We start from the raw sequence: 136,741 nt of genomic DNA on the forward strand, positions 1-136,741 counted from the left end.
AATCCTGGATTTTGGCCGCCTTAAATTTGTATATTCAGTCAAATTAGCTGTATGAGTCAATTAAACTTAATTATATTGAACTGACTTAAAAAATCAAGGTGTTAGATAGAGTTTTCAATATAATTTAAGTTTAATTAACTCATAAAGCTAATTTGATTTAACTTACAAAAAATAAATAAGCTGAAGCTGGTTACGTTTTTATTTTAGGTTTTTAGTGTGGAGCGCAAAAAAGGAATCCTTTTTTTGACAAGTAAAATTACTTGTTTTTCAACACATTTTTAACGCATTTACAAAATATGCTAAATTCGGTTAAATAAATTAATTACAGTGTTTTACAGTCACGTCTGTGATTGGTCTTTGATTATTGTTAGTGAATCATGTGTCTATGTGGGCACATGCAACATTCTGTTAGTGACTCAAAAGCTTATTAAAGGAATTGTTCAGCCAAAAATAAGAAAAAACACTGTCATCATTTACTCAGTCATGTCTTTCAAACGTGCATGATTCGCTTAGCAACACAGCTACTTACTTAATCACAGCTGTCAATAATGATTTTTTATGTATATCAAATTAAAAGACGATAAGAAGCTTAATGTTTTGTGTGAGCTATTCTTCCAAAGTGTTGTGTATAAATGTGTATAAATACACATCCCTTTGGCAGTTTTATTTGAAGTGGAGATGTCCCATCGCCAGGCGAATTTTTTTTAAACTGCTGTTGACAATGTGCCCTGTTTTGTTTATGCTCATTTAGCCTGTCATTTAAACACAGCACTGCCTGAATGTATGGGTGCGACACAACAGGGCCGAGATGAGATGGGTGTCAAAATTGGCAAAGGACTCAGTCTGCACACGTTCCTCCATATCTGTGATTTGCCAGCACAACTCCTGGAGAGGACCTCAGAAGAGCTGTCAGTGTCTAAAAGAAGTGCTGTCGTTGCATTAACAAATAGTTATCCATCTCTGCTGTATATACAAAGTGAACCGAACAAATACATGAATTCATTTACCTTTACATTTATGCATTTGGCAGATGCTTTTATCCAAAGCGCCTTACATTGCATTATACTATACATTTATACGTAGGTATGTGCAATACCCGGGGATCGAACCCACAACCCGCAATGCTCTTACCACTGAGCTACAGGAAAGCAGTTGCACAATAGACCACATGCACACAGGGCGAGGACGTACTTCTGCTAAAATCTCAGCCAGCTAATCCACTTCCTTCCTCATAGCACTGATGTCATTTTTCACCAAGCGATAACTATGCGTTTAATAAGCAAACATTCACATTGCGAACCGACAGCACGATTAAAACCTTTTTGTTGTCGAAGTATGACATCATGTTTGGATAATTTCACTCATGTCCTTGACCGTAATGAAATGTTCATCTTGAAGCGACTGAGTGAAAGCGCCATTGTTCTCTATGGACGCATTGTAACAAAGCTGGCTGAGATTTTAGTGGAAGTACGTCATCACTCCGTGTGCATAAACCCAGCGGCCACTCTTTTAAGTTAACAAAGTCTGTGTGCACAGAACATAAGGCCATCAAAAAAAACCTTCCTCTCGATTTATACATGAATGTGCCTTAAAAGAGGCCTGCCAAGCTTTACTGAAACTCACTCTGAGAGAAAGCATTGTGCGTGTGGGTTAGATGTTGCGTGAACCCACGGAGTGTTCGATCACAGCATGCTTTCATCTGTTTGATATCAGATCACCATGACAGAATCAGATGATAAGGCTCTACAATCACGGCTGCACCTTTGAAAGCACATTTGGCATTCCGCAGAGCACATGCTGCAAACATTTATGCCCCAGATAGATTCCACTAACAAGTTACTATCATATCCCACGCGTCATGGCTTCCTCTATGCAGACGGCCTATTCAATCAATTGTGTAGTTGTTTTGAGGGTCTTTAACTGATGGGGCTGTAATTCTATTACCCGCAGTCCAGAATTGCTTGTGCTGTGGGGTCCTTTGTTTAGAGAGCGGAATGAGTAGCCTGTCATCCAAGTATATGGTAATTGTCATCCTCACCATGTTGATATGAATTGGACATGACGTTTCATGTATCCTAAAGTATTGTCAAGACAATTTCCCTTCACTTTGTCCCATCAGTGGGCTTTTAAATTGAATCTCACATTACACAGATGCAGGACAGGGCGAGACGGCCTGTGTAATCTTAGAGAAGGCGACAGGTTTAAAGCATTTGGCTGGAGCTATTTTAATCTGAAGGCGAGAGCATTAAGTCAGATGCACAATATAGCTGTAGAAAGGCCCCCCTCGGGGCTTGTGTTGTACATTTAAAGAGCTCACAGGGAGGAAGAGAGAACATATGCATGCAGATTAGCGTGTTCGCCTGCGTTTTTTATTTCGGATTGTTATTAGCGACTTTTTTCAGTGATGGTGAATAGAAAGTGTAGTTAAGTACGTGTGTGTGTGTGTGTGTGTGTGTTGTGGGCCTTTCCTTGTGCCACAACCCCCTCCCCTCCACATCATTCACCCTACATTCTTCATGGGTGAATATCTCCATGACGACCCCATCCGCTGTCTCTTCCTCACACTCCATCTCTGGTCTCCCTCTTTTTTTCTCCGGCCCTCTCTCTCTCTTTATCTCTCTCTCTCTCTGCTTCTTTACTGTGCGTCATAGATATGAAAAGTGTCTAATCCCCTTGTGGAACTCACTCTAACGGACACACACGCAGAACATCCACGCTTCTCTAGGTAAGACGTCACACACCAGCACGTCACTCTTTCGGAGTGAGCGCGGCTTTACAGCGGGAAACCGAGGAGGGAGAAGCCAAGTGAGGGAGGGTGGAGATAAACGCTTATTGTTCTTGAGCAGCCCGAACTGGAGGTGTGGCATCTGCCGGGCGTTGTCGTGGAGACAGAGTGCTGGCTGTTCCCTCTTCCTCTTGGCTGATCACTCAGACACTGATTACAGGAAGGCTGATCCTTATGGCATCTGGAGCAGCAGCCACAGGTAACCAGCATACATTAAACACGGCAGCTTGCCTACAGCTACAGAGTTAGTGTTACTGTATCCGAGAGTGCCACTCTCTGAGTGTAGGGAGAAAACATTTAAATGTAAAGGAAACCGCAAAAAACCTACCTGTATGAGACGTGTGGCAGGTAGGAATCGATCAGAGGTGTGTGTGCGCGCGCGATGTGAGTCATAGAGTTGAAAGTGGTGATGTATTCTGTCAGGGGTTTCGACGAGAGCTGCACATTAACACAGCCCTCTCCTGCTGCGCTTTAGAAGAGAGGTGGGAAAAAGAAGAAGCAGGAGGACGAGCTTGCGATCGGCGTCCTAAGTAATGCGTTATTTCGTCGGCGCGCGCGGCTCGCGTAACTGTGTCAGTAGTTCACTTTGTCTGTGATGGTCAGGCGTCGATGCTGATGCGCACATCCATTAGCGGAGCTCTCGGCGGACACCACACACAGCAGTTCTCTCTCATGTGGCATTCAACATTTCCTCTCTCGCGCTGATAGACTAGAGAAGCAGCGGACAGTGATGGATGCTGTGCCTGGGTAAAGAGGAAAAAGTCTGGATTTCAGGGCTGGAGAAGCACAGGTTTAAACTGTCAGGTACCATCAAGAGGATAGACGCCTGCCTTCGGGAAACACAGAGAGGTTTGACTGAATAAGTAAGTAACTTGCGGAATAAATTAATGCGCGTTTTTTTCGTGCATTTGCTGCTCGCGTGCCGTCGCATGTGAGAAAAGCACAATTATTTGGTTTGAACCATGTTAGGGTAAAATATGAACTCGGGAGATATATGAGATATGGAATTCAATTTTCAGGTCCATAAGGGACCGACGGAGAGGAAAAACGGAAACATTGAAGAAATGGACCTGGCAAGTTGATGGAGGCTATTTTGGGTTGTATTGAGGAAAGCGCCTGTTTTAACATAGAGAGCTGGGGAGCAAAGGATAATCTCGCTTAGAAAATACATTTCGGCTTTTAACTTTCTTACCATGGTATAAAGGATTACATCTGTGAATGAGTCGCGTGTACAGTAGGTGTCACTGGATGTCTGAGTGCGTAATTTCTTTTTTTTTAAGAGTGTATATTGGTGGAAACGAGGAAGGTAGAGAAAAAGTTTGAACAAAACTAAAGCCTTCAAATATTTTATATTCAAATACAGCAGTCATTTCTGTTGCGGTAATATTATTGGCCAAACATTGTATCAGGAGTGCTTATATTGAGTATAATATAGTGAATACTATATATCATTCTGCTGTGTTTTTTTGCCCTCCAGAGTATTTGAGGAGTTCAGTAGATGAGGAGTTGGGATTTTATCAGATTTTGTTGGAAACAAAGAGAAGGTTAATGGTGGAATGTAAGAGTGATTACAGAACACTTTTCAGGGAGAAGAGCAGAAATGCTGTTGCTCCAATACACTCACATACTGTCTTCCACGGTGTGTTGCTTGGTTACAGGCAAAACGTAAAGGTGCGGTCACCCTATAGACCTTTCTTCTCATTCACTTTTATTGGTACATGTGAACACAGGAAAACAGAAATACATGCAATACGTTTTTTCCTCCAAATTTGAAGCTAAGTGAACTCGGGGCTCCGAAATAATTCAAGAGGCATAAATCTATTCTAAATTTACTTTAATGTCATTTATACTGGCAGTTAAAATATGAAAACAACTAACAACATAAATGTGTGAGTCGCGACCCTGCCTGTTAAAACTCTGCTTAACTCATTTTTTGTGATTTACTGTTTTCAACATTATCCTACATAATTGAAAGAACATTTTGTGAAAATATAACGTTGGTAACTTTAACATTGGCTATGATGAAGATTGATATCATCGTAAAATTCTTTGAGTCACACGGTGATAATCCAGATTTCTCATAAGAGACTTTAGCCTGGATTTCACAGATCATATCTTCTCTAGATGTAAATACTGGTCTAAAAGTGTATCTATGGTTTCTTTTATTTATTTTACTATATGCATGTAGTCAAATGTGAAGAAGGTGTAATTTGAGTCAGTTATACATGTTCTATTAATTGTGTTTTGTTCAAACATTTGTGAACTCTCTTTAAAATAAAGGTACCATTCAGTCAAATGTTCTTTAAAGGTTATCTTGCTAACCTTTTATAATCTAATGAACGTTTTTGCCACAGAAACCGTTTGTGAAACAGAAAGGTTCTTCAGATGTTAAAAGTTCTGTAAAAATATTTTTTTGGGTTAACCTTAAAAAAATAAGGATCCTGGTTGCCTTCAAATTTTAAGTTCATTCGACTTATCTTAACTATTTCATGCCACCTTGTTATGTTAACTAATATTTTTAGGTTGCATCTATTAAAAATGTTAAGGCAGCCAGGTTACTTGTTTTTAAAGTTGAACCAACACTTCTATTTTACAGTGAAATGACTGAAAGGAAGTTTTCCTGAACCAGCGTTAGACCAGCTTTTTTTACATCTTCCAACATTCCACTTACAACTATGGAACATAAGCATGGCTGTGTTTCAGGGTCTAAATGCCACAGAAAACATTTTGATATTGCTTTATTGTAATATGGTTTCTCTACATGTTGAACATATTGTGAACAAACACCCTAACACCTACTGCTTATAATAATTTATGTTGAAACTAATTAAATCATAACAGCCCATCAACATCATGCGTATTACCCCTCAGAGGAATTGTATGTCATTAAATTCTAAAAAAAAGTGTAATGTTTTGTTCTTAATGAAGCCCAAGGGCAATAGATTCTTTAACGTAATATTATTTAAAATTGCCATGTAATACCCGAAATTGTTTAACCATTTATGCTTCATTCTTCCTTGTATGCCACACTACACCAACAGGTCTGGATTGTATTGTTTACTTTCTTTTTATTTGCTGACATCTTGTAGCAACTGGACTCTAAAAGAAGAGATTTCTCTTTTTTCTATTGCAAATCAAAATGGTTTACCTAGATTCATTCCTCCAGACTACTTACAAAGAACTTCAGCAATGCTACGAGAATTGAAGGCTACATTTTATAGGATTTCTTAGTGATTTAAATACGTTTGTTTCAAGGTAAATGTAAACCCCTAAGACATAACCTTCCGATATGGTTGAAGTGTTTTCCGTGGCGTGCGGAAATACATTTACATAAATACATTTCTCTTTTGTGCCAGAATGACTTATTAGAATGTGCATACATTCTATCGTTGCAATTACTTTTCGGCAGGATGCAAAAGATACAAATCAAGAAGGAATAAAGCCAGAGCCACAATTTATAAAAAGGCAGCGAAACATGGTGTCACTGAGAATATACTGATGTCTGTAGAGAGAGGGGAGGACTGGACGTCTAGAAAGAGTGAGTTCTGTATGTTTAGGAGGTTATATGACTATAAAAATGTAATATTTTATATTTTATATTTTTATATATAATATATTGTTATATTCTCTGTAGTACAGGGCAGCTCGGTCTTAGCTAACCATGACACACTTACTATGATATTGAGTTGAAGTAATTGAGAACTAGTGGCAAGTGATGTAAAACCTTTCCCCCCAGGGATTTGTAAAGCGTGAGTCCATGCTTCAGAGGACAGGCTAATAAGTCTGACTGTTAAGCTGTTGTTTTGATTAAAGAACTTTGAGAGATGTCAACACGGTTACAAATTAGATACAGTAGTGTTAAACAATCTACAAAAAATGAATGGACATATGGGGGGAGGGGTAGAGCGGAGGGGTTTGGGGATGAAGACTGACTTTTAGTGCTTTGCTTATAAGGAAAAATGTTTATTGACACTCATGTTGTGTATAGTTTACCTGTGTATGTTGGTACACAAAAGGAGTTTTTATACAGAATGACCAAGCTGCTCTTTTCCATACAAATGTTTCATTGAATAACAAATAAAGACATTTTTTCCTTCATATATACAGCCTCTAGTTTTTGGGGTTGTGTGTAGTGCGGTTTGTTACTCTTTTGTAATGTAAAATCCATACGACTTTTCTTATTCGAACACAAAGATGTTAGTCACCATTAATTGTTATTGCAAAGAAAAACTTATTTGCAATAAAAGTGGATAGTGGCGAAACATTTAGGATCTCATCTCCAATAAGTTTTAGCCTTATGGAAAAAATAACAAAAGTTTTATAGTATTTACTATGACTTTTAAGACGTAAGAACTCCAAGAACTCATTCGCTGTAAACATTTTCATCCCTTGGGTATCCCTAGAAAAGGCCGTGACAGACCCTGGTCCCTCTCTGCTTTCATTGTATGGAAGAGAGCAGCTTAAGCATTCTACTAAACAATAAAGAATTTGGTGATCCACAGAGATGAAATGACAACAAACCTTTCATTGTTGTCTAAACTGTCCCTCAATCTTGAAGGTTTATTTTAGGTTGGGCTAATTTGAAGTATTACAGATCTTTTGTACAAGGCCCAGTGTGACCTACAAATGTCACCAGTTAATCTCACAGGAGATACTCTCACTATATATTTCTTATGATGATAGTTTTATGAGAAGTTTCACAAACTGTCCAGAAAAGCTCAAGTACACTTGAAGTCCCTTAATATTTACAACTAGACAGATTCATTATCCTATCAGACGTGTGACAAACCAAAAAACCGGCTCCGAGTGTTCGTATTTTTAATAAGACTTCCTTTCAAAGTGCAGATTGCTCTATTTCAACGAAAGGGACCAGGAGCTTTGTGAACATCCTCCAGTGAGATAGGCAGACTTTTCCTAAATGCATTCCCTCCGTTAATGCTGTGAGTGATCTCTGAATAACTAGTTTCCAAACTTTTTACGTTCCAGTATTTCTATAGGGAGGATCTTTATTCATATTCAGTTGCTGCAGATTACATCCCATTTGTGACTGAATGAGCTATGGTTCAACTTCACATCTGGATGCAGTTCACACCCACCGAACGTGGAGGTAGACCACTGTAACTCTTAATATAATTGTTTCTCCAAACTGCCGTCACTTTACGCAACTTTGCATGGGAGAATGGGGTCATATACTTATTTCTCCTGCTCAATTGCTAGCTTGTTTGGGGACAAACAGTTCTCAAAAAGATGAAGCCCGATAACTTAGTAATCTGCATTATGTGCATGAATTTGAATATTTCAAGTAACTAAATATGCATGTAAATGGATGCGTGGCAGTGCCAGTCAAGTCTGTATGCGAGAGTCTGTGAGTGTTTGGCTGAAGAAGCTGTTCAGGAAGTTAGCGGTGGCCACTGCCAAAGTAATTTCACTTAGTGGTCCGAGTCTAATTACTTTAGATTAAATTGGATGGCTTATGCCTGGACTTTAAGTACATTAAGATTCCTTTTAATAATTAATTGGTAAACGCAACTATATTTGGAAAGGATGCATTATGTGAAACTTACTAGTTATTAAGGGTTCAATTCACTTTTTGATTCACTTTGATGGAGAACTTCACGGCGTTGATCAACGCATTGGCAGTATAATTATTCAACCAAGTGCCAAGATTTTGTGCCAAAGCAAGTGCAGACCCATTATGGAAATGCACTTCATAGAATCAAAACTAGGCGGCTGTAAAGAGGATTGCTGCTTAGAACAGCCAACATCCTCTTGATCTAATTCCCTGGACATGCCAAGTAATTCTCTGTCCTACCAAGAGAAGAGCAATATAGATGTGAGGACCAAATAAAACATTTATGGTTAATGTGATTCAAAGATCAAGATCAACCTATGGCATCTGCATATGTTTAGGCAAGCATTACTATTACAATTTCTCATTAATTTGAACAAACCTTTTTGTCTACTGCAAATAGGAAACAAGGAATGTAAATCTTATTTTCTCTCTTTCTCTGATGTATTTCTTCATCAAGCATCATTACTTTGTCCATCACCTTTGTTAACATGTATAAAAGAAAGCATACATACAAGAAAAAGAAAAGAAAGAAAAGAATACACATCCTTTTTTAAAGTTTCATGCACGGCTATTATGGATGAGGTCCTGTGTGGGTGTGCTTGTTGCATTAAGGGTTAGTGCAATGTTGGATTTTGTCTGCCGGGTTAATTAGCATTGCAGAAGCAAAGTCTGAAGGCAGTCGGCTCATCAAACCTTGCCTTCTCTCCGTCTCTTTCTTTCCGTACACACAGTCTGCATGAATAGGAGACTTCGTGAAGAAAACTGAAATGATACTCAACTACACAGGAGCACAGTGATATACATACACACAGACAAAAGCATTGGTTGGAAAAACCTGTTGGCCAAATAAACGTGACTACACATACATTAATGGTATTATCCTAACGCGCAGGTGGAAGATGAATCAGTGCCTGATTTCTTTGTCTCATTGGTTTGTTCATATTCAGGGCAACATGTTCCTCTTTTTGATTTGCCGCTTATATTCTTCTCATTATTCCATCTTATATTCTTGTATCCTCGGTTTCTTTTCTCCATTGTGTCTTCAATTATTTTCTCTGCCCTTACATCACATCTATGTGCCCTTTGCGTTTTGAGTTTCTTTCTTTCAAGACGTGGTTTGTGTCATTGTTTCTCACAGAATGTCAATGCCGTGCACCCCGGAAAGATTTTCCCGCACCAAGATAGCAATTGCTATGCAACCGTATGGGTAGCTCATGTAACACTTCACCGAATTCTGCAATGTCTAGAACTAGTTTTTACTGCATTATTAAAACGTGTTCAGTATATTATGCATTAAATTGTATGAGCTTATGTTAGTATTGGGACTCAATGAAGTGCACTATACATGGTGTGTAAAAAAAAAACATTTTCATTACCCGACTATATAAACGACATTTTTACAATCCAGGATTGACATCTTAAACAACCATATTTCTAAGCTCATAATGACTACTTGAGCTTTATGCCTGTTAATGTTCCTAATTTGTGATTCGTACTCTCTAAAGAATCCCTGTTTTAACTCGTGTCATTTGAAAACTGTGTGCTGACATCCTTGACAAACACATCCCGAATTAAGGCATTAACAGCTGAGCCCAGACACCCTACTGATGTTCAGTAAACATAAACACATTGCATCAGCCCTTACACACGCCTTACCAGAGACGGAGAGATGCACTCAAGCACCCGCACATCAACATACTAATTTATTCTGAAAGAAAGCTGAAAGGAACATGCTGGAATCATTCTTAATATTACAGAAAATATTCGATCAACTTTCTTGAGAGGAAAACATTCATCTAGGAATGAATAAATAACATGATTTGCTCTGTCTGTGGTTTTGAAGCACGTGAGTCGCTAAAGGAATTATGCAAATCAGGCAACGGCACAAAGACCCTCCAAACACTTACTGGCGAACGCAATTCACGCAGTTCTCTAACTTGCAGCCTGGCTTCGTTTGGGTGTGAAATGTGGAGGATGTGCTGTATATTCATACTACTATGATTTTTCTTACTTTACAGTATCGCTCTCCCACTGCGATCAAGACGGCGTATTGCTTATTAAAATAAAGAAAGTGCGCTTACTTTAGCATCTTATATAAAGCTCTGCTTTATTATTTGATCATCGTTTGATGGAAAAACGGCTGCCATGGTCACTAGAAAAATGTTACCACCCTCTTTGATGTTGGCTCTCAACATTAATTGCACCAGCACAGGGATCTGTGAGCAAGATGCAATATGAAACAAGGTGTAGTTGCGCTGAAAAGATCAGACGCCAGTTTTGCGGCAAATCGCTGTATCGTCGAATTCCTTGTTTAAATGTGCCAACCCGCCGACTCCAGCAGAACCATTTGAGTTTTATTAAAGTATTCAGTAGATTTTCACCTGAGCTCTAGGGATATGAAACATTCAGAGATAAGAGCTTGATTGACGGCTGGTTGCCATGGGTGCAGAGCTACACAGCGTTTCAGTCTTGTGCAATGCGAGAGACGTGCAAAGAAGTGAATGTGTAATAACACAGAGATCAATAGCGGGAGTCAATAGCGCTCCACTGGGCTGGATCAGAGCATCATAGAGATACTACAGCACGCCGACTGAAAACGACACACGGGGAACACACAGCCTGTGGCACCTACATTTAGACACCTCTGTATGAAATGATCACCCAATGTAGATCAAGCTCGCGCTGTAGACCTGAATAAAACATGAGATCAGAGACCCCGAAGGATCAAGGTCAGCGAACGCGCAGCCTACATGCACGAGCTCGCATTTCCCTGGACTTAACGCTGATATATGCATATATATGTGTGTACGCTACGTTCAGATTCTCATTCAGACTCACCAACATGCACCGACTTTTGCTTTTGCCCCTGGTGTCAGATAGATCCGACACACACACCTCTACCCGGTGGGAGATGGGACGGTGCTCTCTCAGTGGCTGTGGTGGTTTCACTCAATGAAAAATGGATGAGACTAAAATTAGATAAACTAAAATTAGAGCAAGTTAATCTACAGAATGTCCTCAAAGTAAGAAAAACCGCAGGCTTCACACTCCCCGTCTGTGGAGGCGAGACACTGATGTAGATCAATGGAGAGACGCGGGCACATATTTTCCCAAAGCTCACCTGCAGTGCACGAGGAAAGATGTGATGTTTATTTCGATACGCTAGAATGTTACACCGCAGCCTTTTTGGATAGTCACATGCACACAGCTCACTGTTATGAAGTGTGCGGATTTGTGACTGTTAAAGGAATGATTCGTTCAAAAATGAAGAATATGTTATTATTTACTCAGTCTCATGTTTTCCCAAACTCATACGGCTTTCTTTCCTCTCCAAAACGCAGGAGGAGATATTCGGCAAAGTACAATGAAAGTACATGGGGACTAGAGGCAGTTGGTCACCATTCACTTCCATTGCCTAGAAACGAGCGCTTTGGACATTCTGTGAAACACAAGGAACCAAAGTCATACAGCTTTGGATTGAGATAAAAGTGAGTAACTGATGACAGAGTTTCTATTTATGGGTGAACTATTCCTTTAAAAGCGTCTGTTCGGCAGAGAGATTCAGGAACTGAGATAACACCGGTTTCTTAAAAGAACGAAAGCGTGCATTTGTCCAAGCCCAAAACTGTTCCCCGCTTCGTGACAACGTATCCTCTGACATGATAGCTTATCTCAGTCCTCGAAAAGAGGACTTTGTAATGATTAATTGATTTAGCTTTAAAAAGGCCTCTCTAATCCAGGCACCTTTAGCAGGAATCACATCAACGCTCGTACTCTCCCCTGCTGTTGATACTGTCATTGGATCAGCTGGGACGAATTGAATTATTAACTCATTAAAACTTAATAAACTTCTCCCGGCAGTGAGCTGCGCCCCATAAGGAACAACAGGCTTAGCGTTGCCCCCTGACGTTCCACCCAGACGCGTCCTCTGTCTTCATTCTCAAACTCACGCTGGCAGGCAGACGTTTCACTTGTCGTGTCGCGACGCACCTGATGGAGTTGTGAATGAAACTGGATTGCGCCGAGGATGAGAAATGCTTCTCATGTGCTCGATAGGACATTCACAAAATAAGCGGTCAAAATACAGCGGCGAGTGTTGCGGCATATTGATATTGATTTTAAGAGGAAAGCCGAATATTGATTTTACTAATCACCCGAATGAGGCAGACTGTGCTTCTCGCACAGAATTCGAGTCATTTGGACCAGTGGAATCTGAAATAGATTTTTAGAGAATTTACACCTCCAACCTTTGCTTGCCGAATTAATGAATTGGAAGAAGTTCGATTTTTTTTGCTCAGTACACAATGGTAACAGAATCTTCCTGTTCTAACAGAGATTACATGAATGTAAAGTATGTGTACAAATGTGACGAGATGGAAAATAGTAACACAAAATAAAATAAAATATGCATCTGGCACACATAGGGTTATATGTATATTGTGTGTATTCACTAAATACAGTATGTGGTAATCTATATATTGTTGTTTTCCATTTTTCATAAGCGTACACATGGAGTACACTGTACAAAGGAAGATATAATGAACATCTGTGTTATATTGACAAGCTGAAAGCTATCACGTCCAGAAAAAAAATACAAATTTTATTCAGAGCATGCAGGTCAATCTTAGCTATATTGGTTTTGTAAGTCTTCCAAGTCCTACCAGCCTACTAAAAACTGTGTGTGGGCCATTTTTAAACCCACAATTATAACCAGTGGGTATGTCGTTTTATGCCCTTTTAGAGTAATGGCGACAGTAGAATCCATTATTATTTTATAATTGACTATTTCTTACAAATAACGTCCGCGTAACTTTTCCCAAATGATGCCCTGTTATAATGATACTTTCAAAGCAAAAACTACTCTCATCTCTTCTTCATTATTAAAGGATGCGTAACACATCATTTTCTAGCATTCAACAGTGTGCATTACGTCTGAGGGAGCATTAAACTTAGGAAATTAGCCTAAAAGGGAAAAGCACATGGAATAAGAGCTTGTGAAAGGGACAGATAGTTAGGGATGCTTTAAGGTTTCATTATCTAAAGGAGACTTGGCTGGCACCTAGGGAAAATCGGAACATGTTGGGCTTTTACGATGGACGCATCAATTTTTAATGCCAAGACCAAATGACTGTAATTTAGATGCCGCTTTAAACGACGCAATCTCATGCAAGATGGATACACAGAAAATGCAAAAATTTCCCCTGTTGGTGATCTTCATGTGAGATGGTTTAATCACCTAGTCTATAATAATGGTTGTATTTCAACTCATTTTATAGAATGCTAGAGGACGTTAATTGATGGATTCAAGAAGTGAAAGCAGGACTTGTGCCAAGGGAGCATGGGGTTTAAATGGTTATGGCATGTTTGGAGATGTCTTTCTGAAAGCAGCCTTTGTATGTGTGTGCGCACGAGGAGAGAGAAAGAGACAATCGATGTACCACAGGGTTCCTATCAGCTAGAATCAGGAAGGGGTTTTGTTTTAGGAAATTTGTATGGAAGAAAGAGGTCGTGTGCATGTGTGTGCATTATAATAATATAGATTATAGATGTGGATGTTTATTAGGGATGAACATGGGTACTTGAGAACTGAGACATAGTAATGGTATTTTTTAATCCCGGGATCAAACGCTTGATATTGGCGTTGCTAGCGCCATGCTCTAACAGCTGAGCTACAGGAAAGCCAGTACCAGAAGCATCTGACCAATGTACTCTTTAAAACATAATTTTTCCTGTGAAATAGCTAATCAGAGCTTTTATCCCTCATCTAAAATTATTAATTTATACGCCAAGTACACACAATTACCATAAAGCCCCTCTCCAATGTTTGCCTTATCTGGAGTGTTAAAATATGAGTCGTGCATGCATTATTAGCAAAAAGCTATGCACATTTCTGCAGAATTGAAACCCATTTCTATACATCCCCATCTAGTTGTTTATCTAAAATCTTTTTGCAGAACATGTCTACAAATTTCCGTTAGGCATACTAACCATGCAACAATTTCTTTCTCAAATCACGTGTCTCTTTCTTTGTCTCTTCTTATTCCCTCTCTGCAGGTGGCCATGCTGTTCTCTCCGTTCGCTTGTGCTGTGGGGTTCTCCCTCCTGTCACTCCTCCTGTTTCAGAGCCCCGCCCACGCCTGTCCTGCCCGCTGCGAGTGTTCTGTGCCCACCCGTTCCGTCTCATGCCATCGCAGAAAGCTGGTGCAGGTCCCTGAGGGCATCCCTATAGAGACAAGGGCGTTGGACCTCAGTAAAAACCGTCTACGGATTGTGACGCCCCAAAACTTCTCCTCGCTGCTTCTGCTGGAGGAGCTGGATCTCAGCAACAACCTATTGGCGTCCGTGGAGCCTAACAGCTTCCGCGCCCAGCCGCGGCTACGGGTGCTCCGACTGCGCAGCAACCAGCTGACCCTGCTGCCTCGAGGAGCGTTGGCCGGCCTCAGTGAGCTCACCCTGCTGGATGTCAGTCAGAACCGCCTTGTTATTCTGCTGGACTACGGCTTCGAGGAGCAGCGGAGGCTGCGTGTGCTGGAGCTAAGTGATAATGAGCTGGTGTTTATTGCCCCACGGGCGTTCAGCGGCCTGCCATCCCTGCGCTCTCTGACGCTGCAGCGCTGCAACTTGAGCACGGTGCCTACACACGCTCTCGCGCATCTACATGGCCTGACCAGCCTGCGTTTGCGTGACCTTGGCATCGCCGAGCTTCAGGCGCACGCTTTCAAGGGTCTTCCACGACTCAAACATCTGGAGGTGGACCGCTGGCCTCTGTTAGAAGGGTTTCCCACATCAGCTTTGCAGGGGCTGAACCTCAGCACGCTGTATATTACACACACCAACCTGACGTCGGTGCCGGTCGTGACGCACTTGTTTTATCTGACGCACCTCAACCTGTCGTACAGTCGTATACGGGTCCTGCCAGCCGGATGGTTGCGGGGAATGGACAGGCTGGAGGTTGTACGAGTGCGACAGGCCAACCTGCTCAGCGTGGAGCCTCAGGCCTTCCAAGGAGCCTCCTCGCTACGACTTGTCGACCTTTCATACAACCGCCTCTCCACGCTCGAAAGGGCCGTTTTTCCTGCTTCCGAGTTGCTGCAGAGTCTCCTGATTGGTCAGAATCCGTTAGTGTGCGACTGTCGCCTGCGTTGGCTGCTAGAGAGGAATCCACCTTTGCTCTTCGGGGAGGTTCAACCCGAATGTAGTTCGCCCGCCCCCCTGGCTGGGAAACTCCTAAGGGACCTGGCGGAAAATCTTATCTCTCGATATGTTATCTGCACCAAGCCCAGGGTCGTCTCCATGGCAACATATCCGGCACAGGCGGAAGAAGGACAGAGAGCTTGGCTGTACTGCAGTGCGGAGGGCGCACCACCTCCCTCGGTCTCATGGCTTACACCGCACAGACGACACATTACCACAAAGAGTACTGGCAGAGTCGTCGTCCACGGCAACGGCTCACTCGAGTTTCGCATGGCAGAGCCACAGGATAGCGGCATGTATGTGTGCGTGGCATCCAACCCGGCCGGAAACACTACTCTGTCTGTAACTCTCGCAGTGAAAACTTCTGACATCAGAGACAGAGCGCTTTATGCCAACCGCAGCTTCCTTTTTGACCCCGACTACAACAGTTCTCTGGTTAACAGCACTGCAGAGTTCACCATCAGGGTGGTGTTGGACTTCACCACCATCCTGGTCTCCACGGCAATGGGCTGCCTCAGCTTCCTGGGTGTCGTTTTGTTCTGTTTCCTGTTGTTGTTCGCGTGGAGCCGGGGCAAAGGGAAGCACAGAGGAAGCGTGGATATTCAGTACGTTCCACGGAAGCGGAAAGGAGCAAATTCTGAACTTACAGAAACGAGCGGGCCCAGACGAGTCAACATGAAGATGATCTAAACTGTTTACATGACCGAGGACTTCGCTGGATTGCATGGTCACGTGTGTGTTTGTTGAACTTGTGAATCTTCGGATGTCTGTGCTGCAAAAGAAGGATGTATTACCATGACAGTATACACATGGAATTCCAATGATAACACTTATCCACATAAAAAAGAAAGATGAAGAACAAACCAAACCATGTTATACGCGTCTTCTGCGATGCTTTGTCCGTGGAAAGCATTATTTGGACAGTGCAGACGTGTGTATGTTCAAGTTGTTGTATATATTTCATATTTGTGGGAAAGAATGGTATATTTATACACATATATACATATATCTCTATTTACAGATACATTACAGTTAACTTTCAAAACGCTGCAAAAACTCAAGTTGTCTTCCCCAATAAGCAAAGTATCTACTGGAAAAGCCTCGGCAGTGCTGTGTTGTGAAGTGTTTGGTTTTGCTCGGAATTGCTGTTCTCTTGGGATGTCCTATTGTTAGCAGAACCTCTGGGGGGAACTGGGGACATTCTGCCATTTTGTTGTAAAGATGTTAAAATGCAAGAAGCTCTTTGACATGGTGGTTTCCACGGGCTGTGTTTGTGACTCAGTGGAAGTCTGTGGAACTGTGTGAAAATGTTCTTTTCTGTTTCTTTTTTATGTTCTGTCAAATGCTGCTCAAATGTTTTTACATACTAAATATCTGTTTATATTTTCCAAAGAAAATAAATATAAATCATACAGCTTGAAAAGTGTTACTGTCATCTCAAATCACATTCGCGCCCGTCTAAAACGGTCCCTGTTGCACAAAATGTGTGCCAACACCTTAAACTGTTCTGCTCCCTTGACTCAATATTAAAGCCGGAGTGCTTCTTAAACACTTCTCCCATCTAGCTTTGGTTTGAATAAACAGATTATCTCATCCTAACTTGCTTCATTCCAACTGTTTGCACAAATGAGCTTAAACACACTTCACTTAAAGCTGTCCTCCTTGTTGTTGGAATCCAAGAAAGTATTGTATCACGGAAAAGTGACGCGCTTCAGACTAACCATAAAAAAACCACATGCTTCCGCTTTAACTCAATTTTAAAGAGGAAAGATGGATAGCCTGAAAATGTGTTGGATATCACCACTATATGAGAATCCGATCACGCCTACTCAAACAGATTATTCTTTTAAAGTCTTCCTCTGTTTAAAGTGCTTTAGATTGATTGCTTTAAACAAAAGTGCAAGGACAGAGTGTTTCATCAGGAGAACGTCCCTTAAGAAATGGCTGGCTGAACTGTTGTCCTCTATCTGCTCTACTGACAAGTACCTCGAAGGTACGCTGGTCCTTATTAGGTGAGCTTGTGTTACACAATCGGCAGCATCTAAATATACCTTTCTGCCCGCAACGTTTATGACTCACAAATTTAAACAGAAGTAGTTAAACGAGTGTGCCAGTGTTTGCGTCACTGTCAATATGGTGTTTTTTGCCGAGTGTCTGACCTTGCTGTGGTCTGTCAGCAATAGTTGGGGTAAAAATAGGAGATGAGGGCACTTTTCTATGTGAATGAGTCTCCCTCAGAGAAACATTACAGCATTAAGAACTGATGCATGAAGTCTAGCTTCAAGATGAACCCTTGGAACTGCTTGATTTTGAGAGCGACTGCAGCAGAGACGAAAAGAGAGATAACATATGAGGAGGTCTAAACTTCCTCACTTATCCCCGGAAGAATATTATGTAACATCAAATAATACGCAGGACACTTTACCTTTATTTTTCACACATACCTTGAATGCTTTTTGCTAGATCATCCTGGAGGATAGGTTGGATAGTTGAGCCCCAGCTGTAGAAAACGTTTAGAAATACCATCAGACTATAAGAAATACTGGGTCAAGAAGGGAAAACATAACTGTTGGGTTAAATAAGCCTATCCTAGCCGTTTTAACAGTTACGGTGTCCTGTCGTTCCAAATATGTCTTGACTTTCTTTCTGTGAATAAAGCTTTTACAAAAAGCACCGTAAATGTATAATGAAAGTGGTCAATAAAAGGTGTGCATGTAATCTATTATCTGAAGCTTTATGTATTAATTTACTTGCAGGTTTATTCATAATCTGTTTATTCATCGAGCTGTTCAACGCTGCCATCAATCAGTTTGATTGCGCCGGTAAATGGTAGGAAGTTTGTAAGAACTGAATAAATCGATGTATTCATTGAAAAAAATCCAAGTTAACAGAATGTTTAGTTCAATAAACATGCCCTACGTGACAATTACAATACCTCACACGGGACAAATTCAGTACTCTCCAAATCAACATTTTCTATTAACTTTGTTGCAACTACGTGCTAACATTGGCTCAGAGATTTAGAAATTTCACAAACGCGTCTTGAAAAGTCAAAAGTGATTTATGAAAACTTAAAGTGATGGTTCAACAAAACCTGAAAATTCTGTCATTTACTCACTCTCATGTAATTTCAAACCCATTTGAATAACCTTGTTCTGATGAACACAGAAAGATATTCGGAAGTAGGTTTGCCATTTCCAGTTCTGGAAGATCATTGACTACCATAGTAGGAAAAATGAAATGTTAGTCAAAGGTGCCCCAGAACTCTTTGTTTTCTTAAATTCTTCAAATGATCTCATTTTGTGTTCAACAGAACAAAAAGATGCAATATTTATTTTCCTACTATGGTAGTAGATGATGTCTCAGAACCGAAAATTCTTACATGCTTACATTCTTACAAATATCTTTCTTTGTGTTTAACAGAACAAAGAAATTTACATAGGGTTTGAAACGACCCGAGGGTGAGCCAATACATTTTTTTTGAGTTGGGCTCTGACATATTTTTTTTAAGTGTATAAAAGACGTGATTTCTGTCATACCCAAGTTTTGATGTGAAGTATAGTGTTTTTTGATACAAGAGGAGTGGGGAGATTTTCAGACTTTCATTTCAATACACAGGTTATTGTGACTGAAGAATACTTGCATGATACTGACACTTTTATAGTGCATTTTCTTCTAAGTGTATAATTTTTTCCCCCTAAAATTCTATAGATGTCTCTTTAGCAAACAGAAAATCCTGCAGATAATAAACAAATACTAGCTAAAAGCTGTTGTTAGAGGTTGACTGCCAGCGGTATATTTCTTTCATAGTTGCCTTTCATGACTGTGTACCAAGACAGATAACATTTTGCTCTGGGGAGGTTGTTCCAGCGGTTAGTGTACTGTAAATCACGTCAGATAAAAGGCATCCGCTAAATGACAAGTAATCAATATTTCTACAGAGACTTCATATTTCAGATCCTGAGGAGAACGTTTCATCCCAAACACTTTAAAGTCTTTACCCTTGTGAATTAATGTCACTGGAAAATGAATGTCGGCAATTGATTAGCCAGGTGTTCTTCACTTCCCCTCATTCTTAAACTCTGAAAGAAGCTGAGCCAGAAGGCAGGGACTCTTCAGACAGAGCCCTGTCCGCGATGCCTATCTGCCTGCCAAATAAGCACAAGAAAAAACAAAAAGGCTGTGATGAGGGGAACAACATGTCACCAGCTGAACACCAGTCATAAATCTTTGAGCTTCTCTTATATCTTCAGCGGCTTCGGTTACACCACCACACAAAACAAGCATCCCCTGAGGAACATCTGTGTGGTGGTGTTGCCAGGTTTGTCATTCTGTTCCGACGTCCCATACTCACTTTTTGGCAGTGAAGTCATGCTCGATTTAAGATTGGGCATGCTATCGTGATGGTTGCGTTAGGTATATAACCTCCTCTGATCCATGGCATTAGAAGGACTAGTTTAGGTAAAACAACCCATTACCCTTCTACCGCGCGTGGCTAGGGGTGCAAACGTGTATCTCCACTCATCCACACCACGGAATGATGTGATGAGAGACAGGGTGGAGGAAAATCACTCTTTCCGACATAATGAGCACAGTAATGTCTAATCAGTGAGGGTTACGTATAGAGGCGTTCACACAGCCCCATCCAGCCGCAATCGAGATAACCTACACGCTGTCTCCTGAACTGCAAATAATCTGTATTTCTCAGCTTTATGTAGTCAGGCAAATGATGCAGGAGGCAACAGCCCTTACACAAATGATTTCTTTTCTGCGCTGCCTTGTAACCTGGCCTTCGCCTGCAAGGATACGGTTGCTAGGCGCCGCCTAAAAGTGTCGCTAAAGCTGCTTCACACTATTGTTGCCATGACAACTTGAAAAGCCTTTCTCTCTCTCTGCCTCTTTTGCTCTCCCGGTCTCTTTCTCGCCATCACAATAAGTCAACAAGGTTTGTGGCATTGTAATGGAAAAGCGAGTGCACAATATATATCGGCCCTCAACTGTGGTTTGAGGTGGCTCGGGTCAAGAGGTGTATTTAGCCCCAAAATTGAGATCAATGAACCAGTTCTGTAAGGCCGGATGATGTGTCTTACACACAAAGAGGCAGACGGATCGTGTGCCATTCAGAATGACAAAACGTACATAGTACATTTTGGAGTGTATAAGAAAAATAAAGCTATAACTTCCAACTCAATTCAAGTGTAAGAACATTCCATTCCATTTTCTACCGCTTATCCGAACTACCTCGGGTCACGGGGAGCCTGTGCCTATCTCAGGAGTCATCGGGCATCAAGGCAGGATACACCCTGGATGGAGTGCCAACCCATCGCAGGGCACACACACTCAGTGTAAGAACATGGTAAACTAAAACTGTCTAATGTCTTCCGTTTGTCTTTGTCCTCGTTGACTACAATAGTAGGAAAAATTCAATGGATGTCCAAGGTGCCGTAGTGCCTTTTTGCTGTCCTAAATTCTTAAAAATGTCTCATTTTGAGCTCAACAGAACAAAAATATGGTCCTGCTATGGTAGTCAATGATGCCCCAGAAATAAATGTCTTTGTGTTCATAAGAACGATGAAATGTATGCTGGTATGGAACAACTTGAGAGTAAACGATGACCGCATTTTCATCATCAGGTGGAGTATTCCTTTAACGCACCAGACCGATCGACGTTTTACTTCAAAGTCCCGCGAATCGAGTGCTATGTGGTTCTTGCGCGACTGTGATATCTAGTCGATATGAAGTCGACCACAACTATAATTCTCACCCCAAAAGTGGTTGCTTAACAAAACGACTAAGCATAAGGTAATTGAATTCCCTCTCGGTCTTTCCTCCGCTAGAGGGCGCTGTTTAGACTCGAGCGCCAGCAGCGCGCGTCTCCGCGTCCCTTTAATGACAGCGGAGAAGAGAACCAGGAAAAGGGTCCAGAGTCGACGCTACGTCTTGTTGTTTTGACCTAAAACAGGTAATCATTTTAATACGCCTCATGCTGGCGATGACACTACGCTTTTTGCGTCTTTTTGACAGCTGTGTTAGTAGAAGAAGACGCTGTTTAATGTCTGGCATTAGCTCGATGTGTTTTATGCACCCTTACGAATAATAGCAGGGTTTCACTATAATAACCATAGTTTAATCCGTAGTAAAACCATAGCAACCACACATTTACGATGGCCTCTATAAAATGACATTAATTTTACCGTGGTTACATTTTTAAACCATTTTAAGAGGCAGCTTCACTGTTTGACAGCTGAATATAGCCCTTTGTTTTAAATTATTTAAAACTAAAATATTGTTTAAAAATAGCAAATATTGTTGTGTAGTCTATTGGTGTGTCTATAAAACATCAGAACCAAATTATAACCTGACAAAACAGTAGGTTTGAAATCAAAAATGCAGTTTGTGGCATTGGACTGGCTTAATGTTACGTGTTTCCATTCTCCTTTCTGTTCCTCTTGTTTTCTTCTAAAGGGAATTGAACGCATGTGTTGCAACAGCAGAGGGATGTCGCAATCTGCTTGCCACCTCTGAGATCCGCATTGAGAGACTGACAGTATTGTGACAGTACAGGTGTGTGTGGGCACGATGTCTGCAGCCTGTCCTCCGCAATCTCCCGCTGTGGCTAAGACTGAGGTGCTGGTTGATGATTGGTGTCCCATGCTGGCCGCCACCTTCGCCTACTGGGACAACATCCTGGGACCCCGCGTACGGCACATCTGGGCCCCCAGAGGTCAGGGATTTTCGCTGCTTTGTGACGGAGAGGTCACGTTTTTAGCCAATCACACTCTCAACGGGGAGATTTTGCGAAGCGCCGAGTGCGGTGCGGTGGACGTGAAGTTTTTCGTTCTGGCAGAAAAGGGAGTCATCATCGTCTCGCTCATCTTTGATGGAGAACTCAAAGGGGATAAGAACACTTGTGCTCTGTCGATCATTTTACCGCAGTCAGAGCTAAGCTTCTATCTGCCTCTTCACAGTGTGTGTGTGGAAAGACTCAAACACATCATCCGCAAGGGACGCATCTGCATGCAAAAGGTCATGCCTGTTCGGTTGTGTGTCTTATACTTATTATAAAACTGCTTTCGTTCACTTTGTAATGGCTTCTTGTGTTTTTCTCGTAGGGTTACAACATCATCTCTGTGTTGTCATCTGAGATCGTTCCCATAATGGAGCTTCTCACCTCCATGAAGAAACACAGTGTACCTGAGGAGGTGGATGTAGGTGTTTCTGTGTTTTGGGGGGCTTTTGGCCATGTTTAAATCACAGGTTAGGATATAGCGTGGACAATTATTGGTGAGAGAAAGAGCCAGACTCGAACCCAATCTGATGCTCCGCCAGTAGTGTGACAACTGCATATGTCATAACATGCATAGTAACAACTGTACCACAGATTCAATTTCAAAGTTATTTATCGGTGTGATTGTGCACCCACATACAAATAACACGACAGTGAAAATGAGTGACTAAGTATTAAGTGTCAGTAAAGGTAATAAATAATATTTAAAGGAGTCATATGACAGGGCTAAAACGAATATTATCAGTTGTTTTAGATGTAATGCAATGTGTCTACACGATTAAGGTTAAAAAACGATGTATTTTTCACATACCATGCTTGTATGTATCTCCTCTTTGCCCCGAAATGAGAGGTGTGCTATGATTGGTCAGTTGACCAGTGCGTAGTGATTGGTTGAATACTGCCAGCGTGTGACGGAAATGTAACTCCTCTTACCGTATTTGAATATCAGGTTCCAAAGCAATTGAATTGACAGGTACACCCATCTTACTTACGTATACATTTGGGCGGTCTTAGTCAAATCATACCACGAACTAACATAGATTTGGGGGGTGTGTGGTTACACAAGGCGTTTTAGGCAGGTCTGGGTGAGCATTCGTTTTTAGATATAATGCATCTTTTGTTCCGACACTTAAATGTTTGACATTTAAAATACATGCATGGGCAACTTATAACACACATTGAAGACACAGAAAAACACGTGCTCACGCCATATGACCCCTTTAAGATAAAATAAACATGAGATAAATAAAAGACTAATAAATAGTGTTTAATTTCTAACAATGTTATATATTCTGCATAGTTGTTTCTTTCCTGTTACAGCTGGATCTGCTTTTTTTTGACCGTTTAAAAAGAGTAGCGTCTCTCTTTCTCATTGACCCACATAAATACATAGTTTTCCTTGTTACAGATAAAGGACACTGTGCTCAATGATGATGATATCGGGGACAGCTGTCACGAAGACTTTTTGCACAAGTGAGACATATGGCATGTCTTTAAAAAGCCAATGATTTGAATTATCTTCATGCCATCAATCTATTACACTATTTGGTGTAAAGTTAACCAGACACGTTGTGATATCTCTGTCTTTAGGGCTATCAGCTCTCATCTTCAGACCTGCGGCTGTTCCATGGTGGTTGGCAGCAATCCTGAGAAAGTCAACAAGGTAAACATTCCTGCATTCACAGGGTTGACATTCACACCTTAATCATACATGTGCTTTACATTTTGTTGTTTCCTTCTCTAGATTGTGCTCACGCTGTGTTTGTTCCTCACCCCTGCCGAGAGAAAGTGTTCTCGACTGTGTCATCCGGACGGCTTGTTTAAATACGACACTGGCCTGTTTGTTCAGGGTCTCCTCAAGGTATCTCCAGCATCCCTCTGTGGGACACGTTACTACTTTTCATTCGCACATGATTTTGTGCCTCCTTATGGTTTACAATCATTAAGGTTCTTTGGGGCAAATATGTCTGCAGGTGGTTTGCTTCGCTGAACAGTAGTTTTATGTTGTTTTTCGAATGCACCTGTTATTGTTATGGCATCTTGCACAATGTGTGACCTGACAAAGCTCTTGTACCGGTGGATAACCACAAGTGAATACACCTGCTTTACAGTACTTTTACACAGTTGTCATTAATTTTCACAGTCCCAAAGGGGGAGTCATTAGCTCAACATTAGTTGACTACAAGCTCTGTCACACACAACACAGCTGAGGCAGTGAAAATAGAAATATGTGCAAAATCCATCTATTTGAAAAACTTTAATCTAATAAAAAGTTGCTTTCAGCAGCTTTGATGTTGACAAATCGGGTATTATAGAGATTTCAGTGTTTCCCACTAGTATATACGATTTGCTTGGCGAGTCATGTGCCACTTGACATTTTGATATTTCTTCCTACGCATTAGCAATAAAAAGGTCCCTGTTTTCTCTTTCCAAGGACTCCACAGGGAGTTTTGTGTTGCCATACCGCCAGGTGCTCTACTCCCCCTACCCCACCACCCACATCGATGTGGACATTAACACGGTGAAGCAGATGCCCCCCTGCCACGAGCACATGTACCATCAGCGACGCTACATGCGCTCAGAGCTCAGTGCACTCTGGAGGGCCGCCAGCGAGGATGACATCAGTCCAGACAACCTCATCAACGCCCAGGACTCCTTTACCCCAGACCTGTATGACCTTTGAACTCTTAATCCTATCTTTAGATGAAGCTTATGATTGTCTATGCTGTTACTGGCAGGATAGAAAATTCTTGTGGTATTTTGTCCCAAGACATTATGTTTTTTCAAATATAATGAAAAGTCAGTCAGTAATTATGGTAAAACAAACTTGGACGCAAAAACCAAGGGTCTCATAAATCTGAAGGTTTTTATTAAAGTAATAACATGGTGTAATAATAGTAATAATTTTGCTGGGGTTGGGGGACACAAGTGTACTGCATCAAAACACTACTGTTTTAAAATCACTAATTTTCACAGGCTTGAGTAGCTTATTTCTTCCGTAAAAAGGAACGGCAATGTGAGCATAAACATGAAATCTTTGTATTATGCAAGAAAAAAAGAGTCTGTAGATTATTATTCGAGACGAAGTATACACGGCACATCGCCGTATGTGGGATTCAGTTGCCCTAGTGATCATTATATAAACCCATTGGACTCGGGAATTGTGTGATTGACCAATCAAAATCAAGTATTCCAGAGAGTGATATGATTCAATAGAATGTAGGGAAACCGGTAAAGACTTTTGATTTTAGTCCTTTGAATTACAACATTTGCTTTGAGATTTTATGTGTGTAGATGTTTGGCCTTGAAATTTTAGAAACTCTCCACTCTCTGCTAATGTCATGGTTCACTGCTGTGGCCAACACAGTGCTGCATCATTGATTTGTTTTCAAAGACTGTCAATGACAGTTTGGCTGAGAATTTTTCCATTAAAAGTACACAGAGTTGTTGAGAAGTGGAACAGAGATGTTTCAAATTTCGTTTAACCTGATCTCTGTATCACTGACTAAATGGGCATTGTACAGTACATATACAAAAACGACATACTTTAGTCACCTTAATGTCACATAGTCAACTTCATTTTGTTTTTTGAATGTTTTTAAAGTTGTGAGATGATTTTTAACCCTCTGAATGTGTTAATTACATGTCTCTTTGGCTTTTCTAAGGAATATATTTCAGGACGTGATGCATAGAGATACTCTCGTGAAGTCGTTCATAGATGAGGTGAGTCTACACTACTCTCCTTAAAAATTCTCTGAAATACTCGGGAGCTTTATACAAGCATTTCCTGCTGTGGCCTTGATATCATACGTGTATTTCGTTGCCTAGGTGTTCCTGTTAAAACCAGGTCTGTCTCTACGGAGTGTGTACTTGTCCCACTTCCTTCTTCTGCTAAACAGGAAGGCCCTGACACTGCTCAGATATATTGAGGATGAGACGTATGTGCAGCAATTTTTACCTTGTTATCACAGATATATTTAGGATACATGCACTTTACGTGCAGTACAGCCCTTAAACATCCAATGTATATGCAGAGTTCATTGGCAAAAATTCTGAAATAAAAGACAAAATAGAGTAGCAATTTTAAAACAGATTTTTACAGACATTTACTTTGCTCTTTTAACATTTTGAATTTACTATTTAAAAAATATTATCCTCTGAAATTTTTTTGCTTATTTAGTATCATTATGTCAGATGTACTTATCGCAGTGATGTTTTTGATTATAGGCAGAAGGGGAAGAAAACTTTCAGATCTCTACGCAATCTGAAAACTGATTTGGACTTAACCGTGGAGGGCGATTTAAACATCATCTTGGCAATGGCGGAGAAGCTACGGGCAGGTCTTCACTCGTTTGTTTTTGGGAAGTCTTTCCTGACCAGCATGCAAGAGCGTGACCTCCTCATGAGCTTCTGACCTCTGAATGTTGCCAGGATGCCTATGGATAATGTCATTAGGTCTCTTGTCAGGACACTCTCCTCTTTGTTTTTTGTTTTGAGCATATTTGTATGTGCTTTGTGTGCACAGTGTTTTTGAAAGTACTTGTATAAATGCTGTAGTGCTTTGTTACAACACCTGCTGCCGAAATGTTAATTGGAACAGTTTTGCTGTGAATTAATTATAATCTGCTTAGTGAGGCTGGCAAATTCTTACTTGTGTACAAAAGCTTTAGGAACACTGTTGATGCTTATGAGACTTTAAGCTTGTGAGCCGTTTCCATTCAGACACATGTTTGGTTTGCAGCGAAGTTTTTTTTTTGTATTACACAAATAGATGTGTATGAACCATTTCAGGCATTTTGTTTACAAATTAATTGTGTGATATGTAACATTGCAAGAAAAGAGAAGAATTTTTTTGAGCATTGCTAGTTGGCCCTTATGTGCACGCTTGTTTAAATTGAAATACCATAACATTAATATAACAGTAACCTTACTCCGTAATTGGTTTCTCTGCCTTAAAAAAATCCAGTGATGGCCTCTGAACTGATTTTCTTAAAGTCTTATTTGTTTTTGGGTAACTTTTCGCCTTATCTTAAAAACTGGGTTGAGAGCTGGAGTAGGAACCCTCTGTTACGTATTGTATAAAAAGACTCTGGCCTATAATAATAATATATGTCTATTTTTTATTTATTTACTGTACCTTGTTATGATGCTTACATTGCAAAAGCCATTAAAATAATCATAAATGAAGTTCAGAGTATTTTACAATTTAATTCAATGCTTTATATAAACGATGTTGCTAACAATACTTAATCTGAATATTTTTATGTGGGAGTGACAATAAAACATTGAATGTTAGCTTATATGGCATAGACCCCCACCCATTCTAGGTACCTCTTTGTTGAATACCTCTGCTCTAAAGTGAAAACTAAAAGTTAATTCTATGCCTTTTACTTGTGCATCTGGTTTGGAACAAGAATGTAGTAGAGCTGGCGGGAACACAAGAACAGTAAAAGTCTGACTTGGTGTACCAAAAATAAGTCTCTAGGGTACTAGGAAGTAGGAAGTCAGCAAATAACAGGAAGAGCCCTTAAGACGCTTTGATTTCATTTTTATTGTTCCTTAAAATTTTATAAGCCTATTATTCCTCTTCTGTGTTAAATATCACACATAACATATTAATGGCCCCTAATGATGGTGCGGTAATTGCTTTCTCAACACACTGAGGAATGGGATACTTCAAACTGGGTTTCTGACCAGACCGCTGGTATGATTGTAAACACATTGGGAGTACAGGTGCACATTGAAAAGCATTATCATGCTTCATTCATTTATATTGCCATAATATTATGCCTTTAATATTCATTTAAATTTGAAGAGAATACTCACATACATTATTTAATCTATAATAAAATAACACATTTAATGTTGTTATGTTATGTTATGTATAAAAAATAAATTGGGAACCATATCAGTTTAATGCTTCTACACCACTTTTTTCATTTCATATCTGGTTTTGTAAATAAAACAAATAAATATGATGTATACTGTGCAGTATCCCAATTCATCCCCTTTATTAATATATTATAGACAATATGTATTTTTGTTGTGGTTTCAATTAAAATGTCGTATTTTTCCTAAAAGCAGACAAATAAACAAATTACTTGATTTTACAGTTCAATATTGTGCATAGTGTAATTTAAAATATATAAGCAAATCTCATAATACTCTAATATAAGTGCAGGATAATTCTTAACTAAAATCTTTAAAATGAACGTATATTTTAATTAAAATTATAAAGAGGTATTTAATTCACTTTTTGACGCGTCTGATCCACGCAGTCTTGCGTTAACCGTGACACAATTTCTCTCATGTTTATTGGCCACATTCCATGTCACTCACACCAAGGTTCTATGAGCCCCCTCTCTGATTGGCGGTGCTTTCCAAAACATAGCTGTGATTGGTCAAACCTGACGTATGACGCCAAAACAGGAAGCACAAGCGCTGTCCATGTATATACTCCGGAAAAGAATTCATTAGTTTGAGATATGGGTGCTGTCTCCTGAAAGGAGTGCTTGAGAATAGCTTTAAGGATGATGGCTACGTGAAATGTAATTACGCATTCTTCAAGGCTAGGTGAGTAAACTGCGTGTTTCTATTCAGATCGTGTCTGAGCACCGCGGCCTACAATACAGCAGAGATTGAGCGATATCTGCCTCCACTCAGTCGGTCTGGCGTTCATCCCGGATCACCTGCTGAGCCCAAGCGCTGCTGTCATATTTACAACCATCTACTTCTTTACGTTAAAATACGACAGTGGTCCAAATAACATCTACATATATCTGTACTTACTGTTCAGTGACATGGAAAGGCTTTCTTAAAGATGCCAGAAGGGTCAGCATTGTGTTTTATAAATGTTATACTGTCCTGTGTGTTGCGTTAGTCTGGGAAAACTACTGAATAAACATCGAGTTTCAGTACTGTACAGTTATTATTTATTGTGAACAGTTTGGCACAATGGTTCAGTTGTCAGACACACAATAATGGGACCCCTCATTGTCTTGCATGCCTCCCCTTTTTGTTTCAGTTCATGGGACAAAACATTCGTCGTTTCTTATGATGCATTTCTCACGAATCGCTTGTTTGGTCGTTATTAAAGCTCAATCCCATCATGACACGTGTTTTGGTTGAGCATCTGTCAGGTTTGTATAGATGTGTCTGTGTTCATGTGATGTAACTGCTTGATACCCGGCTCAATGCTCTCAGCTGACGTTGAACTCTAAAGTTTCAAAGGTGTTGACATTAGTTGACATGTTTCAGTTTCATTTCGGTTGCCACATTAATAGTTAAAATCCTGCCAATTATTTTAACCCGCAGGCGTTGGATAGGCATATGATACCGTGGACCTTTCGTGTAAATAAATATGGGGTTGCAAATCTTCCTTTCTCAAGGAGAAGTTACACTTATTCATTAAGCAAATGTCCTACTGCAACACTTTCAGCAAAGCCCTTTTGAAAGCCCCGTTCTTGTAATGTCTTTGTTTTGTTGGTTTCGGAGGTGAACATGCCACAACTGATCTGAGGAATTTTTCTGTTCGTCTAGTTGTATCAGGCACCAGACAAACACTTTATATGTGTCACAATACAATGCACGCAATGCCAAACACTGTAATTGAAGGATGGGACAATGTTTACTACTTTATTACTTAAGTTTTTGGTATATGGAACTAAATTTATACTATTTTAGTAATGTACAATATAAATGAACCTTGGTGGGAAAAAAATATTCGACCTATATTTGTTGATATCGTCATATAAATAGTATGTTACTGTAGACATCAAAAGATCTAGTTTTGCTTGCATGAGTTCATGAATTGTGACAAAGTTATTTTGTTATGCTATGTCAGCAGCAAATCAATTCCTGAAGGCAGGGGAAAGAAGGAAGTAGCTTTCTTCGCAAGATTCTAGCTTTAAATCGGACAGACTATACCAGGGATTATAGTCATCAGCAACACTACTTGCTGTCGTGTGTACACTGAAATAAAAGATTTGTCTCTCAGCTTAAGGAATTGTCACATATTGTTTTTAAGCAAACCACCCCATGATGCTTTAGCTGTGGTCTTTATCACAGAATTACAGAAATGCTACATAATGTCTGTATTACTCTATAGCGTGACGGTTTGACCCCATTATTACTCGCATTGTTCTGTCTCAATGTATCTTTGTATTAGACAAAGATACTGTACTGGACAAACTTGTCATACTAGAATCCAACAGCATTATGCACCCATACTGTAGCTAGCCAGCTATTGGGTAGTAATATTTGTATTTGTCTTGTCTGATAAGCCAGGACTGGTCTTTGGTTAAAATAGGACATTAAAGCATTTTTTACAAACATTCCTTGTGTGCATTTTGAGACAAAACAATAACACTCTAGTTTTGGATGTGTCAGTGCAACCTGTTTTCAGTTTAGACAGCTCTAACATTTACTTTAATCTAGGACTAGTCTTAAGCCCTGTACGGCAAACTATCCGTAAGCCTGTAATACTTACGTACTGTTGGATGTTGCTGAGGAAATGACCAAAGGATGTAAGACATAATGTATAGGCTGTGAGGCGTAGGGTCCTGTATCACACTAAAGTGGCTTATTTCGGGATAACTGCCGGCTGCTTGTACTTTATCCCACTTATTACATGGCTACTTGCCACATGAGAACAAACTGGACATGAAATGTGAATTTGAAATATTTTTTTAGCTCATTTTTACAGAATGCCGACCATCCAGGAGGAAGAGCCGTTTAGTTTCGGTTTTAAAGTAAGAAACGACATTCTAAGGTCAGGAACAGGCAAATTGGTTGACTCATTTGTAAATATAATGTCATATATGTTATTAAAAGACATATTTATAATAAATATTTAAACTGACCCTCTCAAAATGATTTGCAGTATACAGGTTACAGGGTGTTATTAGTTTTGAGCGGTTGTTATTTGAAATGAACAACCCTGGAATGCGCGACTGGCCAATCAGAATCAAGCATTCATCTGAGCCGTGTAATAACTGGGAATAAAGTACCTGCAAATGTCGCGACTGGCCAATCAGAGTCAAGCATTCCAACAAGCAGTGTAATAAATTGTTATATTTAAGATGTTCTTGATACAGATTTTAGTTAAAGATACAGTATATTTAAAAAAATAATGCAGACACTTCATTCTTGGTTCTACTACTAACAGCAATACATTGTTACTCAAAAGTTAAAACTAAGCAAATGTTGAAGACTCGTCCCCACAAATACGTAAGACGTAGAAGGAAGACAGCCGCAGAAAAAATTTAGATCATTTCAGAGACCGTTTTTCTTACTTTAAAATGTACTATTTATACAGAAGGTATTTGTTTAGGTAAAATTATCGTTATTCTGTGAACAGTATTTCTCCCAAATTTCTAATAAAATATTGTTTCTATTTGCATTTATTTTCCGAAAATGAAAATTGTAGAAACAGGTCAAAATAACAGAAATGACGATGTGTATTTTTTCAGCCCTCGAACACTGCACATTCACTTTTCTGTAATACAACAGTAATGTTTGTACATGTATTTAGGAAAAAGTTCAAAAATATTTTTTTTATGTGACGACCTGGATTGCATCACAGTTTTCATGTGTCTTGCCATGCTTACAGTCTTTCACGTTGCTTTTGGATGACTTTATATCATTCCTTACGTTTGATTTTCAACAGAGGCTGGTCTGGAATGGGCACAATACATCCAGCAAAGCAGATTTGAAATGAACATTTGAACAATTTTCTCCGCGGCTGTGTATGATGTAGGGAGATTAATAACATGCGATTAAGAACAAAATGCTGATGTTAAATGTTCACAACCAATAGCCATTTTTGGTGTGGTTACTCTCTTTGTGTGATTTTATTAGATATTATTATTTTTACCTTTGGTACTAATATATAAAATTATCTGGGTAAATAAACAATGGAAGATATAAATTGGATTATGACAGGATTTATTTCTCCCTTTTCAAAATCAACCCTATCATCTCACAGTCACTACATGTCATCTGGTTTTTGTAATTGTTCATTTATATGAATAATATTTTCAGTTAATAACTACACTAATATGTTGGTTCTGTCTCATATGAACAGTTTCTTTCATATGAATTTGATTGCAGATCTGTCACAATTTGTTTTAATAATACGTGTTTCTCTTACCGTACATGAAGAGCTAAGTTCAAATAAGATTTGTGAAATATAGTTTTTTATAGAGACAGTTTGTGAGAGACATGAAATCACAGAGTGGGTGGGTCAGGATGGGAACATTACATCGGTCAAACCCAAGTGTGCCATGAGCATGACGTTGCAATGTGTTGAGCTTCTGCTCTTCGTAGATTTTTGCTGCTGTCATCTTACTAAAAACTGCAGTTTAAAGAGGCTCAAATAAACTCACATGACTGCACAAAGAATACACAGCATGGATTTCTAGTTATTTGACTGTCAATATATGATGTGACTTCAGGAGATTAAACAAAACCGTTTCATCAATAATTGTATCTTGTGTTTTTGCTATTGTTCTTTAATATGCATTATGGGGTTAATACAGTTTCATTTAATGGTGATTTCTATTGTACTCCTCTGCAGCGGGGTGTAACCATGGACAGCAAAACCAACAACAGTTTCCCCACTTATGTTGATATAGATGAGTACCTCAGCAAACGCAACTCCAACTTTGTGTGGCTTCTCGTGGGTAAGTGGCCGGTTGATGGGAGTCATTAATGGATTTTTTCAGTGTTGCCCTGACTAACGCTTCTTGACACGTTGAGACTAACATTTCTCAAATAACAACAATCTACAAAGCTGTTTACTCAGGAAGTTGCATAATGCATTCTAATGACAGATGCCCCATTTCTATTTATGCCATGCTGTGTGCTTCAGCGCTTCATTTCCCCTCCACAGTAATAAATGGAAGTGATTCACAAATATCAAATGTGTAAAGAAATCGCTTGAATTTTTCTTGATTCATTTTTTATGTTTATATCGAACGCTATCCTCAAAATCAATTTTTTTTGCTGTAATTCAAATCATCTTTTTTCTTCCACATGTAAATTCATCATTTGTTTCAAAATAATGAAGTCTAATTTAATATCAAAAGATTTCAGCGCATTATTATGCGGTGAATTATTTAGAAGTGTTGTTTTGCCTGATATGAATTATCCTCAGTTATTGATGACTGATTGTTTTCCACAGCCACTATCATGTCCTGCGGATGGATCATATACTTGACATACTACAATTCCCGCAATATCGGACTCATCCTCACCGTCATCATTAACAGACTCCATAAGAATGGATACATTCACATTGGTAAGTTTACATCACTGCTAGCGTCTATACCCTGTCTTTAGTTGTTTGTTCAGCTTCATTGAAAATGGTCAGTTTTCAATGACGACTGTGTTTTTTGTTGGCAGGTTCATTTACATTCTCCGTGCTCTCCGGCAAGGTCATGTTCAGAGATGTCTATTATATTAATGAAGACATGTCTATCAGGTTAGGTGTATTGGACTTCAAACCTCCTCCTAGCAATGTTTCCTGGGTGCATTTTTCTCTTTGGTTTTGTGATGCATCTGTCCATAACTGTATCGTGCATTTTTGCTTCCAGAATTCAAGATGGTTTGCTCATATTTCGATGGTGGAAGATGTATAACCAAAAGCAGAAACTACATGGTCAGTAGACAACAAAATAAATCGTAGATTGATTTGTTCAGGGAGCCTATTTGTGTTTTTATCGTCACTTCACCCTTACAATAAAAGAACACTTTATAATTTGATTGATTTATACCTTTATACTGATTTATGTGATGGAGAATGTGGTTGTAGTGATTTTATATTCTCTGTTGTGACTGTAATTGCAGATCCGAAGGCCGAGACACGACTCTATGTGACAGTTAACGGCTTTGAGTTCCATGTTTATAATCGCACGGACTTGTACACCCGGCTCCAGGAAATATTTGGCCTGGAACCCACCCTTATACAACCCCACCGTGATGAGGAGAAAGGTCAAGAGCAAAGAGATGCAACCATGGAGAGGTAATCGTACAACACCGCACTAATCCTAGACCTGTAAAGATAATGCTACAACAGGTTAAAGGTGATTTCTGTTATTCAAGCTTAGTATGCAGGCATGTCTTCAAGTCACTTGTAGGGTAATTTTTAGGGATGCACCGATATGTAAATTTTGGCCGATACCGAAAACTGATAATTATTTAACACTGTAAGCTGATAATCGATATATTGGCCGATATACAATATCTAAATATTAATATTACATTGTCTGAGACTGAAACAAAGGGCAAAAAGTGTACCATACCTACTTTACACCAATTAAAGATTCTTTAACTTTTAAACTTTCCTGGTATGTTTATATTATTTTAGATGTTCTTTCAGAGCAACCCAGAAAAGTGTTTTTAATAGCCACATGTCTAGCATGTGTCAGGGCAGAAAGCATTCAGACAGCAATCGGCTTTAAAAAAAATATCCTATATATTCCTATAATTTACATATTCATAAATATCTACACACTTTACTTCCATTAACAATGTTTTGCTTATGAATGATCTTGACAGAACGACATTATTGTACTGCGTTTTAACTGTGAGTTGTGCCGCTGAAGTGGTTTAACGATTGAAAATGATTCATAATTTATCGGTTTTAATTTATCAGCCTAAAGTTTATTAGCGACTGTAATTTATCGTGCATCCCTAGTAATTTTCCTAAAAAGTGCAAAGCGTCTGTGGTACTGTTATTAAAAAAAGTTGATTTAGCATCCTGAGCAGCCCAACACAGCAACATTATTCAAGCCAAAGGAAAGAGTTTGGAGAGGGTACCATTTTGGGGCAATGGTGGATGGATTTGGGGGGTGATATTTGGGAAACATTTTTGCAGTGTTACTGTTAAAGCAAGGGTAGGCAGTTTTATTTACATCTATGCATTTGGCAGACACTTTTATCCAAAGTGACTTGCATTGCATTGTACTATTCATTTGTTTCTAAGCACTGTATGTGCAATCCCTGGGATTGAACCCATGACCTTGGTGTTGCATGCTTTTACCAGTGAGCTACAGGAAAGCTTAGTTATATGATAGTTTTAGCAAAGCTGGCTTTTAAAGCATAAAAGGGGAAAATATCTCGCCTTCCAATCAGAGCTCTCTGCATAGCCACGCCTCCTTGTTCACAAGTAAGACATTACAGTCCAAAGCACAATATGCAAATACAAGGTTGACAGGCAGGCTGGACAACCAGTCATTGCATTCAGACCAAATTCAAATATTGGATGAAGATATTAAATATTCCTGACACTTGATGGCAGTGGTAGTAGAGTTTATGTTATTATTAGTTGAAAATGTAAACAACATATTGATTGCTATAAGGATGTGGAGACAAAATGTTTGTGTAAAGCATTGCCTACCCTAGCTGTAATACATCAAGAGAGGATTCATTTATATTGCAGCGCAATTGTTTTTTTTTTTACCATCTGCAGTCATGATCTATAATTTTGGTTTATAGTTTTTTAGTTGAGCACAGTTTGTGCTCCAGGGTTTGTTTGTGATGGCTGATTCATCATTAATTGATTGTTTTTACAATCCTCCATCTTAATAAGTGTTTAGAGAAAAAAATGTGTCCTGTTATTGCTTTCATGCAATGAACTCAAGCAGCAGTGCATCATATCCTGTTCCAATAAAAACAGGATGTCTTTATTTTTTTAAGTGTTCACATCAAAGCCGAAACTCAGGACCCATCGTCGTCATGGAGGTCTATCATCCCTGTCATCAAAGTCAACATCAGCACAGTGAGTTCCTCATTCAGCCGTTTCCTCTCAAGAAAAGACACGAATCATTCAAAGGCCATTCAATATCACTCCCACAATCTGTCTATAAAAATAACATACAGTATGATTGAAGTGAAGCCACTTTAGTGAGTCTCTTTCCTGTCCTTGCCTTCAGGGTCGTGTAGCGTTTGGTAATCACCATCTTCCTCAGACCCTTTGCATGAATTTTGATGATGCTTATCTGACGTATGCCACCAAACCACCCAGCAGCCACCTGGATCAGTTCATGCACATCGTGAAGGGCTCTCTGGAGAACGTCCGTGTCATGTTGGTACCAAGCCCTCGATACCTGGGCCTTCAGAATGACGAGTAAGGCTAATAATATTTATCTTAATTGTGTTCTGTACGTGTTCAAAATCGTTTAAATACATAGCATTTAAGTGAGAGTGCAATGTTTTATTTATATAAGCAAATGAGGCAGGTGGCATAAGGTATATGGCCAGATACAGGTTCAGTGGAAATGACATATGAATATACACTCACCTAAAGGATTATTAGGAACACCTGTTCAATTTCTCATTAATGCAATTATGGTGGTGGTGTAATGGTGTGGGGGATGTTTTCTTGGCACACTTTAGGCCCCTTAGATCCAATTGGGCATCGTTTTAATGCCACTGCCTGCCTGAGCATTGTTTCTGACCATGTCCATCCCTTTATGACCACCATGTTCTCATCCTCTGATGGCTACTTCCAGCAGGATAATGCACCATGTCACAAAGCTCAAATCATTTCAAATTGGTTTCTTGAACATGACAATGAGTTCACTGTACTAAAATGGCCCCCACAGTCACCAGATCTCAACCCAATAGAGCATCTTTGGGATGTGGTGGAACGGGAGCTTCGTGCATCCCACACATCTCCATCAACTGCAAGATGCTATCCTATCAATATGGGCCAACATTTCTAAAGAATGCTTTCAGCACCTTGTTGAATCAATGCCACGTAGAATTAAGGCGGTTCTGAAGGTGAAAGGGGGTCAAACACAGTATTAGTATGGTGTTCCTAATAATCCTTTAGGTGAGTGTAAATAGAAAAGGTATGTTGTAAAAGTGAAAATGGACTATGGCAGGTGCTCCTGACAGTATAAGAAAATACAGAAGACGCAGTGACTATAAATAGGTATAGATATATAAAGAATAGAAGCTGAGTAAATATTTAACCCCACAGGGATTCTTTGAGTGAAAAGATGATACTAGAAACGATAACTATCAGAAATGGCAAGTATAATTTTAAAATACAGGTAAGGAAAAAACAATAAAAACCAAAACCTCAATTTATGTTTATAATTCATTTGAATTAATTTAATTGTAAATTAATATTAATTGTATAATAATTGCGTTTTTTTATTTTTATTTATTTAATTGAAGAATAATTTTACAATGTGTACAATTTAGAATAATAGAAGTTAAGAAGGTCACAAAAGCATGTATGCGCAGTAACGTTTGTTTTTGTTGTTGCTTTGAAACCATCTATAATATAGAGGGTTTTGTTTATGCACATTTGAATGCCCATTTTGTATGTATGCAATGTTTATACATCATGCCCTTTGTCTTTTACTGCTTCGTGAGCCAATGAATTAGTTTTACGCTCGTGTGTTTTTCAAAATATAATAATGAAGGGTTATTAATGTGCTGTTAATTCAAGGCTTGTTTATTTAGCTTTGGAGTTCATTTTTAATAGTTACTTAACAGTTTGATGTACTGTATTGTGTAATCGAATTTATATTCGAAATAATATTAACGTAACGACCTGAACATTGCAGCATTAATCTCTTTCTGTATGGATTGGATTTTTTCCATTCTTTGTCATTTATAGTTTAGAATGAAATTAAGCATGGCTTTATTTTAATTGGTGTAATGAATCTGTGTGTTAGAGGATTAGTCTTGATTGTCAACTGCTCGATTGCTAATGATCGGCTGAGAGTGATGTAGCAGTTGTTTAAAGAATGATTTTCTGTCTCCAGGCCTCCAAGGCTCATGGGGGAGGGCTTTGTGGTCATGCAGTCAAATGATGTGGACATTTACTACTACCAGGATGAACCAGGTAATCTGTCAATAATATCTTATGAGAAAACCATGTGAGTACCATTTTTTAAATGTCTAGTTTTGACATCAGTTTGTACACCAACCTAGCGAGTCAACATTAGTTGACCATTTTTTGTCTGTAACATAAATGAAACATGGTCATATTTCAATCAAATTTTAAACTAATGTACTTCAAACCACTGTGTGTGACTTGCTTACAGTTTGTCACGTATGCACTACAGCAACAATGTACAGTGAATATTTTTTATGTATTTATAAATATTATTTTACATGCGATGCGTCACCACAAAAGACAATAGAATGCATTTGAACCAATTATAATATAAATTTTGTCCACACTGGATGCGCGCAACAAACGCAGCAATCCCTTTAGAACAAGCTGTGTGTCGTGTCACCTCTCGTCTGTCACGTCTGGTGTAGACACTGTGTTGGTCACATAAACATTTTTGTTTTGGAGCAGTATAAGTTTGTTCTAATCTTTCCTGTGTATTCTAGTTTTTTTTTCAGTTTTATTGTACGTGTATTAATATCCTAAATTAGACTTTATTTTAATATTTTTAATATTATTTTCATTTCATTTTTGGCTATTTTGATGTGCTTTTGTCAATTTGATATTTATGTATTTTTCATGTTGTTAAATAACTTTTTTTTGGTTTTTAATTCAGTTGTAGTTTTTATTAATTTTCAGCTGTCAGGTTTATTTATATCTTTAAGGGATAGTTTACACGCCGTCTTGTCATTTCAAACCTGTTCTTCGTTCTTCTGCTAAAGATGAAATAAGATATTTAGAGAAATGTCAGTAACAGAAACCGTTGGTCCCCTTTGACTTGCATCGGTTTTGTGTCCATACAATGGAAGTCAATGGTGACCAACGGTTTTTGGTTACCAACATTTTTCAAAATATCTTATTTTTTTCTTTAGCAGTAGAAAGAAAATCACACAGGTTCAAAATGACAGCAGTGTGAGTAAATGAAGACAGGATTTGTATTTGGAAGGTGAAGTGTTTCTTTAAACCTATTATACTTTATTGCTAAGGCAACAGTTCTAAGATAATTATTTTGAATTCAATTTTTTTTATACTTTATTAAAGTCTACTCAAACTTTCTTGTAGGTTTGGTCCCAGAGGAGGTTGAGAATGGAGAGACAGAGGCCTGTTCTGAAGACACCAAGCTTCAGGACTTGCCTCCCTGCTGGGGTTTGGACATTGTGTGTGGCAAAGGAACAGATTTTAACTACGGTCCATGGGCTGACCGACAGAGGTACTCTTTCTCACTCACATTCATGTAGTTGTATGTGATATTTTTTTTTTGCATTTCTTTCTCATTTTGTAATTTTGACTTCGCCCCTGCAGAGACAGCCTATGGAAGTTTTTTCTACCTGCAGACTATCAGTCAATGAAAGTGAGCGACGTTCCCACACCAGGCAAACCCAGACAGATCCTTGCATTTGAGCTGCGTATGAACATAATAGCTGATGCTACCATAGACCTGCTATTCACCAAGAACAGGGTATTTATACTTGTACACACCTATTGACCAACATACTCCTGTGCAGTTGCCATTAACTGTTTACAAAAGCTTTCTATGAGTTTGATTTACAAACAGCCATCAGTCATTATTTTTAAAAATCAAGTTGTTAACCCATAATCCATTATCTTTCACAGGAAACAAATGCAGTCCATGTAAATGTAGGAGCAGGTTCTTACCTGGAGGTCAACATACCCATGGCTGTTGGCGAAAATGGTAACAAAATTTGACTTTCGAATGGCAGAATTGTAGTAGAGAAGTGAGGATGACACCTGAGGCAAGATGCCTTTACCTTTAGTTATTACTTGTAGCTTGCTTTATTACAAAGTAGTTCAGCTGCAGTAGAAGAGAGTAATAAAAGAGTGCTAACAAAATGTAGCTGATTCCCTGAAATGAACCACGCTGTTACCTGACAGAGAAAGCACTGTAGGAGAGAGAGTTTATTGTCTCGGCTTCTTTCACTGTGAAGCTTCAGGCGGAATATAAAGTACGGTTTTGAGTAGCACTATACTGCTGCTTTAGAGTAAAAGTAGATCATTACTAAACATGCTACTGTGTTCTGAAGCATACTGTACTAACTACACAGTACTGCTTGTTATATTATCATTATGTATGATAATCTACAGTTTTCTGGAATTGATTTTCTTTATGTCCTGTCACTGTTTTCCTCTCAGGTTATTCTCCTACAGTTAAAGGTCAGTTGTTACATGTGGACACGACCAGCAGTATGCAGTACAGGACACTTCTGGAGGCAGAGATGCTGGCTGTAAGTGGAGCTCATGATTTTTAGCTCATGCGTGTTTAGGTTACAGAATCATCAACAGTTTTTTTTAAGGTAGATCATCTTATATGTGGGTCATTCTCACGAAACCACTGAGACATCGTGACCGTATAGATTGTAATTTTGAAACATTGGGGACAAAAAAATGAAGATAATTGTGTTCTCTACCTTGCACAAAGCATAATTACATTTTAACATAGGGATGAATTATTTATGAATTTTATTGCTTTTTCTGTTCAAGTTGTCATTACCGTAACGCATCTGATTTGTGCATTTTATGTTGTAATTTAAAATTATAATATTGTGAAAAAACCATTGGATGCTCTACTATTTATTTTTTTTTAAACTTTTATAGATTATTCACGTATATGTGACCCAGGATCGCAAAACCAGTCTTAAGTAGCACGGGAACCTTTTTAGTAAATGCCAAAAATGCATTGTATGGGTCAAAATGATCAAATTTTCTTTTATGCCCCAAATCATTAGGATATTGAGTACAGATCATGTTCCATGAAGATATTTAGTAAATTTCCTAACTTAAAAACATTTTTTTGTTAGTGGTTGGCCTGCTACAGCACCTCTGATGGACAACTTTATAGCGATGTTTAGTTTTTTAGCACCCTCAGATTCCAGAGTTATAAACGTCTGTGTCTCCGCCATATATTTTATATATCGTTAACAACTCGTACATCAATAGTAAGCTTAATTATTCAGCTTTCAGATGATATAAAAATGTCAATTTCGAAAAATTGACCCAGAAGGGTGGTTCTGTTGTCAAGGGTCACATATTAAAAACGAAGAAATAATGGAAAGGAATGGAGTCCATGACTGATATTGTCACCCTCCGCAACATTTTAAAATGAATGTTTACACACAAAAAAGATATTTAAATAAAAGTTTGATTTTATTTGAAGAAGCACACCTATCAGTACCTTTCAAATGCTATCAGGTTAATTAAAAGCTTACCTGTGTACACAACTTTTTTCATTCCTATGACCGCTATAGGTAGTCATCCACATAAAAAAATTAGATGTAAAATAGTCTTTTAAAATATGCATTGTGATTAATACAAAGTTTGCTTAGGCAACATGTCTTCGCTTTGGGATTGCTAAGGGATTGACAGTTTTAAAGAGTATTTTTTTAATTGGAAGATTTTTTTGTTAAATGTGTGAAACTCTGTAAAAGTTTTAAAATGAACGCTTTTACACATGTCACACCTAGTTTTTAACAAATTAAATGAAATTTGTTGATGTGTGTGTTTTTAGAAAATCATGTTTTCGTTTTTAAACCATGATTTTTTGAGAATCACCCATAAACTGGGAGCAGGGGGGAGTAGGTTTCACAGGTCATGTAGAGAAAGGCCTGGTTTACGATCATGTTCAGCAAACCCTGATGAGGTCATGTTTATATATACCATTAAAAAAACTAACAGACCTATATTCAGCAATAAATATGGTTAATAACTAAAGCTTTATTGCACAAAAATCATAGTCACAATAAAAACAGATAATGGATAACAAAACCTTGCTTGCATCGGGAGATTTGAAGTCTGACAGTAATTATCTTGAAATGTATTGTTGAGAGCTTTAAATGTATTACAAAATATGAATTTGCAGACGTAATCTTTTTAATCTCACAAACATTGCATGGTACAGTACAAGATGCTTTTCCATTTCACTGAAAATCACCCACGCAGCACTTTTTTTTATAGTTCATAACATCTTTAGAGGGCTTTATTGTGCTGACAGTCTAACAGTCAACACAGAGCTGTGAAGCTGCGCTTAAAACAAATGATGCAAGCCATACATTGTGAACGTAATTAGTAATTACTCTTAATATTTAAAACTACTGCATCTTAATCTCATTTTTTCCAGCTTCCTCCGAAACTGAATCAGACTAGACCGTTTTTGCTTTCTCTCTAAAATCCCACCATCTAAAGACACGTTAGAAACCCAAACACAAAACAGTTCGGGCTGCCTCCTTGATTTATCCCAAAAATAAACACTTTAAAAATAAACAGCCGGTTGCTTGTCCTCTCTCGTGACTGATGTTTCCGTTTATCTGTTTGTCACCCATTCAGTTCCATGTAATCGGCAGTTATCCGCGTGTCTGGAACATGCCCCAGTCCTGGCAGTGTGAAATCGAGGTGTACAAAGCCACGTATCACTTCATCTATGCACAAAAGAACTTCTTCACAGGTAACATCTCTCTCTCTCACCTGTAATTCACCATCTGCCGAAGGCTGTCCACCAGCTGACCTCATATTCATCTGATCTGTAGATCTAATCCAGGACTGGGCGAGTGATAGTGAACCCGACATCTACTCATTCGTTCCATATTCGTGGAAGTTTAAGATCCTCTTTCACCAGTTTGAGATGATCTGGGCCGGCAATCAGCACAACTGGATCGACTGTTCCACCAAACAGCAGGAGAACGGTAGGAGAGAGAGAGGATTGAGAAGAAGTTGAGAGAAATGGATGATTTTTGCAGAATATTAATCCCAGCTAATACGTTTTGTCTGTAGTATATATCGGTGCCTGTGGGGAAACGCTGAATATTGACTTCACTTTGCCATTTCACGATTTTGTCCCGACCACCTGTAACACACGATTCTGTCTTAAAGTGAGTGTACACCTGCAAATATTTACACACACATGTCTGTGGTGCCGAACAATGTGTGTGATAAGGCATTAAAGATGTTGTTCTCTCGGAACTAAAAATTCTGCCTTCTTTACTCACCCTCACTTTGTTCCAAACCTGCATGACTTTTTTTACATCTGTGGAACAGTGCTGTATAGACTACAAATGTACTTTCTGGTGCTTTGTTTAGCAATCATTACTTTTCCTTTTCTCATAACTTGAAGACAGAATTTTCATTTTTGGATGAACTGTGCCTTTAAGAATTTGTGTCATGAAATCATATGGTCTATTCAACTGATCTCTCATCCAGGCTGAAGACACGGACATGCGCTTGTGTCTACCCGACTGTCACCCCTCCCGGTACCCACTGCTCACCCTCACGAAAGATTACCAGCACTGCAAGAGCCCACCAGACGCCAACGTGCCTCCAGAAGCACAAGGAGCTCCTTCTAAAAACAGCAAACCTCGCTGGAGGAACATGACTCAGTCTGAGTGAGGGAGCAAGCTTTCTTTATGTCTCTCCCTCTTCTGCTTTCTCTCACTTTGGAGTAACGTGTGTTTGTTTTTTAGGGCTGGCTGGGTGGACTGCTGGAGCGTGCCAAACTTCATGTTGATAATAGACTACACCTGGCATCCCATCTACCCTCAGAAATCTGACCAGCAGCTCAAACAGTCATGTAAGTGTGTAACTATAAACAATGAAAAATAATACAATTCTTATATACGAACAGACATATGTACTGCTTTATTAATTAATGGTTATATATTAAACAATGAATTAACACTTTCATTGAATATGTTGAATTAGGTGAAGATAAAATAATACTTTACAACAAGGTTTTATTTGTTAAAGTGATTATTCCCCCTAAAAAATAAAATTCTGTCTTCATTTACTCACCCTTGAGTTTTCAAATCTGTATACATTCTTTGTTTTGATAAACAACCCTGGGTTGTGTTTTTAGTAGATGTTCTGTATATGGAGAGCTCTTTTCCAAAACGCTATAAATCCATTTTAATAGTTTTCATGAAAATGACATTTTCTTACCTAGACCCATACATTTAGTTAATATTCAATGTATCCTGTTAAAATGGTCTGTTGGCTGAGTCTGAACATGTTAAACAATGATTGTTAAATGAAACAACATTTTTTTTTCAAAACGCTACAAATCCATCCTTTTTTTTTCAAAAAAATGTTGGTTTATTTCTTTTTTAAACCAAACAAACAAGAGAACATGAAACATATGACATCAGGGACTCATACTATAAATTAATATAAATCAAATAAATGCAAAGGCATGAAATAAATAACAGCCAATTAAAGTAAATAGTAACAAACTAAATAGTAAAATAAAATAAAGATTTTAAATTTCATGTTTCAATATTTTACACCACATACAATAAATAATTTAGAAATAACACATACAAATACCACTAACGAGCGAATTCTGATTGGTCGAGAGGACATATTGCATTTAGGCTAAAAACAGTTTCGGGATTTATAGCGTTTTGGAAATAAACTTCATCTTGCAGTACATTTTAAACAAGGAAATATAGCGATTTGACATGAAACATTGATGGAGCAGTGAATAGGTTTTGTACACAGCAAAATGGCATGACAAACTCATTTTTTTTATTTATTTGTCATTTATTGCGTTTGGGAAACGAGCTCTTCATATGTACATGTGTGTTTTAAATTTACGTTTGCCTGCCGGGGAACTGCGGATTGAAACTAGCCATTTGGCTAAATACGGTACAATGCATGATATGGAAACATTAATTACATTATAATTGTACATGGTCCCTTTCAAATAAACTTAAATGATAATAATGCATTGTAGTAAAAATAGCTTTATACATTTTAACTTTACAAAAGAAGATACTTTGAAGAATGAAGGAAATCAAACCGTTCCATGGCACCTTTGACTGCTATTGTAATTTTCCTGCTACAGTAGCCACTGGGGTCCAAGAACTGTTTGGTTACAAGCATTCTTTTTTATGAAGTAAATGATGACAGAATTTTTATATTTTTGGTTAAACTATCCTTTTAAAATTAGATCTTGAAATAACAGTATAGTTTTTCAGCATTTTCAAGTGTTTGTTCAAGTAAGTTCATTGTGCATTGAAAGAATTTTTCTTGTTGTTGGCACCTTTGATTTGCTAGACACGATTAAGAATCCGGCCTTTTTGTGCTTACGTTTGTAACTCTAAATTGTAAGCAGATATCTGTCCTTTCATTGATGTTTGTTGCACAATATCTCTCCACAGTGTCAGAAATCGAGGAATCCATGTTATCAGCACTGCGACTTCCAGTACTTGTTCCACCTACACCTCCTCCTCCTCCTCCTCCTAGAGTTTCCTCAGACCCCAGCCTTCTGCCCCCAGACCGATTACATGTGGAGATGGAGCTGAGCCCAGACTCTCACCTAACACTCTATGGTCCTCTGCTCAGAGCATTGATGTCCATCAAGGTACACATACACCTTTATACATTTGTTAATTCATATTTAATTTTTATTATAGCTTTCCTACATATTATAATAATAGTTGGTCGTTAAAGTACGCATTACCAAATTTAGCATTACATTTGATCTTTTCATTTAAATTGCCATCTTTTTTTGTGGAAAGCTCACTGATCACACATCATTAATAAGTTAATAATAATTGAATTAAATAATTAAAAAAAACAATGTCAGAAGGTTTGGGGGGGTTTGCAGTTTATTAAAACAATTGTTGGGGTGCATATCTGTACAGGAAAATTATTTCGGGGAGGATGACATGTACACAGACTTTGAGGAGTCTCTGTCCACCCCTGTGCTAAACCCCTGTCCCTTGATGTCTGATTGGACCGGGATGGGCTTAGAAGATAAGGACCGTAAAGACACACCCAACCCTCTCTCCCTACGCCCCTGGGAGATCACCGTTCTCATCAACTTGCACAAGGTTCACGGACGACTTCCGACGGTAAGTGCCACAGTTCAGATAACCTTGTAATGTATTCTTCTTATTGTAATTATGTGTTGTTTGCATACACGCGTACAGTTAACCATTTATAGCCACCTCTACAGTACAATGACTGCTTTTTGATTTATTGTGTTGATTCTTGTGAGTCCCTTTACAGCATCAAAACCACTTTGATTTCATTTACCCAGAACCACAGCCTAAAAATGAACTTAGATGTACCTTTAACTCTGTTTGCTCCTTGTGAACGCTGATGTTTCCTCCAGACAGCTCAAATCTAGTTGAAATCTCACATATTTGTGGTGTCCACAGCACCGCAGTAGTGATGGCCCGGAGGGTCCCACCGGCTTTCTGGAGCGTCTGTGTTTTGAGATGAAAAAAGGCTATAAAGAGACCATGTTACAGCTCGTTCTCTCGCCTATGCATGTGTTCGTCAGCGACAACTATCAGGTAGGAGGAAGTAACCTCATTTCTGTTGGAGGTGCTGGAGTTCAGCGTGGTATGTAATTTATTCTCGTTCGCATGTGTAGCGGCCTACGGTCGACGCTGTGTTGCGAGACGGGCATCTGAGCCTCTCGGGGTTGCAGATGAGAGCCCACGCCATGTTCTCGGCAGAGGGTCTACCGGGGGGCAGTGACACGCTTGAATATGCTTGGCTCATTGATGTCCAGGCCGGAGCTCTTACGGGAAGAGTTACTGTGCCACAGGTGACCGATTTATTTTTCCGGACATGACAAAACATACGTATGAGTATGACATCACCAATGTGAAAGAGAAAATACTAAAATACTCCATCAATGTGTTTCAATAAACTGCTAATATTCGTTTTGTAGTGTGCCTCCCTTCTGGAATGGGGCGAGAGCTTTGTTTTCCATGTGCTGTCGCGAGATTTCCAGCTAGATCAGCCAAAACCTACTGTCACCTGCCAACACGGAGTTGATCGCAGAGTCTGTGATGCTAAGGTAGATTAGAAATGCCGTGTGCTATGTTTTGATGTCAGCCCAGAGAAAATGTTTTGGTGCCGCCAACAACTGATCGAGTGTGCATGTGTAGTTTGCAGGCCTGCCTGGACCCTGTCGGACGTCAGAGGATCTAAAGTACACCATGACTCGATTGACAGTGGATGGAATCCAGGTTTTCATTGTTGAACATGGATGTGCTGCCAACATTATGGTTGGTAACAGCAGTCAGATTTGTTTAGACTTTGTTTTACTAATTGTTGATGCTTAAAGGGATAGTTCACCCAAAAATCTGTCATCATTTACTCACCCTCATGTCATTTTAAACCTGTTTGGCTTTGTTTCTTCTGCGGAACACAAAAGAAGATCTTTTGGAGGATGTTGCTTACCAAACAACATTGGACCCAATTGACTTCAAGTGTGTGGACACAAAAGCACAGAGACATTTCTCAAAATATCTTCTTCTGCGTTTGCGAAAATATGTGTTCATTAAACGACAAGAGGGTGAATAAATGATGAGAGAATTTAAGTAAACCGCACTAATAGAGTTAAATTCTGATTATCAGACCGGAGCATTGCGGTTGGCCACGTGTAACCTGCACACAGCTGCGGTCGGTGAAGGTATCAGTGCCGTTCTGCAGGATGTTGTGATTGCTCAGTTCATCGAGCAACAGGAAGTAGTTAGGCTTGGCCTGCCTCCTCCCCTCCTCCGGCGCTCTCATTGGCTGGAAGCCGGTTCTGTGACCTTTAACCTTATCACTGCCGATGTTGCGTTGGCTGCTGACCATCCAGCCAAATATGAGGTCCAGAGGCAATTCCTGGAGCTTCATGACATGAAAACAAAGAGGTTTGTGTATTTGTTTCATTTAAGAGTATTCACTATTATGCGGGTGTTGAAGATGTGAAGAGGATATTAATAAGTGTTCATATGGTGTCTGTTAGACTTTGGTTCCTTTGGCCGGAAGAGAAATACAAGAGAAGCCGTAACCGCTGTGGGTGTCTTGGCGGTTGCCGCTTTTTCGGTGGCTCACTTGGGGGCCTGGATTTCTTCCGCCTCGAGGAAAACATACCCTCTTCAAGCTCCGCCTTTTCCGGCGTTAGCACTGAGAGTGACATGTCCTATGGCCAGTCAATATTGCATCCAGGAGAATGGATTGTCACTAAGGAAACTCCTAAAATCTCTGAGGGTAATTATTTTGAATGTTGAGTGGTACAGTGTGCAATGTTTATGGTGATTGGTTGCTGTATCATTTATGTGATCGCTAACTGGTCCACATGCAGGAAAGGGTGTTAGTATTCGGAGAGACACATGTTCTCCTGCTCCAGTGCTGGACATGGAGAAACGTGGCCAGCACCTCAGTCTGCACGTACCTCAGCGGTCTCATAGCTCCGCCTCCTCGTCAGAGGAAAACTCATCCTCCAGTGCTGCCCTGCCTCTATTGGCTGGAGAGTCTCCTTCCCCTTCTCCAGAGTGAGTCTGAAAATGTTTTTCTTGAATATTAAGTATTTTACAAATAATTTGGTTCTTGATTACATATATTTTTTAATAATTAAAGTATAATATAATAAAAAAAATGTATTATTGCGGTAATAATATAATAGTAAGTAATATTATAAATAATATTATATTTAAACAAAAAGATTTATTATTTTTACTAATATTAAACATTTATCTATAAGAAATCTTTTTATTATTAAGCAAAATTCCAGACTCTTGTGTGATAATAATATTTGCCTAAGTGTAATCAAGTCTACTTTACTACTTTGTCATATATTTACAGATTAGTGAACGTAACCACAGACGGACCTGTAACTGATGGAACACCTTTACGCTCTCCGCTCCGTTCTCCTCTCAAACGCAAGACCTCCATCCAATCGGCTCGCCTCGGCAGCACCAAGAGCCTATCGGCCGCCGTCTTCATAGAGAAAGCCGCGCCTCCTGCTGGTGTGCAGTTTAGCAGCGAGGTTTCCCGCAGCGATGAAAATGTTCTGGACTCGCCCAGGCAGAGAAGAAGCTACGGATCTTTCCCCTTCACTCCGTCAGCTGACTCTAGCACGTTCCATCAGTATCGTTCAGTCGATTCCTCCATGTCCGTGGCCGACAGCGAAGCTTACTTTAGCGCCAATGAGGAGTTCGAACCAATCAGTAGCGATGAAGGGCCAGGTACTTATCCGGGGAGGAAACGCAGGCGGAGACAACAGGGTCAACCCTACACGGAACGTAGCCGGACTTCTATATACCATAGCGTGGAGGGACCTCTGTCAATCGCTGAGAGCCGCCCACCTCAATTGCCTAGCCACACCTCCCAAGCCTCATTCGTCTCAGCGCTCGGATTAGAGGAGGAGGGTTCTATTGAAACAGAGAAGGGGGAGGCGGGACTTCTGACTACACAACCACATTTAATGGCTTGTTACCAAAATTACCTCGCGCATTATCACGTGTCGAACTGGGGTATAAAGCAGCCAACCAATAAGAGAACGTCCAAGTCATCATTGCATCGTCCACTTGACCTTGACACACCCACGAGTGAGGAAAGCTCCGTCACGTTTGACCAGTTGTCCGTCCCTTCTTTTAAGGTTAGGTTATATTACAAATAAACACATGTATCAGTACTGAGTAAAATGTTTTTAAGGCATTTTTACTCTTTTACAGATGGTGAAGGCGGGTCTGTCTGCCAGCTCTCTACTGGAAAGAGGAGTACAGCTCAGGGCAGATATAAACAGGTATTAGACATCATAATAAAGTGGTTGGTTTAACATCATGCAAGATTTACATTGTAAGCATACGCTGGGTTTATTTGCAGCACACCTTACAAACCCCTGGACAAGCGGGTGATAGAAAACACGGATGAAGACACAGTAATGGAAGACTGGACCGTCGATCAGCCTCTTGCCCAAACGAGAACCACAGCCATCGTAGAATTCAAAGGGGCAGTCGATGTGGTCCTGACTCCTTTAGTAGCTGAAGCTTTAGACAGGTCAGTAATATTGTAGCTAGGCTACTGTAGGCAGTCTGTGGGCGTGCCAATGTCACATCTCTCCCACCACACACATTAAAGTGGTCATATGGTGCGAATACGTGTCTTTGGTGTGTTAGAATTTGGCCGTGCATGTATTAGACACATTAAATTGCAAGTGTCGGAACAAAAGGTGCATTATATCTTAAAGCTAATGCTCACCCAGACCTGCCTGAAACGCCTTGTGTAACCACACCCCCACAAATCTACGTCAGTTTGTGGTAATTGTGGTAACCGCATACCCAAGTAAAGTGGGCGTACCTGTCAGTACAATTGCTTTGAAACCTGATATTCCAAATATGGTGAGAGGCGTTACATTTCTGTCCCACGCTTGCAGTATTCGTTCAATCACTACGCACTGGTTACCTGGCCAATCATAGCACACCTCACTTTTCAGAGCGATAAGATTTGAAAAAAAATTGCGCGTTTCGGAGAGGCGGGACAAAGAGGAGATACAAACATGCACGTATAGGGAAAATACAGTGAATCGTGTATACACATTGCATTACATCTAAATCAAAAGATAATATTTGTTTTAGCCGTGTCATATGACCCCTTTAATAAATGGCAGTGTGAAATGCATCTCTGTTGTCTGCTCCAGGTACATAGAGTCCATGGTTCATTTTGCCAGTGTTCGCCACCCAGCATCAATTCTGGACGACCTGCATGGGAAAGTGCTGAATGAAGTGTATCAGATCAGCAAATCCACTGTCTCTGAGTCTGTAAGTGATCAATAACAGGATGACTTGACGTGACGGTGCTTTGTAACATTCACGTGATTGTGATGAATGTTGTGTTTACCAGAGTGCAGCAAAATCAGAGCACAAAATATCCAAGACGGAAGGCACCACCCCCGGCTCACTGGGCATGCCTCATGGACAAACTGACCTGTCAGTCAAACCTGACAACGTGAAGATAAAGGGTTTACAGGCTAATGTCACCATCCCGAAGGTACTTCTGTTTGTGTGGTTCTGTGTGTGTGATTGAAAATATTTGTGTGCTTGTGTAAAAAAAGAAAAAAGAAAGTTGTTTATATGTGACTGTGTGTGTTTGTGAGTGAATCTGTGTGTGAGGGTTTGTATGAGAATTTGTATGAATCTGCAAGTGCATTTGTCGGTGAATTGTATGTGTTTGTAGATGAATTTGTTTATGTTTTTCCTGCTGAGGTTTATTTGTGTTTGTTGGTGAATCCATTTGTGTGTTACTAGGTGATTCTGTGTATATTTGCAGGTGAATCTGTGTGAATCTGTGCGTGTTTCTAGGTGAATCTTTTTGTGTGTTTCTAGGTGAATATGTGTTTGTGTTTCCAGATGAATATGTGTGTGTGTTTCAATGTGAATGTGTGTTTTTTTTCTTTCTGGGTGGATATGTGTATTTGCTTCTGGGAGAATCTGTGTGTGTGTTTCAATGTGAATGTGTGTAATTTTTTTTGGGTGGATATGTGTATTTGCTTCTGGGAGAAACTGTGTGTGTGTTTCAATGTGAATGTGTGTATTTGTTTTGGGTGGATATGTGTATTTGTTTCTAGGTGAATCTGTGTGTGTGTGTGTGTGTGTGTGTTTGTTTCTAGGTGAATCTGTGTATTTGTTTCTGGGTAGATCTGTGTGTTTGTTTCTAGGTGAATCTGTGTGAATCTGTGTATTTGTTTCTGGGTAGATCTGTGTGTTTGTTTCTAGGTGAATCTGTGTGAATCTGTGTATTTGTTTCAAGGTGAATCTGTGTGTGTTTCTATGTGAATATGTGTATTTGTTTCTGGGTGGATCTGTGTGTTTGTTTCTAGTTGAATCTGTGTGAATTTGTGTATTTGTTTCAAGGTGAATCTGTGTGTGTTTCTATGTGAATATGTGTATTTGTTTCTGGGTGGATCTGTGTATTTGTTTCAAGGTGAATCTGTGTGTGTTTCTATGTGAATATGTGTATTTGTTTCTGGGTGGATCTGTGTATTTGTTTCAAGGTGAATCTGTGTGTGTTTCTATGTGAATATGTGTATTTGTTTCTGGGTAGATCTGTGTGTTTGTTTCTAGGTGAATCTGTGTGAATCTGTGTATTTGTTTCAAGGTGAATCTGTGTGTGTTTCTATGTGAATATGTGTATTTGTTTCTGGGTGGATCTGTGTGTTTGTTTCTAGTTGAATCTTTGTGAATTTGCGTATGTGTTTCAAGGTGAATCTGTGTGTGTTTCTATGTGAATATGTGTATTTGTTTCTGGGTGGATCTGTGTGTTTGTTTCAAGGTGAATCTGTGTGTGTTTCTATGTGAATATGTGTATTTGTTTCTGGGTGGATCTGTGTATTTGTTTCAAGGTTAATCTGTGTGTGTTTCTATGTGAATATGTGTATTTGTTTCTGGGTGGATCTGTGTGTTTGTTTCTAGGTGAATCTGTGTGAATTTGTGTATTTTTTTCTAGGTGAATCTGTGTGTGTTTCTATGTGAATCTATGTGTATGTATCTATGCGTATCTGTGTGTTCACTTCTAGGAGAATTTGTGTTTTAGGTGAATGTGTCTGATTTTAAATGAATCTGTGTGTGTTTATAGGTGAATCTGTGTGTGCTTCAAGCATCCATAGAAGAAGGTACACCCTCAAATAAGAGTGTCACACATGTGTCTCTCGTGGCCTTGTGCTTTGACCGGATTGCAACTCAGCTGCGCATGAATAGGTAATTCACACTTCTCTCCAAACTCTTCTCTCTTTGATGGGAATGCACCAATACAGAAATTTTGGCCAGCAACTTATGATTTTCGTTTTGGCCAGTAGGTGATATAACAAATAATACATAATTTAAAGGCCTAGATAATGAAATAGTTGTCAATATGTTGTGAAACCCAACTGAGGTATAAACATCACAGTGATTGTGTAATTGAAAATAAGGATTCATAGTTTAAACAATACTGACTATATTAATGTGTGATTTTAGGGGTATAGTGGAGGACACAGAGAAACCATCTGCTATGATGGAGAAGTTCTCATCCGCCTCTAAAATGGCTCCCCAGTCCAGTGGTTCTCTCCGATCTAATGCTGGCATAGAGAAAGGCAAAGAGATTGCAGCCAGACTCAACATTCACCGCATACACAGTCAACTACGCGGCCTTGACTTTTCAGGTACATTTACACGGGCATAATAAACATTTCATTATTGATTATTATTTTTAAAAGATTATCAAGACTTTATCGTGTCTAAACTGTAAAGTGTCATATTATTTATACCTGTTTGTTTCAGATCTTGGTGCTTGTGCCATCACTGCCATTCCGTTTGAAAAGTCCAAGGTCCTCTTCAGTTTAGAGGAAACTGACGACTTTGTTTTGGTGGACGAAACCGAGCCTTCCATCTCCACTGAGCGTGTGCCAGAACACACCCCTGACCTCTCTCGCTCTGTGGCCAGTGCTGAGAAATGGGGATGGATTATGTTTGAATGTGGAATTGAGAACCTCACTGTCAAAGGTACAGCATTACAATATACACGCATCCTGTTTCATTTTAGATCGCATTAAACATGTTTGAAGAATCATGAATGTATGTCTCTCTTTCATTCACAGGTGGGCGGCAGTCGGGAGCAGTGCTTTACAGTGCGTTTGGGGTCATGGGTGGGGTTGACAGTGGCGTTAAGGATGGAGTCTCTAAATCGAACGGCTCTAGTGGTTCTCAGACAGGAAGTGGCTACAGCACCGACGTCTCTGACGACAATCTGCCCAATGATGCACAAAGCCCTGCCTCCGAACCCAACAACTCTGACTCTGATGAACAGGTTCTGATAGCTTTTTCTTTTATATTAAACAAGTTTTTATTTCAAGTTTTCATTTAGATTTTGACCTTGTTTTTATTCACGGCTATATGTGCAGGATGAGGGGGTGGAGTCTGATGACCTCAAAAAGGACCTGCCTCTGTTGCCTCCGCCTCCTGACTCCAGCAGTATGAAACTGACTATAAAGGAAATCTGGTTCAGTTTTGCTGCCCCAACCAACATTCGCTCTCACGCTCCTGCTATGTCTAGGTACACACATATATGCACAAAATCTTATGTACACTTTAAAATAATCAATAATTTATAATACGTATGAATGTAATATAATCAGTATATATTATTAGTTCCATTATATTATAATCCATCCATCCATGTTGATTGTGTCTCCAGGCAGCTGAATCTCCTGAGCACTGCCACCCCTGCCGTTGGTGCGTGGCTGGTACCCATTGACCAGCTGAAATCCTCCCTGGAGAAACTAGACATGGAGTCAACGCTGCGTGTGTGTGCAGTCATGGGCTGCATAATGACCGAGGCCCTGGAGGTCAGACATGATCACATATATCACATTATCAGATAACCTGGACCTTCAGCAGAGTTGTGGGTTCAATGTGTGTTTATGTGTTTTAATCCAACAGAAAAAGAGTATTCATATTCCGTTTCGGAGCAAGTACAACCGTGTTACAAAGCGAGCCAGATATCTTCACGAGAACCCGTCCTGTTTGCTGTGTAATATTCTGCACCGCTATCTGCAGCAGGCCGATTATAGCGTCATCGAAGATGCCACCATGGTAAGACTGTATGGATATCATTTAGCTTTACTTTGGCCCACTGGTTAGAGCGTGGCGTAAGCAACGACAAGGTCATGGGTTCGATCCCTGGGCATTGCACATATTCAGATACAATGTGTAAAATGCAATGTAAGTTGCTTTGGATAAAAGGGTCTGCCAAATGCATAAATGTAAAATCTTAAGGAACTTAAAGTGCATTCAGTGTTTACTTGCTAACGCTCTGTAATCTTAAGCTAATGTTTTTACTTTTTACCTGATCTCTCTAGAATGATGGACTACCTGCTCTGGTGACCCTGAGGAAAGGTTTGGTGGCACTTGCTCGTCAGTGGATGAAATTTATCGTGGTCACTCAGGGGTTTAAGGCGGTCGGTCTGCCACGACCCAATCAAATTCCTAAGCCCAAAGAGCCAGAGCCCAGTGAGCCCATTGAGCCCGAGCCGACACAGGAGCCCGACTGTGGCACTGCCCTGCAGAGCGACACCAGCGCTGATGGAGCGGAGTTTGAATTTGATGCGGGTAATTATCATTCACATTTTAATAGTTTACTGAACACACACCAGATTCTGAGGGGAAACTAGTTTTGTGTTATTTTTAGGTACAGTAAGTGAACACACCATGCTGTTAGAAGGAGTAAGTAGCCGTCCCGCTCCTGCAGGAAACTGTGCACCTGTGACTGGTGCTGAGATCATGCGAAAACTGTCTAAATCGCACACACACAGCGAGTCGGCTCTTCGGATTAAGGTTTGTGCAGTGTGTTGGTTAAACAAAGACCATTTTGTTTCAGTAATTTCATGAAACATTGGAGCTATATCTCGATTCCTCAATTGCTAGTTAGTCGTGTCTAAAACTTAAATCTTCACGTTTTTAGGGTTCCCACCCTTACCAGTCCCTGAGCTACACAAGCGGAGATACAGCAGCCGATTCGCCCGCGCACGTCAGCCGTCCAGGGCTGCAGTCCAATCACAGTCCTCGCAAGGAATCGTTGCTTAGCTACTTAACAGGAAGCATTCACAGTCTGCACAATTTGCTCGACGCCACACCACTTCGAGCGAGCGAACAAACGGCAGCGAAGAGCACCTCCCTTACACGCACAGGTACACGACTTGCTGGAGTTTAGTGCTTTTCGCAATTTAATATAAGTCGGGCGAAAATGTGCAGAAAATTGCGTTTTGCCGGTGACAGAGCCGTATATTAAGGAATGATTAATCCTATTCTTTAAGTTACAATTTTCTCCTTTGTATTATTGTTTCTCTGCCCCAAATATGTCAAAGGGCGTGTAGCGCCGAGACACGAAACGTGAGAGAATGATGCTAAATCTCACCCACTATTTCAGCATCACAAAACATTGTCTTGTATGCAGGAAACAGTGTTGGTACAGACATGCTGACGGAGCACCCTTTACTCTCTGAGCCATTTTCAGTCAGCCTCTACAACTGGATGTCCAACGCTGTCGGCAATCGCACAGGCAACAACGCTCAAGACTCTCCCCTCAATCGCTCCCAACACAACAGCCTGCAGACTGGAGGTGAGCGTGTTTGTTGATCACCAAACCCGTTGATTTCCGTTGTATAGACATTAAATCACACTGTTGTTAAAAAAAAAAAATAGTTCTTTAAGGAGGCTTATAGATGGTGTGCTTTTATCTCTTCATTCTCGCAGGAGTGCTTCCTACAATTCCTTCCGCATCTGATTTTAACACCGTACTGTCGAGTGATCAGAACACGCTGGACACGCACTCTCAACACACACACTCGCAGAACAGCACAAGCCAGGAAGACATGCTTGAGCCGGATGAAATGAACCTCTGCCCTGCAGCCGTGCAGCTGGCCGACGCGCAGGTACACACATCATCAATACATTAACTCATCGTGCTCTGACGGTTTTTTACAGTCAAGCTCATTTATTTATGTGTCCGCACTGTTTGTGTCGTGTGTTTGACTTTATAGGTGGTGTTTAAGCCGTTGTTGAGTTACATTGGTATTCAGCCCCAGGATGCCCCTCCTCTCAGTTATAAGATGTATTTTGGAGAGCATCTGTCTTTCAGCGGCACTCTTGAGTGTTTGAGAGCCGACATCGTCGACTCTGACACCACCAAAGAGAGAAAGAACAAACTCAGGTAAAGCTTAGCTTAACGTTTTCTGACCCCACAAGTTCACGAAACAGTTCTCACCTCATCTTGGCGAATATGTGTATTTCAGGCAAAGCATATTGAATCTTCCCCCTCTCGATTTCAAACCCGCTTTGATGATCGAGACGTTCAGCCTGAATGCCGTCATCCTGGAAAAGTGCATGTCCACCCCTCCCTCCGCCAGCGCGCTGTCTTTCCACGAGCTGAGCCGTCGACCGCAGGCCAGCGTTCACTGCCATTTCACCCTCGCCTGTCAGGCCATCCGTCAACACGTGGATATGGCCCTGGTCCGCCTCATCCATCAATTCAGCACCATGATAGATGACATCAAAGCCACACAGACCGACATCAAACTCAACCGCTACACGGCCGGCTCCTCCTCCCCCACGCCCACTAAGGCGAGGCCGTACCATGAATTCCGCTCGTCCGATTTCAGCCGCAGCTCTCGAGGGAGTCTGAACGGAGCCTCTCGGTTGGGCACCCAGAAGACCAAGCGGACCGGGGTGGGCCCGGGGTTCGACACGCTGACCAGGAATCGAGAGCCTCGTGGCCGGGGCACGCTGGGGCGGTCGGAGCGGAGGACATCGAAAGTGTCACGCAAAGGTTCACGGGACGTGGCGGATCACATGACCATTCAGATGGACGACTCGGACTCCATCACAGTGTCGGAACAGAGCGAGCCGTCGGCCGAGTGCTGGCAGAATATGTACAAGCTGTTGAATTTCTACTCGCTCATATCGGATCCCACAGGCATCCTGGAAAAGAATCAGGAAAATGCGGTCTCAGGTTGGACCTCTAAGGTTGTTTAGGTTGATTTTTGGGTGTTGGTGCATTATTAAGTTTCTGTGTTTTAATTTGGGCTTTGCAGAAGGTGGGCGGAGCCCTGCAGATCCTCCATGTCGATTGGTGTTTGAATCTGAAGGTGAGACGCCGCCCAGTCGTCTGGGTCGTAGACGTAGCTTGGTAAGCTCTGAGCCGCAGCACGTCACGCTTATCGTGTTCGGCGTTGGAATGGTCAACCGCACGCACTTGGAAGCCGACATTGGAGGACTGACCATGGAGGCGGAGCTTAAGAAAATACATGGCAGTTTTACTCTAAAAGAGAAAATGAAAGGTAATTTAGGTGGCGTTTAACACACCTCAAACATCCTGCAGGCTCACAAAAACCATGTTGACTATGTTTTCCTGCAGATATACTCCATCAGAAGATGACGGAGACATGCGCCTCGGCTCACATTGGCTGTGTGAACATTGTGCTTCTGGAAGGAGTCACACCAGACATACAGTCAGTATCTCCTGTAATGTTTAAACTCTTGCTGTGTTTCAAATCCGAGTGAGCTGTCTACCTAGACTGCTTTTTAAAGGTCTTTGAAGGATCCTTGATGGAAAGGCTGTTCCTAAAAGTAGGCAGCAAAATTGTGTTGCCTCAGTTACTTTGTTTTTGCCAAATTGCAAGAACTTGTTGAATGTATCTGTCGCTGATTCATGTTCCCAGAATTTATTGCAACAAACTCGCTCATGCCCTGTTTTATATTTTAGAGCTGGTACAAGAAAGCGACAAAGTTGTCATGCCCGCTCTTTGGTTTTAATCAACAATTATTTTCTTAAATGTACATTGTAGATATGTATTTCTACAAATGTATAACATGTTATGAAATCCTTTCTCTGTGGGCAAATTCCCACGTTACCTTCCATTTTCTCTCTCTCTTTTTCTTTCTGTCGTCTTTTTGTCTGCCTTATCCGTTGGCAGACTCGAGGATTTTCCAACCTCACCTACCAGCACAACGAAGCAGGAGTTCCTGTATGTCCGATTTTGCTCAGTAACCCTGTTTTGTCCTCCATAACCATTAAAAACATCTCATAACATCTGTATATCACAGTCCCTCTCAAGTTCCTTCCATCGCTATTTTAACTTTTTTCGACCTTCTGTTGCATCAAAACGCTTTTTTATCATCTTCAGGTATCATCTTCAATCTTAACATACTCATGATGTGATAGTCTTTCTCGGGCTGCCAAACGATGAATCGCATCAAGAATAGAAGTTTGTGTTATTTACATAATATATGTCCGTGTACTGTGCATATTTATTTTGTATTTATAAGTGCAAAAACATACACATACATGTGGCTCAAAGACGAAAAGGGTTTAGGCATAAAAAAAATAAGGGTGATACTGCTTTAAATTGTTGTTGTTCAGTAAAAAATAGAAAAAGTTTTTCATTTAATTTAATTGCATTTTTGTTTTTCTGAGCAAAAAAAAACATTTATCCCTGATTTACAGAAGACGCCCACTAAAATTAGTTAACAATTTAATGTAACAATATTGTCAGACATATTTACAACAAAAATCTATTTATGACGTATTAAAAGACTAATTGCTTTCACCCCACCCTACTTTTTGTAATTTAAATGTGCCACTATCCTAGGTTTTGCCCATTTGTCAATAAGATTTTTTACTCCTTCAAAGCACAATAAAATGTAATATGCTCCCTTATTCTTTTATATATTATAATATCTACAAGTAATAATAAGCATGTTGTTTGAATTTGCACACAAATATTGTGTTACACTGAATGACAATAACATTATAAAGTTTAAATCTCCAAAAAACGAGTTTTAGCCATAAAGTAGACATTTTACTTACATTTAAAGGTCCAGGCAGTGAAATCTATACTAATACTTTGTCACTCCACCCCTCCCCCTCCTGTTCGAAACGCTATGAGGTATTTAGATTTACCACAATTTAAAATTTTATATATTTCTTTCTTTTTTTTTTTTTTTTTTTAAATAGTGCATGTATGTGTACAGTATGTAATAATATGCACAGAACACAGACATATATTATGTTAACACAGACTTTTATTCTCGATGCGATTGACAGCTGTTTTTACACATCCAATAAGTTCTAATTTCGCAATGAAAAACGCAAGCCACGCCCACTAATTTTCTCCTTTAAAATGACTTTTCACGCGGAAATGTGTCCGAATACAGAAGTAAAAACAATCACAACTTCTGGTTCACAGGGACTCCAAGGTGGCAATGCCTGGTACCTTGCACCTCTATGCCCTATTTCCCATTGGGCGGGTTTTTTCACAAATATTTGGAGTTTCTTGACCATATATCCCCCTTAACTGGGAGTAAACATCCGAACTGGACGTGCCTACTCGGGCTCATACTTATTCTTGCCTTTCTTATCTAATAATCCATCTAGATCTCTGTTTGCTGTTCCCACATCTTGAACGTCCTTTTTTTCAGCCATATTTTCAGCCACTTCACCCAAGTCACATTTCATTCACAAACATTATTGTAGGCTTTGGCTGAGTGTCTGTTTGTGTTTTTTAGGACGGTGGTGAAGTGTAACATCGCAAAGTCCCAGGCTTTATATAGCGCTCAGCGTGGGCTGAAGACCAACAACGCTGCAGTATTTAAAGTGGGCGCCATCTTCATAAACATCCCACAACACCCCGCAACCCTGCACAGCATGATGGTCCGAAGCTCCCACCAGCTCTCTAAACAAATATCAGACCTTATTCGGCAGCCGTCCAACATGTGAGACACTTTCTCTTGTCAAGTTCTTATTAAATTTTGATGTGACATTAATTATCGATCTTTTTATATCAGCCCACCTCCCAACCGAGTAGACACGCCCACTCCACAGCACCCGGAAGTGAGTGTCAATCAAACTCCGGTGGAGGCCAATGAGTTTCCTCAGCTCCCTGAAGGGCTGGAAAAGAAACCAATCGTGTTGAAGTTCAGCGCTATGCTGGATGGGATCACTATTGGTGCAGCTCTGTTGCCCTCTCTGAAAGCTGAATACAAGATGGGCCGAATGAAGAGTCATGGAATGACAGGTACCCATAATTCCCTCACACAGGACGGGGAGAGTAAAAAATCCAGCTGGACAATTTTAACTGGTTAATGTCGTGTCTCCCTCACAGGTGCTCAAACACGTTTCACTTTTGAGCTGCCCAATCATAAGCTCTGTTTCCAGTCGAAGGTTTCTCCTGTGGATGTGACAGCCATGCCCCCCACAGCCAGCCTGACACTGCCTCCCGTCACAATGTCAGGACAATACATCATACAGGAGCACGAGGGCCACAGCGACACAGCCTGGGCTCCTGGATACAACAGCTACCTGCAGGGAAACTACCTGCGATGTGTAGCCGAGGTATGCCATTGACCTTTCACTGTTAAATTATAAATGCTGGGTTTTTATCTCTCAAATACGAAGCCTGTGGCATTGCTTGTGCATAGTTTTGTTTGTAGTGAGCTTTTTGGATTTTTTTGCTTTGGATTTTCAGATTGGCTCTTTCGAACACAACTTGACCACAGATTTGCTCAACCACCTGGTGTTCCTGCAGAAGGTCTTTATGAAGGAGGTCAATGAGGTCATCCAAAAAGTGTCAGGTATGATGTCACAGAAAACAGTCCAAATCAGGACAGCAAGAAAAACGAGCGTGCATTTTAGATAGTTCATAGTTAACATTTTTAAAACTATTTATTTTCTACGAAGTTGATTTTTAGCACCAAATGTGGTACTTAAAAATAGTTCAAATTGAATTTTTGCCGTTCACCCAAAAATAAATTCGAGTTGTTCGAATTCTGTATGAACACAGTAAAAGAAGTATGCTAATAACCAAACAGTTCTGGGCCATCGTTGACTGCCATCGTAGGAAAAAATGCTTAATGTGTTACTTTGTTCTGTGAATCCTAAATGAAGATATTTTGAAGAATGTAGGAAAGTAAACAGTTTTGGGGCACTACCACTGTAGTTTTCCCTACTGTGGTAGTCAATGGTGGCCAAGAACTGTTTGGTGATAAGCATTCTTCCAAATATCTTTCTCTGTGTTTATCAGAATAAAGACATATTGATTTGGAACAACTTGAGGGTGTGTAAATGAAACAGAATTTTTGGGTGAACTGTCCCTTTAAGATTGTTTTTCATCTTCTGTCTATAGTATAGTGTTTATTTTAATTTCTCCTCAGTGCTTCACTATGACTAACAAGAGCAAGTCGCTTTGATCAAAAGAGCAGAGCTTAACAAAACCATTTTTATTTTTTAATGATTTCCCCGAGATCTTCTTCCACCTATTTTTCTGACAGTCTTAATCTCTGTTTTTCTGATTCGATCATCATCATAATTTTCATGCAGACAATTTGTGTGTCCTGTGTTTCTGTAGGAGTTGAACAGCCGATCCCTCTTTGGAATGAACACGATATATCAACAGATGGAGACAAACCTAAAATCCTTTTGTATTCTATTAACCTGACATTTAAGGTATATACGTCCTAAATTGTGTTTTTATTCTTAAACGTGAACAAGACTTTGTAGTGGAATGTGTTTTTCTGTATTGCAGGGCATTCAAATGACAGCCACCACACCCTCCATGAGGGCGGTGCGCTTCGAGACGGGTTGCATTGAGCTCGAACTATCCAATCGGGTTCAATGTAAGACCTCGCCCACAGGAAGTAATTACTTGAAGCTGTTTGGCAAGTGTCAGGTTGATCTCAACCTTGCTTTGGGCCAAATCGTCAAACATCAAGTACGTTCTGGTGCACAAGTCAGCAAATCAGATTTACTTCAATCGGCATGATACCACCTATTTGTCGTTGTCTCTTGCAGGTGTATGAGGAGGCCGGGTCAGATTTCCACCAGGTGGCGTACTTCCGCACTCGAATCGGCTTGCGTAACGCTCTACAGGAAGAGATCAGTGGCTGTACTGATAAAGAGGCGGTCCTGATTACTCTCAACCGTCCAATCGTTTTTGCACAACCAGTGGCTTTTGACCGAGGTCAGTCCGAGGGTTGTGAGTTTTTGGATGTTGTTTGATGTTTCTAGGTTTATAATTGTGTATTTGTGTGTTGTAGCTGTGCTGTTCTGGTTGAATTATAAGGCTGCCTATGATAACTGGAAGGAACAACGCTTGGCTCTTAACTCAGACATTCATATGGCCACCAAAGAGGTGGTGGATAAACTTCCAGCCATACAGCAGACCAGCGCGCAGGCCTTCAGTACTCTCTTCCTCCAGCTCACTGTCAATGACCTGGGCATCTGTCTGCCAATTACCAGCGCCACACCGGTGATATGTGCTCACCGGAAAACACTGCTTACTTCTCAATACTCTTAATGGTAGGAATGATTGATGTTAATAGCTTTCTTCCTCTTTTTGCGGTATTTTTAGGTCAATCACTGTATAGATGTGGACAATGGTTCGGCACTGGTGCTGACCATTGAGAGCACACTGATAACAGCCTGCTCCTCTGAGTCTCTTGTTAGCAAAGGCCACTTTAAGAACTTCTGCATTCGATTTGCTGAAGGCTTTGAGACAACTTGGGATGACTGGAAACCAGAGATCAGAGGCGACCTGGTTATGAATGCCTGTGAGTAACCGTCATTCATGTCTATTGTTGGTCCAATAAAATTTGATCATGGTCGATAAAGCTCAAATGTGTCTTTGTTTTTTAGGTGTTGTGCCTGATGGGACTTATGAAGTTTGCTCTAGAACAACAGGCCAGGCCTCAGCAGGTTCGCGTGTCTGTGTTTCAAATAACCAAATGCAAAGCAAAACGCTTTATTCATCGGTTTAACATAGATTGAATAAAATATGGTGTTCATGAAGAACAGTTGAATCTTTTAGAGAGTTATTAATTTTGTTTAAGATTTTAGATGCTTTATTTTCACAATATGGAATAACGTACACCCATAATATTTGTTATTAAAGGGGTCGATTTGAAATCCATGTTTTTGAACCCGAGTAACATTTTGTCAAATGTTTTTGAACAACAGATAGCAGTAGCGCAGGGACATGGACCCTGAACGTTCTGTGGAAGATGTGTGGTATCGATGTGCACATGGACCCCAACATCGGCAAGCGGCTGAACGCTTTGGGCAACACGCTCACTTCTCTTACGGGTGAAGAGGACAGTGATGACATCACAGACCTAAACTCTGCCAACATGGCTGACCTATCAGACGAGGATGAGAGCGACGGCATGTCTCCCCCTATTCACATGGTAAGAGCTTATGTTTTTTTTGTTTGATATTTATTTGTAGATCCGTTTTTTGGTTCTATTTCTATATTCTATATTCCTGTGTGTTTTAGACAGGAAAAGTGAAGTTTTATTCTTTGTATGTGTAATGTGTGCTAAATGTTTGTGTAGATGCGTGCATCATTGTTTAATTTCAACCGGCCCATGTTTACAGTGTGCTGAAGGTGAACTCAGTCCCAGACTGTCATTCAGGAAGCGGCTGATGAAAAGCATTCTGGGCTTTAGCCCCAGCTCCCCTCCCCCCTCACCTTCTGAGTCTCGTAGTATTTCTCCATCATCCACAATCACTCGGCTAAAGTCGAGAAGTGTTCGCCTGTCATCCACTACCAATGCAGAACGAACTAGACATCCCAGGCCCTTATCCTGGGGCTGTGTATGTACCTTACAGCTCCAGTTTGCTTGGTTTGCTTACATTTTCTCTCTCTCTCTCTCTCTGTTTTAATGCTCTGAGGGTGGAAGTTCCTCTTTAGATTAGTCAAATCCCTTAAACCCTTGTTGAAGTGTGCTGACAACTCTGCCTTGGTTTTGAGCAAATGAAATGCGTAGAGGGAGTCTGGATTCCGAAATTTCTTACTGCTTGTTAGTCCTGTCTGATTCCTGTCCATGAGAAATGAGCGGCCAAATCATCTTGTCAAATTATGCATTTCTCATGGATTGGCTGAACTTAAATCAGTTTGGTTTGTTGGGTGGTGTTGTGATTTTTGTTTGTCTGACGTGTTGGAATGATTCTTTCGGACTGTGTTTTACAGTCTGCGTGATTTAGGTTGAATCATGTGTTGGGCGATATGACCGTTTTATTTTGTATTGTTGAAAATCCAAAATTTCACAAGCGGAATTTCCAGCAACAATTTGATATCTATATCTAACTATATTGTGATGTGTTTACCATGGTTGGTTTCAAACCATGGCAAAATTCTGGTCATACCGCCCAACCTTGAGTATTCCTTATATGTTAGGCACCCAGTTTTAACAATAATCTCCTCCATACAGGAGTCTGTGGACTTGCGCAGACAGGCAGTCATGAGCAACCAGATAAACGACACTCGTGGACGAAAATTTTCCAAGCGCCTGGTGGACATAAGAGAGCTCAATGAGCAGGCAAAAGTCATAGATGATCTCAAGTAAGCACAAAGTTTCAAACATTATTGAGCACCTTAATTGTTTTCTGCACAAAGAAAATCCTTAAAATTCTTTTTTTTGGAAACTTTAAGGAAACTGGGAGCAAGTGAAGGCACTATAAACCAGGAAATCCAGCGTTATCAGCAGTTGGAATCTGTTGCCGTCAATGATATCCGAAGGGACGTGCGCAAAAAACTACGGCGCTCAAGCATGCGGGTAAGACGGCTGTAATTCAGCTTTATTACCGCCTTATTACATGTTATGATATGATGCTAAATGTTTTTGTGCATGTTTTGTTTCAGGCGGCGTCACTGAAGGATAAGTGGGGTTTAGGGTATAAGCCCAGCTACAGTAACAGCAGGTCCAAAAGCATCTCAACAACAGGCAGACCACCAATGAAGAGAACCGACAGACCCAGGTAAACACACAGACACAAAATTACTCGCGCAAACATTAGCATCCTCAGTTAATTCATTGACTCATTGAATCTACAGGGATGACCTGCCAGACGTCAAAGTAGATGTAGCATCTCCAGCACCACGGGTCACCTTCAACATCGACACGGTAGTGTGCAGATCTGTGTGTGCTAGAATGTGTGCTTTTGTTCATTGCCATATTCATCTTTGTTAGTGCCATTTTCCATTTTTGTTGAATGAAGTGAATAAGGATAATGTTACTCCAAGCACATACACACAAACACTTTGTGCTTTTACTGCTTCACCTATTCAAAGAGCTTTGATGAGATCACACTGTACTGAACACATCTTCGTGGTCATGTGCTGAATATCAGTTTTATTTTTGGATTGGTTTTTATGAGTCTGTTTGTGTTTAAGACGGGTAGTGTGGCTCTGGACACCCCAAGTCCAGCTGACTCTGTTTTTAAGGTACCGGAGAAAACCGATCTGATTCAAATCTCTGAATCATCTTTGACTCTCCTGTATTACTCATCTGTGCATGAACATCTCAAGACTGAATCTGCCTTTTTAAAACCCAATCAAAAATCACAGGTCAACTTTTATGATTGACACCCTTTTAAACCGTCACTTTGGCTTTTTTCCCAAACTGAATCAAGGCACAACATCTCTGAAGGTGGAATGAGGTCTCACTCTCTATCACTTGCACTTGCTTATACTCACACTGTCCATGGGTCTCATTCATGAAACACGAGCGGAACAAATGTTTGTGTAAATCATTCGTCATTCTAACATACATTTTAGGATTCAAGAAAAAGTTTGTATCCTATTATGCATCCAATCAATTTGCAGTTTGCAATGCAAGCCACGGCCGCCGGTTTTTTATAATTTGAGATTCAACCTCACTTGGAAATGCGTCAGAATACGGAAGTTAAAATGATCGCAACATCCGGTTCAGGAAGGTCTGTTTCACTCGCAAATGACTCATATATTAACAAATGTTTCATGATCGAGGCCCTCCATGTGCTAAAGCTGCTGTTGGTGTCATTTTAAACAGTTCTTGCTTCTTTAAGATGTATGGATGGATCTTGATCTTCATCCATTGCCCTGCTGCTGTTTCATGATGATGTCATCTGTCCATCTTATCATTTCTCATCCCTCTCTCCTCCTCTGGGTCTTAGTGGAAGATTTTCCTCAGAATGCTAACTTGGTTATATGAGCCTCAGCCAACAGATACAGTGTCAACTGGCAGTCAGTTTGAGTTGAGGTTTTGTGTACATAAACAGAAAGACAGAGTTATACTTACAGAAATTATTAGGTAAATATAACTAAATGATTCTTCCATTTAAACTCCATTTAATAAGATGCTCAGTTGAGGAAAAAATTGTAAATAACAGACATATGAATGAGGGGAATTTTGTTTTGTGAATGATAGATCTGCTTGTCAGGTTTAGTTCAAGCGATCTTCAAGTCAAGACATTTTTCCATATGCATTATATGCATAATTTTAAAGGACTAACCCAAACCCTTAGAATTGACCCAGTAGAGTAGTTAGTGCCCTTTGATCCTTGGTGAATCTCACAAAACCTGTCATGTTATATATCAAAAAAGTATCACAGTGCAAAAGAAAATCTTCATGGTCTTTGAAGTAGACTTTAACATTGTCTTAATGGGACACTTCACCCAAAAATGAAAATTCTGTTATCATTTACCCTCGAGTTGTTCCAAACCTGTACAAATGTCTTTATTCTGATGAACACAGAGAAATATATTTAGACAAATGCTTGTAACCAAGTTTTTGGCCACCATTGAGAACGAAGCATTTCTTTGTAAAAGTTTTTGTTTTTGTTATATTTAATGCTACAAATATAACATGGACGTATTGTGAAATTCACAGACAGAATATGGGTTTAGTTTACTTATAGAAGTGAATATGTTAGGAGAGATGAATGGATGTATAGATGGATAGAAGCACAGAAAGATGTTCTGATTGTTGGCTCTCGCTGGTTGTTAAAGTTCCCGGAGGAGACAGAGATGGACCTGTTGTCTGTCACCACTGATGATCCTGCCCATTACCCATCATGCTCAGTGTTCAGTGCTCCTGGCACACCCGCAGTCTTCTCACCAAGCGTTCCCTTCCAGCCTGATGACGGTCGCCGTGAAGACCTGTCCTCAACTTCCTCGGAAGATTCGGATAAAGAAGATGAGTTTGACAGAGACAGACCGCAAAGCTACTTCCGCAGACCAGGGTGCGTTCAACATGCAATACAAGTGTATTCAATAGAAAATATTGCCAATGCTCCCTGATCTGAACATGTGTGTGTTTATGCGTTTCTCAGGGGCTCTCAGAGGAAACCGACAGGATTGACCGCGTTATTCAGTGAGCGTTGGCCGGCCACGTCCCCTCAGCGTGGAGGATTAGCACCGACCAGTGAACGGAACATTGACTTTGAGTTGGACGTCCGTGTTGAAATCGACAGCGGCAAGTGTGTGCTGCACCCCAGCACCCAGCCGCCTGAACATGAAGATATTGCGCTGAGAAGGTAAATGCGTTTGGCAGCTCCCATCTGTTGTGTTTTATTAACCGTCAGAAAATACTTAAACACATTAATTCTTGGTCCTTCGAAAACACTTTTTTCTCTTGGATTGGGCTGTGTTGATCAGGCATGTTAATTGTTTCTATATGCATTAAGTTTTTACATTGTGTCTCGATGTCGTGTAGGAGTTGTGAACGGAGCTCCAGGAGTCTGGACCAGGACTCTCCTCCTAAGAAACGGAAGCTGCAGCCAGGTTTTGCCTCCAGCTCTCATTTGCTAAATGCAAAGAGATTTCCCACATCGCTGCAGAGCAAGACCAGCGACATCGAGACAACTGTCTTTTACATTCCTGGAGTGGATGTTAAGGTCTGAAATAATGGGGTTAAAAACACAAACACTGTCAAATGTTTTGAAGGCAAAAATAAGCGTTGGATCGCTTGGGTAAGGGCTGAACGATTTAGATTTTTTTATTATCAATATCGCGATTGCAATTCACTTTTTATCATTCTTTACCTTATCTTCTGTATTATTTAATTTAGAAAATCAATAATTCATTATAACCATGGCAATATTAAACAGATTTACCATAAACTATAGGCCAGGCTTAAGATGATATTAGTTGATTCATGAATTGATTGACATATTTTTATAGAACTACCCCAATCATATACTATATCATACTAATATATTGAATGATTTGTTAAATGTCTAGCCATGTAATCATGACATAAAGCACTGACAAATAAGCTTGGTGTAACATGAAAGTCATTAATAATAGAAAAAAAGTGTACATTACATCAATATAAAACAAAACTTTGGCTTTACCACACACAGTAACTCAGAGTTACTGTTATAAAATATAAACATGTTGTTTACACTTAAACACTGTCTGATAACTTATAAGACAATCTTTAAAAAAAATATAAACTATTAATATATGTATTATCTTATATATTGTCTTTTATTATTGTGTAAGTGCTGCATGATGTTAGTAGTATTTCCCATTGAGGCAGCATTATTGTTATCACACACAATACCCGACACTGCGCAGCATTATCTACACAAAACAGCCAAAATAGTCACAACTGACGTGCTGTTGCTCTTCTACACTAATGTTTCTACAGTGCCACGTCCTGTTGAGCATCATCAATGCATTTTAAATGCTTTTGAGATGGTACTGTTCAGCTACGAGCAGGGTCGCATTACACTGTACATCCCCATAATTAATTGCAGTCCTTGCGATTAGAAAATCGTATTTCACCACATCGCGATTTCATCGCAAATACATTTAGTCGTTCAGCCCTAACTTGGGAAATTTCATCCAAACTAGCAAGCAGATATCATGTAGGCCTGATGTTATTCTCTTTCTCTCCGTTCACAGCTTCACTACAACTCTAAGATGCTGAAAACGGAATCACCCAACGCGTCACGCGGCTCCTCACTTCCCAGAACCCTGTCCAAAGAATCCAAGCTGTATGGTATGAGTGATGCACCAGCACCGCCAGCCACAGGCCCTGGCAAGACTTACCCACTCCTCTCCCCCCCTCCCCCTCCTCTCCCCTCAGGTACACAATCTCTTCATATGTCTTCCACCGCTGCTGGCTTCCTGCATAGTCTCTTTCACTGGAGCATGGCATTCACTTTTCAGCTCAGTGTACTACATGATTAGCTTAGTGTTCACCGAGCAGCGCTTACAATTTCCCCAGGATCTTTTCCACTGTTTCTCAACAGAATATGTGTGTCGGGGCAACAGCCCGGCTCCCATTTGTTATCAATCCAGCCCCGACTCCCCTCCAGGATGTCCATTTGCCACTCCTTGCCACTAAACCCCGCGTCCCAGTTTGGATACTATACTTTCTATCAATGCACACTCAACAGCTGAAATTACCCACAACCCACTGAGAGAGGGCGGAGATTAGTTGCACATCACATAATTAAGTAATGTAATTCAGGATGCGTAACTGAATCAATCTATTAAACTATACAGGAAACATTACATGACAAGTTATGAATGAATAACTGTAAATTTTTTATGTTTGAGTTTAGGGATCACATGCAAAATCGTCACTTTCCAACACAAATACAGATCTTAATATTAGAGCATAGTTTAAGTAACCGAATTGAGAGGCGGGGCAAGTGATTTTATTTGCGGAAGGATTTGCTATATGGAATTTAAAGGGATAGTTCATCAAAAAAGGAAAATGATTTTAAAATTTATTTACAGTCATGTCGATCCAAACCCGTATGATTTTCTTTCTTCAGGGGAACACAAAACAAGATATTTTGAAGAGCGTTACAAAACAACATTTGTCCCCATTGGCTTCCATTGTATGGATGCAAAAACACGGAGATATTTCTCAAAATATCTTCTTTTGTGTTCCACAGAAAAAAGTGTCATATACAGTTTTTGAATGACTTGAAGGTGAATAAAAAAATCTGAGATTTTTTTATTATGGGTGAACTATCCCTTTAATGTGTATTGTCAGAGTGATTTTGGATTGAGAGAAAAACATATTTTTAAAAGAAACATATTTTTCGACTAAATAAATATACATTTCCTACACCGTGTCTACACCGGACACGATTACACACGGCTTGTTATAATGGGATTGACACGTCCGGTGTGAACAAAATTAAACAGTATAATGGGGTCCAATGCGTTGTATAGTCTATTGTCGCATCGGGCCGCATCCGGTGTTAATATGAGATTCCTGTTCTATTTCCACTCGATAAAGCTCACATACTCTGTTTCCCAGTGGATCTTTTTTCTCAGCTTCGTTGAAATTGCTTGCCGTGAGAAGCTTTCACTATTGATATTAATTGTATGCAATATTTTATCAACAAAACTCTGTCTTTTCTTTAATCAATCAATAGAATGAAACAAATAATGAATAATAGTAAAAACTGGAAAATGTCCTTTAATGTTTCTCTGCGGTTGCACTGACTTGCTGTTTTATCTCTGTTTGCTTTGAAAAATCTTGAGCTGTTTTGTTTTGTGTCATGTTTATAACATGCATGCTGGCGCTGCATTAGCTTGCCATATGGGCTGTTTGAATCTCCTTTTATTGCATGAAAAGTCACTTTAGGCCTGTGGTTCCTATATTAAATGCTGTTATGTTTTTTTTCCTGTGAACAGCTAAAGCTAAGGCAGGTGTAGGGGTGAAGACGGCTAAACTGTATGCGTGGGTAGCTCTGCAAACACTGCCAGAGGAAATGGTCATCAGTCCATGTCTGCTGGACTTCCTGGAGAAAGCCCTCGAGACCATTCCCATCACGCCGGTTGACAGAAACTACACCAGTGAGTGTGCCCTAATGCATCCCTCAAAATTATAGAAATGACAACCGATTAATACTTTGTGTGTGTGTGTGTGTGTGTAGCTCTGAATGTCCCTGAGGAGGATGTAGGTCACTTTGATTCTGTGGATCCTCTGGAGGAGTCTCAGGTGTCTCTTGTGTCCTCTGCTACATCTCCATACTCCTCTTTCCCTGTGGATGTGGTGGTATATGTCAGAGTGCAGGTATGTGAGATATTAACAACATTCCAGTATGCTCGTGCTTTTTCCAAAGCTGCGTCTGGTTAATTTCATTGTGTTCGTTTGTTTGTTCACAGCCATCTCAGATTCGATTCAGCTGTCTGCCTATGTCTCGAGTCGAGTGCATGCTGAAACTTCCCTCTCTAGACCTGGTCTTCTCGTCCAATAGGGGTGAGCTTGAGCCCACTAGCTCCACATATCCGGCCGACGGCCAGCAAACACCCTCCTCTACACCTCCATCAGTACACAATGCCAACAGAGTGCCTGGAAGCAAAGGTTTGTGTGTCCTAAAGGATTTTATTTCAGTTTACTTGAGTTTGTAATGAAGCAAATGGACAAAACTGTGCTTTGATTTATGAGGTTGGTTGATGTTTTGTGATGTGTATAGACTTAAGATTGATAAGTAGAAATTCCATGTTCAATGCTTATTTATGAATTTTCCAGTATAAATAATTATATTAAGGATATATACATTTATCATAATATAACATTTTCTCAAATCTTGTGTCCACCAAAGCATTTTTCAGCTTTGGTTTCCATAATATGAAATATCTGGCAAAGATATGTGTGTCATAGTAATAATAAGTGCCATAATTGTGGTATTTGTCCCGGCTCTCCTGTAATATGATTGGACAACCTGACATTTTACCTCTTGGAGACTCTCCAGCTGCTGTTTTTTTAAATGCGATACCCCTTTGCACACAATTGTAAAATGTACTTGCCTCAGGTAAAAATGCATTGGTGGACACATGACCGTACTATCATATACTGTACATTTTTGGTCACACCAGTCAATTCTAATGGAAACTTTCACCCCCCAGCACCATCCACAGGGTTAGGCAGTCCTCTAGGGCGGAGTCGACACCACAGCAGCCAATCAGATCTAACAGGCCCGCCCATTAACTCATCGGGTCTGAGTTTCACTGCCTGTATGTCAGATTTCTCTCTTTATGTGTTCCACCCGTACGGAGCTGGCAAACAAAAATCTGCAGTCACTGGTCTCCCACCTGGGCCAGGACCACTGGGTAAGAGCCGCTAACAAACATTCTGTCATAGCAAAGATTATTTATTTATAATCTTTAATTAAGTTTATCTTTAATTGATCTTTAATTAATGTCCCGCTACCTCACTTTTTTCATATAAATAATACTGCATTATTTCTTGGCGTACACACATGTAAGACAGTATAAGAAGCTATTTATCACAGGGAATTATCAGCGGTCACTGTCTCTACTCCCATATTTCTAAAACCATCACTAAACTGATCCAAAACTCTGCAAATACTTATCACATAAACATGAAACGTATGTCTAAAGAAAGCATAAATACTTAATACTTAAACATATTTCTTTAGACGGACTGGTGAGTTTTAAGCTCCATTCAACTGTAAAAACTCAGTTCAACTCCGTCCATTTCTTTCATGGGACAGCTCTTAGTAATGCAGGCCTTGTCTCCAGGGCCCTAAAGTACACCCGGTTTCTAACGCCACATGCAGACAGATGATTAGCTGATTTGTGTTACATTTGCTGCAGTTGAAGACTGTAGAACTTAGGCAATGTTTCCAAAAAATAACACAAAGATGTGCATTGTTCGAAATGTTCAATAAGTAACCATAAATAGTTGGTATTTCCTTTGATTATTTAACAATAATACAAGATATCGTTTAATTAGAAAAATGAGTCACACTTTAGTATAGGGACCAATTCTCACTATTAACTAGTTGCTTATTAGATGCCTATTTTTAGCAAATTGGCTGTTTATTAGTAATTATAAAGCACATATTCAACATGACCATATTCTACTTCCCTAACCCTACCTAAACCTAAACCTAACAACTACCTTAACAACTATTATTAAGCAGCAAGTTTACGGAGGCAAAAGTCATAATTAATGGTTTATTAATACCGAGAATTGGACCGTAAAGTAAAGTGTGACTGAAAAATATATATTTACACTACAAGCCGTGTCAGTGAACTAGATCAGATTTTTTTTAAACAAAAACATAATTATCGTTCAGTTATCGTAAGCGAGAGAAAATGTTCAATCAATTGAGATTTAGATTTTGGGGCAAATTGTTCAGCCCTGACCGTATTCCTGTGTCAGCCACCATTTGCGTCGAAAGGGAAGGAGAGTGTGGAGTGAGCCGTTGCTTTTATACACAAGACCTTTAATGCTGAATCAACATTAAGATCAATTTAACAACGATTAAATATTTAATCAATTATTTTTGCTTTCTGGATTGTTTCATTTAGGGTGTATCACTGTACAGTTATTGATATGGATGAGCATTGTAAGACAAGCATGTTATTGTCTGTTTTCAGGATCTGTTGAGGACGAGGCCTCTTCAGTCACAGGCAGGAAAGACTCTCTCTCCATTAACTTAGAGTTTGTGAAAGTCAGTCTGTCCCGAATGAGAAGGGCAGGGTGTCCTGCATTTATTGATACCTTACTTGCCGGCAAGGGTGGGAAGATGGACACAACTCTTATCAATATCTCAGGTGAATCCCTCTTGTATCTAAATGCATCTGAATTTAGAATTGAATTGGTTTAAACAATGTATTACGTTAATATATATTTATATACATGTGGCTTTGTGATTCAATAGCTGTGTGTGATATCGGTTCCGCATCCTTTAAGTACGACATGAGACGCCTCAGTGAGATTCTTGCATTCCCACGAGCTTGGTACCGTCGGAGCATCGCCAGGAGATTGTTTCTAGGAGACCAGACCATTAACCTACCAGGTTACACTTACACTCTTAATGTTATGCGGCTGTTGTGCATTTGAATGCTGGAAACGTTAATGATGATAACTGCTGTGAATGTGTGTAGCATCAGGACCTGCCACACCAGACTCAGTGGAGAGCATTGCCCAGCACCTTTCTCCTGAGTCCAGCCGTAAAGCGTATTGGAGAACATGGGACGGTCAGACCACTCAACACCCCTCCTCCTCGGTCTTCAGTGATGCCACAACAAGCCACGCCCACCTTAAATCTCCCGCCACAGGTCGTTCCCGCAGTGTGTCAGACTCTTCAGCGCCGCGTAGAGGTGGGCATGCACACGCTGAACTACACATGACTGACATACAGTATTTGCATGTTTTTTGTTGTGGAGAGTCATTATGAAGAAGTCTCATAGGAGTCACAATGCATCTTCAGTGCTAACTGCATGGAATTTGGGGTTTGTTATTGGGATCCAATGATATGGTCTATTCAGGATTCAATACACAAAACTGGTTCACAATATCATAGAGTAAAATTTCAGTTTGATAACTGATATTAAATATTTCAATACTGTCTATTATAGTAGGTGGTGCTGTTACCCATCATAAAGACAGTACAGCATAAATTGATCTAAAAGCAGGAAATACTGTGTGTGTTTGTATCATCGTTCTGAATCTGATCTCTGCAAAGTCTTATAGAAAAATGCAACTATGTCAGCTTAAAATTTGGTATTTTTGAAGAAACCTATCCACATTTGAGAGTTGATCAAAAAACAAATGAAGATGGGATAAAAAAATCTGTTTAAAAGAGCCTTTCTTTTGAAAATATTTTATATGTTTCAACATTTAAAGAATCGAATTTGGTGAATATCATAAAAATGCTGGCGATGGCTGGCTACTTGAAAAAATAAAACACTGGTGGGAAAGAATTAAATATCAGATTTGTTTAAAAAACAAACATTGTACCATACAATTTATTTTGTTTAATATTAACAGTATTCAATGAGTTTAAGTGAACATTCTGTATGATAATGAATAATAATTTAATAGATCTGTCAAATAAAACTAACAATACGAATTGAGATAGGAATTAAGAAAACTGAACCCCTGCGAGGGTGATAAAAGAATAAAATTACTAAAATATAAATGTATTCATGTTGACCCAGGTCACATGTTGCCAGCTCAACCAATAGAATTAAACGGATGTCATGTCATAAAACAATCACCATAATTCTATATAGGGCTGTCAAACAATAATCGCGATAAATCGCATCCATAATAAAAGTTTGAGGTCACAAAATGTATGTATATGTGTACTCTGCACATTCATTTGTATTTATGAACAAATACACATACATGCATACATTTAAGAAACAATTATATTAAACAATTATATATCATTTAAATGATTGGTAAATATATATTAATATATTGAAGTATTTCCTAAATATGTATACATTTATGTGTATATACATACAAAATGAATATTCACAGATATTTACAGTATTATTTAAACAAATTTTTAATCTGGATGCGATGAATCATTTTACATCCCTAAATTCTGATACATGTCTTAAATGTGCCTTAAGATATATTACATGACAATATATTTTGACAGATTCGGTCACCAAGACCTCAACCCCATCATTCCGGAATGGAAAAGCAGCTGCACAGCTGGGGTCACCGTGGGAGACGCTGGTTGTCTTTGCCATCAACCTTAAACAGCTTAATGTCCAGATGAACATGAGCAACGTGATGGGCAACAATACGTGCGTAAACTCCCACCGCACAACTTTACGTATCTAAACAGACGAATGGATTAACTGTAAAATATCTCTGTTTAATGTGTTTGTAAACAGTTGGACAACGAGTGGATTGAAGAGCCAGGGCCGTCTGTCAGTTGGCAGTAACAGAGATCGGGAGATCAGCATGTCTATTGGACTCGGTCGATCCAAACTGGATTCCAAAGGAGGTGTGGTGGGTGGCAACATTGATGTCAACACTCTGGAGATGGTCTGTAAGTGCACAATTCCTCTTCAGTATCCATCTTTCCATTCATCTTTCAGTAAATGAGACTTTCTCCTCGATATCTAATACCGGATGGTTCTTCTAGCCCACATTTCAGAGCATCCAAATCAACAGCCCAGCCACAAGATCCAGATCACCATGGGCTCCACAGAGGCTCGGCTGGACTATATGGGCTCCAGCATATTGATGGGCATCTTTAGCAATGCTGACCTCCAGCTTCAAGATGAGTGGAAGGTGAACCTCTGCACCACTGAGGCCAATCTATCTGAGAAAAGGTAAGCAGAACCGAAAGACCCGCCAAGACTACTTACATCGACATAAAACTGATGGTCTGATGTGTGTTCTCCAGTGAGATCTTTGTGCACGGAGACCTGCAGTGGGACATATTCCAGGTGATCATCTCCCGATCCACCACTCCTGATCTGATAAAGATCGGCATGAAGCTTCAGGAGTTCTTCACGCAGCAGTTTGACACCAGCAAGCGGGCACTGTCCACCTGGGGTCCGGTGCCCTACGTGCCTCCCAAAACCCCCGTCATCAACACAGACAAAGGAGCCGAACTTTGTTAGTGTGCTTTTGTATTTTGCTTTACTTGCATCACAATTGTTTTCATCACATGTGTAAAGAGAAGATATTATATCGAAAATACAATCATGCATTCCTTTTCTCGCAGATATGGACGCAGCTCATCACAGGCATTGGCCCAATGTGTTGAAGATGGTGGCGGGATGTCACATCTCCCTCTTCCAGATGCCTCTACCAGAGGATGCTGTGCAGCTGGGCGGCTCCATGAGTCTCCATGGCAACCACATGACGTTGGCTTGTTTCCATGGCCCCAACTTCCGTTCCAAATCCTGGGTGCTGTTCCACCTCGAAGAGCCCAACATCGCCTTCTGGACTGAAGCACAGAAGATCTGGGAGGATGGTACGTGTCTTTGATACGATTGGCGTTGCTTACTTTCATCAAGCTGATTGTAAATCACAGACGATGATGAACAGGTTCTGTTTGCGTAGGTTCCAGTGATGACTCAACGTACATTGTTCAGACCCTTGACTTTCACCTGGGTCATAACACCATGGTAACCAAGCCTTGCGGTGCTCTGGAGAGTCCCATGGCGACCATCACCAAGGTTACCCGCCGGCGACACGAAAACCCACCGCACGGGGTGGCCACAGTCAAAGAATGGTTCAACTACGTCACTGCCATGAGAACCGAAGGTGTGCGTCACTTAGCACCAAAGAAAATACTACACTCGGGTCTGTGATCACTGTTCATTGTACATGTTCATTTTATGTTTTTACTTGGACCAGAGCTGAACCTGCTACGGAACGTGGATGGGAATAATTCAGAAAGCGGAGCAGCAGCGAAGAGCTCAAGTCTTATGAGTGGCTTCAGAGGCTCCTCCAGCTACAACCATGAAACCGAGACCATCTTTGCCCTTCCCAAAATGCAACTCCAGTTCAAATCCATCCATGTACAGGAACCAGAGGAACCTTCTCTCAGTGGTACGATACTTTTTCATTTCACATTAGTATAGAGAAGGTACAACTGCAGATATTTGTATTCTGTTTGATCAAAAAAAACACGTAATAGCAGATTCCCAGAGAACACACGCACACTGTGTGTGCTAAGCAGATTAGGATAAACAAATCTGTTTAATGTGTATTGAGTGTTGACTGTGAGGTGTGTTGTAGATGCCGGCAGTAAACCCAAAGTGGAGTGCAGCGTGGTGACAGAGTTCACTGATCACATCTGTGTTACCATGGATGCAGAGCTCATCATGTTTCTGCATGACCTGGTGTCAGCATACCTGAAAGAGAAAGAGAACGGTGAGAGCATAAGCACTGACAATATAAAATGACTTTCTGTTCCTCGAGGATCAATGCTTAACTGGCGCCGTCCTGTATACGGGACAGGTGATTTACTTCAAGATTTGGCATGTGAGTTCTTACCCTATTGTGACAAAACGTTTGGGAGGTCTTAGGTTCTAGAAAAGATTATATTTCATCACAGTTTTATATAATAATGTATGTAGGAATGTTATGGTTCCTTTTTTTTAAAAGAGCGTGAATAAAAATGTTTATGTCCTTTCAATTGTCACTGCCCCGTATACGGGACACCCACATATGCGTCCATATTTTTGTGGGAATTCTGATCTAATCTTCAATACTTTGCATGTGAATTCTTTTTATTTTTTCATTGTGTCTGTTAAGTAAAAATAGTGAAAGAAGGATTTAATGTTAAACCAATGGAAGCCTATGGGGCCCCCTGGTGGATTTTGGTGGTAAATCAGCTTAAAAACTCACAGACGCATCAAAATGTGATGTATCATGACCAAACTTTATACAACACTTTGACTTTGACTTAGGAAATTTTGGGGCTGATCCGTATTTTTAAATATAAACCTTTTATAGTATTTTAGTACCGTAAATATGACAAAATTACAAAAATATATATATTTCAATAATCAGCTAATTCTCTTTTTTCAAACGAGACCAACTGTAACCAGGTCTGTATTCCAAAGAATTCATGAGAGTTTTCTTCATGTGTATGCTCAAAAAGCGCTGCGCCACATAATCTTATTTCTATAGCGCTTTTACAGTTTTGCAACATTAAGGTAATTGTAATATGAACTAGGGAAAATTATAAAATACATTGTACGTAGAATAAAAAAATGATATATTTAAATAAATGCATATAATAAGATGTTTAGGTAAAATGATCATTTTGTTTCGTTCTGTATACTACTAACAATATTTCTCCCGAACGTAAAATAAAAAGATTGTTTTATTTGCATTTATTTGCAGAAAATGAAAGCTGGAGAAACAGCTCAAAATATCAGAAAAGATGCTGTGTATTTTTTCAGACCTCAAATACTGCAAAGAAAACAAGTTCTTATTTACTTTTAAGCACTCCAACAGTAATATTTCTACACGTATTTAGGAAAAGTTTGAAATTATATCATCATTGCTAAAGTCCCTCTTGAATGCACTGTAAGTCTATTTCCATCAAGCGTCTGCCAAATATGCAAATTCAAAGCTTCACGCTAGAAAATCGAATCAAATTCTGAAAGACAAAATCTAATCTGGCCCTATTTGCTGCTGAATATTGTGTTTCACTTGAGATGTGTTATGAATGCTCATGTTCTCCTGTTACAGCTCTGTTCGCCCCGCGCCTCTTTGCATCTCGACCCGGTCAGAAGAGCCCGACAGCACAGCAGGACGAGACCTCATCAGAGAAGAAAGAGAAGGAAGAGGGTGTAAACTACACCACGGTGGACTGGAGAGAGTTTCTGTGTAACACGTGGCATCTGGAGCCCACACTACGGTAATACTCAACTAAACCTGACACAAATCTCAAATGTATAGACGCTTGCGAAGTCATACAAACAATTGTATCTATAAAGCTTAATACTTAAGTGTTTAATACCAATAATGAATTGATGTATCGTGAACTCTTTGAACCTTTTAAGGCTGATCTCATGGACGGGCCGTAAGATTGATCCAGTAGGAGTGGACTATATCCTGCAAAAACTGGGATTTCATCACGCGAGGACCACCATTCCCAAGTGGCTGCAAAGAGGAGTGATGGACCCTCTGGATAAAGTTCTGTCTCTTCTGATCAAGAAACTTGGCACAGCGCTGCAGGACGAGAAAGAGAAGAGAGGTCAAAGAGACAAAGACGAGCATTAACTCACACTGCAGTGTATTAACACATTTCCGCTTTCTGGAGCCATCTTTGTGAATTTCTTTTTATACTCTGTCATAAGCACTGGATTTATTGCAACTACTGTACAACAAACACACATCACAGTCACTGCTATACTGTGTGAACCTTGTTTGCTCATATGGCCATAGCTATTGAATTGACTGAAAGTGTTTTATTGGGAGTGTTTTGATTTCCAGACAGGGTTGAATGATTGCTGCTGAATGCCGTTTTGGGGCTTTTTAACACACATTAAATGCACTTACACGAACATAATACCAGTGATCTTAAGCTACAGTATGCAGGTTTTGCTCTTGGCATCAGTTTACAGGATGTGAAAGGAGCGAGTATCAAAGAACCCTGTTTTTTTTTCCTGAGGTGAATTACTGCTGAATGTTGCCAATCAGAGTTTTTACATAGTTTTATTTAACATTTTAAGATCAAACGATACAGGTACTCCTCTGGAGGTCAAGTGTTGAACGTTGTAAAGTTAACTAGAAGTGTACATTTCCTTAAACTTTTCCTTTGAGAGTGACCAAATTTTCTGAACACATTTTGGAAGATGATTAAAATGGTATGGCACATATCATCCATACCTGTGGATGAAATCACAACCCAAGATTGTGAAGTTTAATGTGAACTAGCCTATACAGCAAGACTCTTTAACTTAAATAGACATGTAAAAGATGTGTAAATATCTTAAATGCGTAAGCTGTGACCCATGTTAGGCCTTTGGTGATAGTGTTATTTGCTTTCTTTTTTTGCTGTATATACAATAGAGCATTGTATACAGAGGTAAATATGTTCAATGTGCTGATTTCTTAACTGAATAAAATCATTAATACTAAAATAAATGATTACAGGTGACTTCGAACCTTTACTCCTAACTATGTATATTCCTAATGCGTTTCAAATATGATTTACAATAAGGTTGTATATGTTAACATTTAGTAATATATATTAGCTATCATGAACTAACAATGAACAATATTTCCACAGTATATGTTCATCTAAGTTCATGTCAATTTCAGCATTTACGAATACATTTTTTAAATTAACATTAACATTAAAAACATATTTAACAAATGGCTATTTTGTTAATTCATGTAATCTAATGGATTTACTAATGTTAACAAATATAGCATTATTTTAAAGTGTAACCGACAAATCGTGGCTTAGATGAGAAGAATATGTGACCAGGAATCAAGATGATCAACTTCACAGTCACTTCTTTGTTTGTATACGCAATGAAGAATAGAACCAATGTAAACTCTCTTGGCTATTGTAATCTTCTTGAAAATGAAATAATCTCTGACAAATTAAAATGAACCACTTTGTGTATAAAATTGCCAAATTGTACCGTTCACAGTATACACGGCAAAATGAAGACTGTTTGAACATAAAGTCCCAGTCTCACAGACCAGACTTAAATTATTTTTGAGCTGTTTTAACTGAAAATAACTGCCCTTACATATGTATAAATATGTCAGTGCCTTTGTTTGGTCTCAAGATGCACATCAGTAATGTTTTTCTAAGGCATTTTAATTAAAGTGATTTACAGCCTAAATGAACAAAGGTTTAGGTAGTCCTTGTTTGTGAAACCGGGCCAAAGCGGTTGATATGTGTGTGCAGAATACCAATCTTACGTTCTCATGCATAACACACTCTTTAATTTTGTGATCAACGATTCTAGCATAAAATTTAGCTTGCAAAAGATTTTTACACAAAACTTAAAACTTTAATCAAATTGTTTCAGAGATGGTAACCGCATGTCACTAACCGGATTAAATGGCCTTATTAATATTCCATACACAACCACTGTGACAAGCAATCCCTGCTTAATACATTTATCCATTATCTCATTAAGTTTGCAAATAGATTTAACAATAATATGGAAATCAAAGAACTTGAAATGTTAAGAAGTGACTATGGATGGATAATTTCCAATCTAACTCTGGCTGGCTCTGTTGTATAAACTCCAGTTTCATTCAGGGCCTAATTCAATGTTTTTTAATAATAAAGCAAAGAAATGTTTGGAAAAATACTTTTTGTTCAAAGGTGTAATTTTGTGTAGCAAGTTGTGTTTTTAGCATCTGAACTCCAAAAAGGACACAAAAGACATGCTTCAAAATGCTTTATTTCTTGCAAGTATCACAAGAAGACCTGTCATGATTTCCTCTTAAAACTCTGAATAGGTAGATTTCACAGGCTCATTTAACAATTCTAATATTCTGGTTATGGAAACTCAAAAAAAATGAGCTACAAAAATGAACTGAGCTACAAAAAAAATGTGCTGCTCTATAGTTAACAGACTATAAAAATGTAATTCAAGGGCTACTCATAGTGTCTTATTAAAGATACCACTTGTTAAAACAAAATAAAACAAACAAAAACAGCAACTCCTGGCATCTGTTACTAACAACAAATGCAGTATTATTATAATTTTGGTCTTTCATATACATTTCCATATACATATCTACTGTTTAAAAAATACACAAACATCTATGCCAAGATTCAAAAAGTTGTAAAATGTTTCAAGTTTGGCGTCTGTAATGCTGTGGATTCAAGGTGCTCCAGCTGTCGGCTCTGTGTGCGATGCAAATGCACCCAGTTGTGTCTAACACATGAGAGTGAAAAACAGGGAGAGAAGAACCGCATTTGGTGGCTCTGAGGAACACTTCCCTGATCAGACACGTACAGTGCGTTCAGTTTTGGAGAACAGTCACGGCGACATCCATATCACTGAATCATTTGTGGTGTGGCTGAGGGAAAGGGGGCGGAGTTAGTGGGAGGAAAGACAGGTTCAATAGTTCTACATCCCACTACACCTCTGTGGCCTTTTTGCGACCCCTCTTTTTAGGAGCAGGTTTGCTGCTGGTTTTAGATTCTGCTCTTCCGGTCGTTTTCGGCTCGGCTGTGCGTCTGTACTTAGGTTTGGGGGATGAGGTCAGTTCAGAGATGGGGGTGTTCTCAGTGGGGCTCTCTGCCTGGGGCCGGATATCAGAATCTTCATGTTCCTGGCAGCAGAGCTGGCCTGCGAGGGGGTGCGTTCGTAGCGCCCCCTCCTGGTGAGCCTTGCAAAAGGAGTTAGGACACAGCTGGCAGAAAGCATCAGAGTTCTTTCCGCAGACGTCACAGTGGTGCCAAGGGCAGTCCCAACGACCTGCGAGACAACAGGAGTTTCAATTACATTCAAACACAATGTCTTCACAAAAAAATGTAATGGTTAACTGACGATATATACAGTTAGATATTTTTAACTTTACCAGTAAAAACATCAATTTTTATTTATATGTGCACCTTGTTTGGAAATTTATGATAGAGACAACAAACTTCAGCTCTTACCAAAAGGTCTCTTGGTGCGGTCCAGACAGGAAAGGTGATAGGCTTTGGTGCAGCCCTTTTTATCACACAGAACCAGCTCTCCTCCATCACCACAACGGAAGCACTCATCCTCTGACTTCTTGCCTTCATTCCGGGCCCTCCTCCTTTTGGGCTTCTTCTTTTGAGGCTTGGCTTTGGACTCAGAAGTATGGCCATTCTGAAGTCGAGGGGTAAAAAGAATGCTTTAGTTATTTTTTTACCAACATACACAAATCCAGTGTCTTCTGCCGACACAATTTCAGCGCAACATCCAAGAACCCAAAACGGTACAAGATCAAATATAACTGCATGCAGCAAAGCAGTAAAGTATCAGGATATTGTGACAATTACACTGGAAGTGTTTTCTCTGAAAGCATTTCCTTTTTAGAAATGTTGTCTTTTAACCACTAGGGGGCGACCAAGAAACATCAACTGCATGTATGCTGCCGTGATACTTGTAATGACAACAAGTTTTGTGATGATAAATCATTGCGAAAGTATGTCCATATTGCCTTGTTTGCCTAAGAATTGATGACACAGTACACAGAAGATGGATTTATCAAAATGGGATATTCCAACCCAAAATCTAAATGATGTCATGAATAACTTTCCTTAAAGTTGCAAGAGTCCTTAAAGTGCGAACCTATATATATTTCTTTGTTCTGCTGAACAAAAAGAAAGATATTTTGAAAATGACTGACTACCATAGTAGAAAAAAATGAAAATGGTAGTCAAAGATGCCCCAGAACTGTTTGCTGTCCTAAATTCTTCAAAATTTGTTATTTTGTGTTTAACAAAACATAAAATTATAATATGATGAGTTTGAGTTTTTTTTTTCCTCCTAAATATTCAGAGGCGGAAAAGTTCCCATGCCAGAACATGCTAATCTGAATGAGCGTAGCAATCAGAGAAAATACATTTTTGCTTCAAAGACAAAAATTGAACATAAACATGATTGTCAAAGTGAAATTTTATTGGTGGCACTTCAGGGTTTAAAGTAGGGGTGTGCGATATGACGATATTAGATCGCGAACGATTAAAATGACTGCACGATCCACTTTTTCGGGAAAATCGTTAAATCGTCCTATATAGTAGTGTTCTATAGAATTCGTCAACATACTTGCGATAGATTGCGCCATGTTAACAAGCTCGTATACGTTGCTTGTGAATTCAGTAAGATTAAGTGACGTGGTCAGTGAAGATGGAGGGAAACACGGAAGACTTGGTCCTTAAAAAAAATTCTACATCAGTAATAATGAAATGGTTTGGGTTTTCCCCAACTGACACGGCCCAAACAACAGTTATTTGCAAATGTGGCAATGATAAGATTCGAGCGTCGTAAGGCAACACAACGAACCTTTTTAACCACCTCAAAATAAAAGGGACTGAAAGAGTATGCCGACAGTCAAATTATAAAGGGATCCCACACGAGTAAATCAGGTACAACCAAGCATACGGAAACTAAAAGGCTTAAACAACGACTTTACCGAAAGAACCATTTGAGAAAGGAACTCCGTATCCGTATGACAGAACGAGCAAGCGCTGGAAAGATGTCACTGACGCAGTCGCATTTTAACTGGCCAAAGACATGATTCCCATAAAGACTGTGGAAAATGAGGGCTTTAAAAAACTGCTCAAAGTCGTAGATCCACGTTACGAAATACCCAGGCAAAAATATTTATCCTCCACGCCCATTCCACAGCTTTACTCCAAGTGCCGCAACAAGATGAAAAACCAAATTCAAAATGTAAAGTTTTTTGCTAACAGCTGATTTATGTTCTTGCACTTGCATTAAATATTAACTTGATTAAAATATTCTTCAAAATATAAATGGTAAAGAGTATATTTTTATATGGGGACTTAGTTTGGCTGTATTGAAGCCCCTTTAATTTGCAAAATAGTCTTAAAACCAACTTGAAGAAGAACCGCGAAAAAATCTTGAATCGTGATCTATCTGGAAAAAATCGTGATTTGAATTTTTTTTCTAGATCGCCCACCCCTAGTGTAAAGTAAGAAAAATGACAAGATTCAGCACGGATGGTGACCCTTTCCAGCCCTTTCCGACTTGTGCTCTTATTAAATTAGCTCACCTTGGGTCTGTCACCTAGGAAACCACTACAGTTGGGCGCTCCACAGCGGCACACGGTTTTTTCATTCCCCAAACAGTCCAGATTATAATTAAAAGTGAGTTCAGTTCCTGAAGACAACACACAAATTAACTTCTAAATTGCATGTCTAAACATATATTTTAATTAATTATAAGCAAACAAATAAATGAATCTTTTAAATGTTCAGCATTTGCGCTCACCAGCAGGGATGTCACACACAGCGAACAGGCCCACACGTGTGTCTCCGTTAACAGTCCATTTCTGAGTGTCACAGTTGGGCTGACAGCTGTGGTTCATGAAACGAGAGTAGTTCCCTTTGGGACCTGCATCTATAATCCGATCCTACACACACACACACAGACACATGTTCATACTCACGGCAGAAGTTTCACAATATGTCAGTGCTCTCTATAGGAGCATCTGTAGCGCTCTGACCTGTTGTGCCATTCATTGCTATCAAGTGGCACTCCCAATACAACACTGTTTGTTTGGCTCGCTGCAGGGGTTCAAACACATGAGCATGAACCCGGTACAGGAGGAGTGCGTTCTGCTTGAGTAAAAACACCAGTTTTATTTACCTTGTCAATCGTGAGCATATAAAAGTGTGAGATGTCATTCTCCTGAGCGTATTTGATTCTGGCTCTGCACTCCTCTTCATCAATGAGTTCACCCACATATTCATTCACAAACTCGCCCTGTGGAGACAAACCAACCAATCAGCTCACTGGGGCACAATCAGCAACCAATCAGCAATCACAATGACGTAAATTTCCTTTATTACTGACTTTCTTAATGTCTCGCATAGACAGCAGACCCCAGCCTTTGCCCGCGGTGCGGATGATCTTGGTTTCGGGGTAGAGGCGTTTGGTGAAGTCCTGATTCTGGCAGCGTTCTCCAGCAGGACACACCTGAGGATGGCATTCGTACAGCAGCATGCGGTTCAAACACTCTGATTCAAAGCTGCAGGGTCGCTCGTCCGATGGCTTACAGTTACACTTGGGGATCTCGGAGATGTCTGCAGTGTAGACCTGCACTCGCCCGCAGGGCTTGTTTACCTGAAATCACCCGACTTGGTCAGTGAGGGTAATATAATATGCACATTCTTAAAGGGCTCATATGACACAGCTAAAACGAATATTATCGTTTTTTTTATGTGTATGCACGATTTTAAGTTCAAAAGCGCTGTATTTTCCACAAACCCAGGATGTTTGCGTCTCCTCTGCTCCGCCTCTCTGAAACGTGTGGATTTTTAACAAAGCTCTTGCTCTGAAGAGCGAGGTGTGCTATGATTGGCCAGTTAACCAGTGTGTAGTGATTGGTCGAATACTGTAAGCATGTGACAGAAATTTAACCCCTCTTAACATATTTGGAACATCAGGTTCCAAAGCAATTGTACTGAGAGGTACACCCAGCTTACTTGGTTATACATTTGGGCGGTCTTAGTCAACTCACATCACCAACTGACATGGATTTGTGGGGGTGTGGTTACACAAGGTGTTTCAATCAGGTCTGGGTGAGCATTCGCATTTAGATAGAATGCATCTTTTGTTCAGACACATTCATGGGCAACTTATAACACACAGAAAAACACATAATCGTGCCATATGACCCCTTTAACAGTAATGTTCACAATAAAGGTACCTTGATGTATTTAAATGGAGGAGGCTTCTTGTTGTTTTCTTGGGCTTCTTTGGCCTCTCTCTCCATCTTGAGATCGTTAAAACGAGTTTCGGCCTCCAACAGGGCTGAACGGATGAACACAAAGGAAGCATTTAATGACAATTGAATGAGCTGGTATGCAAATAAACAAGACAAAACGAGTCACAATTTGAGTTCTTTACCATTTTTAAAAACCTTGCCGATGCCATTTTGCTGATACTTGCTTCCTCGGTCTCCCTCCATGTAAGGGAACACTCTGCCCTGATGGGTCCAGAAGAAGTCTTTAGAGCCAAAGAAAAACACAGGGAACTCCCCGATCTCATGCCGCAGGTGCTGGATGTTTGTGGGGATGTTCTTGGGGTGACGGATCTCTGCAGGCCACCATCTAGAAATCAAAAATCACATCAAACGTCAGTGTGGGACAATGACCTCATGATACGACACATTTTGAAGAATAGAACTACAAACAATTAATGGTTACTTAAGAGACTTAATGTTTGAATCTGACCTGTAGTTCCCCAGTTTGACCCAGATGATGTCTCTGTACTTGGGTTTCTTTCCCAAGCGGCAGTCGTTACAGAACCAGCTGCCGTCAGGCATTGCAATATTCAGACAGTCAGGGTGAAATGCAGCCGGACAAGACTCGCAGCACAGCAGTCTGCCACCTTGAACACACAAGCATATGCATGTTTTTATTAGACAAAAGTACTCAGAGCATGTAAAGAATTTAAAAATGACAGTAGAAGTGGTACCTTTAGAGCAGATGAAGCACCAGCTTACGTTGACATGAGAGTGGTGACTATAGCCCTTCTTAGCCCTGAAGTGGTTTGTGCACACAATGGCAGTAGAAGATAGCATCTCACTTCCTGCGGCAACGCACAGATCTCCCGCATGATAGGCCACAGGACAGCGCAAACAACGCATCATCTTTCCTGCAAGGATACGATTGAAAAAATGCTTTGAGTGTTTTACAAACCCAGGATGATACAAAAACAAACAAATTTTTTAAATGCATTTCACAAAATAAGCATAATAAATATAAAAAACGAATTTGCAATTGAATAAAAAAAAAGATATTTAAAATGAATCATAGCAAACCTAAAAAGGTGGTTTGAAATGAATGACTTGTTAAAATCGATTACCTTTGGTGGCTCTTGCAGATCCGCGGCAGCTGAGGCACGTGTGTAAGGGGCAGCGAAAGCCGCGGTTCTCAAAGACGGTCAGATCGCTCAACCGCACACAGGCCTCGTGATAGAACCGGCCGCAGTGAAGCACACAACAGCGCCGCACTTCTCCTTCAGACTTTTTACAGGAGAAACACACGTGTGCACCTGTGAAGAGAGACAGAGAGATGAAGTTCCCACAGCTCGAGCTAAAGAGATCGACATTAACGGTGTATGTATCTTACCTGAGGTACAAGTGATGCAGAGCACCTTTCCTGCCGATCTGTCCAGTCCGATACATTCCAGGTGATATGAGCCGCAGCACTGACCCTCACATGTCACCAGATCCTCACCTGTCTGCTCGCACACCTGTGTACACACAAACACATCAGACACATGTACAGACACACAGCAGGAAACACACCGAGAGGATACTCACCAGGCATACGCTCTCTTTCTTGGCTCCGGGTGTGCGCTCTATTTTTTTTGAGGTATGTGATTCATCTATGCTGTCACTGGGAGAATCAGGTCTGTGCTCACACACCGAACCCTAAAACCCGTTCATATTACAAAAACTTGGAATTAATAACCATTTACTTTCACAATTGCATGCAATTACAAACTACAAAAAAAACATATTGGTAGAGAATCACAGACAATCCAGAACCCAGCACTACCCACCTCTGACTGAGGAGATGATGGGCGGTTCTTTTTAGATGAGACAGGAAGTGATTGCCTGCCTGACTCCTGTTTCCGCTTCCTGACGCGTTTGACCTTGGCAGGAGATTCCTCCCCTGAGAAACGCATTAAAAACCCAATTAAAGATATAAAATGGAAAAACAGTGATGTTCTAGGAATTTATTTTCGTGGTAGATTTACTTGGTGCTTTTTTAGACCGTTTCCTTTGATCATCAGATTTCGGTTTTCTCCTCCTTTGTGTAGTGACAGCAGCCTCATCTGATTGTGTCTTATGACAACAGACAAAACCAAAAAGGATTTAATACAAAATCAAACTTGTCTTTTTCGGAAAGTCATCTGCTCTCATTTTGTACCTTTTGACCTCTCGTTATATTTGGTTCGTTTTCGAGCTTGCTTTTCTTTCTGGGCTGGGGCGCAACATCCTCCTTTGACTCTCTTACACGTTTAGAGCCTTTCTTCTTTCCTGTAAGAAGCAGTCAGAATGCGGACTTATTCAATACCTTTGCAATGTATGCTTTGCATTTTCCTGCAATTAAACTTTTCCACCAACAACTGAAAAGCTACTACTAATAAAGAAACCACCCACACACCTTTAGAAGCCGTATCATCTTTATCCTTCAAGAGTTTGGGGCTTAGTGCTGATAACTTCAAATCTGCTGTCATAAAAAAACACAAAAGAATGACTGCAAGAACCAAAATGTGTTTTATTTTATGGACATTAAAAGAATAATACTTTATTAATTTCTAGTTGGTTATTAACTGATGGTCATTTATAGCAATCTAAGCTACATTTTAATATCAATAATTTAGCAAACTAACCAGGGGATCTGAACAAACCCCCTTACCTATCCTATGACTCACCTGAAAGTGCAGTAGTACCAGACTGTGTGTTTAGAGTGTCAGAGATACTGACACCTGCTTTGACCTTCCTCTTCTTCACAGAGTTCGGTGCTGCTGGAAACTTTTGCTTAAGCAGTGTTGGTTTTCTCTGAGGAGCTTGTGACTGAAGGTCCAAGTCAATACAGAGTTTGTCCTTCACACAGACAAAATTAAAAGATGAATTAAGATCAAATTAGGAACTTTTACAAACTACAACAGAAACAGAAATAATCATATTCGACCATGACAAAAAAAACACACTTTTTTCCGGGACGTCTGTTTCCTAGCCTTCGTCTTTCTTCTCTTCTGGGGTTCAAGTGTCTCTGGTGCATTGGAGGGATCCTACGACACAAAGCAATATGAAACATCTCTCAACCCTCATAACATTATAAAATGATGGTTATCTTTCACAATAATTGTTACCTGAACAGTAGACTTAGTGATGTTTTTCTCAGAAGCAGGTGCTGTCTTTATCCACACCGTTGTGGTGCGCGGTTTGCCACGATCCCTTTTTACTGAGGTTTTAGGTGCTTTTTTGGGCAGGGCGGCTTTATCTGCTGAAGTGCTGCTTTCTGTGGGAGGGCAAAGGGGATCGGTGGTAGGTTTTGAGGAGCTGGGACTGGACTGTGTGGAGTCTGGGGGAGTGAGGCTGACAAGCTCCTGAGACTCATTCTTGTCTTGCTTTGGTCCCTGATTTTGTTGTGCTTGAAGCTCCTGTAGCATCTGAGGGTTAAACTGAGCTTTGCCCTCTACATACACATAACTGAATTTGGCCAGTCGCTCCTCTATATGCAGACCCAATGCTTCTGTCGCCTGAGAAATGCCTGTCTCCCACTGCTCCCGGATCTTGCGAGGAATTGAGCGCTGAAGAGAAAATCAACCAGCTGTGAGGCTCATAATACATACATATGGTCAAACTCTTGTGATAGTTAACCCCAAAATTTAAATTATGTCATTATTTACTCACCCCCTTGTCATTTCGAACCTTAGTGACTTTCTTTCTTTCTCAGAACACAAAAGAAGATATTTTGAAGAATGTTGGTAACCAAACAGCGCTGGCACCCATTCACTTTTATAGTATGGAGACAAGACCGATGCAAGTGACTGGGGGCCAGTGAACAACATTTGTCAAAGTATCTTTTTTGTGTACTGCGGAAGAAATTCATACATGTTTGAAATGACGTAAGGGGGAGAAAATAACACCATTTTTATTTTTTAGGTGAACTATCGCTTTAAAACCCATAATATTAATTTACCTTATTTCCACCAGTTTGACTCTGTAGTTTGTTTCCACGACTAAGTGAGTGATACTGGTCTTTTCCTGAGAAGGTGACTATGCTCTTCTCAAAGACGTATCCTCTCTCTGGGGCATTTCCAAAGTACTGCACATGATACAACAATCCTGTGCGGCTAGCAACTGCAACAAAAATCATAAAATGAAGAAATTCACTTTATACAGATGACACATTTCTCATCCTGTCCTGTTGAAAGTGAATTGTTAAGTCCTGCTCTCTGTTCATGTTATCTCAGGGTCACGCTGTGTAAATATAAAGTTCACAGGTTTCACTGTGCTCTCCCTATACAAATCAACCCCTTTTAAGTGCTGGGTATGACATGGTAAAGACACTCCATTCTTGCTTTACAACTATTGGCACTCCTATACATTACACACACGTAAGCCGCTTATGGTTGAGAATCTGAAAAGTGCTTTGAGATAAAGCATGTTTTCAAGTATTTCCAGAACTTACCTTTCGACCTAAAGTGCACATCAAACTCTGGGTCTGTAGTGATCATGCATGGCCACCATGGGTATCCAGACACCTTGGTCCAGATAATGTCTCCCATTGTGTACTGCACATGGGGCTGTGCATCTGTATCCTTCATTTTCACATCATCCACAACCTGTGCAACATTACTCAGCTCACACTCCGTCACTGACTGCTGAATGACAGAAAAAAAAACGTAGTTATTAAAATGTATAATATATTTTTTTTAAAGTCTTGTGGTTTTATGCGCATACAATGGAAGTCAATGGGATCCAATGTTCTTTGGTTACCAACATTTTTCAAAATATCATCTTTTGTGTTCTGCAGATAATTGAAAGTCAAACTAATTTTGATGGACATGAGGGCGAGTTAATGATTAGGAAATTTTCATTATTGGATGATACCTGGAGTAGGGTGGGAGTTACAGTAGCAGGAATCTCACAGTCACCCACTTCATTAGACTCAGTTGGATGAACACATGGTTCGCTGGTGAGATCATGTGACTTTGGGGTGCTGTGCAGTAGAGGAGATGTATCTGAGCTTAAAGTAGAGGCTAAAATGGGACGCCTCCGATTTGGTGGGCTTCTCTTCCTCACAACCCCCCTCTTCTTCTTTCTCCTATCGCTCGTGGCCGTTGGCGAGACCAGAACATCATTTGATATTCTCAGCGGTGCATCCGTGTCCTCGGTCATCTCCCCTGCAAAACCTTCTTCGTAACAGCTCGATTTTACAACGCATTTAGTAATTTTAAAAGTGAGTTCAGGAGAGGCACTAGACTTCCTCGGAGGGCTGGCGTGCTGAGGCACAGGCTCCACCCCCTTGAGAAGGGACTGTGCAGCTGTGGCGGCACAAAGTTTGGGGATTTTGTCCTGATCGCCATTTAACAAGCGAGAAGTCAAGTCCTTCAGCCGCTCGTGGCTGTGATTATGAGAGTGATTGTGAGTGCCGATCATCTGTAGAACACTTTCTTGAGGTGTAGCTGCCAGCTGGGTGGCGGCTTTATCCATAAGCATGGTGGGGTCAGTACTGCCGTCACCCCGTCCCTTGCATCCACCGGGTGAATCAGAGGGCTGCTTCATGGTGGTCGGACTCCTTGGCTCGGGCATCGCAGGCAGTGATCTCCCCTTATTGTCTGTCATTACTAACCAAGGGCCTACGAAACACACAAAGAGATAAATGCATTCATTAAAATGATAGTTTACCGAAAATTACAATTCTGTCTCACCCCCTCTTGTCATGTCAAACCTTTATGACTGACTTTCTTCCGCAGAAGACAAAAGAAGATATTTTGAAGAAAGTTGGTAACACACAGTACTGGCTCCCCATTCCCTTCAATTGTATGGACACAAAACCAATGCAGGTTAATGGGGGCCAGATAACAACATTCTTCGAAATATCTTCTGTTGAATGGCAAGAGGACGAGACTTTATGTTTGGATGAACTATCACTTCAAGTTAGTAAGATTTCCTCAAAACTGTGAGTGAACTTTGAAGTTAAAATACAAGCCAGTATTATCAAAAAACTGTAAACGATTACAAGAAAAGAAAGAAAACACCGGAAAATGCTTAAACCAACCAACCACCACACACATTAGACAGTATGATAACAAATATGGTAAATGTGTTTTGATAGTATTAATGTGTCATATTGACCACTGCACCTGTGGAAAATGCTGCTCTTAAAAAAACTGTCTCTCTATACACAAAGTCTTCATCGATGTGCTCCTTGATACAATGTTTCTAAACTTAAATAGTTCATTCAGTTATGCTGAAAACGTAGTTTGAGAACTTCACGCTTATTGGTTTGGACGCGCGTTAAAATGGCTACCGCGGGAGCGAGCGAGTGGGTGGCCGGCCGCTTTCCATTCAAATCAATGAAACGATGGGTCCGATGCCACATCAAAATAATCGTGAAATAAAACATCGTATGAATCGCACTGTTCCGAGCAAAACGAACAACTTCATCCTGAAATCAAACGTTTAACGTACCGTTTATCGAGTCACGCCACGCACCATGGCAGAAGATGAACCCCTAACGTTACCAACCTCCGAATTACAACGTTTAACTAAAGCGTTTCAGAAAAGAAGAGCTGCTCGAATGCAAATGAATGATCCGTCCTAAACAAGTCCCGGTTATCGCGCAATTGTCATTCAAAACGAGCAGTCAGGATGCCTCGTTAACATCAAGTGAAGGGAGATCATGGATGAGGCAGCTTCCAGTGATGGACTCGTTTAGCTGTTCATTCAACTCAATGGAAAACTTCAACACCAAACGAATTTACGAGCACCGAACGTTACATGTTCACCGTTCAAAATGTTCAATATCCAAGAGGTAAATGGGACTTAGAAATGATATTTTTCCAGTGGAGTTAAAGTTCACCAATCCAACTAGGGAAGGGCCAGATCTCATAAAAGTAGAGCTACTATACTAGTGCTAGCAAACACATGATTCACCCAAAAACAAGCAAAATACTTATCTTGACCTTTACACCTCCATACTATTTAATGTCTCATTTTAGTCTCTGAATTGGTGTCTTGCTTTGGGATACACACTAGCTGCAGAGCACACTTGTAGTAATTAACTGAAACAATTGACTAAATGTGGCTGACAAACCCCACAAACTTAGCCAGTTAGCTAGTGAGGCACAGCTGCTTCAGCCTGTGACAATAAAACGACTCCTTTACCCATGAGAGAAAATCTGTAATATTCCACCCTGCACAAATTGAGACTATAGTCCTCCTTAATAACGATGTGCAATGATTTATTATGTGCGAAAATAAACCTGTTTGCAGCATCTCCATTACTCCCGAGCAGCATTAAGAGGCTTGCGGGAAACTCTCTCTCATCCCAATCAGCGCCAAAAATACTCACATCCGATTGGCTGACACTCGACGCACAATTCAACCGGCCTTTTCAAATATCACTCTCTTCACGGATTTCTCCCCGCCGAACATCCTCACACGTTTCCCCGGCGTACTCCAAACTTCATCGCGGTGTTATACTTCAAGGTGAACGCGTTCGGTTCTGATATCATCTGTTTTTGTTTTTATTTCGAAAAATGGCAAAGCGAGGCAGATCACTGCTCGAGGAACTGAGCGGAGAAGGGCTATTCTCACCATGTGACGTCAGATGAAGAGGGCGGGAATTCGCGGTCCGGTTGCCAGTTGCACACAGAAGGCTCATGTTTGCTTCGTTTAATTTCGTATTTATTCGTTTAGGATTTTAAACATTCACATTATTTTTCGATTGAATGTTTATAGATATAACGCACTTATTTATGTTTCAAAAGGTCTGTGGTAATAGTTGTATTATTCATTAGTTGATGAATTTCGGTCGCATGGTCGGGGTTTCAACTTTAGAGTGTCTGGCAACCTAGAAATAAGCGCGCCAGTTCTCGCACAAACAAACCTGTCTGAAATGAATGCCAGAAGCATTTTACAGTTTATTTCTTTATTTCACTACGAATGTTTACAAACTTAATAACTAGAACACACAATTTGATATATATAAAAACAATTTAAAACGATATCGCGCTTTTCAGAGCGTATTCGATTTCATGTGGTTGTTGGTGATTCCCGCTCGCAAAGGCCCTTCATCACATTTCTTCTCGCTCGGTCCGGACACCACCAAGCAATGCCGCCCCCTGCCGTCCGAGCTAAGCCCACAGGAAGACGGAAGCAAATGCCGAGCACTTGCAAACTCATCGCTGGAATCATCGAGGAGGTTGCAAGGACATACGCCGAACGCTTGGGATTATGACTTCTCTGGATGTTTCATATTAAACGGTCACCGTATCCTTATACTAAACCCTTCATTGACGTTACTCGCCCTTCAGCCATACAGACGGGAACAGAATGGCATCGATTTTTCTCACCAGGTCCCGGACACCGTTGTTGAAAACATCTAGATCATTAAAGAACGAATTCAGAAAAGGTAACTTAATCGTGATCTATATTTTTAAAAACAGAATATAGACTGGCTTGTTTTAGCTTCATTCATCGTGCTTAGTTGTATTATTTTGGAAAGGACAACATAGCCGCATGAGCTGTCAAATATGCGGCTAACGCGACCGTTGTAACACTATTGAGTTTCCTTCACGTGAGAATACGTAGCAAGGCCTTTTGACGGTATTATTCCACAAATTCACTTGTCGTTTAACGTGTGTCTTTGGATAGATTAGCAACTCCGTGACTTAGCCATTTTGGCCGCAATCGTAGAGTGTAGCATCATTATTTAACAACGGGTGGAAATAAAGGCTGAGTGATTAGCTGACAAGCTAACTGTCCAGCGATCACAGAATCGCCCGTAAACGTTTTCATACACTGCGATTTATATGTAACGCTAGTTGTGCGGGCACACATAATGGAGATGATCCTGTGCGTCTGTCACACGTGTTTGCGCTTTTGTGCTTTTGTGTCATGCTCTGTTACTGTAAGTCATTTCCAGAAACATGAAATGCTGTAACGACGTTAACTGTTGTTCGCCGTGGTGTGTCTTGTCATTGTTATGATCAGCACACGAGTCGTTTCCACACTTTTCAAGAAACGTTCACGTTTTTTAAGGATTAATATCAGAGCGTAAATGACGAATTGGGATCTTAACGATACAGAATGACGCCCATACAACGTCGATTCTATCTTAATATCAACGCGTGATGTGTATTAAAGTCTCAGAACAGAGTCATTTTGTTTATGATATCGAGTCACGGTTTAGGCCTATATCGGTTCAGGGCACAAATCCAGCACAAGCTTATGAATTAAAGGAGCTCATTGAGGTGATCTGAGGACAGACTTTCTCACCTGCAACGATTTGTCTTCATTTCGACCTTTCATACGACAGGAAGCATGCACACATTAAACGACTCGTTGTTTGACGTCATTGGCCTATTGGAGCGCACACAAATTCAAAAAGTAGTCGTTTAATAAAATCAATATTGTTTACATTTTGATTTTCTATTTTTGCTCAACAGTAGTCATACTCAGGGGTGCCGCCAGAAATTCTGGGCCCTATGGAAACCAAAATTTCTGGGCCCCCTACAAATAGGAAAATAAAAAGGGGGTCTGCTATTCTGGGCCCTAAATCAGCCTGGGCCCTTAGAATCGTCCTAACCTTCCACCCCTTTACGGCGCCCATGGTCATACTTCATCCTTAATGGTGCACTCTGCATAATAACTTTCACATAATACTTTAACTGTTATTCATTTACCAGGCCTGTTTATCTTAAGTAATAATGCTATAATACAAAGTAATAACAGAGAATTAAATATATTCATGCAATGAATAATGGTCAAAGTAAGTTGTTTCTGTTTTGCAAGTCTTTGGCCCCAGATATACAGATGTAGTCAAACTACATCCCATAATATAATTTAGACTTCGAATGAAAGTTTGAGGCCTTCATTGCAACACACTAAAAAGCACTGGGTTGAAAATAACCCAGTTTGGGACAAATATGGGCAAACACGGTTATGGGTTCTTTTTTTAGGATGTAACAACAACCAGACCCAGCTTTATGGGGATGATAACTCTAATCTACAACCCCCCAAACAAAACAAACTGATGTTTTAAGAGTGAGTAATGCCATTGGTTTGACTGTGCAAATGACTGTGTGAGGAAGGTACTTCATTCTGTTTAAATGAAAAATAGACGTTTAATTTAATACGTAGTAATATCCCTGCACAGGTGCCGTAGCAAGTGGTTTTCAGCCCCGAGGGAGTTCACGTTCAAATGCCTTTTACTTACTTTCTTAACCACAGCATCGTTGCCACAATGTGTCACTGATTTCAAAATCTACGTCAAGTGCTTCCTGAGAAACCTCAGTGTGGACATTCTTACTCTGAGCCTGTCCACAGCAGTGCGCTCTGGGTAATGATTAACCGCATCTCTGCATGACAGCCTATAAATTACAGGTCCAATCTAGGTATGCGTGCATTGTTGGATAAAAATGCCAACATAAATGTAAAACCTCTTTCTTGCTGGAAGTTATTCTTATCAGGATCACTCCACGGCGCTTCTGCCAAGCTGGTTAAATGTGCCAGCACAGGCTGTGATGTTCTATACCAGCTGGCACAGGCTACCAACATGAGACAGAAACGTTTGTGTGACTGTGTTGTTTCTTTAAGACAATTGGCACCTGTTGAGCACTTGTAACAAAGCCAAAAGGTTTTGCTGTGTATAGATGTTAACTTTCTGACCAATGCAGTGGAAAGACCTTTAAAGCTAAGGTTTTTGTGTTACATCTGAACTTTGTCATAAAGCATGCCTCTTTGTCATAATTCTGTATGGCTGTCCCTTGAATAGGACACTGTGTTGTTTTATTTACAATTTATATGTCTCTTAAAATATATCAAATATTACAGTATCGTTATAAAAGTACTTCATCATTCATACAAGTCTTCACATTGAAATATCTGAGTCCTATTGCATCAGCTAATCTGTTACTTAGAAGATATATGTTAAGCCCTGTACCCGGTCAAAGCATGTTCTTGGCCTACACTCTTTCTCAATATCTCTTCCGGACACACCTTAGAGTCTGCTGTACTTGTGTAGTTTCCATAACAACCGAAAACAGAAAGGCAGATTTATGACCATGAAGTTGTGTTATCCACACTACTTTTTACTCCACCCTTAAAGGAAGTTAGATTATTTATAAAGAAGTCTGTTGTCTTCTAGCAAATACAAAGACACTTAGAAGAGGATAGAAATCCAAATCCTTCTGCCAGCAACCCGACTGACCTCAGGATGTGGTCTATACAGCTATACTTAGATAGAACGAAAGTAGAAAGTCTGTCAGAAAGCACTTATCCTTTAATATGACCATCCTCCCAAGGAGGATTTGGAGTTTAGGCCAAGGGGTCTCAAGGGTCTACCAGACGGTGTGGGACAGAGATTAGGCTTCGTCTGGGTAAGTACACTCTAGTATGGAAGCCCAATTATATAGCATTTTTGTAAGATGTTAACTATCTTGCTTTTGTTTTGTCAAAGAATAAATGGCTATTATTGTATATTATGGGCCTCATGTTACATAAAGTTGATATAGAAATGGTTTAGGAGAACACCTGTTTTGGGTGTTGCTGTATTTCAGGTGTAGATGCATGCAGAACTGTACGTGCATGTGTGAAACACAAGACTGAAAATATAAAAACAAAGGTGGTGAATAGTCTCATTGGCTTTCTCCAAACAAAGGATTTAGCAGAAGCTACAGTCTATTTACAGTAAATAGAAAAGAAACTCCTTTCAGTTTTCCTTTTTAAAGTAATAGTCTATTTAAAAATGAAAAGTGATGTCATTCCAAAGTCAAACCCTTGTGACTGAGACATTTAGCAGATTTTGCTATTTTGTCATACAATGTAAATGAATTGCTTGTCACAAAAATGATTTAACGGTACCATTAACTGTTGCTGTCGCAGGTCAGTCATTTCTTTGTATCAGGAACTCAAGATATCAAAATTCAAGAAAATCTTTTTCATCAGTGTGGGTGACAGTCATAATTTAATCTCCATTCACTAAAGCCCTTTAAAAAAACTTTCCATCACAGAATGATGATACTCCTGTGTTAGAAATACATTAAGTGTATAGTTGTTCCTGGTATTTGGATATCCATGCAGACTTTGTTCCCTTACCTCTGTATCTAACTTTAGCATGAGATAGACGCTACTAACATGTGCCCAGTCATTGTCGCGTGTCTACATCTGCCACAAATGTCAAGCGTGCTTGTGAAGGTCATTAAAAGTTAAGTGCTGTGCTTTGACAAATCGTGCAAAGCTCTCATTTAAAGAGTTGATGATCGAAGACATACAACATGTGCAGAGCAGGGAGTCCTCAGGACCAGGATTGAATACCACTGGTGGTTTAGAGCCCTTAAAATGGCAGACTGCCTTGTCGGACCCTGACTTTTGAATTTGTAAACAGATTAAGGCACAATGGATAAAGGTTTTATAATATTATGTGACACACAAGACATAAACAAGACTGGTAATATTAGATTGGTCATGTTATCTCAATATGTAAAATAGATCTTTTATTGGGCTATTGAGCGTACATGATTATTAACACAATTGTTTAAAGTGCAGTTCAGGTGTATAACCAGTTTTCTCTGGCGCAGCATGCACCAGTGGCATGGATCCAAGTCTCCTGTCCTTTACTGGTGTTCATGTCCTGGCATGTAGTCTGTTTCATGACCTCTTATCTTATGTTACTGTATCATGTTAAAAATGGTTTAGTATGAGCACACCCATACACACAATAGTGCACACGCACATGCTTAGAGCATCGCCTTATTTTTCCAAGGTTGTTAATGCCATTATGATTTTTGTAGAAACTTTTTGTCAAGTTCATAAGTTTGCTTTTGTTCTTTTGTAATGTGTGTTATGTTATCAATCCTGATTTTGCCATCTTGGATTCTCTTTCAGGAAAGTTGACAGAAGGAGCATGCTTTAACTGCAGTGCACTGCGGTTAGCCCCAAACAGGTATATGAAACTTAAGATTGAACTCTATCCACGTCAACTCACCTTTGAACCCATAAAACTAATAGTTATATTACAAAAATACTGTGTTTTTCAACAGTCCTGCTATTCTTGGATGTAGTGTGCGTACCGTCCAGCACTCCGATTTCTCCACAAATCAGCTCCGCTGGACCAGGTCATCACGTCTCTACTGTGCCATCCTTGTACCTGACCATGTCCTGCCAGGCCACACCCACTCCACTCATCACAGGACGATAGCTTGGTCACAAAACGCCTCCGTTCGATGGGTGCATACAACAGGCCGGCTCCACGACGATTCTAAAGTTGAGCGTTCTTTACGTTCGCTGAAGGATCGGAATAAAAAGCTGGAGGAGGGTGGGCCGGTCTACAGTCCGACGGTGGATGCAGAGCCAGTGAGACGGACAATAGGGCAACGGGTGATTGATGAGGTGAAGCACTACTATCATGGATTCCGTCTGTTGTGGATAGAGACAACCATCGCCGTGCGCATGATGTGGAGGATACTGAACGGAAACACTCTGTCACGCCGTGAGAGGAGACAGGTATTCACAGAATCGAGAGGCATACACTGCAAAACTCAATAGGGGAAATGACCATTTATGGGTTATGTGCTATATACATCAAACAGTGGATATATGCATGTTTTAGGTTTTACAATAATTGTGCATTGTCAGCACTGGGCACAAGAAGCATTTGCGTAACCGATTAGAGCTGCAGGTTCTCATGAAGTTAATCTAGGTGGACTATAAATTGCCTGTTTGTGTCTTTGGCCCATGGATTTAACCCAGTGTAATGTTATTAAGTATAGAAGGAGGATTTGAAGGTAATCGTTCTTCCGTAGTTTAATCCCAGCTCTATATAGCCCAACTTGATCACTTGTGTAGCTTAATGGTTGAAATTGGTGCCATGCTCAGTCTTTAGGGAGTAATGGATTCAAGATTACCCTGTATGTCAAGAGGTCAGCAGAGCTCAGCGATTTACATAGAAATCAATACGCCACTTCAATGAGCCAAATTTATCAAAAACTTTGAAAATATGAAACAGGATTAAGTGTGTGTGTCTATTGCACACACGTTACACACAGTATTTCATTTAATTACTTCAGAAGTAACTGTACATTACAGAAAAATAGGAGTAATCCCTTACTTTACTTTTTCCAAGGGAAATGTAATTCAATAACAGTACCTTAATACTAGTAACTAGTTACACCCAACAATGAATTCTGTCATTTATTCTCCCTCGAGTTGTTCCAAATCTGTATAAATTTCTTTGTTGTGATGAACACAGAGAATATATTTGGAAGAATGCTTGTAACCAAACAATTTTTTGACCTCATTGACTACCATTGTAGGAAAAATGACAACGGTAGTCAAAAGTGCCCCCGAACTGTTTGCTGTCCTTTATTCTTCAAAATATCTTCTTTTGTGTTCAAACAGAACAAAGAAATGTGTCAGCCATTTATCTTAATATGGTAGTCAAGAAACTGTTTGGTTATAACCATTCTATAACCATTCTTCCACATATCTTTCTTTGTGTTCATCAGAACGAAGACATTAATATAGATTAGGAACACTTTAAGGGTGAGTAAATGAAGATAGAAATTGTCATTTTTGGGTGAACTGTTCCTTTAAGATTAATAAATGATCAATACTGCATAGACATTTGTTGGTCCAAAGCCCATGCTGACTCAAGTGAACTGTTGTCCTACTGAAATATTTTGTTGCTAAAAAAGATGTTAGAGAAGAGTAGACCACATTTAACCATGTATGTTAGCTTGGTTTTATTCAGACTTCCTCTAAATTCCAGCACAAGAAGATTTATAAACTATATGTTTGGCCGGTTTTGACTATAAATAGAAGTTTACAACAGTTCAAAAGTTCCCAGCAGATCTCAGCCATCACACCTTTTAAATGTTCCTATGTTAGCATAGTGCTAATACCTTCCTAGCCTCAAATTCCCAGACAGTTGCGTGGTGTGCTATGAAGTGACACTCTATTGACGCATGTCATCTATAATTATTGAAGGCCTCCCTTGTTAGTACTAGAAATGACTTGTGCAGACTTGGTGTCACTGGTCCCTTTGTCTCTAACTATGAAACAGTCTGTTCTTTTGTTGATAGAATATTATGTCTGTCATTATTAGCCCAAGTAATATTGCTGAGATGTGGTCATTTTCTCCGGTGAAGTATACACTAAAGTTACAGTGGTCTTGCAAACTGTGCTGCAACCCTATTAGAAGATATCCTCAGAACTTGCTAGCAACATCTGGCCTTAGTGAGTTGTTATCAAGAGTTTACAGAGGAATTTTGAACTCTGTCAACATTAGCATTGCGAAGGTATGCTAATGTATCAGCCATAGTTAGCATCTGTCGCACCTCACTCTCGCTATTCTCCTACTAACCCACTTCATCTTTAATCCCGCCCATTCACAACCAGCCCCACAGCGTGGGTTCCTATAGCTTTTGATCAGCCATCAACCCCCTTCCCGACCCCTCTGCCTGTGTCCTCCTGGCCTCTTCCTTTGGAATGCCTTCGCTGTCCCACTCACTCTTCCATGAATATTTCACACCGCAGGCCTCGCTGTTTCTCACTTCTCTCGCCCGCTCACTCTCTCTCTCTCTTACTGTGGGGATATACATGTCAATAGGCCAAACACAAAAGCTCTTTTCAAGGCTGCCCGGCTTAAATCATTCTTCCCTATGGGGCCACTGACACACAGGTGGTATAAGGGGAGCGGGGACCCCCTCATAAAGCTGAAGCTCTTTTGTTATCTTACTTCTCTTTAACTGAATTCATCATGTTTCATTACTGATTAAATATTGTGTGATTGCTGAAGTCACTGCTTGAAGTGCCCAGCCAGAAAATAAAGAAAAGGCATTAATATGTGCTTTATGCATACTAATATGCATTTTAATACGCAAGAAGTTAATAATGAATGAATTTGTACCTTAACAAAAGTGTAACCGTAATAACTTTATTACAGACAACAAATAGAGTTTTCTTTGTGTTCTTTATAAGCCGAAATTCAATGTTGTACAAAAATTACTACTATAATTACATTTATGTCATTCGTTGTGTCTGATGTCAGCGCTTCTCTCATGTCAATCACAGTTCCTGAGGACGTGTGCAGATGTCTTCCGCCTTCTGCCCTTTCTGGTTTTTATCATCGTTCCATTTATGGAGTTTCTGCTTCCGGTTGTTCTGAAGCTTTTCCCTAACATGCTGCCATCCACCTTTGAGACACAGTCCAAGAAGGTAAGCTGACCTTTCACCTTTGTGTTCTAATTCATAAGCGTATTTCTGTTCCTCTGCTTTTACAAAACGCGAGTCTCCATGATCTATTTCTGATGAGCGTCTGTGTGTTCTGCAGGAGGAACGTCTGAAGAAGGAGCTGAGAGTAAAGCTGGAGATGGCCAAGTTCTTGCAGGACACGATTGAGGAGATCGCACTGAGAAACAAAGCAGCCCAGGGCGATGTGACTGAAGAGTTCTCCACTTTTTTCCAGAAGGTAAAACATGCAGAGATCTCTTAACAATGAGAGACTTCGTAGTGCCTTGCTCTCAATACAAACTGAAAGCTTAAATGCAGCTCTGTATTGCCCCCAAGTGGTGATGTTTATGATTTGCGTTTCGCTGAGACATTAAATGTTGAACATGCAGTGCGAAATTCTCACTCTTCAACCCCCTGTGTCTTTTCCGTGTAGATCCGTGACTCAGGAGAGAGACCAAGTAATGAGCAGATCATACGTTTCTCTAAGCTCTTTGAGGATGAACTGACTTTAGATAATCTGACGCGGCCGCAGCTGGTGGCATTGTGCAAACTGCTGGAGCTTCAGTCCATCGGCACCAACAACTTCCTGCGCTTCCAGCTCATCATGAAACTGCGTGCCATCCGTGCAGATGACAAGGTACAGAGTGTAATATTTAATAGGACCCATGTGTTTGCATATAGTAATTTGGGCTACTTTATGTTGTTCTTATATATAATTTTTTTTCACTCTCATATTTATGTATGTATATACCATATTGATTTGTTTATCGTGTGTGATTGACAGCTGATAGCTGAGGAGGGAGTGGACAGTCTGAATGTGAACGAGCTTCAGGCGGCGTGTCGCGTGAGAGGAATGAGAGCTCTGGGTGTGACGGAGGACAGGCTTAGAGAGCAGCTTAAACAGGTGACGCACACAACACGCCGCTCATCAGTTTTTTATTTTATAATGGTCAAATTTCTCATATAATATTGTACATCTCTGATGGGTCTAGTGGTTGGAGCTTCACCTGAATCAGCACATCCCAACATCTCTGCTGCTGCTGTCTCGAGCCATGTTCCTGCCCGACACGCTGTCCCCTGCAGACCAGCTCAAAACAACACTACAGATCCTGCCTGAGATCATGGTACAGCTCACCCATAATGAGTACTGACATGTCCACACAGCCCTGATCTTTTTTGAAATGTAAAGCCAACAATTATGACCTCATGCCAGAAATGGGTTTATCTTTAACCCTGAAACGACAAAATTCACAGAAAACAAGTTGTTAATTTTTGAAAGAATATTAAAAATGATGGAAATTTAAAAACAGTTTCAATGTTCACTACATATCCAATATTCATGATATATTTGCCAACAGTTTTATTTTTGGCATCTTCAGCTGTAATGAAGGTCTCAATGATTCTGTGCATTTTTCATATTAAATCTTTTTAGGGCTGTCAAATTGATTAATCGCAAGTAATGTGTTTATTATAAAGTGTTTTTATACATGGCATACATATTTACACATATATATAAATGCACATACGTAAATTTAAGAATTATGTGTAATAATATCATTTATGGTTTATGTAAATATTTGTTAAATATGTATGTGTGTGCATTTATATGCATGTATAAATATGTATGGCACACATATGAACACATACAAAGAGATTTATTTTGGAATCGATTAATGACAATTAAGTTTGACAGCCGTAATTTTTTTGTAATAAAATATGTACATAAATATTGCTGTTTATTTATTCTAAATGTATTTATTTTATACAAATGCAAATTATCATCATTCTTCCGTCTTATTTGGTTTAAAACTCTCTTTTGCTTACAGTAACGTTTTTATTTATTGTTAATATGTAAACTTGGCTTATCAGTATCAATGCTAATGCAGCTGGTTGTTCAGGTGTAATAAAACTGTGTTTGGTTGTGTTGTGTGTTTTTACAGACTAAAGAAGCACAGGTGAAGGTGGCAGAGCTGGACTTCTCCAAAGTGGATAACAAGACCAAGCTTGAGGCCACGCTACAGGAGGAGAAAGCTATCCGTGAGGAGCACAGAGAGAAGGAGCTGGAGAGACAGGCCGACGCTGCAGAGAAAGCAAAGGAACAGGCCGCAAGGGTCATTAGCATCTCTTTTTACTTTATTCACAGTTTTTTATCACGTGTCTGAATGTTTATGGAAGATTGCATATTTGCTTTCAGGAGGTGGAGGTGCTGGATGCTGACAGACGGGTGGATGCAGAACATGATCTCTCAAGTGTAGATGTGGCCATCCATTCAGAAACATTACGAGATACGGCACCGGTTCTGGAGGGTATTAAGGTAAAACAAGCACGCAGAAACACAACTAATGCTCTTGCATATTCACGGAGCAAAACATACAAGCTAGCAGTTTTCTTTTTTTTAAAGGCGGGGCTTCTTGCACCGTCTATTGACCACATTTCTTTCATTGACTTTTTAAGGCGTCTGTCTCATTCTCAAAAATTTGATCTCATCTTGTTGGGATGTTGGTCTTTCTCAGCTCTTCTTGTGTTTGGCATCTTGTTTCATTTTGCGTGTTTATTTCTTCAGTTCGAGTAGTGGCAGAGGTATCTGCACATTCAGGTTAGATGCTTAACTGCTTCCCATCTGGAGATCACACTGACCCCTCTGCTCTTCTACTCGCTTTACTGTACAAAATATGTCTGGGTCAAAGATGAAGAAGAGTTTAAGCATAAAAACAAGTGTAATACTGCTTTAAATTGTTGTTGTTAAAAAAAAAGGTTTCTGTTAAATTCATTTGAAATTTTTGTTTTTCTGATTTACAGAAGAAGTCACTAAAATGTCATTCAGTGTAACAATCTTGACAGGTATATTTACCATAAAAATCTATTTATGACATATTAAAAGACTAATTACTTCCACCCCAAATGCTAATTAGTTGTAATTTTTGACTATCCACTACCTAAGTTTTGCCCATTTGTCAATAAGAATTTTTTAATCATTTAAAGCACAATAAAATGTAATATGCTCCCAAATTCTTTTATATATTTTAATATGTACAAGTCAAACAAAGCATGTTGTTCGAATTTATACATAAATATTCTGTTACACTGAATGACAATGTAACATTATTTCAACCAAATTTTACTTGCATTTAATGTGCTTTCTATAGACATAAACTCACTTTTGTATGTTTCTTTTGACATCTTAACATCTTTGACCCGTCTACAATCTGAACTGTCAAACGCTTCAATATCAAACCAAAAGCTAAATTTAATATCTGGGCTGTTACAGAGTTCATCGCGATTAATCCCATCCAGAATACAAATTTGTGTTTACATAATAAGGGTCTGTGTACTGTGAACAATATTTTTTAATTTATAGACATATTTATATAATTTTTATCATATATACATGTATGTGTTTATAAATACGAAGTAAAAATGCACAGTACTCAGACATATATTATGTAAACACAACTTTTATTCTGAATGCGATTAATTGTTCAACATCCCTATTTAATTCAATGTAACAGCGACGCATACATTTGTGTGAATTTAGTGATTCGAAGAGCAGAAGACTTTTGTGTGGTTCTGCTTGGATCTCCCTACTTTACCCATCTCCAACTCTCTATCCATTTATGAGTATGTGTGAGTGTTTAAGTGCTTATGAAACATGCAGCAAGTCCTCTGGGTTGGTTGTTTTGTGTGGTTTTAAGGTCTACCAAATGTGTTTTTGTTTCTTTTAGCTGCTTTTCATTAATCACATTGAATAAGATAATGTGTATGAGATCACCTTTTCCTCTGACAGCATTTGTATTATCCTCTTATTTGATCCCAAGCACTTTATGTGTCTGGATCAGTGTTGGGGAGCAACTAACATAAACTAAACAAGATGCAACAGGTGAGAACAGGTTATGAAGTTGTATGACAAAACAGGTTTCAAAGCATTATCTGTACAGCCACGTAATACGCAATTGATAAAATATCTAGAATAACCTTAGAATTATCAAATGAAAATATGAGGGGAAGTTTTTTAAAGTACAAGAGTATCTGCAAGCACAGCATTCGTGTTATTTTCCAGTCTGTGGTCCTTCCGCACCGCTTGCATTTTGCCGTGGCAGTACAAACCTCACAGCGAGGGGGTTTGGGATATTGTTTTCAGAGCTCGGTTAATCTAAGCTTGCGATTTCAGATAGAAGTATTTGTGGTGGGTTGTGAAGCGAGGAAGAAAGATGTCAGCTGTATATTTGTGCTTTGACAACAGAGAAATCAAAAACCAGTCGAATGTCTCTCAGGCACAAGGAAGAATGATTCATTTGAATTTGTTTGGATGCTTCAGTTCATTGAAATTGCTCAGCAGACCGATTTAGCAGCTCATTTGTGAAACGATTCCCAGATGTCTGTGTGATTCCTTTCACGGCGTCCGTAGCGAAAAAAACATGTTAAACATTGCAATTTATCAGGTTTGTGTTGTAAAAAAATCTTATGTTTATATTCATACTTAATGCAAAAAACAGCATGGTCACAATTATATACTTTAAGATCCTCATTGTTTTTGTGTCAGATATTAAAAACAAAAATAAATGATGAATTTAATTCACAGGGCTTGATCATTGGCAGTTAAGCTCAATTTCATAGGTTCCCCAACACTGCTCTGCATATCTGTTAATATCTACTAGCAGTTTGTTTGATGTGTTAATGTGTGCGGGTTTGACCTTTAGGGAGAGGAAATCACCAAGGAGGAGATTGACATGCTGAGTGATGCCTGCACCAAGCTGAAGGAGCAGAAGAAACTCCTCACCAAGGAGAAGGAGGAACTGGAGGACCTCAAAGATGATGTGCAGGAGTATAGCGAGGTGTGTGTGTGTGCCAGTTTTGGGGGAAATAAATCTACAAACCTATTGCATATATTATTGCATATATATTATACAGGGATGTGAGAAATTATTTAAACATTATTAAAAACAAGGACATGCATCACCTTCAGTTTTTGTCATTCTAAGATCCACTTTTCTCTGCACAGGACCTGGAGGAGATAAAGAGAGAGCTGTCCAAGACGGGGCAGGAGAAAGAGGTGCAGGAGTCTAAAGCAAGCAAACATCTGTCAAAGCGAGTCAACCGCATGATTGGCAGAGTTGATAAAATCATCACTGAGCTAGAGAAGGACAAGGAGGTCTTAGATGGTCAGATGGACTGCAAAACCACACCACCAATAGGGTAAGAGATCTTCCATTGAATGGGTTTCATGTTATGTTGGGTTGAACAGAGAGGCTGTTCATTCATGCATGTCTGTGTGAGATCACAGTGCATGATGGGAAATGGTATTCTTTTGTGCTGTAAAGTGTAAAATGGTGGTGGACGAAGAACCTCACAGTGTGAAAATGCCAAAAGAAAAGGGTTCCCAGTCAAATTAAAAAGAATTCTTGTTGTTTTTTTAGATTGTTCTTTGAAATACATAGTGACTTGTCAAGGTAAGGACCGGGGTGACCTTTTGCATTTCTTTTTGTCTCACAAACAGCATTCACTTTGATTGTTTTTAGCCCAGTCTAAAATGCCAAATCAATCCGACGTGATTTAATTTAATATTTTAATCTGTCAAACATTTGCTTGTCCAATGATGTTCTGGTGCTGTTTATTGAATAAACATCCTTGCAGATTTAATCAGCCATTTGACTTGTGCCATGAAACCAAATATCTTTCCTTTCTTTGTGAAACTACAAAATAAAGCTTGTTTGATTTAGTCAGAAATTTACAGAATAACCCGCTTGTTGCGATTGTGAGTTTAAAAGTGCTATCAATTACTAAAGTGTTTCCTGGGAACCCTGCACGACTGTCTCGGCATGTGATTGGCTGATCGGTTAACTCCTCCTCCACCGTCTTACCCTCCGTGTTATCAAGTAATCGTTTCCTGAATGCAGCATGTTCCTGTCCTATAGGGAGAATCTCGTGAGCATCAACGAGCTCATTGCTGTCATGAAGCACATCCAGAACATTCCAGAAAACAAGCTGCTGAGCATCGCTGAAGCGCTCGATGAAAACAAGGATGGCAAGTTAGACATCGATGATGTCATCAAGGTAACACAGCGTGAGCTTTTATTATGAACATATTGTGTCATGTGCTTGAATCAGCATTTTTGACTGACATCTGGTGTGTGTGTTAGGTGATAGAGCTGATCGATAAGGAGGACATCGATATCTCCACCAACCAGGTAGCAGAGATCATGGTGATGCTGCAAAAGGAGGAAAAGTTGATGGAGAAGGAGAAAGCCAAGGAGAAGGCGGAAAAAGAGCAGGCAGCTAAACTCCAAAACTAAACTAGAAGTAAACGTCCCTGAAACTATTGAAGACCATGAATGTGTTTAAGGTGTTTCAGAGTTAGACAGAAACTTAAGCTGTAATTATCTTTTTATGATATGTTTTTCTTTTGGTTTGATCGGGGAGAAAAACACTTGTAAAATGTTAAGAGAGATCATGTGATCTGTTCTGTTATACACAAATACGGAACAAAGTTTGCTTTGTTCAAATAGGTTTTGTAATGACTGACTTGAAAAGTGTATTTATTAGTAGATTAAACTAATTTAGAGATACATTTTGGAAGAATATAAAAAAAGAACCTTTACAGGGAAATGTGGAATTTCTGTGCAAGTAGTGACAGCAGAAAGAATTGCATTGGGATTTGCAACTTGTTCAAAATGGGCATTGTTTTTACATTTGTTTGGTGCCGCTAGTAGCACAGAAATGAAACATTTAAGCTTTAAGTAACAAAAAGTTATTTATAATGAATGAATGAATGAAACATTCTCCTCATTTTATGCTTTTGGCAGTGATGTAATTTCCCGAAATCTGAGGTAATTTCCTTTCTTTGCATTACATTACCTGTCATCGTCATTCCACTATTCATTTAGTTTCTTCGGCTCCTTTTTTAGTTCTCAGCGCATTTTTATGAGATTCTCGAACATTGCCCGTATGATGTTGATATCGTCCTATGTTTATTTTAAAACCAAAGATGATAAGTTGCTTTAAATTTTGTTTTGTAAATACACGTTTATCCCACTAAGCCCTGCACCTTGCATGCTACACCGCAACGTTTATTTTATTCAGAAATGTTTTGAACTGACTGAAGTCTATCATAATGGATTGCTTTTCATATTAACATTTTGTGGCCTTAGAAACCAAGCATCCCTTTTACCCCAAAAAGTGAAATGGAGATGTAATATAGCTATAGAAATATTTGACAATTTATAATTTCTTGGATGTAACGGTAAACGTCTTTGCTATATGGACTATATGCTATATAGGACTCTGTAATATCAGGCTTGTGTTAGTGATAGATGGAGCGTGCTTGTGAATACTTGACTGGGTACCTGGAATGGATACGTGTTTGGAATATATAGAGAAATCTTCAGTCATTTTAGCTCAACCCATCCTCATAATAAGAAGCCCATCTGTATCTGCTCAGGGGATGACCTGAATACGTACTCGGTCCTTACATGGAGAAGTGCGAGTGGTGGCATCGTGTTCTCACGCACACGTATGCAGGGCTCCTGCTGACAGCGTGCATTAACTGGAATGCGTTGATCAGCGCCACGCTTACTGTTTTGATGCCGTGAGTCTGGTAGCGTAGCTTCACGGGGCACACGGGCCGTGAATACATCACTCTCAACCCTAAACATGTCACGTAGAGGGACCAGCATGTCTAACCTCGAAACTCTGGGTTGTGTCTCAGACTGCCAGACGACAGATCTAGTTGTCTGATTCAAGGTGCCTATTTCACATTTTGTCCCTTCACTTAGAGCTCTTTTACTTGCAGCCTGTGTGTGTATAGGTTTAAGGTCTAAATGCCATTGAGAAACTATTTTCACTCATAAATATATCTTTATCATATATTTGCGTTTGAACGAAGGTGATGATGTGTAATTGCACTATAAATTATTTAAAGCTTTATTTTTCCCATTTTGGAGTGTTGATCTACTCAGGTGGTATGTCTGCGTTTGCACATCAAGAGGTATTTTGAGACGACGCACACTTGAATTTTTATAGTGGTAGATGGGACGAAGTGTTAATATTGTAGGAAGATGTAAAAATACTTTGCTTACTGTGTTTTCGTTATGCATATTTTAAAAATATTTGGGATGGATTCATAAAGGATATAGACCACAGATATAAATAATTAAATTGTGAGACAAGGGACAATTAATATTTATTAACTTATTTAAAGCTTGAGCCAAATAATTGAGCTAAATGGATCAAACTTGTTATTAATTCTCCCCTGTTGTAGTATTCTTCTGGACTCTCTGTATCTAGTTATATAAGATATCTAGTGTGCATTAGCTAACTGATGTTACGCTAGTTAACTGTAGACTAAAAAGGTTGACAACAGAGTAATGTAGTAAAAACATTATTAAAAGCAGTTTGATTCAACACAATACAAATCATAATTTTGTTGTTCATACAATCTTTGTAAATATAATTTACATACCAACTTTGTTGTTTCCAAAGTTGTGAATAAAATCAAGCTGATCTTTAAAAAGTCAAATAATGTTTCATTTTCTTTGTCATAAATTCATGTACCATCAATCACTCACTATATACTTTCACATTTATCTATTCATTTTTGCGTTTTTATTTTCCAGTGTTAAGCACCCATTATTGGCCATTGACTGCATGAAATCAGATCCAAGTTATTCTCTCTGTAATGCTGAGACTGTTTAAAGGGATCATGACCACACAAGAGTAACTTGAGTTCAATCTGTTTGGTTGACAGTTAGGAAATGCTTCACTGCTTTATAGTTCATATTTTTTGACACTGAATTTAAAAAAGTCCTGCAAGTTTAAAGACTTATGGTAGAAAACAGAAAAGTTTTAGGGAATTGTTTTAGAATTTTTGAGCACATTTAAAGAGTACATTCGACGAGATCATGTACATTACATTTCATGCAGTGTGTAATGTTGCCATATATGAATGTAAGCAGTCTGCCATGTTGTAAAGCCGAAGGTAAATGAATAACAAAGTTGTTGGTTTGGAAAAAAGGAAGTCGACTCTGAATCACGCAAACGAGTCGTGTACTAATGCGGTACATCACTATATAATCCCCGTAAAAAGTAAGGTAAGAATAACTGCCTATTATAACAAAATAAAAGGGTTTTTACACCTTGTACGTAAACTTGTTGGACACAACATAAGCTAAAATAGGACAAAAGGAATACTCTTTAAACTGAATTTGGCTTGTCTTTGAGATTTAATGCAGATATTGGTTTATATATATTTAATATATATTGTAATTCTCCCAGAATAGACACAGATTTTTTTTATAAAAATTGTCTAGGCACATTCAAAGTTGATAAAATAATTGTGATGCTATGTTTTACACATTGACATTATTTGACGTCGACCCTTTTTTCATTTGCATGTGTGGCTGTGATAAAGGTCCCTTAACAAATAGAAAGTGTATTCCAAACATAATTAAACTTTCTATATTTAGTTCTCCTCTTAGATTACAACTGGTCACTTCTAAACTTCTGTACATAACATAACATAACAAACATTTTATTTGGTGTCTTAGCTGTTTTGCACTGATGAGAAAAATACTTTTAAAAGGGTTTATAAAAGGGTAGTGTACTTAAAGGGACCGTTCCAGTTGGAAAAATTGCTTTATAACAAAAGAAGACATTTTGAAGAATGTAGAAGAGCAAACAGTTCTGTAGCAATTTTGACAACCATTGTTATTTTCCCTACTATGAAAATCAATGGGGGCCAAGAACTGGTTACAAGCATTCTTCCAAATATCTTTCTCTGTGTTCATCAGAACAAAGAAATTTATACAGATTTGGAACAACTCAAGGGGGAGAAAATTATGAATTCTTATTTTGGCCTTTAAGGTTATTTCGATTTTTTTTTACATTTAATGTTTTTTGTTTCTGCCATAACACTAGGGGGTGCTATAGTCGTACACATGCTGAATTCTTACTGTTAATATGTTCTTAGCAGTTCAGAATGTGTGTGTTTTCATGAGTAGATCATGTGTAAACTCATGACAGTAACATAGCACTGGTTAACATCACAAACAGTCACTTTACCAGTATGTAGACGAATAACAGCCAAGCCTCCCAAACAGTCATTTCATCACAAGTGTCTTAAACTCAAACAGTTTGACACCCAGACTAAAATATGGCTCGAAATGATGGTGTCCACAATAATAACCTGAAAGAACTTGAAGTGGCGTAAATAACTGAGGGGAGTGTGACAGTAAATCATGTTTCTCTGAAGGTAAAGTCACGAGGACTGACAGCCGTGTAAAAGAGATTTATATTTGTAGACAAGTTCAACATCTCTATGTCTACATGTTAAACCCAACTTTTCTGCTTGATGTGTCATGGCTAGATGCTAAAAGACATATAATGTACTGTATGTATTGTAGTTAGGGGTTACTTTATTTTCATAATGTTGCTGAGAGCAATCTCAAAAACTGTTATGTGCATGATTTATGTTGTTTTTATGTGGTCTCACTCCTCTAACATTTCTTTTTATACTCTTGAAATATGCGAGGAGACAAGGAGAACTTGCTTAAGCGGTCTTAAGTTACTGCTCACTTTTACAATGTGTACAGCACTTTTATGTATGTGCCACATTTAACCAGCGTAGTTCACTGAATGTGAAGCTGCTGTAAGTGATGCCGTTTATTTATAAGCATGTGTTTTATTTGTAAATAACAAAGTCACTGTCATAACTCTATAGGCTCTTTAAATGAAAAGATTCTGATTTTGACTGCGGCCCAGCATGCCGTTCAGAAAGTCTGAAGGCAGAGTTAGGGGAGGACAGCATGTTGGATTGGACAATGCTGGATAAGGAAAATTAGTTTGGAAAGATTTTTACAATGTCAAAAGACTCTGTAAGTGACGCCAAACAATAATGAAAATTCTGTCATCATTTACTCACCCTCAAGTTATTCCAAACCTGTTTAACACAAAGAAAGATATTTAGAAGAATGTTTGCGACTGATATTTCTGGGGTAGGCAAGAATGGTTGCCAAAGGGGTGTTTGTTTTCCTGAATTCTTCAAAATATCTTATTTTGTGTTCAACAGAACAAATAAATCTATAATTTTGTTCAACTATGGAAGTCAATGCCATCCATCCATCCACTTTCTACCGCTTATCCGGGGCCGGGTCGCGGGGGCAGCAGTCTAAGCAGGGATGCCCAGACTTCCCTCTCCCTAGACACTTCCTCCAGCTCTTCCAGGGGGACACCGAGGCGTTCCCAGGCCAGCCGGGAGACATAGTCCCTCCAGCGTGTCCTAGGTCTTCCCCGGGGTCTCCTCCCGGTGGGACATGCCCGGAACACCTTCCCGGGAAGACGTCCAGGGGCATGGAAGTCAATGGTGCCCAAGAAATCTCAGTTGCTATCATTTTTCAAAACATATTTCTTTGTTTCCATCAGAACAGAGAAATTTATACAAATTTGAAACAACTTGTGGTTGAGTAAATCATGACAGAATGTTTGGATGGACTATGCCTTTAATAGGGAATTTTTCAATGCTGAAATGTTTAACCCAGATGATCAAATAAGGTTGTCAAGTATGTATAATGAACCATTTCCTATAGAGGTCACTCGCTGTACTTCACTTTCAGTGCTTTTCTGTGTGATGACTGTTGAATGTATTGTATGGGGGAGAGATGAGATAATGGATCAAAGTTTTTCAGGGTGGCATACAGGTAAAAGTTCTAGTATTTTGAATTCATTGTGCATATGCCACAAAAATGTACATGCTTCCATAGACAATCTGCTTTATTTGATTTTTTGCACTAAATAAGCAATCAGGGTAAATGTATGTTCATCTCTTTCATCAGTCTGACATCATATTAAACTTCAAATAAACGTGCTTTAAAATAGTTCTGTCTTTATAGTGTGTTTAGATGGTCAAATAATTGTCTTTTCTGGAACACGGTGGAAAAGTGCATGAAGTTTGGAGACAGTGGAATAATGGTTGGAGTATGCTCCTGAAGCAAACATTTACACTAGGCTTACGACACTAAGATGTTGCTGACGTCAAGTAAGCTCACTACAATTCTTTCCTTCTACCCCGCTTGGCACACACCACCGTCGGGGAGTGATCCTTCGGCCGGGCAGACAAGTGTGAATGTGTGTTTTGCTTCCTACAATCGAATGCATACAATTGATCATTTCTAACCTTCTGTTAAAATGCAACAGCAATTTAAAACATTCGTTTATTTTTGTCCTAACTACAGTGTTTAGAGAAAAACCTTCAAAAAAAGGTGCAAGAATGACTGCCTATGAGCAAAATAGTAGATTTCAAATCTAGTATTTTCAGAAATGTTGATCGTATGCGGACTGTCACCATTATGTTTTGATGAACGTAATGAAAAAAAACATAACGTAAATAAGATATTACAGAATAAGAATATGTGAATTACTTAAGTTTTGACAAAAATGTCAGGAAAAAACATTATAATTCCAAGGCGACGATATGTCTTCACAAATTATACACATTTTGTTTGTTTGGATCTTTCAAAATCATCATTAGATGGTTATCAAAAATATGCCCTTTCCAATAATACGGCACACTTATATATTTTAGGCAATAGCTAACTATTTTGTAGAACCTTGGGTATGGATTGCAGACCACCACTTTGAGAACCTCTGTTAAAGACTTGTTATTTTCATCTCATGGTTGTGTTAAACCAAGAAAATGTCCATATTTGACCCAACCATGGTTTGAAATAACCCAAGTTCATTTGTAACCCAATGGTTGGATTTGTACCTTTTTGACCCTAAACTTTTTATAGTGTATGAACTGGTTTAAAGGAAGTCAGAAGGCCCAAACTGCAAGTTTTGGGTCACTAGGGGGCAGTGTATGACTGGCGATAGAGGGCTTTTAAAACACCCCTCATCCTAGTATCAGTTTTGTTTTTTCATATGATTGTCCGATTCATCTTTTAATTTGATACATCCAGACTGAAAACTGTTATGACCGGGGAAAGTTTCATGTTCATACAACCAACGAGATGTGGTTCATCCAGTGTGATGCGTGATGCGAAAGACTAGATAGGCCTATCACCAGAAAAGTGTTTTGAAAGAAACGTGCTTCTTCTCTCAAACTCTCTCCATCCCTCATCCTTGGTGTGATGAACGGTTTCCAAATGTAAAGATATTATTGGATGGCATGGTGAACCACACACTGCATTCAGTCGAACTCTTCTCCCTCCACGATTTCTCAGTCTGCCTGTAATAATATTGTTCCTCCAACTCTATACAAACACATCACCTCTTCACTCCCTGTTCCCCTCAGTTACCCTGCGTCGCCATGGCGCCTGCAGTCACCAGAACCCTGGCAGGTAGACCGGGAAACGTGGTAACCATACCAACCATTGTGGTCAGTAAGAGGAACTCATAGGCCGATAAAGATGAGATCCGTTAGTTTCGAGAATTTAGAAGAGCAGAGAAAAACAAATACCGATGGTCGGCGTCGGGGAAAAGACGTGGTTATGATATTTCGAGGTTTGCCCTGACTTGACTTTGAAATGGAAGAATAGTATCATTGACTCACTGTGAAATGTTTTTGAGGTTCACGGTGTTTGCCAGGGACCGGGCCCTGCAGGATCTGCCCGACGCATGCAATCTATCAGGTGCGTGTGATGCATACTCACGGGGGTTAAACATACTGCTGGCGCAAACACGTACAAGATCATGTGTGACACGATGAGGAGCAGCCGTGTATAATCCTCGTACTCCTGCATGAACCGTCTCCGCAGTCTGGTATCACTAAATGGCTGGAATAGTACTAAATATAGAGAATGTGAAGTTACGTCACGGCGTGTTGAATGTTGCGCCATATTGGAAGGATAGCTGCTAGTGCGTTCAATGCAGTGTTTTGTTTTTAGGAAATATAACTATGGTAGGTCGGTCTTGCTGTGATAAAAACCGCAATAGCCTTACGCAAAGTCATTCAGTAAAATCCCCTTGTTCTTTCGATTTCTCCATATATCAAACAAAACAAGCAACGGTACTTATCAAAACAATAGTAGCAGTGGAGTGTGATCCTCCAAAGATGGCGGCGCAACATAGGGCGTGACGTCAACTTCACATTCTCTATTGACGCTCTCAATCACACTTTCATCTGCTGCTACCAGTGTGATTGTTTGTCTAATGTGCAGCTAAACGGGATAGTTCACCCAAATATGAAAGTTCTTTCATCATTTACTCTTGTCATTTCTAATCTGCGCGACTCTGTTTCTTCTGCAGAACCCACATTGAGATGTTTTGTTGGTAACCAAACAATGGCAGAACCACTGTGGTACCACTGTGTTTGGTTGAATCTCATTTTTGGGTAAACTTTCCAGTAAACAAGCACATATGGATGTTGAGTAGGCTGTTTGTTTGGGTATCTACCTTTGGGTATCTTTTTGCATCTTTTTGATATTACAGTGGTTTTATGTCAAGTGGTTTGCTGCAAGTGTATGTTCTGGTTTGGGCCAGTTCCGTGGTGTGTACTTCAGTGTTGTTAAGTGTTGTGTGTGTCGGGGCAGTGTTGAGCAGGTGTTAGGGAAGCTGCTCTTTAAGAAGGCTGAACTATTGGCACAGCTCAGAGGGACGTTAAAACGCACGAGAGAAAAGGAAAGAGGGAGTTAAAGAGGAGGAAAGTAACTGGTATAAAGTGGATTTCCTGGCTGGAAGACAGCTGGTCATTCCCATGAGGCTCATTACCGCTCTCTGACAATCCAGTCCTACATACACAGCCACACGTTCATGAAAACTAGGACTCTGTTTGCCATGAATGTAAAGCCACAATAATACATTTTCTGATCAACAGCCTCTCTTTTCTCACAGTTCCTGTCGGTATCCCTTCGTTTCCCCATATTGACACGTTTCAACCTGTTGCTCTGTCTTCTGTGAGTGAAACTAGTGATGATAAAAACTAAAATGTTGATCACAGATCCCCTGCAGCCTCACGGATGTTATTTGGTGAGATGTAATAGACTGAACTGATGTTGGGAGTTTTGTTGTTGTCATGTTTTGTAATCATTTCATTTTATAGGAAGCATCTTCTACACAATTCCAGTGATGCATAAGCTGAAGTAACTAAGCATGCACACCAGCAGATGCTTCTTTGAATGTTTTAAGGGTTTCAGGATGCTTGCTTTTTCTCTATAGTTTGGTTGTGGGTGTAGAAACTAGATATTTTTAGAGCTTTGATCCAGCGATATATTGCATGCTTTGTTGTATGCAGTAATATCTTTGCAGATGAGAGTTGTGTCTGTGTGTTTCTGAGACTCTAGTTCGAGGGATAGAATCGGAATAGTCACTAGTGAAGTTACACATTTACAGTATATTTGTTACTGTGATTTATATTCTTGGGATGACAATGATGCCCCCTATGTGATAGCATTCCGACCCAAAATATTTGTCCTATAAATAACTGTTGGTAAATCAATTTATTTGTAACTTTTTGTGCGTTATTATGGCTTTCGTATTGTCTTTGAGGATTTCAATAGATGTATTGGGACCATTCCAGTTCATTGTCAGACTAACAAAAATGATAATTTTACCTAAATGCGTACCTATAAATAGTAAATGTCTCTTTTTTCCACGGCGTTATACATAAACTTGTCATTCTACAAATGTGTGTAAACCAACTGAATATTTTTTCTACTGGCAGAGCGTGAGAATCAACTTTCAGGCGTGTGATATGTTGTTTCCTGCAATTGTGATTCCAGTGTAAATACATTTACGCTGCATTGCCATGTCTGTGTAAACACTTCATGGTATATTCAGTTTCAAATGTGTCTTTCATTGCAGTGTAAAGACTGCTTCAGATAGGCAAATCTGACTACAATTTAATTATCCCTTAGGGGCCCCACATTAGGTCAACAGCAGCTTACCACAATCTATGGTGACCCAAGACAGAGATGGAAACTTAAGTCTAAGACTTAAAGGGAAAGTTCACCCAAAAATAACAATTCTTTGATCATTTATTCGCCCTCATGTCATTCCAAACCTGTCTGCCTTAATTTCTTCTGTAGACCTCAAAAGAAGATATTTTGAGAAAAGTCACCATGGTCTTAGTGAAAAGTAGGGGGGAAATTTTGTTTGGTTATCAATGTTCTTCAAAAGATATTAGATATTTGTTTTTTGTAGAAGAAAGAAAGTCATACAGGTTTGGAATGACATGAGCGTGAATAAATGATGAAAATCTGGGGTAAGCAATGCCTAAAGAATGGGATTTGACTAACTGATATAGTCAAATTTGAAGATTTGAGAGCAAGATAGGTAGGTCTACAAGAAAATAGTTTTTTTTAGCAAATCTCTACAAACACTACATAAAACATGCATTTTATGCCCCCACATAAGGGTTAATAAAACTATTCTCTAACATCTAGAAAACTATTACCAAAAGAGATCTGACATTTGGACTTGGTACAAGAAACTTCAAACTTGATTTGGACTCGGAGACCTGTAAACATATCAGTCTCAAAGCACCTCTATCTCTCCATCCCGCTCTCAAATGTACAGATGTCTATCACCGGCCAGAGGAGCTCACAAATCAATAGCTGCCATTTCAAACTTTAGCTGTGTGTTGCGTCCTTATGTACCTTGCGCAGTTTACCAGCTGCCAACACTGCTGCTAACTCCAGTCCCGGCCCACTCGCCCATTGATTGGGACAGATGGTAGTGCTGGAGTACTGCAGAGACTGTACCGCAAGTCCATTAATTCTCATTTGTCTGGGCGCACATTAATACTCCGAGAAGAACGCAGAGCGGTCCTGCTACTCGATTATTTGAAAAGAGGTGCTACATAAAGTTGCGGTTTGATTGAGGTGCACATTGGAATGGATCAAGTTTAGGTTTGAAGATGAATTTGTAGGCAGCGCTCCCTCACGGTAAGTGAATTGCATATAAAGTAAGGGACTAAATGCGGTCACAATGCCTCTCTCAAGCAGCGCTATTAACCTTTTGAGGTGTCAATACGTGTGAGACAGTAACACAAGCGCTGCCTTTATGCCGCCTGCTTTCCCAAAGCAGAAAATACATTGTGACGTTAAATGAATATTAAAGCCAACAGCTTCTTTTAGTTTGCTTCATTCGAACGGGGGTCTGCTACAGGGGGTCTGGCACTATGTGTGTGTCCGGGTGTGTTTATGTGCTTTTTGTGTGTGCCATTAGAGTGACAGGTTTAGCGATGTCTCCATCACCTTCCTGAAGGGGCGTGTCCCTGCTGTCAGAGGTTTCAATGATGGGTCACCGTGTGCCATGTACTTTGGTCCGGATGTGTCGGAGCCCTTTCCCCCTTCCCAACCCATATTTGTCAGGACTTCTATTGTTCCGCTTATGATTTTAGGCTTTGAGATCGCCCCTCCTCATGATCTGCATGCATATATCCAGACCCATCATCAAACGCTTGACTGCAGTCTAAATAAACTACCCGCACACACACACACACACTGGTATAAAGAGGCCCATTGTCCACAGGCTGCTTTTGTGAATGTGGAATTATCGCAGGGGATTCTCTCAACCATCTTAGAGAAATTGACAGCTTCATAGAGAGAGAGAGGAGTGTGGGGGATAGATGCAGTTTAGGATCTGAAGCTGAGACTCCAGGGGGAGTTTGGACGTCAGCGGGCTGCTTCCTGCTTCTCGTAAGGGTACTGCGCCTGTGTCCACTTCTGGCCCTATAAGCTCCCGTTTCCCGCTGATACCTCAGCCTTTCCCCCATATCGTGTCATTCATTAGGGCTTACATCTCTGCAAAATAAATCATCCTTCATTATATGGGTTTTGGGAAATTGGGTTTTCTTTATATTGAATTAAAATGTATACTTTGTCATATTAAGTCAAGTTAATGTCATTAACTACTAGCTCAATAACAGTGAACAATGAACAAGCACATAAAGGGAAATGATGAGCTCTGAGCATCAACACATAAGACATGAAGCTTAATGATGACACAAAGTAAGCAATAGCAAAACGTCCCATGGTTGGTTAAAATATGGACATAATTCTGAATTGTTGGGTTTAAATTAGCGTAGTCTGGATTGGTTTAACCCAAGTTTGGGTCAGACATGGACATTTTCTGGGTTAATTTAAACTAACAGTTGTACACATTTTACTTAGTCATGGGTTGATAAAGCCTTTTTAGGGTGCAGACGAGTTATTCTTTTCACAACACATGGTGGAAATTCCAAACCCTACTTTTTTACATGGACCGTTTTAAGCAACAAAACAGCATGCACGCTTTGTGATCCAAATTGAACAGTCCATGCAGATTATTTCTGAAAACAAGTAAAAGAAATAACAAGTAATTGACATTATCTAGCAAGTTAAAAGTATGTCTAGCTAGTATCATTTTTTGTTACCAGCAGGGGAACCGTTACTTGGCTAAACTTAAATGCGACAAAGTTACACAACCCGTTTAACAAATTGTTCATTTAATAAAATTAATATACAATAAAATTCATTTAATTGCTAATTTAACACAATTTCAATATAAATATACATGAATATAGATAAAATAAAATATAAATAGTTATTAGCAACCAGCCAGATGATCAACAAACACTGACCAAAAGTTAACTTTGGGCCTGCCGGATGCGTTTGATAAAACCGTATATAGAAGCGCCCAGAAAACCTTCTGTAAAGCTATTCAGGGCAACATAAACTAAAATGCATTTGTTAAAAAAACTCATCTCATATTCATTCATCTCGTATTTGAAAAATCATTGTTTGTTAGAGACTATATCCCTGATAACTCCCATCCAAACAATGCAACATGGTTACCCCACGATACAAATATTGAAGATATTAACCAAAAAATATTTATTGATGCATCTTTCATGAAGTAAAATCACTAAAAGCCAACTTTCTGCTGGAGTAAATAGCTATTGACCAATCAGAATCAAGGACTGAAACTAGCCCTTTTCTTATAAACGGGTAAATGTGTTAGCTAAACCAACAGTTGTACTGTAAGTCTAAGTACCTTAAATTTCAATTTATGCACATTTAATTTAGTGGATTTTTTGGTGGAGCCGTGTTTGTCATGTTATGCATGCTATGTTTGGATGAAGTGTGGTGCGGATGGGCCGATTGATGTATTTGTGTTGTGGTCCGGTGTGTGAAGGGAACAGGAGGGTCTTCATTTTCCACGTTGTTTTGAACACACAACAAATTGCCAGGAAATACCACTCCATGCTGTCACCAATACATCACGACAAGCCTTATGGTCCTCTCACATGAAATCCACGTTAGATGCAATTAGTAGCAACAGTCCCAAACTAGACTGTGTTGATCCATGGGTTATGGGAACAAGTTGGTGTATGTGCGTATTTAGAACAATGACAGCTGATACCAGTCAGCTGTCTCATTAGTTTTATCATTAGGCTAACAGCTGAGTACCTCCATCCATTCTCTCTCTTTCTCTCGATCCTATTTGTCTTTCTCATGGGAAATACCACATTTCCATCAACCTCTTACCATACTACGATATTCCGTAAATCAAACTGAAACGAATCTTCATCCACAGTTTCAAGCTTGTCTCAGATCTACTTTGCCCTTTCCATGTACTCCACATATACTCCATCGTTGATACATGGTCATGTTCTGTGAGCTTGCGGTGGTAACCCTCACATCCAGCTGTTCTGAAGCTTGTCTAATTTTTGGCTTGAGAGTGTCAGTGATATGGTAAGAGGATGCTTTGGTCATATGGTCCCAGCTCATCACTGGACGCTTGTGATGGAAATGCTCTTTTTCTCCTACTCACACTCTTTATTACTTGTCTCGGTGTGTTTGGATTGAGAAAGGTTTTGTGAAAGCTTCTTTCATTAAGAATAGAAAGTGGAGGTGTTATGGTAGTCTGAATCAGCCGAGACGCGACAAACTTACAGGAAGTGTAAATATTTGTCTTCGGACAGTTTTGACCAGTCAGTCCTATTTACCAGTTTTAACACGTCATTCACTGTTTGTTCAATTCTGCGAGTGTGCATGTCAGTGTTAATACTTCAATTTCAGTGACTTTTTTTGAGAAAGTCTGCTTTGTGTAACAAGGTTCCATCAGATTAAGCAGTTATAGTTTGTGTGATCTGAGCGACAGCTGTCCTCAGCACACAAGCGCACTGACCCACAGAATGTCTGCTCTCCTCATGTAGGTTTAATGTACTCAGATTGAGTTACATAATGCATGCCCTTCTTTGGGAAAATCTATTTTTTTCTCTAGCTTTATTTACTCATATTTCCTCATCTTGTTGCTCTTCTCTCTGTGTCTGTGTTCAGATAAGCATTATGAGATGTGTTTCTGGTAGCAGTATTAATTTTTGTTATAGTTTTGCATATTACCATATTCTGTAGTTTGCTTCTTAACTTCTTTATTTTATTTTATCTAGTGATATAGGGTTAGGTATAACTTTTTAATTGTTTTATTATTTGTTTTCTTTGCTTACAGTATTTACAACGTATTTCCATTCTATGTTGCTTGTTCGGTCTATTTATAGAAAAAATAACCTTTTATTTTATTCCATATTCATTTTTATGTTCGTACATAATTTTTTTAAACTTCACTTAAATACGTGCGTATTTTTTTTCTTTTTCATATGTAAAGCACTTGAAGTTCATTTGCAAATACAGATAACTCATTAAAAATCATGTTTTTTATTGTGCTTTCCAAGTCATATCATTTAAACTGTGGGTTGTTTTGATTAAGGAATTAGCAACTTAACAAATAGAGCCAACTTAATCAATAAAACAAAATAAAAACATTATAAATGCATGACTTTTGGCCATTTTTGAAAACGGAGTTAGCTCTTTTTGCAAATAAATGCTTCACTTGTTATTAAAAATTGTTTGTTCAAATGCTCTATGTAAATATACGTTACCTTACCTGCTGTCTATATATGCAAATTTCTTCTAAATTTACTTGAAATGGAAACTGAAATTAATGAAAATTAAAGGAATGAAAGGCAAAGTTCACCCTAAAAAGAAAATTCTGTCATCATTGTCTAACCATCTTGTCATTTAAAATCTGTATTCAATTCAATTCAATTCAAGTTTATTTAAAGCGCTTTTCACAATGTTCATTGTTCCAAAGCAGCTTTACAAGGGCAAACAGGAAAAACAAAAAAAGGTAAAACACAGCACAGTGCATGGTGTTTATAGAACGAGCAAGATCATTCTAATAAATAATATCTAATTAATAAATAAATAAATAAATGCAGTCTCCCGGTGAGCAAGCCAACACTGCCGTGCTGTGGCCAGGAACCCAATGATTGATTAATGGCGAAAAAAACCTCGGGAGAAACAAGGCTCAACCGGGAGGGCCAGATCCCCTCTGACGTGTCACAGCTGCACTCAGTGTATGACTTTCTTACTTCTGCAGAACACAATAAAGATATTTTGAAGAATGCTGGTAACCCTTAAGCCATTGATACCCTTTGACTTGGACACAAAACCAATGCAAGTGGGGACCAACGGTTTTCTTGTACCAACATTTTTCAAAATATCTTCTTTTGTGTTCTGCAGAAGAAAGAAACTCATACAGTTTTACAGAGTCAAGAAGGAGATTTAATGTTTTTAGAATTTTAATTTCGGGGGTAAACTGTCGCTTTAAGTATGTGATCTGTAACCTTCTACCTTGCCACTCATTAAAAAAAGTGCACTGAAAGTCAACCCACAATTGATTCCAAGTGTTCGATGTTAGCGTGCTGCTAAACCAACAGCACAATACTCTACAAACAAGCATCACAATCCATATTACACAAAAATATTTTGTCAAATATGAATTTAGACATTTTGACCTATCTGACATTAATTGCATTGCATTCTGGGATTGGCTTCTTTTATAAAGAGTGGATCATTTTGACTGATAGGCAGGAGAACAGCTCACTAAGTTTTGGAACAGAGCTCATGTATTTTTTGTATAGCAGTACTCTTGCGTTTTGAGTTGTGTTGCTATGTATAGAAGTATTCTGGGCTGGCTGGTTTAATGAGGAGTCCTGCAGAAAGATCAGTGGGCTGGCCAACACCACAGAGACCCACAGAACACATCAGTCACTCACATAAACCCAGAGCAGAGCACAGTGGGTAACGGTTACAGGAAACGGGTTTAAGACAAAAACATGGGGCACGATATTTATAAACCAGAGACACATCCAGACCAAAGGTCCTTTCAGAAGGATATTGTGATTGCGAACGAATGCATTGTTTGGGTTATGCAGTCGTGTATGTGCGTGTGTGTTTGTTAGGCTTTGTTCTCTCTCATTCTCTTTGATTTCTCTCTGGTCTTCTGATCTTTTTACATCCGTCTCTCTCTCGGATTAGGTTATTGTTTTAGGGCAAGAGCTGCTAAAGGGTTCAATACTCATAACGTCACCCCATCACACACACCAAACCAGGCCCAAGGTGAGAGAGAGATTAAAGGGTGAGTGCACGATAGATGCTTTCCCTCAGGCCTGCTATCCACCTTTGTGTTTTTTTAACATAGTTTTCCTCAGGTTCGCTTGAAAATATTCTACGCTGTTGCAAAATGATCATGCCATGTTACATCTTCCGGATGGCTAGTTCTGCCCAAGGTCGTTCAGCATACCGTTAATTTAAGTGATGATAGCATCCATCTTTTAGGGTCTTATACACACGGCAATGACATCCCCCATTAGCCCTGTATTTTTAGTGCAGACATTCCCAGAGGTCTGTTGACCAGAAGATGGTATGGGCTGAGTGGGCAGATGCAATAACACACCTCTCACCTGTCTCTACCGCTGAGACTCATAATGATAGGCTACTACGTTGACAATCTAAAGTACCGCATGACTACACTTGTCTTAAAAACACAATCGTATAGAAATTTTGTGCTTTGTTGTGACATTGATTGCAGGAAGAATTAAAGGTTGTGGATTTATACCAAGCATAAATTTGCATTGTACACACAGGATGCATTAAAACTTTTAAAATGTTGAAAGGGGAAGAACAAATTTACATATATTGTTCGACCCAATATGCAATAATGGTCCTTTTGTGAATATAACAATTTGCAAAAAAGAAAACATTTTCCAAGCCATTCCAATACTTATAAAAGATTAAAAGGCTAACTGTCTTTCAGTTCAGACCCAAAAAACATCCATCCAAAGCACCTGCCAAGCAAGTCTGGTTGCCTGGCAACAGCTCTTTTTTCATTGTCTCTCTCTATCTTATTATCCCTTTGATGTTGCTCGACGCATTCTCTGCTGCAAACCTGGTGATAATGCTCGTGGCAGGATTTTAGCATCTGCCTGTGTTGATGGTTGTGTAATGTATGTGCACCCCCACCCATGTGTTTGTGTTCTCCAAACCTGATGGGGTGGATGAGGTCTCGCAGACATGCTGTGCTTAGCAGGGAGGTTGTGGACCAGCTCCAGTGAGTGTGGAGAGAGCTAACAGCCATCGCAGATCAGGCCTGAAATTATTCAAAAGTTATTTCAGAGCAGTGCAGTAGTGGATGAGTTACATTGCTTTAAATAAGCCAGAGCGGCTGCTTTACTAGAGTAAAACAAAGTCTGAACACACACACATACGATCTTCAAATGACTTTATGTAGATACTGTATCAGCCATAGATAAAAATTAAAATGTAAAATAAAACTGCTTTTATAAGGTTAACGATTATTTTATATTATTATATTTTTCTAATATAAATAATAGCAATAATAGAAAAAATATAATTAAAACATTAATAAAAACAAAAAAAAACATTAATAATAATATAAACAATATTTTTGATGATAATAATAATATGTATTAATTTATTTTTCTGAAAATGGTTCAGTTTAACATTTTTGATTTTGTAAAAAATTATAAGTAAACAAAATTACATACATTTTTATATTTAAAGTCATTTATTAAATTATAATTATTTTAATTGATTTTAAGGATGTTTTTATTTTTAATTGGACCAACAATACTTAATATGAAAGAATATATTTTTGCTTAATAGTTGCAAACCTGTCTCACATGAAATTGCTTTAAATTTTATACAGTTTTCTTATTTCCTATTTTGTATTACTGCCTCGCCGTGTGTGGGATACACGTAAGGTATTTAAAACTGTGAGAAAGTGATTTTAAAGGCACAGAGAACATCATCTCCTGCCAGCATTGTGTGATATTGGCCTTGTTGCAGCTCCAGACACATGCACAAGCTAACATGCACCTGCTTGGATCTAATCTGTTAGTTTGGATAGAAGGAATACGGTTATATTCTAGGACATGATTGTTTCCTACATCTTTTTCACTGTATCCTGCCTTCGTCTTCTCTGTCGGGTATGAACACTTGGCTTGAGTCTCAGAAACAGACAGGAAGACTCAGTAGTGTAAATTACATGCATTCACAATGAGCGTGTTGGGTGTCCAGATTTCTTTGTCTGCAGGTGCTGTGTGTGTTCCAGATGTGCTGATTGATCACGGTCGGACTCGCTTGGCAGTAGGGAAATGAGGAAAGAGGAGAAAAAAAGACGAGAGCGACCAGCGCATGATGTGGTGCAGTGGATTTTTAAAGACAGCTGGCAGAGACAGCACAGGAAGAAGATGCCAACGCAAAACTTTTACTGTTTCCTCTCTCTCTCTCTTTCTCTCTCTCATTCTTCTTCTTTCCCTCTATTCTTTTCCTCCCTCGTTCTGTTCTACAGGAAATGCAGACTGAATGAAATCTATTGACAGGCTCTGCTCTGGTCTCCAGTGCCTCGGCAACAGTTGTCGGGGTGAGGGACCCCCAGTCCTTCATGGACGCCCCCACTGAGATCCGATGTGTACTAAACGCGATCCAGAACAAATCATGAATAAACTGAAAACGTCTCCAAAATAAACCCAGATCAGTGTTATGTGGCGTGGACAAATGCATTTGGACTGGCCTGGCCAGCTGGGCAGGTTTACACACTTTCATTTGTTCGTGAAGCTGGAAATGACCAGGAAATGGCTAATCTCAGTTCAGGAAGTGCTTAAAACTGAACGCAATCATAAGATTTCGGAGAACAATAAGGGGATTGTGTGACGACTGTATATTTAATGTACTTTTAAAGGTGAAGTGTTCTTGGAACATTCTGTTAGTAGCAAACAGAAAAGCAATAGTGTTTCTAGGTTCTAATGGAGATTTTAAAGGCCCATTTACACAAATAACATTGACTTAAAAAGTTAAAAAACCTGTAGAAAAAATATCAAATAATATCATTGGGATCACTTTTATTTTCTCCCAAGTGATTAATAAACATTAAACATTGCCAGTCAAACAAAGTCAAAAAACATCTCAAGTGCTTATCCATTTAAATTGTGATATGAGCTCAGAATAAACTAGTTACCATCCATTGGTGTGGACGTAATACAGTCATTGCTGTAGTTATATTTATACTATCATTCTCCTTAAGTCAAATCATTTAAAAAAAGAATAGCATAATTCTCTCCTCAACAAAGAAACATGTTTACTTATGCGGGCGGCATCTTCTTACTCATTTTCAATATCTTCATAGCAAGAAAACTTCTGGTATATTGACTGTTCTGACACTTTCACATTTTTTCCCCACACAGTGAAAACAGTCTAGCAAAACAAGAAAAAAACATGAAAATAGATAGCTTTTATTTTTAAAATCAAGTTTAACATCTTTGCAAAGCTCTCTCTCTCTCTCTCACACACACGCACATTTGAGTTTTAAATACCGTGAGTGTGCACCATTTTCTTTTTCATCCATTGGTACCTACCGTACACACAAACATCCTTCTCGAGCCTCACATAAACTCACGCTTGTTTGTGAGTGTTTACCTACACAAGACTTTGAGTCAGGTTCAGCATGTGGAAGCGTTCTGCTCGATATAATGACTGCTAATTTCACAGCAAATAAGTCAACATAGATGCCTTTGAATCACACACCATTTACGAGCGGCTATGAAAGACAGCATTCCTGACACTGGAACTAAACCTGGAGCCTTCCTCTTATCTAATGAACTGCCACTGAACTGTAGAGTAAACCAAGTGAAATCTTTTACCTCCAAACTGAACAGCATGCGTCTGTATCTCAAATGCAACACTGGCTTTCTTTATTTCAGTTCTAATAGAACTTACCGCTGTGCTCTAAGTGCAAACAAACACACTCCTACACAGAAGAGAAAGAGTGGATTTGTGTGCGGTAAACTTTAGTTCACCTTTACATTTGCATTTATGCATTTGGCAGATGCTTTCATCCAAAGTGACTTACAGTGCTTTGAAAGTATAGGTTTTTTTCAGCATGTGTGTTTCTTGGGAATAGAGTCTGTAGAAGTTGCATTGCAAGCACTATATACTCAGGTTCAGATATAGAAACACTTCCAAAGTTAATTCAGTTTTTTATGATTCACCCAAAATAATAATTCTGTCATAATTTTCTCACCCTTGAGTTGTTCCAAATCTGTTTCAATTTCTTTGTTCTGATGAACACAGAGAGAATAGAAGAATAGTTGTAACCAAACAGTTCTTGGTCACCATTGACTACTAGTAGAAAAAATGACAATGAAGTCAAAAGTGCCCCCGAACAGAACAAAGAAATGTATAAAGAATGTTTTCCTAGTCAATGGTGGAAAAGACCTGTGTGGTAACAAGCATTCTTCAAAATATCTTCTCTGTTTTCATCTGGAAAAAATACATTTATAAAGATTTTGATGGTGAGTAACTCATTACATCATTTTTGCTTTTGGTTTACCTGCTGTTTTAAAAGCAAATCATTTTTTAAATGAAATTTAAAATAATAAAAGCTAAGAGAGCAAAATTCACATAATTTTACAGAATTTAACTGTAATTTTGAATAGATTTTTCATGTACTTTTGAAACATATTATATTTATATTACACACTAAACATAGTTAAACCTATTAAACACTGTGATTTCGTTCAGCGTCCTGTTAATCGTATCAAGTCATGGACACAAAATGGCAGATTTCATGTCATTCAAATCTCTTTCATGTCTTTCATCTCTGGCCTCTACAAGGTGTTCTGCCTCTCTGTGGATGTGATAGCGTTTATCATTAGCTCTTGTCTTGAGGTTCAATGGATCACAGACACACTGTTGCGCACATTCCGCATCAGATAGACGCAGATCTAAACAGATAGATCATTCCTTCACGCTTGCATGAGTTTGGCTGCCGAATAAAGAATGCAATCTCTATATCTGCAAGATCTTAGAACCGCCTCATGTCAGTTTGGAGTATTGCATTGGTTTTTAGAAACGGTGATGAAATGCCCCCCCCGCATGCTGACAGTTTCTTCTGCAATCCTCTAGAGTTATGCATGTGTTCCATTTAATATTCCCACGGGTTCTGGGTTAAAGGCACACAATTTAAGCCATTTTGGATATCATATTTTACAACATTTGTTTTGTTTGTTTCTCCTTTTTTATGCCTCAAGTAAATTCACATGGATAGAACAGAGAAAGATTTCACCAGTAACTTTTTAATTTCAGCCCTGATTTGGCTTTCTCATCGTCTCTCTCTGTGGTGGGCCGAGTGGAAATGTCAGCTGCTCACGTCAGAGCGGAGCGTTTAGGATGATTGGAGGCTGACTTTAGAATAATGGTAAAATAATAGCTCGACTGTGTTATTAGACCAACGTGTGACAGGGATCTCTGCTCGCTACTGCACATAGCTGGAATACCCACCAAAAGGCAAACCATACTGTCCCACAATACGCAACAGATGAAGAGCCAACGGTGTGTGTTTGAGTGTGTGTGTTTGAAAACACCTGTCCCCGAGGCTCACTCCTCTCCACGGCTGTCTCTCACACAACCCCACTAATCGCTGATTTGGCAGCGTTACTCTGACAACATTCCAAGGTCCAGTTGCAGGAGAAGAGCTCTCACACACAAGCTTACACAATTACACACAGACATACACACACATGCAGTCATTTAAGGGGTTTATGGCTTTTCTCAGTCTTAGTAAATGACCTGGTGTCTGTGTTGAACTTTTATAGTTGTGTTACAGCGATGAACTCACTTGCGAAATGTTTATTCGTAATACTTTGATAAAACTTTAAAAAAGTGCTGATATATTAGGAGAAGTTCTCATATCTTACAGCGGATCAAATGTGCGCAAGCCAAAATACACAGATTGCAATGTTGCATAAGTGATCTCTTGCACTTAAGCAAGTCATTTACTCTAATCTTTCACAATGTAAGAATATTGCAATATTAAACTTTGCAGAGCACATTTCAAACAAAGTGTTTAGTGAGCGAGAGAGGAAAGTAGGCAAGAAAGGAAAAACATGTATATAATTGAATATATACTGTAGATATAAATGTAATATTTATGAAAAGAAAATTAGATTAATGATATAGGATCACTACTAATATTGCATGTTATTCATTCAATTCTGCGCTGTATTTAATTTTAGAATGTAATATTTCAATATTAAAAAATGATATGGAAGCTAAAATTATACCGTTAATTAAAAAAAAAACAGTTTTTACAGATTTTTCACTTATGTTTGAAATACGGTCAAAAAACAATTTACAAAATACGGTCAAGGAAAATTTACAGGAAAAACAGGAAAAGGTGTCATTTTAGGGAATATTTCTGCTGCCCCTGCTGCCAGAAAATTATGACAATGTGTTTATGTTTATAAACATTTTTTGCAATATTGAATATTTATTGTGCTTTATAATCCATTTAAATGCATACTACTAATCTTGTGCCCTGACCACAATAAAGACTGTCATATCTGGACAAGGATACAAGAAAAGAATCTTAAGCACTCTAACTATTAATAAAGTAATGTTAATGGAGCAAAACTCGACTGATCAAACTTCCTATAAAAAAATCCCTATTATATCACTGGTGTCATTCTGAAACCTCGTATCTCCATATTTTGTGATTTTTTTGTTGTTGCCATAAATCATTGTTATTAGTCACCCTTTATGTTTGTCACTGGGTTTTGCAAATGTCTAATCAATAAAAAGTATTAAAAAGTGCATTTAGACTTTATACCAGCTTTATGTATATATAGTGAGCAGGACAAAAAACTCCATAACTTTTGACTCATGAAAACAAAAGATTTACATTAAATAAGTGCTTTAAAGCGATAGTTTACCCCAACATTAAAATTCAGACATTCAATCTTGTTCCAAATCTGTATAAATTTCTTTGTTAGGTTGAACACAGAGAAAGATATTTAGACAAATGCTTGTGACAGTTCTTGGCTGTCATTGACTACCAGGAAAAAAGTCCAATCGGTGTCAAAAGTGTTTCCCTGTCCTACATTCTTCAAAATATCTGCTTTTGTGTTCAACAGAACAAAAAATAATAATGTAATTTTTCCTACTATGGTAGTCAATGGTGGCCAAGAAATGTTTCGTTACAAGCATTCTTTCAAATATCTTTCTCTGTGTTCATTAGAACATGTACACAGATTTGGAACAACCTAAAGGTGAGTAAATGATGATAAAATTGTTCTTTTTGGTTGAACTGTCCCTTTAACAATAACACTAAATTCACATTTCTTCTTTAAACCACAGACTTCCATTGCAAATGCTTTACTGTACACGCTTACTGCAAACTGAAGGACAAGTCAAAGTAATTTTCTGGTGTAATCAGCAGCATGCCACAGATGCTGGCGTTCAAGCTTAAGTTGTATTTAAGCCAGAACATTCTTTTGAAGACAAGCATAAAAAGATACATTCAAGCCAGTCTTTTAAGCAAGTGTCTAGTGTGCCTGTTTTCCTGAAACATTTTGGTGTTGCGTTTCAAAGCTCGAAGCCAAACGCTCTCACACAGAATGCATCTTTCTTTGGAAACATCTGGAATATGAGGCATTCCAGGATGGCAAAAAATGCCGCCACAAAACCTCCATATAGTCAAAGGATTGAAACAAGTATAATCATTATAAATCTGACTTAAAAATAACTTCCTGTATTCAGGGCTTCATTTCTTCATGACTCTATTTTCAGTCTGTTTGTGAGATGGTCCCCTCCCACACCAAAAGGTAATAAGTTCTACCTACAGTGCGTGGAACAGTTTTCCTAAGTGCCTTACTCATCTTTAACTGTTTTGAACACAGAGTTCACATTCTGCTGTGCTGGCATTCAAACTCGTTCAGCTTTTTGTGGCGGGCCACTGTAAACACGCTGTTCTGTTATGGTAGCGGGGAGTCCCTCACCCCGGCCAGCTTCACACTGGAGTTCAGCCATTGATCTTTGCTGACGCTAAGTTTGACACATCTCCCGGCCCTTCAGCTCTCCCTCTCGCTTTTTTGCGACTTTTCTGTCCGCCTCTTCACCCCCTTCCTGTGCTTCGGCTGCGTGCGTCATAGGCGCTGGTGTCTGCAGTGGCTTTTTTAATAGGGGCTTAAAAACGTCGCTGCACTGCCGTCCAACGCCACAGACTAACGGTAAACAGCCTATCTGGTCAGAGTCTAGAGCCAGCCAGAGACACACATGAACATAAAGCGGGTTTTTACTTTATTAAATTTAGCAAAAAATAAAGTCTGTGGCTCCGCCTTTTCTGAAACCGCAATGAAGGTATTAATTATGCTCGATGAGTGCGCGCACATGTGTGCATTAGTGCACGCTTCATGCCATACACACAGTCAACCCACGACGATTATGGAAAGGTTTGGCCTAACATGAGTCCAGCCGACACACGCGTATACACAAATCAAGTGAATTAAGTGGAGTCAGGAGGAGATTTCCTGCGCTCACCGTTTTTAAGTCTGTTTATACAGCGAGCCGATTTGGAGTCTTTCGCTGGTCAGAAAAATATTCTGTGTGTTAACTGAGGATACAGACCAACGCTGTATACGGGGAACCATAATCATCCCTGCACAACTCGCAAGTCATAGTTACTGGGAAAGTATGGCTTTTAAGGTCATTTGTTATTTTAAAAACTTAATAGAGGTATTATTTTAAGGGGATCATATCATATTTTTGAGTATTTTCCACTGTGGTCTTGTGTGGGCCACTTTTAATTTAGCAGAGAACATATGTGCTATAAATAGTGATCATTTACTGTTTTCAAGAACATTTTCGACTATTTCTCTGACCCGTGAAACTAAACGGCCCATTTTTTGTTTGCTTGTTGGTGTTTTTATGGATCAGTCTGAATGACATTTGTAAATTCCCTGTTGAAGAAAACAGCATATTCTGGTTATGTATTTTCTGATGCTGGTTTGAGCTGGTTTAAGATGGTCATCTGCTGGTTTGAACTGTTCATGTACTGGTTTAAGCTGGTCAAACCAGAATCAAAACATACCTAACCCAGCATACTGTTTTAACAGGGAAGGGCTTCTGTACTAAAGTGTGCCAGTCTTACTGTTAAGAACTGAGATCACCAACCTTACGGGACCGGGGGCACTGAGCTTGCATGAACGGAGCCAGTGGGCCAATAACAGCCTTGGCCAACAGTTGGCACATATGGTTGCCTTGATTTTGGTAATGTGTTGTAATGGTTTGCCATACGGGACCGGGGGCACTGAGCGCACATTAACGGTTTAGGTAGTCGTGACCAGAAGGTTGCCGGTTCAATTCTCAGGGCGGAGGGTAACGACTGGTGCCTTTGAGCTGCAGTAAAAGCTGCCCACTGCCCGACTTCCAGTGAGTGAGTTCACTACTCACTGGACGGGTTAAATGCACAGGTCACCATAGCTGACAAACAGGTCACTCTCAGAGGACAAGCCAGTGGAAGATAATAAAGGAACGGGCCTGGGGTGCAGAAAGAAGAAGCCAATGGCTCTGGTTAAAGCGGATGGACATAGCATGGGGTGCCAGATGACCTTGTAACAATGCGACACACACCCAGGTCTGATCAACATGTGATGGGCCTCCCTTGGCTGAGAGTGTCTTGTGATAAAGGGCTGAAACACCCAATGTGGCTTAGTTGAAACATTTAATGTTGTATCTGTGGTACATAATTGTACCCTTCAGACCAAATGCCATGTTGGTCGGAGCTGCAACCAAGTTTTTCACCTACTGTTGGACTTGTGTATAGGGTTGTGTGACAATAAAGAGATTTGATTAGATTTTTTAATGTGAAATGTGTACCTTTAAAGGGACAGTTAAATGATAAGGAAACAAAACATTTAACTCTACCTTTAGCTACACAATAGGTCCTTATGGGTACAATTATTTACTGGTGGGACAGTTGGATGGAGAAAGAAGGATTGAGTTCCGATAGTCCAAAAGACCAAGAAAACATGAACAATACATACCACAACACACATAAAGCATCTACAGAAATCTAGTCATGGTGAGAATGTTACAGTACAGAGAACTGGATACCCACATTATGGCTTATCCACCTCCAACAAAACATATATTTTGCATTAGTAATATTCTGTGTTTATCCACCCTGTTATGTGCAATTGTGTCAAACCAAACGTATTCAGACACCAGCATTTCTTTACAATGGAAAAGACTCTCCCTCTAAGCATATCTTATCTTTTCACTGGTTTTGGTCATCCCTTTGTTGGACTGTCTCACAAATTAGGTTGAAAAGCTGCCAGCTATATAAATAATGCTCATTTAGGGCAACCAATTACAGAGCAATGCTTAATTTTGTTCAGTATGTGGTGTAAAGAGGTTGCATTAGCAATTACAGAAAAAACACTTCAGCAAAACATGGTCAGGTTGATCAATTTCACTAGTTTTCCACTGTATGAAGAATTTTTGGATATAATTTGTCACAGTTTACTTTAATTTTGCTATCCTCACTGACATAGCCTATTTGAACAACACCGTCCTGAACCTACTAGTAAAAAACCTGGTATCTGAATCAATTTGGGTTTGACTGTATTTCAGAGCTTCTCTATATGTGGTCTATTGAAGTGTTTTTCAATTGGCTTTTCTTTAAAAAAACATTTCACTTATTTTACTCACTCTCAAGCCATCCCAGGTATATATGACCGTCTTCTTTCGTTAGACTTGTAAGACTTGATGTGGCTCCTGCAAAATCTGACAGGCTGATGACATCAAAGTACCGCGAGAGTGATTCGAAACCAAACCTTTTATGGTTATTCGAATGGCTCTCTCGATACTTTGATGTCAACCGCCTGTCGGATCTTGCGGCGCCGCATCAAGTCGAACAAGCGTCTTCACTCAAAATGGCTGCACACAGGCTTGATGTATCTCATTTTTTCAATCTCGTTGGTTCTACCAGAAAGACTCGGAAGGCCAAAGTTGAGTATTCAACATTTATTTGACAGCTGATAGACAGAATATATATGGTTATAATAAAGATGGTAACAGTTCTTTGGAGTAGGCCCTGTCCGTGGCTCTCAACCAGAGGGCCAAGAAGTCCTCCACTTCCCGCCTTGAGATGGTAAGGCGGGGGCGTAGCCAACCCCCCTGGGGTTATATTGACAGGGACCTCCTGGTGGTGGTGGGGAGGATGGGGGGCGAATCACGTTGCTCTGACTGCGGACATAGAAAGGGGTAAGTGGCGATCTTTTATGTTTCATGTTGGAAGGTGATTGGTTGGGTGTTGATTGGCAATGAGTGATACAGGATTGAGTCTTCCTGGCAGAACTAGCGCTGAAGCTACATTTCCATTGGTTACAAGA

At 39.6% G+C, this 136,741-nt stretch overlaps 5 protein-coding genes across 18 annotated transcripts; 4 read left to right on the forward strand and 1 right to left on the reverse strand.

Annotated features, from left to right (window-relative positions):
* The first annotated feature begins 2,746 nt into the window (after positions 1-2,746).
* lingo2b (leucine rich repeat and Ig domain containing 2b) lies at positions 2,747-17,041 on the forward strand. Of its 4 annotated transcripts, none has more exons than XM_056761447.1 (3): positions 2,747-2,984; positions 11,699-11,845; positions 14,412-17,041. In XM_056761447.1, the coding sequence occupies exon 3, from the start codon at positions 14,418-14,420 to the stop codon at positions 16,239-16,241; it is 1,824 nt and encodes a 607-aa protein (XP_056617425.1). In that variant the 5' UTR covers positions 2,747-2,984; positions 11,699-11,845; positions 14,412-14,417; the 3' UTR covers positions 16,242-17,041. The 4 variants fall into 4 exon arrangements, with proteins under 4 accessions (XP_056617425.1, XP_056617423.1, XP_056617426.1 ...); XM_056761448.1 differs by lacking the exon at positions 2,747-2,984 and adding an exon at positions 3,013-3,648; XM_056761445.1 differs by lacking the exon at positions 11,699-11,845 and having other exon boundaries at positions 2,748-2,984.
* A 4,355-nt stretch (positions 17,042-21,396) lies between these two features.
* Positions 21,397-27,525, forward strand: c9orf72 (C9orf72-SMCR8 complex subunit). 2 transcript variants are annotated; one of them, XM_056761497.1, is made up of 10 exons: positions 21,397-21,513; positions 22,017-22,577; positions 22,664-22,759; positions 23,747-23,811; positions 23,929-24,001; positions 24,083-24,199; positions 24,773-25,008; positions 26,004-26,061; positions 26,167-26,276; positions 26,566-27,525. In XM_056761497.1, exons 2-10 carry the CDS (start codon positions 22,131-22,133, stop codon positions 26,750-26,752), a joined length of 1,389 nt encoding a protein of 462 aa, XP_056617475.1. In that variant the 5' UTR covers positions 21,397-21,513; positions 22,017-22,130; the 3' UTR covers positions 26,753-27,525. The 2 variants fall into 2 exon arrangements, with proteins under 2 accessions (XP_056617475.1, XP_056617476.1); XM_056761498.1 differs by having other exon boundaries at positions 21,507-21,579.
* A 1,251-nt stretch (positions 27,526-28,776) lies between these two features.
* kiaa1109 (KIAA1109 ortholog) lies at positions 28,777-81,673 on the forward strand. Of its 3 annotated transcripts, XM_056760088.1 has the most exons (87): positions 28,777-28,911; positions 32,915-33,020; positions 33,521-33,637; positions 33,742-33,820; positions 33,933-33,997; positions 34,186-34,360; positions 36,037-36,118; positions 36,273-36,466; positions 38,121-38,200; positions 39,314-39,461; positions 39,554-39,710; positions 39,866-39,944; positions 40,403-40,494; positions 42,590-42,707; positions 42,790-42,945; positions 43,034-43,131; positions 43,460-43,641; positions 43,720-43,826; positions 45,415-45,617; positions 45,901-46,110; positions 46,420-46,557; positions 46,638-46,814; positions 46,941-47,069; positions 47,161-47,280; positions 47,633-47,913; positions 48,009-48,253; positions 48,348-48,537; positions 48,848-49,643; positions 49,720-49,790; positions 49,871-50,044; positions 50,685-50,805; positions 50,888-51,034; positions 52,619-52,740; positions 52,999-53,183; positions 53,302-53,523; positions 53,619-53,827; positions 53,922-54,073; positions 54,215-54,365; positions 54,460-54,612; positions 54,879-55,128; positions 55,208-55,353; positions 55,481-55,706; positions 55,973-56,137; positions 56,272-56,450; positions 56,559-56,728; positions 56,811-57,526; positions 57,609-57,854; positions 57,932-58,025; positions 58,491-58,541; positions 60,082-60,288; positions 60,361-60,590; positions 60,678-60,907; positions 61,041-61,146; positions 61,920-62,017; positions 62,097-62,282; positions 62,363-62,531; positions 62,608-62,819; positions 62,922-63,120; positions 63,206-63,265; positions 63,527-63,753; positions 63,944-64,162; positions 64,780-64,910; positions 65,001-65,124; positions 65,211-65,326; positions 65,403-65,472; positions 65,742-65,792; positions 67,338-67,570; positions 67,661-67,864; positions 68,044-68,224; positions 69,240-69,423; positions 70,995-71,156; positions 71,237-71,376; positions 71,469-71,667; positions 72,213-72,416; positions 73,713-73,889; positions 73,997-74,134; positions 74,223-74,438; positions 75,731-75,881; positions 75,972-76,129; positions 76,226-76,415; positions 76,490-76,704; positions 76,814-77,065; positions 77,155-77,358; positions 77,452-77,646; positions 77,836-77,970; positions 79,300-79,468; positions 79,614-81,673. In XM_056760088.1, exons 2-87 carry the CDS (start codon positions 32,927-32,929, stop codon positions 79,831-79,833), a joined length of 15,024 nt encoding a protein of 5,007 aa, XP_056616066.1. In that variant the 5' UTR covers positions 28,777-28,911; positions 32,915-32,926; the 3' UTR covers positions 79,834-81,673. The 3 variants fall into 3 exon arrangements, with proteins under 3 accessions (XP_056616066.1, XP_056616067.1, XP_056616068.1); XM_056760089.1 differs by lacking the exon at positions 58,491-58,541 and having other exon boundaries at positions 79,614-81,672; XM_056760090.1 differs by lacking the exons at positions 63,944-64,162; positions 65,742-65,792 and having other exon boundaries at positions 79,614-81,672.
* A 292-nt stretch (positions 81,674-81,965) lies between these two features.
* On the reverse strand, positions 81,966-98,515 carry nsd2 (nuclear receptor binding SET domain protein 2). Of its 7 annotated transcripts, none has more exons than XM_056760194.1 (24): positions 94,266-94,319; positions 91,888-92,636; positions 91,466-91,658; positions 90,974-91,134; positions 90,141-90,581; positions 89,979-90,059; positions 89,700-89,871; positions 89,429-89,491; positions 89,192-89,301; positions 89,019-89,106; positions 88,821-88,933; positions 88,579-88,689; positions 88,385-88,508; positions 88,119-88,307; positions 87,729-87,908; positions 87,485-87,641; positions 87,159-87,361; positions 86,959-87,062; positions 86,103-86,372; positions 85,896-86,012; positions 85,518-85,659; positions 85,300-85,406; positions 83,192-83,387; positions 81,966-83,009 (listed from the first exon to the last, which is right to left on the reverse strand). In XM_056760194.1, exons 1-24 carry the CDS (start codon positions 94,282-94,284, stop codon positions 82,669-82,671), a joined length of 4,431 nt encoding a protein of 1,476 aa, XP_056616172.1. In that variant the 5' UTR covers positions 94,285-94,319; the 3' UTR covers positions 81,966-82,668. The 7 variants fall into 7 exon arrangements, with proteins under 7 accessions (XP_056616172.1, XP_056616171.1, XP_056616170.1 ...); XM_056760193.1 differs by having other exon boundaries at positions 89,429-89,494; XM_056760192.1 differs by lacking the exon at positions 94,266-94,319 and adding an exon at positions 96,283-98,515 and having other exon boundaries at positions 87,485-87,908; positions 89,429-89,494.
* Positions 95,145-115,081, forward strand: letm1 (leucine zipper-EF-hand containing transmembrane protein 1). 2 transcript variants are annotated; one of them, XM_056760195.1, is made up of 15 exons: positions 95,145-95,416; positions 99,892-99,949; positions 100,047-100,509; positions 103,078-103,221; positions 103,337-103,474; positions 103,670-103,873; positions 104,021-104,140; positions 104,229-104,360; positions 105,177-105,347; positions 105,431-105,550; positions 107,934-108,068; positions 108,236-108,429; positions 108,651-108,683; positions 109,149-109,287; positions 109,374-115,081. In XM_056760195.1, exons 1-15 carry the CDS (start codon positions 95,338-95,340, stop codon positions 109,524-109,526), a joined length of 2,283 nt encoding a protein of 760 aa, XP_056616173.1. In that variant the 5' UTR covers positions 95,145-95,337; the 3' UTR covers positions 109,527-115,081. The 2 variants fall into 2 exon arrangements, with proteins under 2 accessions (XP_056616173.1, XP_056616174.1); XM_056760196.1 differs by lacking the exon at positions 108,651-108,683 and having other exon boundaries at positions 95,150-95,416.
* Positions 115,082-136,741: the final 21,660 nt, after the last annotated feature.

Source organism: Triplophysa dalaica, chromosome 11 (assembly GCF_015846415.1).
Source record: "Triplophysa dalaica isolate WHDGS20190420 chromosome 11, ASM1584641v1, whole genome shotgun sequence".
In the NCBI taxonomy this organism is placed as follows: domain Eukaryota; kingdom Metazoa; phylum Chordata; class Actinopteri; order Cypriniformes; family Nemacheilidae; genus Triplophysa; species Triplophysa dalaica.

What these genes read in the sequence shown, in the direction of transcription:
- kiaa1109 (XM_056760088.1), top strand. Translation starts at nt 32,927, where the DNA reads ATGGACAGCAAAACCAACAACAGTTTCCCCACTTATGTTGATATAGAT. An exon ending in TGCAGCTGGCCGACGCGCAG is followed by an intron (nt 56,451 to 56,558) that starts GTACACACATCA and finishes TTGACTTTATAG; the next exon opens with GTGGTGTTTAAGCCGTTGTT. An exon ending in ACCTGCGATGTGTAGCCGAG is followed by an intron (nt 60,908 to 61,040) that starts GTATGCCATTGA and finishes TTGGATTTTCAG; the next exon opens with ATTGGCTCTTTCGAACACAA.
- letm1 (XM_056760195.1), top strand. Translation starts at nt 95,338, where the DNA reads ATGGCATCGATTTTTCTCACCAGGTCCCGGACACCGTTGTTGAAAACA. An exon ending in TTAGAGAGCAGCTTAAACAG is followed by an intron (nt 104,141 to 104,228) that starts GTGACGCACACA and finishes TGATGGGTCTAG; the next exon opens with TGGTTGGAGCTTCACCTGAA. An exon ending in CAAAGGAACAGGCCGCAAGG is followed by an intron (nt 105,348 to 105,430) that starts GTCATTAGCATC and finishes ATTTGCTTTCAG; the next exon opens with GAGGTGGAGGTGCTGGATGC.
- nsd2 (XM_056760188.1), bottom strand. An exon ending in ATATAACGAGAGGTCAAAAG is followed by an intron (nt 89,107 to 89,191) that starts GTACAAAATGAG and finishes TGTTGTCATAAG; the next exon opens with ACACAATCAGATGAGGCTGC. An exon ending in CCGCACCAAGAGACCTTTTG is followed by an intron (nt 83,010 to 83,191) that starts GTAAGAGCTGAA and finishes GTTGTCTCGCAG; the next exon opens with GTCGTTGGGACTGCCCTTGG.
- lingo2b (XM_056761447.1), top strand. Translation starts at nt 14,418, where the DNA reads ATGCTGTTCTCTCCGTTCGCTTGTGCTGTGGGGTTCTCCCTCCTGTCA.
- c9orf72 (XM_056761497.1), top strand. Translation starts at nt 22,131, where the DNA reads ATGTCTGCAGCCTGTCCTCCGCAATCTCCCGCTGTGGCTAAGACTGAG. An exon ending in GACGCATCTGCATGCAAAAG is followed by an intron (nt 22,578 to 22,663) that starts GTCATGCCTGTT and finishes TTTTTCTCGTAG; the next exon opens with GGTTACAACATCATCTCTGT. An exon ending in TGAAGTCGTTCATAGATGAG is followed by an intron (nt 26,062 to 26,166) that starts GTGAGTCTACAC and finishes TTCGTTGCCTAG; the next exon opens with GTGTTCCTGTTAAAACCAGG.